Raw genomic sequence first — 144179 nt, 5'->3', positions numbered from 1 at the left:
TTTGAGTCCCACTTCTGACTGCATTAAACCTTGAAATAGAATGATACCTAGGACAGTTCCCTTTGGACTTCTGCCCAGTTTAGCTCTTGAAATTGATACTAAATCTACAAGACAAGAAAAGTCAGCCTTTCTCATAACTAATCTAAGTCTAATTAAATCCGAAATCTCCTAGCTGAGGAAAATGTCGTTGGAGAGAATCCAGTGCTTTCCAGAAATCGAGTTATACCCACATACTCGCCTCTGTTTTTCTTGTCCATTGTGGACAATTTCTTCCTCAAAACAGTCATGTCTTCAAAAGAGTGAGGGTTCTACAGATGTGTTTGGAGGCTCAGTCCTCACTTTGTGATAAGAAATTTGGCCACAGGAATGATTATGTAAAAGCAGAAAAGAAGAGCATCCCTTCTATTGTTGACAGCATTTGTTATTGTTGTTGTTCAGTCTCTAAGTCGTGTCCAACTCTTTGCAACCCCATGGACCGTAGCATGCCAGGCTTCCCTGACCTCCAGTATCTCCCTGAATTTGCTCAGATTCATGTCCATTGAGTTGTTGACGCTATCTAACCATGTCATGCTCTGCTGGCCCCTTCTCCTCCTGCCTTCAATCTTTCCCAGCATCAGACTCTTTTCCAATGAGTTGGCTCTTTGCATCAGGTGGTCAAAATATTGGAGCTTTAGCTTCAACATCAGTCCTTCCAGTGAATATTCAGGGTTGATTTCCTTTAGGATTGACTGGTCTGATCTCCTTGCTGTCCAAAGGACTCTCAAGAGTCTTCTCCAGCACCATAATTTGAAATCATCAATTCTTCAGCACTCAGCCCCTTTATGGTCCAACTCTCACATCCGTACGTGACTAATGAAAAAACCATAGCTTTGACTTTACAGACTTTTTTCAGCATTTACCTCAGAGCTGTTCTGGTTGAGGGGGTTTTTGTTTGGGTGTAGTGGTAGCTGTCTTTTGGTTTTGAGATAATGGTGAGAATGTCTAGAGAACTATTGATGCATACTGAGATCTCTTGCTTTAGGAACTGATGACCCTCAATGATGTGGCTGGGGACTTCAGGGACAAGTGGATTACCTGGACACTGTTTAGAGAGTCCTCTTCAGGGATACCACCCAGCACAGATACAAGAATGGGCTCTCAAAGGGTAAGGATGCAATTTTCCTTCATCTTAGTTTTATTAATATAATTTTTAAATTTTTTGGTTGTGCCGAGTGGCTGGTGGGATTTTAGTTCCCTGACCAGCGATTGAACCCATGCCCCTACGCAATGGATCTTGGAGTCCTAACCATAGGACCACCAGGGAAGTCCCTTTATCTTAGTCACTTTGAGAGGGCCCAGATCTAAGTGGTGGGGATGTTGGTCTCTTAGAGCTCCAGCTCTCTGTGAGAGTAATTGTCACCTCATTGGCAGAAAAAGAATGACTTCTATTTTTATGGCACTTAGTGGTTTTCAGATTTCTTTGATATTTTTCTGATTGATATCTTACCATAACCCTTTGATATATGTATTTTCATTCACCTTTTCCAGCTGAGGACCCTGAGACTAAAAGTTAAGTGGCAAAAGTGAGCCCAACCCAGGTCTTTGTGGAAAAGGGAAGGTGCTCTCCCCAGAGTTTTTTTCCCATCACTTAAACAAACAAACTGACCCCTCCAGTGCTCTTTCTAAAATACCATGGGAATTCTGCCTTTTTTGGGGGCTGTACCATGAGGCACTGCTGCTGCTGCTGCTGCTGCTAAGTCGCTTCAGTCGTGTCTGACTCTGTGCGACCCCATAGACGGCAGCCCACCAGGCTCCCCCATCCCTGGGATTCTCCAGGCAAGAACACTGGAGTGGGTACCCAGGATCTTAAATCCCTAACGTCCCTTGTGGTGGAAGCACGGATTCTTAAACACTGGATCACCTTCTTTCTGGGATGTCTCTCCTCCTTTCTGCTTTGAAAGTGAAAGTGAAAGTGAAATCGCTCAGTTGTGTCCCACTCTTTGCTACCCCATGGACTGTAAGCTACCAGGTTCCTCCATCCATAGGATTCTCCAGGCAAGATACTGGAGTGGGTTGCCATTTCCTTCTCCAGGGAATCTTCCCAACCTAGGGATCAAACCCAGGTTCTTTCTGCTTTACTTCATATCTATTACACAAATAATATATATTCACTAAAGGAAAAGATAAGCAAAATGAAAACAAAAGTCATCTATGAAGAGTTATGACCCTTCCAGCCATTTTCCTAAGCATATATACAATTAAAAAAAAAAAAGAAAATAAAAATGATTGGGATCATACTGAATATTCAGTGGTATGTCTTACTTTCTTACACAATGTACTGTGAATATATTTTGACAATAGTATCTGTACATTACTTAAAGTAACTACTTAGTATTTTATTGTATGGAATACAGTAATTACATTAAATTGAACCATACATGTGACTGTTTTTGGACTATTTTTAACCTATAAACTGGCAATTTTGGATGGCTCAATCAAGTGAAATTATTTCTTTGTTGGGAGCTATTTGGGTCATTTTAAATTTTCACCAGTATTGTGATGAGGCTGTCTTAACTTATTGTCTTTTTTAAAGTCTTGTTTATTGAAATAATTAGTTAACAGTTAGCTAATATGTATATTTTTTGCACAATGTCCTTTTTTGTTTGTTTACTTTTGTTCACTTCTTTAGACTCTCTAGAAATTTCTGGGTTTGAGAATAGATACATTTCTAAGATATTTGGTATTTTTGCCAAATGTCTTCCAAAAAGACTGAATCAATTTATTTATTCCTGTTAGCATTATATGAAGTGTCTATTTCTTCATATTCTATCTATCATGCGGGGTATCGTAATCTAAGAATGTAGGTAAAATAATAGTGATAGCTAACATTTATTGAGGACTTAATCATTTAATCCTCATGACAACTCTGTAAGGTAGGTCTTTTTAATTAAATTTATTTATTTTTGGCTGTGCTGGGTCTTTGTTGCTGCACAGACTATTTTCTAGTTGCAGTGCAAGGGCTTCTCATTGCAGTGGCTTCTCTTGTTACAGAGCTTGAGCTCTTGGGCGCTCGGGCTTCAGTAATCATGGCACGTGGACCCTAGAGTACTCCCGGGCCCTAGAGTACAGGCTCAGTAGTTGTGGGCTTAGTTGCCCCTCAGCATGTGAGACCTAACACCCAAACCAGGAATTGAACCTGTGTTCCCTGTATTAGTGACTTTTGGGACATAGTAGTTCCATGGCATGTGGGATCCTCCCAGACCAGGGGTTCAAACCCATGCCTCCTGCATTGGCATCGGATCCTTTACTACTGAGGCACCAGGGAAGCCCTAAGGTGGGTTTTGTCATTTTCCCTAATTTATAGATGAAGACACAGAGACACAAGGAGCTTAAGTAACTTTCCTGAGGTCACACATCTAGTCAGAGACATAGTTAGGATTCAAATTCAGACAATAAGACTCTTGAGTTTACACCTCTTTACCTTTATACTGTATTCCCTGTGTGTCATTGTTTTAATTTGAATTTCTTTGGCTAATGATGAGTTAAAAGTTTTTCACATATTTATAGGCTGCTTTATTTTCTTTTGTGAATTGCCCATTCATGTCCTTTGTCCCTTTTTTTTTTTTCTCTACAAGTGTTTGTCTTTTTCTCATGGTTATATTGACTGCTGCTCTTCTGGGAAAATTTAAAAACCAAACATTATAGTTAACTTCCTTGATTCTTTCTAAGGGTGAGGTCATGGCAGCTTTGTTTTGATAAAGTTATCTCTCCACATGAGTTTAGCCTTGTGCCTTGAGGGATGAGTTATTGTGCTTATTCTAGAGTTTCTATCACCCAAGTCTGATTTTTTTTTAATGGGAAGCAAAGAGCTTTTTCTCAGCCTCTTAGGGAGATCACCCTGTTTTATCACGACATCATGGCTGCCCTTTTCATTTTTATTTATTTATTTTTGGCTGCACTGGGTCTCTGTTGCTGCACACAGGCTCTTCTAGTTCAGTGCACAGTTTCCTCATTACAGTGGCTCCTCACTGCAGAGCACAGGCTCTGGAGCCAGGGCTCGGTAGTTCTGGTGCACTGGCTTAGTTGTCCCGCAGCATGTGGAATGTTCCCCAAACAGACCAGGGATCTAATCTGTGTCCCCCGTATTGGCAGGTAGATTTGTAACCACTGGACCACCGAACATACATGAGAATTTCCTGGGGTGGTCTCCTGTACCTGGGGAAGAAGAGGGGATTGCATTTTCTCAAGCCTTATATGATGGCTGAAATTAACATTCTGTGTTCACCTTCCTTATAGGATTTCAAAACCAAGTGTAACCTCCCAGCTGGAGCAGAAAGAAGAGGCATGGGTCCTACCACTGCAAAATTTTGAGGCAAGGAAGATCCTGAGGGAAAGTCACACAGGTGAGATGTGTTACCTGGTGCGTGGAAGTCTAACATTTCAGCCCTTGTTTAGTTAAGGAATTTGGAATGCTGCCCTAGACTTTTTTAAAAAAATTATTTATTTTTGGCTGTGCTGGGTCTTCATTGCTTCCTGTGGGCTTTCTCTAGTTGTGGCAAGCAGGGGTTACTCTCTACTTGCGGTGCATGGGCTTCTCATTGCAGTGGTTTTTCTTATTACAATGTGCAGGCTTTAGAGCTCGTGGGCTCAGTAGTTGTGGTTCACAGGCTTAGTTGTCCTGCAGACTGTGGGATCATCCCTGACCAGGGATTGAACCTGCATCCCCTGTATTGGCAGGCAAATTCTTCACCACTGAGCCAGCAGGGAAATCCTCCCCTAGACTTTGCTCTTGCTATTAGAAGTTGTACTTTGACTTCCTGGACCATCAGTCATTGACCAAATAAGGTCTTCATTTAAATTAAACATTTCACTTTTGTCTAGATTCTAACATCATTGAAAAAAGTTGCCCAGTTCTGACAATACGTGTTTTACTCTTGATATCAAGGTCACCTCAAGGTTCATTGGACCATCTTAAAATAAAAAGGGCTTGGGAATTGCTTATGTCATGAATGGGAAGCTCAGTGATCTTCAGTGAACTCTTCAGGAATCAAAATGAGAGTAGTCAGACTAAATGTCGTCTGTTGCAAAAACACTAATTTTAATCTTTTTGCTGCTTTCTGATGATCTTTCCTGATTGATGTTTAGTTGCTAAGTCATGTCTGACTCTTTTGCGACCCCATAGTCTGTAGCCTGCCAGGCTCCTCTGTACATGGGATTCTCTAGGCAAGAAAACTGGAGTGGGTTGCCATATCCTCCTCTAGGGGATCTTCCCGACCCAGGGATTGATCCCGAATCTCCTGAATTGACAGGTGGATTCTTTACCACTAAGCCGCCAGGGATATACTCTTCAGGAATCAGAATGAGAGTAGTCAGATTAAATGTGGTCTGTAGCAAAAATACTAATTTTACTCTTTCTTGCTGCTTTCTGATGACCTTTCCTGATAAGTAATAACTTCATCCTGTGTTACTCTGTTAACTTTTCAGAATTTAAGAATCAGGTGGTACAACTCGATCAGGACATTTCCGAAACGGCAGAACCATGTGGAACATCCTTAGAAGGGGCCAATAAAGATATTTCTCCTCCTCCTAGTTGGGGAGGAAACTGGGAGAGGGGTCTTGAATTAGAAGGGCAGCATGGAACCCTCCTGGGAGAGGGTCAGCAGGGGCCCTTTTCACAGGAGAAGGAATTAAACAAGCTCCTGGAAGGATATATAGAAAAGAAGCTGGTGTGTGTGGAATGTGGGAAAAGCTTTAACCAGAGCTCCTATCTCATAAGGCACCGAAGAACCCATACTGGTGAGAGGCCCTATAAGTGCATGGAGTGCGGGAAAGGCTTCAAACAGAGTTCAGACCTTGTCACCCACCGCAGAACACACACAGGAGAGAAACCCTACCAGTGCCACAGGTGTGAGAAGAAATTCAGCGACAGCTCGACCCTCATCAAACACCAGAGAACCCACACGGGTGAGAGACCCCACCAGTGCCCCGAGTGTGGGAAGACTTTTGCACGGAAACCGCACCTCACAGTGCACCAAAGAACCCACACGGGGGAGAAGCCCTACATGTGCCTCCAGTGTCACAAGAGCTTCAGTCGCAGCTCCAATTTCATCACCCACCAGAGGACCCACACGGGAGTGAAGCCCTATGGGTGTCTCGATTGCGGGGAGAGTTTCAGCCAGAGCTCAGATCTGATTAAGCACCAGCGAACCCACACGGGAGAGCGGCCCTTCAAGTGCCCCGAGTGTGGGAAGGGCTTCCGAGATAGCTCTCATTTTGTGGCCCACATGAGCACTCACTCGGGAGAAAGGCCCTTCAGCTGTCCTTACTGCCACAAGAGTTTCAGTCAGAGCTCGCACCTGGTCACGCACCAGAGGACACACACGGGCGAGAGGCCTTTTAAGTGCGACGGCTGTGGGAAGGGCTTTGCCGACAGCTCTGCCTTGGTCAAGCACCAGCGGATCCACACCGGAGAAAGACCCTATAAATGTGGTGAGTGCGGCAAGAGCTTCAACCAGAGCTCCCACTTCATCACCCACCAGCGGATCCACTTGGGAGACAGACCCTATCGCTGCCCTGAGTGTGGCAAAACCTTCAATCAGCGTTCCCATTTCCTCACACACCAGAGAACGCACACAGGAGAGAAACCCTTTCACTGCAGTGAATGCGACAAGAGCTTCCGGCAGAAAGCACACCTTTTGTGCCATCAGAACACTCACCTGATGTAGGAAATAGTCTGAAATGCTTCTTTTCCTCCCTTCCAAATTTCCATCGCTGTTATCTTTGTTTCTGTTTTTGTCTTGGCTGCGCTGCAAGGCACGTGGAACCTTAATGCCCTGTGTGCATGCTCAGTCGCTCAGTCATGTCCAACTCTTTGCAACTCCAGGGACTGCAGCCCGCCAGCTCCTCTGTCCATTGGATTTTCCAGGCAAGAATACTGGAGTGGACTGCCATTTCCTTCTCCAGAAGATCTTCCGGACCCGGAGTTTCAACCACTGGACCACGAGGGAAGTCCCACCGCTATTATTTCAAAGTGCTCCAAATAGAGAAAAGCTGAGCATTTGTAGCTCATGTCAGGCCTTAATCTTTTCTCTTTTTCTGTTTTTTCATGGCCAGGATAAACCTAGAGGGTCCAGTGTTCTAAACACAAAAGGCATTCCTTCAGTGTTTTTGACTGACTCATAGAGAAATGTGAGTTTCATGGTTGATGCCTGGTTACTAAAAGAGAAGTGAGATAAATGTAATCATTTTATCATTGCGTGTGCGCTAAGTCCCTTTGGTCCTGTCCAACTCTTTTTGACTCCATGGGACTGTAGGCCACCAGGCTCCTCTGTTCATGGGATTCTCCAGGCAAGAATACTGGAGTGGGTTGCCATTTCCTCCTCCAGGGGATCTTCTTGACCCAGGGATCCAAACCAGAATGCTTGTATTGCCGGCAGATTCTTTACCACTGAGCCACTAGGGAAGCCCTAAATGACTCATTATGGGTCATGTAATTAACTCACAGAAAAGCCAGAATCTGTCTGCAGGTCTCCTCTTCCACAACATGGAACAGACCAGCTCTGGGGTTTGTTAGAGCATCTCCGAGGCACCACAGGACTGAAGAAACCATATTATGTCCATCAAACCACTCTGAAATTGGAGATGATGCAGGGAGGTAGGCTAAGTTCCCAACAGCTTTACAGGGTCCCATGCTGGGTTCCTTGATCCTCAATGGCATATGTAAGTGGGTAAGGAGGGAGTTGGGTGTTGAACACTCTGGAGAGAAAGGTGGGAGACTGAAGGTTTTTCTTTCAAGCTTTTCTGTGTCAATACAGACTAATATATCAACCTTGGAACACTAGTCCTCTTCCATTGTATGGAGTGCCATCTGAGTGCTATAACAGGGGATAGAACTCAGCTGATGACCTATACACCTTCTTTAATAGATAATTGATCAGAGGGACTTCCCTGGTGGTCCAGTGGCTGAGACTCTGTGCTTCCAATGCAGGGGGCCCAGGTTCTGTCCTTGGTCAGGGAACTAGATCCCACCTGCAGAAACTAAGCATTCAAATGCCACAACTAAAGATTCTGCATGCCTCAATGAAGAGCTGGTACAGCCAAATAAATAAAAAGTATTAAAAATTTTCTGTCCTTTATTGTGCCCATCTTTGCATGAAATATTCCCTTGGTATCCCCAGTTTTCTTGAAGAGATCTCTAGTCTTTCCCATTCTTTTGTTTTCCTCTATTTCTTTGCATTGATCACGGAGGAAGGTTTCTTATCTCTCCTTGCTATTCTTTGGAACTCTGCAAAAAACCAGTCAATCCTCAGGGAAATCAGTCTTGAATATTCTTTGGAAGGACTGATGCTGAAGCTAAAACTCCAATTTGGCCACCTGATGTGAAGAACTGACTCATTGGAAAAGACCCTGATGCTGGGAAGGATTGAAGGCAGGAGGAGAAGGGGACAACAGAAGATAAGAAAGTTGGATGGCATCACCGACTCAATGGACATGAGTTTGAGCAAGCTCTGGGAGTTGGTGGTGGACAGGGAAGCCTGGTGTGCTGCAGTTCATGGGGTTGCAAAGAATCAGACATGACTGAGTGACTAAACTGAACTGGAAGTATTAAAAAATAGATAATTGAATGGGAAAAAAATCTGGTTAATTCAGTGCTGTAAGTTCCTAAAATGTGATCCCTGACCAGCAGCATTATCATCATCTGGGAACTTGTTAGAAATGCAAGTTCTAAGTCCCCATTCCAGACTTACTGAATTGGAAGCTAGGGGTGGGACTTAACAATATGTGTTTTATTTTTTAAAACTTTTTCAAATATTTTTTTTAATGTGGACCATTTTTTTAAAAGTCTTTATTGAATTTGTTACACTGTTGCTTCTGGTTTTGTTTTTTTTTTTTTTTTTTAATTTTGGTTTTCTTGTCCCAAGGCCAGTGGGATCTTTGCTCCCTGACCACGGATCCAGCCTGTGTTTCCTGCATTGGAAGGCAAAGTCTTAACCACTGGACTACAAAGAAAGTCCTATAATATGTGTTTTAATAAGCCCTCCAGGTGATTATTATGCAAGCCCAAGTGTGAGAACCACAGCTTTAAAAGATGGCTCTTCTACTAAAGGCAGCCACAGTACTATTATTGTTCCTACAAAAATTTAACAGGATTTTGTAATACTCCAAATACTAATACAAATACTGCAGTCAGTGTTCACATTTCCCTAATTATCTTACGTTTTTTTCTATTTTTAATTTACATGCCTTTTGGTCATGCTGCATGGGTTTCAGGATCTCAGTTCCCTGACCAGGGATTGAACCCGGGCAGAGTCCTAACCCCTGGACCGGCAGGGAAATCCCTGTTTTTATTTTTCAGTTTGTTTGAATCAAAATCCAGATAAGATCTTTGCCTTCAGTTGGTTGATATGTTCCTTACAGAAGCCCTCCCTCTTCTCTCTCTCCTTTCCTTATATTTCATTTGTTGGGGAAAAAAACAAAAACAAAAAAACTTGTCCTTTAAGTGTCTACAGTTGTATATTTTGCTAATTCCAACCTATGGGATCCTTTATTTTTATTTATTTATTTATTTATTTTTTTAGGATCCTTTAATATGCTCCTCCATCCTCTGCTCTCCTAATGTTGGTAACTGGATCTGTAAACATGATCAGATTCAGATTTAGGGAAGGGGAGGGCAAGAATGGGCTTTCCCAGTAGCTCAGTTGTAAACAATCTGCCTGCCAATGCAGGAGATTTGAGATCAATCCCTGGGTTATTAAGATCCCCTGGAGAAGGAAATGGCAACCCTCTCCAATATTGTTGCCTGGGAAATAAAAAGATTCTGATGCTGGGAAAGATTGAAGGCAAGAGGAGAAGGGGGAGGCAGAGGATGAGATGGTTGGATATCATCACCAAGTCAATGGATATGAATTTGAGCAAATATCGAGAGAGAACAGAGAACAGAGGAGTCTGGTGGGCTCTAGTCCATGGGGTCGCAAAGAGTACAACATGACTAAGCGAATAAACAACAATAATATGGGCAATAATACTCCAGAGTGATCTTATGCACTTCTGTCAGGAGGCACCTAGTACTTGGTTTAGTCTCTTTTTATGAAGCTGGCGACCATTGATAAGCCGTTATTTCACTTGGGTTTGCCAAATGCTTTTATATCTGTCATTCTTCTTCATCTATTAGCTGAACTACTTCAGTAAAGAGAACTCCCCCAATCAACTATTTGGTTTCCCTGAGGTACAGCTGGTATAGGAACAAGAGTTGCTTGATTAGAACCCCTTTGATTTCTTCTTAATATCATTATATAAATGTTGGCCTCCATGCCTTAGATTTTATTATTTTTTTTAATTTTTTAAAATTTTATTTTATTTTTAAACTTTACAATATTGTATTAGTTTTGCCAAATATCAAAATGAATCCACCACAGGTATACATGTGTTCCCCATCCTGAACCCTCCTCCCTCCTCCCTCCCCATACCATCCCTCTGGGTCGTCCCAGTGCACCAGCCCCAAGCATCCAGTATGGTGCATTGAACCTGCACTGGCAACTCATTTCATACATGATATTATACATGTTTCAATGCCATTCTCCCAAATCTTCCCACCCTCTCCCTCTCCAACAGAGTCCATAAGACTGTTCTATACCTCAGTGTCTCTTTGCGATCCAAAAGTCTACAAGCAATAAATGCTGGAGAGGGTGTGGAGAAAAGGGAACCCTCTTACACTGTTGGTGGGAATGCAAACTAGTACAGCCACTATGGAGAACAGTGTGGAGAGTCCTTAAAAAACTGGAAATAGAACTGCCTTATGATCCAGCAATCCCACTGCTGGGCATACACACTGAGGAAACCAGAAGGGAAAGAGACACGTGTACCCCAATGTTCATCGCAGCACTGTTTATAATAGCCAGGACATGGAAGCATCCTAGATGTCCATCAGCAGATGAATGGATAAGAAAGCTGTGGTACATATACACAATGGAGTATTACTCAGCCATTAAAAAGAATTCATTTGAATCAGTTCTAATGAGGTGGATGAAACTGGAGCCTATTATACAGAGTGAAGTAAGCCAGAAAGAAAAACACCAATACAGTATACTAACACATATATATGGAATTTAGAAAGATGGTAACAATAACCCTGTGTACGAGACATGCCTTAGATTTTAAATGCCTTTCAGTGAGAGACTCTGCTCTGACAGGACATTTATAAATGCATGAATCTCAGAATAAATTTTTTCTAATGGCCTCTGATGTTTTTCTCCTGCTTACACCCCTCCAGTTTGACTACGTTCTCCAGAAAGGTGTGTGCTAAAGAGCTCAGCAAACACCTGAGTGATTCCTTAGGGATGGACTTGCTAAGTTGCCAATTAATACCGGGTTGGCCAAAGAGTTCGTTCAGGTTTTTCTGTAAGATGTTACAGTAAAACCTGAAGGGAAATTTTGGACAACTCAGTATTTCTTGACCCAGGCCTGAAAACAGGAGAGGAAATTACATTCCCATTAGCTGGGAGTGGTTTTACAGTCCTTTCATGGTACTATAAGAGCACATCATCTTCGTTTATCTTATCTATCCAAGCATTGTTCTAAGTCAGACACAATCAGTATGTTAAATAACCAGGGAAGTCCCATATCCTATTTTATTTTCATCAAAGTCCTTATACCTGTCTGATTTTTTCCTGTGTACTTGTTTTGGTAAACATCATGGTAGGAGGGAGCCATTTCTCCTACATGCCATTCTTTCCCTGGCACCTAAAACAGTGCCTGGCAGGTACTAGGTGCTCAGTCAACATTCACTGGATGAATTCATGGAGGCATGCTCATAGGCAAGGAACTCGTGCTGGAAAAGTGGCGGTGTGGGATGAAGAGGGACAGGTGAGTGAGAGTTACACCGGGGAGGCTCTTAGTTGCCAAACTGGGTGTGGATATTATTCTCTGGGGGAAAGGAGTGTCTGTCCTCAATGATGGTTTTCCAGTCGAGGAGAGGCATGATCAGTGTTTGAGGCAGTTTGATTGGGCAGCTATGTGTAAATCACATTCCAGAGGGAAAAATGAATGACATGACATTGAATGACATGAATCCCAATGCATGACATCAAGGGCTTAGTGTCTGGCCCATAGAAGCTCTCCAATAAATGACTGTTAATCACCAAGCACCGTGGCAGGCATTGGGAGAAACAGAACAAAAAGGCAAGACCATTAAACCTTCTTTCTACCTCAAAAGAATTCTTCCTAAACCCTACTGTCACATTCCTTTCCTCCCCAACCTTTTAAAAAAGTTTGTATTCAATGTCTGTGGAGACTCACTATATTTAAAAAAAATATTTTATTTATTTGGCTGTGTCGAAACCAAATAAATAGTTGCAGCACAAGGAATCTTCATTGGCTCATGGGAATCTTTTGATCTGGCACACAGATTCTCTCTAGTTGTGGTGCAGGGGCTCAGTAGCTCATCAGCATGTGGGATCTTAGTTCCTCAACCAAGAATCAAACCTGTGTTACCTGCCTTGCAAGGTGGATTCTTAACCACTCTCCTTTTTGTCAAACTTCCATTAATATGTATCATATTCTCAGGGCTATCATGTCCAGGCTCTCTTAATTGAGCTTCTCATCTCCACAATACCTTTGGCTTAGATTTCTCTTTCCCCCTCTTTCCTATATTTTGCTGATGCTGAGTCACAGAACTTGTCTCCACACTGCCCCCCACCTTTTTAATTGTAAAAGCACCATGTGCTTTTTGTAAAATTCTCCAAACAGTACAGAAGCGCCCACAGTAAAAAAAAGAAAAAGAAAAGAAGAAAAGAAAACGCCTCGACTTTTCCTCATTCCTTCCCACAACCTCACTCCCCAGAATTCACCCCTGTAATCATCTGGCATCCCAAATCTTGTTCCTAGCTCCTGTTTTCCATCCATACTCCAGCCTCTAAACTAAAGACATGGTTTTTCATCTGTTCTCAATTATTTTTCCCTTCAGTTCAACTAAAAAAAACACACACAAACATTTATTGAGTGCTATACACCAAGTATCAATAACCTCAGATATGCAGATGATACCACCCTTACGGCAAAAAGTAAAGAACTAAAGAGCCTCTTGATGAAAGTGAAAGAGGAGAGTGAAAAAGTTGGCTTAAAGCTCAACATTCAGAAAACTAAGATCATGGCATCTGGTCCCATCACTTCATGGCAAATAGATAGGGAAACAATGGAAACAGGGGCAGACTTTATTTTTGGGGGTCCAAAATCACTGCAGATGGTGACTACAGCCATGAAATGAAAAGATACTCCTTGGAAGGAAAGTTATGACCAACCTAGACAGCATATTAAAAAGCAGAGATGTTAGTTTGCCAGCAAAGGTCTGTCTAGTCAAGGCTATGGTTTTTCCAGGGGTCATGTATGGATGTGAGAGTTGGCCTATAAAGAAAGCTGAGCACCAAAAAATTGATGCTTTTGAACTGTGGTGTTGGAAAAGACTCTTGAGAGTCTCTTGGACTGCAAGGAGATCCAACCAGTCCATCCTAAAGGAGATCAGTCCTGAGTATTCATTAGAAGTACTGATGTTGAAGCTGAAACTCCAGACTTTGGCCACCTGATGAGAAAAGCTGACTCATTTGAAAAGACCCTAGTGCTGGGAAAGATTGAAGGCGGGAGGAGAAGGGATGACAGAAGATGAGATGGTTGGATGGCATCACCGACTCAATGGACATGAGTTTGAGTAGACTCCGGGAGTTAGTGATGGACAGGGAGGCTTGGCGTGCTGCAGTCCATGACTGACTGAGCAACTGAACTGAACTGATACACCAAGTCCTATACCAGATACTAGAGGTATAAAGACAAAACAGTGGAAGAATTCCACATTAAAAAAGCTGTTACACTTGGGCAAGTTACTCTCTCTGATCCTTATTTCTTTACCTGTAAAATGGGGATAAGCCTTCTTTATGGGGTCGATGAGGATTAATGAGATGATACACAGAAAACTCTATGCACAGTACCTGGTATGTTGTGTGTGTTCTATAAATGCTGATAACAACAATGATAATGATCTCATCTTTGCCTTGGAGGAGTTTATAGTTTAATGAGGATATTCAAAGAATAAGAATTATGCAGGTGAAGAGGGGCTTCCCTGGTTGGTCCAGTGATAAAGAATTCACCTTCCAATGCAGGGGATGCAGGTTTGATCCTTGGTCAGGGAACTAAGATTCCACATGTCACAGGGCCTGCAACCAAGCCTACAACCGAAACTACAGAGTCTGCGTGTGAGGACCCAGCACAGCCAAAAAAAAAGAAGAAGAGAAATATTGTTGGAAAGTGGGAGACAAGCAGTTTAAATGGAATTAAAAGGTAGAGGTAGAGACTGGGAGACTAAAAAGTAATAGCTTGGCCTCAACCTCTGAGAGTATTTCTCAAAGCAGGAGTCAAAAACCACTTGCATTCCTCCTCCTGAGGTGCTTGTTTAAAATTCAGATTTAGTGGCCCCACCTCCAGCAAATATGGTAAATTCACACAGTGGAATTCTTGAATACATCAGGACAAATGAATAAACTACAGTTGTATGTATTAACACAGATAGGCCTCAATAACTCAATATTGAGAGTGAAAAATAAGATGCAGAAAATACATATAGTAAGTGTCAAAAGACAATACAGATTAAAACAGACAATACCAAATACTATATTGCTTAAGCAATAAGCACAAACTGTCATGAAAAGCAAAGGATTTATTAATACAAAATTCTAAGTAGAGGTTAATTGGAATGGGGAGGAGGGAAGCTCAGTTTCTTTTCTATTTTTTAAGCTGGATGCTAAGCACAAATATTCTTTTAATCATAGAATTGTAATTCTTTAACTTCCTAGTGGTCCAATGGTTAAAACTTCACTTTCCAAAGCAGGGGGTTGGGTTCTATCTCTGGTTGGGGCGCTAAGATCCCACATGCCTAGTGGCTGAAAAGCCAAAACATAAAACAAAAGCAATATTGTAACAATTTCAATAAAGACTTAAAATGGTCTACATTAAAAAAAAACTTTAAAAAATCAATTAATATGCATTTTTATATACTCTTGACTTTTAATTTATATTTCACAAGAGAATAAAAAACAAATAGGAAAACAGGACTCTTCCACAAATGAATCTTTTCCACTTAAATCTCATAGAGATGAGTTACACTAAGAAGAGAAAAAAAAAAAAGACAGTCCAGAATGCCTGAGTCCGAACAGACACCAACCAGGTCAATCTCCTCCATTTATTCTAAATCACACACTCACACTTTGTCACTTTTTCTTCAGCTAAAAAACAAACTCTCCCTTTATGTACATCAATTAGTGCAAACAAGCATTCAGAAGATTACAGGCTCACCCTCCTATAAACAGTCAAACTCAGACCCTCTGTTTGAATGGAGGATGACCTGCTGTATTAATAATGCTCTTGAGAACATCCTTATTTTTTCCTCTCAGAAAAAAAAATATTTCCACATTTTGGATTATTTCCACAGGGTGTGAACACTTTTACAGCTCTCGTTGCTAGTTGCCAAATCGTTTTCTGAGTGAATTGTACCAATTTACAATGCTACCAGTCATAAATGACTGCTAGTTTCACCACACCCTCATCCTCGAAAAACACTGTTGCTAGTATAATAGACATGATCCTTACATATTGTTTTAATTTGCATTTCTTTATCAGCGAAATTAAACATTTTTTCCAATGTCAGCTTCTTTATTTCTTCTGTTGTCATTTGTGTGTTTAGGATATAGGATCAGAATCCAAGAACTCCACTATTTGACTTTCAGGAAGTTACTTTTTTCCTGTTCCCTTCCCCTCCCTGCTTTATTATTTTTCAAATGTTCATTTTAGAAATATCATAAAATAGAATTCAGCAAACAAGAAAGGTAAAAATCACCTATTACTCCACCTACCAGGGATAACCACTACTGTTAATTGTACATCCTTTTAAACTTCTTCTCTAACAACCTAAACTTTCAGAGCATTTCCCCCCACTTATAAAATGGGAATACTTGTCTCTAAAGTTGATAATTAAATGAGCTGGTGTAGGTGAAAGTGATTTATAAGGTACAGGATGTTTTATAATTGCAAGTTGCTGTGCTTATGATATAAAACACCCTTTACTGTGCCAAACAGAACGGTGGCACTTTGTTCCCTGGATGTAGCCTGCCAGAACATTCTTCTCTCTAGAATGACTTTCTGCTCAGTTCTTCTGAATAAACAAGCATGCACTTAAAAAAAATTATAATTTTATGTATTTATTTTTGGCAGCTCTGGGTCTTTGTTGCTGTGCTCATGCTCTCTCTAGTTGCAGTGTGAAGTCTTCTCTTTGTGGTGGGTTTTCTTGTTGCGAAGCACAGGCTCTAGGGTGGGCAGGCGGGCTTCAGTAGCTGCACGTGTGCTCAGTAGTTGGGGCTCCTGGGCTCTAGAGCACAGGCTCAGTAGTTGTGGCCCACAGGCTTAGTTGCTCCACGGCATTTGGGATCCTCCCAGGCCAGGGATTGAACTTGTGTGTCCCATACTGGAAGGTTGATTCTTTACCACTGAGCCACCAGGGAAGCCCCACTTATTTTTTGTTTGTTTGTTTTTAATTCAGTATGTAAGATATACAAAAGGGGAAATTCCCTGGTGGTTCAGTGGTTAAGACTTAGCCCTTTCATTCCATGGACTGGGGTTCCATCCCTGGTCATGGAACTACACGGTTCCATGCCCGTGTGGTGGCATAGCCAAAAAAAAAGTATACAAAAGTTACAGAGAGAAAAGAACAACTGTGTACCTGCCATTCAGCTTAAGAAATTTAAAAAAAGAAAAAGGAAAGAAGATTATACCAATACACTTAAATGTTCCTGTGACTTCCTCCCCAGTTACAGCCTTTCTCCAACCCATATTCTATGCTCCTGAATTTGGTATTTCTCACTCCTGTGCCTTTGTATTTATTGATGCCCTCTGTCTCTCTAGATATATTGATAAGGAGATACTGATATACATCGCTAGGCAATGTATACTACTGGTTTGTATAAACTTGTTTATGCTGTATATAAATGAGTAGCAAGGTTAAGAATTCTGTACCCCACCCCTCCAATATTATGTTTGTGAGGTTTTCCATGTTGAACTTAATTAATTTCCTTACTTTAACATTTAATATATAATCATACCACAATTCACCTGTTTTCCTGATGATAGCTATTAGGTCTTTTATGGTTTTTGCTGTCACAGGTATTTCTGCCTATTTTGGGTACATATTCTTGTGTATTTTGCAATATGTAGGAGTTTCTGTGGGTATACACACCTGGAAGTGAAATCCTGAGGTCACAGGGTGAGCGCATCTTTACTGGATGTTGCCAAAATATTCTCCAAAGTGACTGTACTAATTTCTGCCATCACCACCAGGGTGTAAATATTACCTTTACTATTTTTTCTTGTTGGCCCTGAGTTTTAGAGACTTTTGAATTTTTCAAGTCTGATAGGTGTGAAATAACATCTCATTGTGGTTTTAATATGCACTTTCCTGATTAGTCTTGAAGTTGAACAACTTCTATGAGTTTATTGGCTGTTCTGTGAATTCTGTGTTCATAAAGTATCTATTCTTTAAATTCCCTTTAAAACACTCCCTCTCCAGGAAATATTTCCACATCTCCTCCATCAAGCAGGTGGAATCTCCGTAACCCTAATTTATGTCTTGGGTTTCACTCACTTTTTTATTTTACCTTGTACTCTGTTTTATGTACCTGTCTAAAGGGCAGAGCCTATGTTTAACTCAATTTTATGACCTCACTAGTACCTAGTACAACATTTCATAAATCTTTATTGAATCAAATCATTCCTTCCCTGCTTATAAAATCTTAGTTGCCTGTTGTCTACAGGAGAGAGTTGAATCTCCTTAGTGGAGCATGTAAAACCCTTACATGGGCTCTGAAAGCAACTTTCCTTCCTGACTCTCCTCTTCTGCCCCAGATTCTGGATTCTTCATCCACAATGAGGTCCCAGTACTCAAATGTCTGGCTTCTCTCCTTGCAGTCAGGATGCCACGTTGATCCCATCTGTTTTAGCTGCACATCAGATTACTTAACAGAAAAATTTAGGGATCCTGAAGTTAGCAGCTTGCTTTTATTGATGAGCAGGAGTTTTGCCCTGAATCTGGCATTTGTGTACTATATGTATATACATTTCTTTATCCAGGTGATTTAGGCTCAACTGAAGAAAACTCAAAGCACTTAACTTTATCATCTTAGCCTAGAGTCTAAGCCTGGACACAGCCTGCCCTACCTCTTCAGAGTCAGAGGCATATCACAAACAGAATATATGAATACATGCCCAATCCACATCGTATCTCCCCAACTGATTCACTTTAATTCAGCAAATACTTATTATACACCTGTGACATCCAGGCCCAGTCCAAGGTGCTAGGGATATAGATATAGACACAACAGTTCTCTCAAGGAGCACGTAGGTAGTTGAAGGAGACCAACATACAGACACACGTTTTCAATACAAAGAAGAATATGGGAGCCACAGAAGGGCTGTCTATTTTTTTTTAATTAAATTTATTTATTTGACTGCGCTGGGTCTTAGTTGTCCCACGCGGTATCTCTTTTTTTGACTGTGCTGGGTCTTCACTACGTCCCGTGGACTTTCTCTAGTTGTGGCGAATGCGGCGGGGCGGGCGGGGGCTACTCCTTAGGTGCAGTGTGTGGGCTTCTCATTGCGGTGGCTTCTCCTGTTGTGGACCACGGGCCCGAGAGTGCACGGTCTCAGTAGTTGTGGTGCACGGGCTTAGTTGCCCCGCAGCATGTGGACTTTTCCTGGAGCAGGGTTTGAACCTGTGTCCCCTGCATTGGTGGGCTGATTCTTTACCACTGAGCCACCAGGGAAGTCTGAAAGGGTTATGTTGAAAGTCAAGGAAGACTCCTTGGAGGAAGTGTCACTTAGAGCAATTGATATATGAATAAGTAGATGACTACAAGGCATGGTCTTGAAATTAAACTCTTTAAGCTTCCTGTATGAATTCTGCTGAGCCCCTAGTGACTCAGTGGTAAAGTCTTAACCACTGGACTGCTGGGGAAGTCCCTCCTCATCCTTAAATTGGAGAATTCTTCTATAGTTGACCCTTGAACAACTCATGGGGCTTACCTGGTGGCTCAGCTGGTAAAAAAACTCACCTGTCAATGCAGGAGACATAAGACACATGGGTTTGATCCCTGGGTCAGGAAGATCCCCTAGAGAAAAAATGGCAACTTGCTTCAGTATTCTTGCTTGGAGAATTTCATGGACAGAGGAGCCTGGTGGGCTACAGTTCATGGGGTAGAAAGGAGTCCGACACAACTGAGTGAGCATACACGCACACACACACACATACACACACACACATATTCACAGTTCCTCGGCAGCTGAAGATCCCATCAACCACCAACCATGTAGTCTTGTAGTATTTACTGTTGAAAAATACTTGCATCTTAGTGAATCTGTGCAGTTTAAACCCATGCTGTTCAAGGATCAATTGTACTTCTTGCCTCATAGGCCTGTTGCAAAGATCAAAAAGATAGTGCCCAAAACATTCAGAAGTGGACCCGGAGGACAGTCATCAATAGTTAGCTAACAAAAGTTAGCTATTGTTACTAGTAATGCACTGTTATCCTTGTAGATGTTTAAGAAGCTTGCCACGAGGGAAACCAGCTCATGCAGGCTTGTCTCAGTATCCAGTGCCATGAGTAATGCACTGTTATCCTTGTAGATGTTTAAGGAGCTTGCCATGAGGGAAACCAGCTCATGCAGGCTAGTCTCAGTATCCAGTGCCATGAGGGAGTCTGGTGTTCTTTGCCCCATTTACCTCCCTTCTCTCCATAGTTTGGTCTGGCTACCCCCTGAACAGATGGATCGTAATATGTCTCTTGATAGTCCTTGTATTGTCCTTTGTCTATAGCCTGGAGACTGCAGTAATGCCTTGTGGCTTATTTTAAGCCCAGCCAGGAAGTCAGTGTTCCAACTCCTTGCTGGGCTGACTTCCTGGCTTTCCTAATGCAATTTCTGAGCCTGTCGTGGTCAGCTGTCCCTAGACTAGGACATGGATGTTCAGAAATGTTTGCTGAAAGGTTTCCAGAGGCAATTAGGCATGCACAAGAATTGAATGAACACCTTCTCATTGACATGCTATCTATTATCTGTGAGCTGGTGTTGAATGGTGATTTGTCAGAGATTTTAGAATCACAAAGACTTAGGCTTGATTCCTCATCCTGATTCTTATGACCTTCAGCAAAATACCTAACCTCTTTGTGCCTGTTTCTCAGTTATAAAAATGAGAATAATTATATCTTTTTCAAAGGGTTATTGTGAGACTTAAATGAGACAGTAAAGCACCTAGCGTGTTTTGGAACATGGTAAATAGTTGGTGAGTGAAGTGAAAGTGTTAGTCTCTCAGTTGTGGCTGACTCTGTGACCCCACGGACTATAGCCCGCCAGTCTCCTCTGTCCTTGGAATTCTCCAGGCAAGAATACTGGAGTGGGTAGCTGTTCCCTTCTTCAGGGCATCTTCCCCACCCAGGGATCGAACCCAGACCTCCCACATCGCAGGCAGATTCTTTTAAACAGATAGTTTAAAAATTTTTGCTCTTTTCTGAAAAACTGTGAGGTTGAAGATGTGTCAAAAGTCAAAACACCTGGCAGGACATATGCCCAGACACAAGGTCTGGAATATCTAAATACTTGAAGTGCAAGGCAAACTAGGTTTTCTTCCAGTGAAGAAGTAAACTTCAGGTTTAATGAAGATGAAAACTGACTTTTAATAGAGACCAACTTCATGGTATTCTGTAATTTGCTCTGTTGACCCCTTTACTCTACTCTAGTCTTAGCTTATTTACCCAAGTTGTTCAGTCTATAGGAAGACAGAGAAATGAGATCAGAGATTGCATAGATCAAATGGAATACTTACTTTTATTATTGGTTACAGCTGCTCAAAAGACTCATTATGGAGATGGTCTTGTAAGAGAGGAACAGGGTGCCCAACTAGCTCATAGTTCTTTTAATGAAAAATTTTACCATCAGTATATTTGGCAATACAACTTGTGAACCATTTTATTCCCCTTGCCATACACTCAAGTGTCCTAGGGCATATGTATTAGTTTTCTATTGAATTCTGAGCAAGCTTGACTGGATTTTTTGCTCAAGACTTATAAGACCAAAGTAAGAATGTTCACTGGACTGGGCTCTTACTTTGAGCATCTGGGGAAGAATCTATTCCCAAGCTCATTTAAGTTGTTGACAGAATCAAAATTCTTGCGTTTATAGATCTGAAGTCCCTGTTTCCTTTGCTGACTGTTAGTCTGAGGTCACTCTCAGCACCTCAAGGCTTTTTTCAGGTCCTTTCCAAGTGGCCCCAACCATCTTTAAAACTGGCAATGGCCCATCAGATCCTTTCTGTGCTTTGAATCTCTTTGACTTCTGCTACCAGCTAAAGAAACTCTATTTTTAAAGGGCTCATGTGATTACCTGGATAATCTCCCTACCTTAAGATCAACTGATTAGTAACCCTTCATTACGTCAGCAAGAGCCCTTCAAAACAGTACCTAGATTAGTGTTTGAATGGGTAACCAAGGGCAGAATCTTGGGCTTTGATCTTAGAATTCTACGGCCCCCTGAAAAGCTATATGTCAAATTCCTGAACCTTTGACCTTTAAGAGTATTGAAAAGCTATAGCCTCAGATTTTCCAGCCTCTTGTAAAAGAAGCAATATGCATCAAAGTCCTATATGTATTCATACAGGAAAAGGAACCGAAGCAGTCAAAAGTGTTGCTATCTAACCTAAGGAATCCATCCTTCTGGAAATTTTCTATATGAACTATGTAAAAAGCAAATCTTAAAATTCCAACTGTAAGTATGCTGCATTTGCTGACAGTTCACACTGAGTTTATTTACCCAAATTTCTGTCTTTGAGAAGTTAATGATCCGCCTGGGAAGATCAACAGATAAATAACTAATTGTTATTTATGAGTTAAGTGCTATAATAGAGCCATGTAAAAGTACACACTTCTTGGAACTGAAGACATTTTTTTTACAACTTAAGAATTATTTTGATTAAACATTAAAAAGAAAATAAAGTCAGATTTCCTTCATCACAGCATATTATATAGGATATAGTGTCAAATTATAAAAGTATTATTTAAAATAATATACTCATTAATGTAAAATAAAAGAAATAAATTTAAATTAAATTTAAAGAAAAAAGAAAAAAACCTCTATTATGCCTATATATACATACATTATGCCTATACATATAGAACATTTGGGAAAAAGTTCACACATTCTATTTGAATTGGTTCTTTTGAATCATGAAGTTTGTCTGATAAGTGAATGATGACTGAAGAAGGGGCCTACTCAAATTCAATGCATTATTTCTATCACAGTTTGGAATATCTCAAAGACCATCCATTTCATTCAAGAGATTTTTGCAGGAATAAAATTTCCGGTAGCAAAGGCTATCCATAGAACTAATATTTAGTTCTCAACTTATATTTTTGAAGAAGAGGAATTAGTTTTTCAATATCTAGGGCCTTGTACTTCATTCACTGGAATTGAAGACAGTTTTGATTGTCTTCCAACAGCTTTTTGGGACATTGAGAATATCTTATCAAATGTACATGATTTAAAAAACTTGATTGACAATAGAGTATATTTATCACTGGGCTTTAGGCTTCCCTAGTGGCTCAGACAGTACAGCATCTGCCCGCAATGCAGGAGACCTGGGTTTGATCCCTGGGTCAGGAAGATCCCCTGGAGAAGGAAATGGCAACCCACTCCAGTACCCTTGCCTGGAAAATCCCACGGACGGAGAAGCCTGGTAGGCTACAGTCCATGGGGTCGCAAAGAGTCGGACACGATTGAATGACTTAACTTTTCACTTTATCACCAGGATTACTTAGTAACTCTTCTCTAAATCAAAGTTAGAGTCAAACTTTTTGTGAAAAGTCTAACTTTATTTGGATCCACTTAGCCATTCCTAAGTCAACAACTGTGGCTCAGATGGTAAAGAGTCTGCCTGCAATGCAGGAGACCTGGGTTCCATCCCTGTGTTGGGAAGATCCTCTGGAGAAGGGAATGGTTACCTACTTCAGTATTCTTGCCTGGTGAATTCCATGGACAGAGGAGTCTGACAGACACGACAGGTTACAAAGAGTCAGACATGACTGAGCGACTTTCACTTTCACTTTAGTCATTCAGCAAGCATGAATCTGTCATCAGTTCCAGCTCTGAAAGTTCTCTGTCCTTTTCTGAGAAATTAGCTAAGTTAACACATCTGCAATAACAATTATGGTACTTTCCCATTGACTTCTCTACCTGGCAGCTGGCTAGTTTCTTTTATACTGATTGTAAGGCTATCTGATTTCAGAAGTATTAAAATGTGAAAAAAATTGGGACTTTTTTTTTTTTTTTTAAGACATGCAGTTTCTAAGTGCTATGGGAAATAAACGAGGAAGTGATTAATTTTGCTTGGGGAAGAGGTGACATTTGAGTTGAGTCTGGGAAGTTGAGCAGGAGTTTCCCAGGCAGATAAGAGGCTAAAAGCTATCCGAGGCCAAGAGAAATCTCTATTGTGGTGTTTATCTGAATCTATTCTGTTAATATTGCTCCACTCCCATGAGTCTGTAAATTCCTTGAGGTCATGAACCAATTCTGTCTCCAAAACAGCCCATTAGCTCATTTTTTTGGTACGTTTAATTATTGTTTACTTATTCTTTTCATATTTACTAATTTTATTCATATATATACTTATTGAAAAAATAATATTATGAGTAGCTTGTTGTAGAACTCTTGGTAAGTACTGCTGCTGCTGCTACTAAGTCGCTTCAGTCGTGTCCGACTCTGTGCGACCCCATAGACAGCAGCCCACCAGGCTCCGCCGTCCCTGGGATTCTCCAGGCAAGAACACTGGAGTGGGTTGCCACTTCCTGCACAAATCTGCTGTAATTCCCCATTTGGAGAAACCACTGTTACTGTATTGCTTCAGGCCTTTTTAAAAAATTCATATGTACATCTATATCTACCTATACTTTTAAAGCAAAAGTGGTATGTTTATTAGTTTATAATGTTATTTTTACTGAACCATCATATTAAAAATATTGATCACTATTTGCCTACCCATTAAAGGAAATAATGTCAACTCATAGTTTTCTGCTCTTAATTGACTTGATCTCATGACCTCAGCTGATTGAACTAAAAGGCTTGGCATCTGATCCAAGGACAGCCCAGCTCTAGGTGATCAGAGACATGCTCATGGGGTGAAAAGATGAGCTGGGCCAATCAGATGTCCCTGGATCATAGAATTGGGCAACAGACATCCTCAGTGGAACTGATGGTGTAAGGATGCCATGGCCTTGCATCAAATAGAGGCTAGAGTTGTGAGGGAGCAGAAAAAATTAGAATGGAGGAAGCTGGTTGTCAGAGAGAGGAGGGTAGAACAGACCTGTGGCAAAAACCGAGACGCCCAGGGGGACAGAGCCATGCCATCAGGCTTCTGTTAGTCCTATTTTTTTTTGCTCTAGTGTTCTAGTCTATACGTGTTTATTATAAATACTTCCCTTTCAGTCTTCTTTCCTCTAAAGATAACAAAGAGGGTTTTTTGAGTTCACTGGTGGTCCAGTGGTTAGGACTCAGTGCTTCCATGGCAAGGGGCATGGATTCAATCCCTTGGCGGTGGGGGTGGGGGTGGGGGGTGGGGGTGGGGGGCGGGGGAGGGTACTAAAATCCCAGGTAACATGAGGCAAGGCCAAAAACAAGAAACAAAGGAAAAAAACAATGGGCATTTATTTCTTCAAGTCTGACCAGAACCATAAATCATTACTGATGGCTATATAGCATTCCATTGTGTGGAGCTGCCATTACTGAGCAAAACCAAGCAAACAAAAGCAACCTAGTGATGGGCATTTAAGACATTTCCAATAAGCATCTTCATCATCAAATTTTTTCATGTTAAAAAATAACTTCGCTACAATATATTCCAAGAAGTGAAATTCCTTGTTTGAAGGATGGCTGTGTAACCACAAAATTGGACTTTAGAAATATTGTATCAGTGTATAGCCCAATCAGCAGTGCATGAGGAAGGCTGCTTTTTCACCCTCTTGCCAATAGGATCAATTAGGTACTGATGAACCTATTTGCAGGGTGGGAACAGAGAAGCAGACGGACATGTGGACACAGCAGAGGAAGAAGATGGTGGGACCAATTGAGAGAGTGGCATTGAAACATATAACCACGTGTAAAATAGATAGCTAGCGGGAAGTTGTATAACACAGGGAGCTCAACCTGGTGCTATGTGACAACTTAGAGGGGTGTGACAGGGTAAGAGGTGGGACGGAGGTTCAAGGGGGAGGGGACATATGTATACTTACAGCTGGTTCACTTTGTTTTATGGCAGAAACCAACACAACACTATAAAGCAATTATCCTCCAATTAATATAAATTTTAAAAAAGGAAAACGTTGGTACTCTGATGTCAGTTATGACCATAATGTGCATTTCTCTGAATTTGTTTTCATTGAGCAGGCACGTGGATTCTGTCATTAAACAGACCTGAACTTTAGTTCCAGTTCTGCCTGTTGCTGTGTGGCTTCAGTTGAATTACTTAGTTCTCCATTTTCTCATTAAACTGTTGAGATAATATTTCTTTGTTAGGATTATTATAAGGTTCAGATAAGAAAATAAATATAAAATACAAAGTCCGGTAAAGCGTCACTATATTTCATTTATTATACTTAAGAAGAATGACAATTTGTGACAATTAGATAAAGCTATTTTAGATATTTGACACTCAGTGAGATATGAGCTTAAATATTTAATGCCTGTTGGAACTGTATGGTTCAAAACTTCCCTGGTGGTCCAGTGATTGAGACTTCTTCCAATGCAGAGGGTGTAGGATCCATCCCTGATGGGGGAGCTAAGATCCTGTATGCCTCCGGGCCAAAAAAAAAAAAGCAAAACATAAAACAGAAGCAATATTGTAACAAATTTAATAAAGACTTTAAAAATAGTCCACATCAAAAACATCTTTTAAAAAAGTAATTTTGTTTTGAAAAGCTTGAGAAAGAACTAATTTCTGAATTTGTAACAAATTAAACCTTTGGCCATTTTTTTTTAAATGGAGGTGTTCTATACTTATAGGTTATCAAGTATCTCACTTTAATGTTTTAAAGGAAGAATGGGTAAAATGAAAGTTGCTACAGCAAAAAGCCTGGAGTCAGGTTGTGAAGCAGCTTATTTGGCATGCTAAGGAACTTGGGCCATATCCTGAAGAAAGTATTAGGAAAAGACCATAATAAGGAAGAATACAACCGCATTTGTAGTTTAGAAAGAATAAGCAAGTCACTGCAGGGACTTGGCTGGCAGAGTGGAGAACAGAGATGATGTAATCACAGTGGAGACAGAGACAAAAGCAAGACACTTCAGAAATAATACCAACTGCACATAAGACATGAGACAAGGAGCCTGGTGTGTCCTAACTGTGAACTGAGCACTGCTAGTAGCGGTTATTCCCTGAAGTTTGGATCTGCTAGGGCTGGAAAAACTGGACTGTAGTAGATTTCCCAGTGATCACTGGGATCTTCTGTGAAACTTAGATGTAATACTGTGAACCCTTTTCAAATATGAGTTTTCAACATCCTGAGCAATTTCGTTCTGTGTTTTTGCAAATATAATTCCTATCTGTCTGGAAAGGTAGTTTAATACGGAGGAGTTATATACTGGATCGTTATAAGAGAAGAAAAAACTATTGTGATTTTATTTTGTGGATTGCGTCCTCAGATTTCAGAACTAAATTGTAATGTTTATTTAAACTAAAGCATACCTGTGTTCAGAGCATGAGTTCTCTTAATGGAAGGTCACAACAGCTACCAGAGCTTGTGATAGTGTCCAGAGCTGCTGGCTGGATTTCAAGCAGGAGCCCCACTGTGGACTAGCCTTTATACTAGATTTATCTTTTAAATCAGGCACCCAAATAGTTAATATTTTCAATAAGTCTTCAAAAAAGAGCGGTTGAGTCCTTGGGACTGGATTTTTAAATTATATTTAATAAATCCAGATAATCTTAATCTTAGAGTTATCCTATATCAGACTTTTAGTCAATTAACAGTGCCTAATCCTGCCAATGTAGGAGATGCCTCCTAGGATCCTGGGTGGGGAAGATCCCCTTGAGGAGGAAATGGAAACTCACTCCAGTATTTTTGCCTGGAGAATTCCATGGACAGAGGAACCTGGTAGGCTACAGTCCATAGGGTCACAAAGAGTCGGACAAGACTGAGCATACACAATAGGGATTATAATAGGAGCAGGGTCAGGGTTCAACCCGTTAAAGTGTCTGCGGGATTCATAGGTTAAAATGTCCATTACACAGCCAAAAATACTGAACTGGGGCTTCTAAGAAGTCTGGTCTGAGATACATATTTACGACTCTTCAGCAATTTAAGGTGAACATGCATGAAGTTATTCAGAAAAAAGTGGGCAAGGAAAAAAACGGAAGAGGGCTGAGGACAGAATTCGGTTGCACACCAATATTTTAAGGGCAGGCCACAAGTTGCAAGGAGAGGAGGCACTCCTAAAAAGGTAAAGAGTCCCCTAAAAGGAAGAACTTGCAAAAAACAGTGGCAATGAATCTAGCGGGAAGGAAATCTGGACAAACACAACTCTCCTGCTTTAGCATGCACTTCTCAGATACTGGAGGGGTTAAGCAGTTCAACTACGGCGACAGATGGCGAATCTGGGAGAAGACCTGACGAAATCTGGGAGACTTGTCTCGACTGCCAGTATGTGCGGCCCCTTAGGGCAGTTTGGGTCCTGCATGTGTCTACAGGAACACACTGGGCCACTTCAAAGAAGGCCTTCCTTGAGCCCTTTGGTGCAGAAGAGTTTGGTTAGGTGGGAAGGGGAACGGAAGATGCCCACGTGTTTTGTGTCAGGGTACAGACACTGGCGGCATTTTGATAAGTGGCGCGGATCGGGCGGCGGCCGGGGAGGGCAAAGATCCAGGGCCGGGGCGGGTCTTCTCCGTCCAGAAGAGCTGCCAGCGAGAAGGATTGGCGGGCAGGCTCCGCCTTCTTCCTTCCGCCTCCAGAGGGCTTTTTGGGTGCAGGGAGGGGGCCGGGGGCGGAGCCGGGAGGTACAGGCCCCGCCTCCTTCCGCCCTCTCCCGTCGGCGCGGCAGGGCGGGGACGCTGGGGCGGGGACGCTGGGGCGGGGCCCACGGGTGGGGCCGGCGGCGCGGGGCGGAGCCTCGGGGACCAGGGCAGCCCGCGCACTGTGCAGTAGCTGCCGCCGCCGCCGCCCGCGCCTGCAAGGTCTCGCCGCTTCCTGAGCAGAGACCCGGGCTCGGCCGCCATGTCCTCCACGGACGAGGTTGACGGACTGGGCGTGGCTCGGCCGCACTATGGCTGTGAGTGTGGGCTCCGCGGCGCGGGGGTCCTGGGACGGGCTCGCCGTCTCCCCGGCACCGTTTTCCCTGGGGGCTGGCCTGGCGGGTGGGGCAGGGCGGCTGTGGGCCGTGCGGACCCGGAAGAGCCGGTGCGACGGGGTGGCGGGTGGCGAGGCCCCCAGCCCGCGCCCCCTCGGTGTCCGAGGCGGCCGGGACCCCGGCCGCCCCCACGCCTGGTCCCGGACGCTGCGGCCGGAGGGCCCCACCCAGCGCCTCCCGCCGCCCAGCTCGACCGAGATTGGGGAGACGGCCTAGGGTGAGGTGGCAGGAGGACGGTGCAGGGCGTGTCCCGGGAACCGGAGCCCCGAGACGCGGGCTCTGCTCTGGCTTCGCGGGAAGGCGCTGCCCGAGCGCTGCCTGCGGGTACATCCAGGGTCCAGACCTGCCCGGCCCCAGGCTAGCTGAGAGGTGCGGCCCTGGGCAAGTCACTTCAGCTTTCTCGGCCTTAGTTCCCTCGACAGGATTTCAAAAGTGAAGACACAAAAAAGAAAAAAAGAAACATACCTCTGACTTCCTCATTTTCCGAATCTCATTTTCTGTCCCTGTCCTGGGACATCACTGAACTGCAGGTGGAATAGTTACCGCTGGCCAAAGGAGGGCCTTTTGGAGTCTTGAGGTTTCCGATTTTATTTGATATTCTGAGAATAGTGTTTTAGGCTAATTTCACTCTACAGTTCTGTGCGAGGTATTATGTCAAATTTGTGACATTAAAGCTGAGTAAGACCAGACCCTGCTTTCAAAGAACGTTTTAATTAGGGAGGCAGACAGGTGTAACTATCTAATGATAATAAGGAGGGATAGAGATAAAGGTGTCATGTGAACCAACCAGGCTTAAAAGGTAATGTGTATGAAGAGGAGGGGTTTGGGGAAAGCAGTAGGAACACAGATAGGACATTTGAACAGAGCCTTGCAGTATGCTGTGCAGTTTGACAGGGCAGGGTGGGGCAAGACATGAGGGTGAAGCGGAAGAGTGTGAACCAAGTTATGGAAGAGAAGAGCGCTCTGTGTGTTGGCTCCTGAGTTGTGTGGAGTACACGGTAGTGTGGGGGGAAGAGTTACCAAAAGTAGTTGTGGCTACATTGGGAAAGGCATTGAATGCCAGTCCCAGCACTTAGGCATTTTTTTCTGTTTCCTGGATGCCCATAAAGGAAGCAGGTTGCTTTGAAGTTAATCTTAGGGGCTTTTGAGACAGACCACCTGGGTTTGACTATAGGCTCCATCATTTATTAGCCTTGGGGCAAAGATCAGCCAACCTCAGTTCCTCATTTGTAAATCATTTGATAATCACAGGATTGTTGTGGGGCTTCCATGGGAGAATGCATGTAAAATGCACAGTACAATCACTGCCACTTAGGTCTCAGTGACTGCTGGCTTTAGTGATTAATAAAAAAGTGAAAAAGCACAAAGTGCTCTGGATTGAGAGTCTGGCAGATAGATCAGCACAAATTTGGACCAAAATCTCAAGTCATAGAGTACATATAGTACATGTTCATAATATTGGGGGCTTCCCAAGTTGCTCATCAGTAAAGAATCCACCTGCCAATGTAGGAGACATGGGTTCGATCCCTGGGTCAGGAAGATCCCCTGGAGAAGGAAATGGCAACCCATTTCAGTATTATTGCCTGGAGAATCCCATGGACAGAGGAGGCTGGCGGGCTACAGTCCCTGAGGTTGAAAGAGGGGCAAGAGGGACAACTTAGCAACTGAACAACTGTACAATATGTTATTGTATTTAAAAGTACAATAACAAAATATTGTACTTTTAAATAGATACTAAGATGAATATATAACAGTTGAAAAATGGTTCCTATCTAAGGAAAGTCATTATAGTACACCTGGCTATCCATACAATACCCTAACTCTCCAGGTGACCAGCAGGAATTTGATGCTGTGGCATTCTTTCATCGCTCAGGAAGGGTTACAGATTCTTACATTCTTCCTTTCATGTTTTAGCTGTCCTGGATAATGAGAGACTTACTGCAGAGGAGATGGATGAGAGGAGACGTCAGAATGTGGCCTACGAATACCTTTGTCATTTGGAAGAAGCAAAGAGGTAAAGACTGGTCGGAGAGAAGATTGGGAGAAAGGAGCTGATACTGTGTGAACAAAGATAAAGATCTCGTTGAGTATGTTGTAGGTGTGACTGGGAGGCAGGTCATTTGAAAGAATAAGTAAGTATAGCTAGGATTTTTTTTTCACAGGAGCAAGTAGCCTTGATGGTAGTTTTATCATGAAACAGTCTGATGGGCACTTTTGTTCGGTCTCTAAGTCATGCCAGTAGGCACTTATGTATTCTGAACATTTTCCAGGTTTGTGTTGTTCAGTTTTATGCTTATGGTGCATGTTTTGGGCACTACCAGCTATATGGGAGAAAAGCATTTTTAAGGTTTCAAGTTTTAGGCCTGAATGTTTCACTGGTTCTTTACTGATTTTGCTTTATATGTGAATTGGGTCCATTTTCCCCTCTGTAGTGCTCTGGGTGTAGCTCCATCCATTTGGCAATATTCAAAGACTGTTTACCAAAGGCAGTGTCATCTGCATTATTCGTGAAGTTAATGTGCAACTGCTGTTTTCCATTTTCAGATGCTCCAAGACCTTGTGGTCTTAGAGTGTCGATTTACTATCAGTGGTTCATTTCTTTTGTTCTGCTGCTTTTTTTTTTTTTTTTTTTCAAGATTGCGGGGTAAATAGATGTAATTACAGATCATGTATCCTATAAGTGAGCTTTGGTGGAAAATGCCAGCAAGGGAAAATGAGAGGTTTTGTGGTTAAAGTCCAATGAAAATCCAGGATGTTTCGAAGGGTGCTAATAAACAAGAGTTTTTTGTCTTGTTTTGTCTTTTTAATTTTGAAAATCTTAAAACACTACAGGAAAGTCCAGAGAACAATACACCAGACATCATGTATTCCAAAACTAGCAAATGTCAGTCCTTCACATTTTTCCCTTTGCTCTAAAAAGGCACAGTTGGAGTCCCCTTTGTGTTCCTCCCTGGTCCCATTCTCTTCCTTTCTATTCCTGGGGTTACCTCTAATATGCATTTGATGCATCCTCTTGAATCTGGGCTTCTTTTCTGAGCTTAAAGCCCTTGCATGAGACTGGGGAAGGGGAGAGGGGATTAGTGATGATTTAGGTGGAGAGAATGGTAATTAACACTTATTTTTCTAAATGGAAGGTTAAATGGAAGGAGGTGAATATGTTATTAGGAAGGGGTATGTTTCTCATGCAAAGTTTGTAAGGAACAAAAACATTAAGTCCTCTGTTACCCAAATTATAGACTAGATCTAATTTTGGAAGGTAAAGAATTTAAAAGCTGTAGCTGTTACGAAAGACCACCTTGTGCTCTGTGAAGACTTGGTTGGTGTCTTTGTTGAGGTGACCTGTGGGTGAGACAAGGGCCCCAACCTATCTTCCTTCCCCTGTCTAAGACATTTCTGCTTTTAATATTGGATTTGCACAGTAAAATTCCCTTTTTGAAAAAGGGTATTTTAGTTAACATTCCCTTGCAACCACTAATCCAGTTCTATTATTATTTTTTAATTTGGCCATGCTTGTGGTTTGTGTGATCTTGGTTCCCTGATGAGGGATCAAAATTGCACCCTTGGCAGTGAAAGCTTGGAGTCCTAACCACTGAACTGCTCAGGGAAGTCCTCAGTTCAGCTTATCTAGTTCAGCCATCTCATTTCAGTAAGGAAACTGAGGTCTGAATGTCCATGGTCATGTGTAGTTTTCTTTATTGAAGAATAGTTTCCATCATTTTAAACAGTGGTTTCTAACCAGCTGTGTATATTAGAATTGTCAGGGGAGCTTAAAAAATGTGGCTCTTTGAACTTTACCACAGAGATTCTGGTTGAGTAGATCTGGGCTAAAAGGTCCAGATACCTATATATTTTAAGAACTCCTGATGGTTCTGATTGGGCTTCCCTGGTGACTCAGTGGTAAAGAACCCAACTGCCAATGCAGGAGACGCAGGTTCGATCCCTGGCTCTGGAAGATCCCTCTGGAGAAGGAAATGGCAACGCACTCCAGTATTCTTGCCTGGAGAATCCCATGGACAGAGGAGACTGGCGGGCTACAGTCCATGTGATCACAAAGAGTTGGACATGACCTAGTGACTAAACAACAACAGCAAAATGGTTCTCAAGGTCCCCCCTAGTAGAGAAATGAGATTGAAAATCACGTTTTAGAATTCTCCCTTACACTAGATTACGATAGCCTGACTAGGATGGTGTTCTTTATCACATTTCCTTCTTCAAGTGCTGCATTAGGAAGGCATGTCATTTCCCTCTACTTCAGAGCATGTTCTTTTCTGGCAGGTGTTTGTTTTTTTTTCCTTTTCCTAGGATAAAAAAGGATCCCATTTCCTTTAAAATCCATCCAGGGGCCATGATCCCCTGGGATGTTTTTCAGTTGGGTGCTTCTGCATACTTAGGGAGTGACTAAGGCGGTGAGACATTTGAGACAGTCTTGATTTTTCATGCTTTTGGCTTTTTATCCTTGTACACTCTGCGCTTTGGCCCCACATTGAGGAAATGTGCCTGGTTTATTTTATGGAGGCAGTTACAGAAGATCTGGATGCAGTAGCTTTTGTTGTTTGTTTAAAGCTTTGATTAGATTATCAACTTCGGAAGCACCTCTTTAGACTACACCTAGAAAGGGCTAGGACAAGAAGCCTGGGGATGTCGTACTGAGAAAAGGAGACTGGGATACCTCCTGGCCACCTGTCGAGGCTGCTGCCACCCCTAGAGTGTCCGAGGTGTACCACAGACAGATCACATGCTCTTGCTTATTAGCTGCGGCTTCAGCCACCAGTCGTGTCTCCTACCCAGTGAGCTGGGGTGTGTGTACCTTGTGTGCTGCCAAGGCTCATCTGGCACAAGTCCTTTTTGCCTCTTTGGATTGGCCCCATCCTGTTTCCTTCATAACCTCTACCCCTCCCAGTTTGGAGGAGTCCCAAGGTCTGGAATTTACACCCACTCCAAGGCCAGGAAGAAAGATCAGAGAGATCCAGGGGAGAAAAGGTCCCCCTCTTTAGTTCTGTTTATAATACTGCTCTCCTCCCACTAATGGCCCCACCTTATAGCACAGTGGCCCCATTGTGTATCCCAGGGCGCTGTGCTTTCTCCTGTACCTGCCACAGCTCTGTTGTGGGAAGAGAGGAGAGTGTGTGGAGGGAGAGAGCATATAAACAGGGAGTGCAGGCAGGGAGTGTAATGAGAGTGTGTGTAGAGAAGAAGTGAGAGCGTGTTGTGAGTTTAACCTGAAAGGGTAAGTGGGAAAATTTAGGAGTGATTCTCTAAAAGTGTACATTCTGGGAGTGGTTGGGAAATAGAAACTACAGAGATTCTGCTTTACTCTAGTTTCAATACAGAAATTAAGTTCTTGTTCTAATGCAGTGTCATCAAGTTTTATGCTGAGGGCTACAGAGTAGACCAAGGGCTTTTTATTAAGTGAGACTTCATACATTCTGTATTTATGCTTAAATGTGGGCTCATTTTTATCCTATTGCCTATTCTGATTGGGCTTTACATTTGTTTTGGCTAAGCAGCAGCTGTACAGTAGAGATGAAGAGCATTTTTCACTCAGTTGAAGGAGGTGAGGTTTAAATATATGAGATATGGTAAGTGTTCAGTAGTAGAAAGATCAGAAGGTTCAAGTGAAAAGAACTGAGAAGGGAATGTAACAGTCTGCAGGGCAGGAGAAAGGAGTGAGTAGGACTCAAAATGGGAGGAGATCCAGTTAGGTTTAAGGTCACAGGAAGAAGGTTAATTCCAGCATTTCCACAAGTTTGACAGTTTAGGATTCCTTCTTTCAGAGGCTTGCCCATTCGCCCTTCTGAGCCTGTCATGGGTCTCCTTCCTCTTGCTCAAATCAGGGAGCAGAGCAACTCCTCCCTTCCCCCACCTCCCCGTTCCCCCAAATCGGGGAAAGTGAAGGCTGTGGCTGGTCGGAGACTGTGAAAAACCATGTGATGTTAACAGGAGTGTAACACTAAATAGAAGCACTTTACCTTCTGTAATTTAGGGGGGTTGAAAAAGTATCTTGCAAAGAAACTGGTCCTTGAGAACAAATTCTCTTTTGTACGTATGTATGCCTTTGTTTCTGGCATCGAATATTTTCCAGATCTCCTTTCCTGTAAGTGGGATCAGAATTCCAGTTACATCTGGATGTATCTAGGCTGGTACACTGCCATCATGAAATGAGAAATTAAAGACGTTTAACTAGAAGCTTGCCCACCAGCTTGGAGGATTCCCTTAGGGAGGCATATCACTTAGAGATTGGGGAGGGTCATTTTTAGATTGACCCAAGCTCTCCTTTCACAGATGAGAAAACAAATTTAATTGTTTGATGAGGCCCAGTGTGACTAAAGGGCCACAATAAATGTAGCTTTGTAGTGGTACTTTCGAAGTACAAGCTGGATGCATTCATGTGTTTATGATTATCAAGGAGAAGTATGGGGCGGGATTTATTCTTAAAATGGTGACATAGATGAAAGTCTCATTTTTTCTGAAATTTACCTAGTGCAACTGCCTTGGAAAGACTCCATGGTAAGAAGTGGGTTGCTATTTAAAAGTGATAAAACTGATTCAAACTATGAGTGCTTTTTCTTATTATTACAATGTTACAAATCGGCAGATACGTTCCCAGCGTGGCCACATAAACCTCGCCTACAGTGTAGCTGAGCCATTTAGTAAATTTACAATGTGAGAAATGTAGACAGTAATCTGGTATAAATTAGGCAGTCTACTAGTTATTAGCTGCTGTGATTACTAAGAAAAGTCATATGACCGTAGTCTCATAATACTTATAATTAAGTAGAACAAATTTTAAAAGCCTGAATAAAACATCTTTGAAAATCTTGACTGTTGAAATACTCGAAATGTAAAGAATGAGGACTTTCAGTTTTGGCAGGTGTGAGTCTGATTCTGGTCTTGCAAGCTTCTTAACTTTAGGGGCAAGAGCCCAGGTTTGTACTTTGCAGAATGATGTGCACTTTAGGAAGCTGAGGTGAGTGTTAAGTGCCTGGCACTGTGTCTGAAGTACAGTGGGCACTCAATAAACGTATTCTTTATCCTGGTCCTTGGGGAAAGCAGATTTAATATGAAGACGAAGAGGCATTCATAAACTTTTCTGGGGAATTTTCTGGGTACTTTCAAGATTCTCCAGGGTGGGAGCTCTAGTTTTTTCGCTTCATCTTAAGCTGTTGTCTGAAAGAACAAGAGGATACCTCTAGGTATTGGAGGGTGTGAGAAGACTTTTCCTTTTTACATAATGCTTTTCCATGTACTTAAAATGCTTTTTGAAGGCAATGGCAACCCACTCCAGTACTCTTGCCTGGAAAATCCCATGGACGGAGGAGCCTGGTGGGCTGCAGTCCATGGGGTCACTAAATGTCAGATACAACTGAGCGACTTCACTTTCGCTTTTCACTTTTCACTTTCATGCATTGGAGAGGGAAATGGCAACCCACTCCAGTGTTCTTGCCTGGAGAATCCTAGGGACGGGGGAGCCTGGTGGGCTGCCGTCTGTGGGGTCGCACAGAGTTGGACACTACTGAAGCGACTTAGCAGCAGCAGCAGCAGCAAAATGCTTTTTACGGTGATCATGAATTTTATAATGAAAAAGGAATGGATTAAGAAAAAGGAAAAACTGGGAATTCCCTGGTGGTCCAGTGGTTAGGACTCTGCAGTTTTACTGAGGAGGGCCCAGGTTCAATCTCTTGATTGAAAAAAGAAGAAAGAAAAAGGAAAAAGTGTCCAAGTATATAATTTTTAGATAGTGGTAATCACAAATTTTGGGCTTCCTTGGTGGCTCAGACAGTAAAGAAACTTAGAATTTGTAATTGTCATCTTAATTATGATTTTCATTGGGTACATGATATCTGTAGTTTATTTAGATTTATTCCAAAGTTATATTGCCTTGATTTCTGAAAAGATTAAATGTTTCCCCATGTTTGTTTACTGTTTATTTTATTATGCAAATTATCAATGGCGTTTGTCTATTTTCTTGAGTTATATTGTTGATTTTTGGAAGCTTTCTTATGGGTATCAGCCTGTTGTATTGCTATATTTTCTCTTGATTTTCCATTTTATTCTTTCACTGTATGGAATTTTTAAATTTTATGTAGTTTAAGTGTTAATCTTTTTGCAATTTCTTGTATCTAGTTTAATTTCTGTAAGACTTTGCTAAAATCTGAAGTTTTCTGTTAGCTTTTCTATGATTTAGTGATTTAATTTTTTAAGCATCTGAGTCTTTAAATTTCGTGTTTCTAAATCATTCTGATATTATTTAAAAATAATCTTTCTACTATGTATTAGGGATTGATATCTACTATGTCAGATATTGAATTACATATAGTTCTCTTTCTAGGCTTATTATTCTGTTATGGTGAACTGTATTTCATTTTTCTTAGAGAAATCTATAACTTCATTTTTTGTATTTGTTATTTAGAAACATTTGAAGCTAGCTTGATTTTTAGCTCTAAGACAAGTAACATTTTAAAAATACTTTTTCACAATTTGAAACTTGTAAAGTTCTTGTTTCTTACAAAGTGTCCTCATGTTACATATTACAGTTGATACCAGCTTAGTAATTTTGCCTGTAAATGTGGAAACTCTTCTCGATTTATATCTTCATATCTTTTTTGTTTATTTTTGCTCTTGGAAATTGTTATACCTTTAATAATTGGTTCTGATTTAGTAGTCTTTCTTGGGGGTGCCTGCTGGTAGGTTAGATATCTCAGTGTCTTGTGGCTGATCTTGTTTGTTTAAATTTTCTGTTTCACTAACTTGGTTTTCTGCCATCTTGATTTTTCCTCTTTGAGTCTGTTAACGGTGGTTGCTTTGTCCTGTTGCAGTGTTCATTTTGGCCTATTAACTCCTTTTCCCTCTCTACTCTTGTTAATAGGTCAAAAGGTCTCTGATTTGGCTACAAAATCCTTCTTTCCACCTGAAAAGGATCCTGTATATATCACTAAATAGTGTGATTTAGGATCCTTTTCAGGTGGAAAAAAGGAGTTTGTAGCCAAGAGAGTTGGTTACTTTACCAGTTCCCCTTATTTTCAGTAAGTGTTGGAGTGGATCTGACCACAGGAAATTGGTGTTAACCGGTTTGTCCACCAGTCAAGGTTAGGAAAGTCTGGTTGGGCTAAGTCTTGGGCCATTAGTTTGACCTCATCTGACATATTTCTTCTGGCCTTAGATGTCAAAGCAGCAATTGTTCATATATCTTGATGTTCCCAATTTAAGAAATAGTAAAAATATACTTGAAGGCCGAAGTTGGCATGTTCTAGGAATGTGATTTTCTGGCTTTGCATGATACTCTGTCTCTAATTTCTGTGTGATTCCTTCTGTTTCACAGTTTAGCAGTTTGGGGATACCTGATGGTAGAAGGACCTGTTTCAAACATTTTTAAACCATGCGGTATTTGATGGTTGCATGGCTGTTTCTATCTGGGGCTGCTAAGTAAACCCTTTCACAGGAAGTATTTGTGTAAGTAAGTGCTGGTAGGCAAAGTGAGACCATCCGGAAGTGATTCATGCGACTGGGGTTGTTTGTTTAAGTTGGGACTTGGTTGCCTAGAGACTGTATCTGAGCAAGCTCAGTGAAGTGCCACGTGAATGCAGAGGTCCTATTGCCTACCTGATCGAAAAAGGACCCTGCCATTTCATTTTTCTTCTGAAAGACCTTCTCATAATCTCATTGATCCCCGTACTTTGTGTGTGAATCAAAAAATCTTAAACATATAAATGAAAAAATCTGGTTAAAGGGTTTATTTGAAGGGAAATCTACTTGCTTAAATCTGAATGTTTAAAATTTTTTTCTTTTAATTGTGCAATAGGAAGAATTAATTTTTTTCAGTGTTTTATTACAGAAACTTTAATACTTCAGATACCCTTACACCAGCTAAGAGGTAGCAAAACAACCCCCACACCCCCTAGCCAAAAACCAACCCTGCAGTTTGCATGGACAGCATGATATGCAAGATTCCTGTTTGTCCCGAGGTCAGTGTCTCCCCACCTGCCTCCTCCTCCTCATCATCATCAGTACCATTTATTGAGCACTTAATCATGTACTGGGTACTATGCTAAGCACTTCATATGTGTTGTCTAATTAGCTGTGCTTGAAGTGAGGTGCTTATTCTTATCTACATTTAACAGAAAAGAAAGCAAAGCGCAAAGAGCTTGACTCACCATCTCTTTAAGTGATAGATCCAGATTCCAGGCTTGGCGAGGACTCCAAAGCCTTTGCTCTTCCCTGGTCTAGTCTCTCACTTCCATACCATTTGTGCTTCAAAATCTAATGCCAGCAACAGTAGTTACCAGTAATTAAGCAGAATGATGGTGTGTTGTGTGTTCAGATGCTAAGTCATCTCCAGTTCTCTGCGACCCCATGGACTACAGCATGCCAGGCTCCCCTGTCTTTCACTATCTCCCAGAGTTTGCTCAAATTCATGTCCATTGAGTCAGTGATGCCATCTAACCATCTCATCTTCTGCCACCCTCTTTTCCTTTTGCCTTCAATCTTCCCCAGCATCAGGGTCTTTTCCAGTGAGTTGACTCTTTGCCTCAGGTGGCCAAAGTATTGGAGCTTCAGCATCAGTCCTTTCAATGAATGTTCAGGGTTGATTTCCTTTAGGATTGATTGATCTCCTTGCGTACAACATTACAGTGAGATAGGCATGTTTTTATTTTAAAGAGGGAAAAAAATAAGTAGGTATCACATACTTCAAGGTCACGTAATGTCTGTGGAACTCAAGCCCACTTCTGTGTGGCACTGTCGCTGCCGCTGTCAGCCTCTACTGAGGGGGCAGTGTTTAAGTCCACAGTTCCGTCAGCTGGTTCCCAGGCACTAAACAGCTGGCTTGGCGTCAGGTGGGTGAGGGAATGTGAGCTGTTTCTTGCTTCTCACTGCAGAGTCTCTTTTACCTGCTTCATATAGGTGGTCTCTGTATTTGACTCATGTATTCATGCATCTAACAAATTGTCGGACTCTGCCTAATATACTTTTTCTTATTCACTGCAAAGCTAAAGATAGTGATAGGCATACATGAGTAACTGCTGGCCGTTGATTGAGGAGAAATGTGTGCCTGCATGCTTATAAGGAATGCAGTAAACATTAAGTTAAGTGATTTTTTACAGGGGTCTAGAAACATAACTTGGGACTTTCCTGGAGGCTCAGTGGTGAAGAATATCTGCCTGCCAATTCAGGAGACTCAGGTTTGATCCATGAGTGAGGAAAATGCCCTGGAGGAGGAAATGGCAACCCACTCTAGTATTCTTGCCTGGAGAATCCATGGACAGAGGAGCCTGGTGGGCTGCCGTCCATGGGGTTGCAAAGAGTCAGACACCACTGAATGACTAAACAACAACAATAACAACAACAAAGAGACATAACTGGTCTGTGATAAATTTGCATCTGTTTAACTTTTTTGACCTAACGCCTACTCACTAAGATGGCCTCCCGGGATTGGAAATGGATACAGTAGGGGTCCCATGGTTACATACAGCAACTCTGGAGAGACTAGAGAGGGGGCCTGGTTAGTTTTCTTCTTCCTAACCTGGCACGTCTTCTCAGTTCAGCTCAGAAAGGCTTTCCCTCCTTCCCAGTTGCTTATTTTTTCAGTAGTGACCTCATGCAGACAGGAGTGGCATTGGAAATTGCCTTGGACAGTTTGGCAAGAATTCTATTTTTTGGTGTTGTGGGTGGAGGAAAGGCCTGTCTCCAGGCCTCTATTTCTTCCTTACTCCGAATACCTTCCTGTTGACTCACTGGAAATCCTAACGAGAAGCAGAAGGAGCGTCAGAGAGGTGGCTGCCAGCCCAGGGCTTGGCTTCTGTCGGGCTAGAAGTCTAGGGACTCAGAGGACTCTGGCTTTAAGAAAAATTGTGAGGCTTTTGCAGTAGAAGGAAATACTATTGTTGTGATAGGTGTTTATCCGTAAGGTAGAAAGCATCAGCCTTTTGCTAGGGATCATTAATCAGCAACATAAAAAACTAAGATTATTTCCTTGAAATGGCATAATTAGTGTTTAAAATTGATGCAGAGGAACTGAAGTATAAAAAGAGGGAATGGGGCACATTTAGAAAACCTGAAAGGAAAAAAACCCTATGATCATTAAAAATAGGAAAATAGTATAAAAATAAAATTTAAGGGAATTCCCTGGTGGTCCAGTGGTTGGGACTTCATGCTTTCACTGCCAGGAGTGAGGGTCCAATCCCTGGTGGGACAGCTAAGATCTGGTAAGCGAGTGAAGCAGCCAAAAAAAAAAAAAAATTGAAAAAAATCTCATGGTGTAGCAGATCATTTTATTACAAATAACATACATCTCAGATAAAGTTTAAAACAGCTAAAAGGAGACAAAAGTTACTTATCACTTACATGGCTATCACAGCACAATGTTTTCCTGCCCCGAAGACTTATCACTATGTCGTTTCTTTGGACAGTGCTTCTTAGTCACTGCTAATTTGACGAGCTTGTGCTAGACAGTGGCTTGACTTTGGGGGTTTTCCTTTAAAAACTCAAGAATACCCAGAATGGTGTTGGCAAATTTGGTCTTTAACTTTTTAAAATTAAACTTTTATTATTAATCATTTAAAAAACAGGTAATATAGAGACATGATACTTAATTCAGAAGCTCTGCTAGGATATTCAGTAAAGAAGAAAAAAAGTCTGCCTGCCTAGTCTTGTTTCCCAGGCACCCGGATCTTCTCTGTATATGCAAATCTCTTTTGTTTCCTTGTGTAGAAGTGATAACACTATACTTTCTTCTTTGCATCTTAACATATTCTGCGTGAATACATTATAGTGCTTCATTTTCTTCCCCCTTCACAGTTGCATGGTTGTTCAGTGTATGGATTTAACCTGTCAGTGGGCATATCCCTCCCAGCTTTTACTCTTATCAGTAGTGGTGTAGTTAGCAACTTTGTATGGCTGCCATCTTGCACTTATGAGTGTTATAGGATGAGTTTCTAAAAGTGGAATTTCTTTATTTTTTGGTTTTGTTTTAGATTACTTTATTGCCAAACAAGTTGCTTCAGATTTATGAGAACAAATCATTTGATTTTCAAGGAACCTTGAATTTTAAATATTGGAGTAAGGAATTGTGGACTCATACCTCTCCATGGATATTAAAAAGAAAAAAATCCAAACCAAGAATTTACAAAGATGAATTTATAATCATCCCTCTTCCAGTTTATCTTCTTTCTCAACTTCACTTGCCAGCTCTACTAGACATTCAGTTAGGCAAACCTAGAAATTACATTTTTTTTTTCTTGTCACCTTTCAGGTCTAATTGATGCAGTTTTTTAGTGTTGTTTTAATACGTACATGTGCAGGCATGAGTGCACACACACCCACACACCATCTATTTCTGTCAGCTCACCCCATCCTCACTGCCACTTCCCATATTCAATCTACTCTCATTGCCTAACTGATTTACAAAGATAATCCTTCCTTTGGTCTCCTGTCTCCTGGGCTTTACTGATGGCTCAACAGTAAAGAATCTGCCTGCAGTGCAGGACATGCGGGTTTGATCCCTGGGTTGGGAAGATCCCCTGGAGAAGGAAGTGGCAGCCCACTCCAGTATTAATGCCTGGAGAATTCCATGGACAGAGGAACCTGGAGGGCTATAGTGCATGGTGTCGCAGAGTCGGACACGATGAGCATGCACATATCCACTTTTGATCTCTTGCAAGTGATTCTTTATCTTTAAAGACAATGATCTGCTGCTGCTGCTGCTAAGTCGCTTCAGTCGTGTCTGACTGTGCGACCCCATAGACGGCAGCCCACCAGGCTCCTCCGTCCCTGGGATTCTCCAGGCAAGAACACTGGAGTGGATTGCCATTTCCTTCTCCAATGCATGCAAGTGAAAAGTGAAAGTGAAGTCGCTCAGTTGTATCCAACTCTTAGCGACCCCATGGACTGCAGCCTACCAGGCTCCTCCGTCCATGGGATTTTCCAGGCAAGAGTATTGGAGTGGGGTGCCATTGCCTTCTCCGAGACAATGATCATTTACAGGCAAATAACCCTGCCTCCCCCAGCCCAATGCTATCCCATGCTATTTAATTTCCTCTCTCCTTCATTTACAGTTACTTAAGATAGGAAACAACACACCTGCAAGATGCTGATGGAGTTTGACTCTAGGCCCAAATCTATGATCTAAACCAAATTAGTTTGTTTTTTTTTTGTTTTTAGTCACCAAGCCGTGTCTCTTTTGTGACCCCTTGGACTGTAGCCCGCCAGGCTCTTCTGTCCATGGAATTTCCCAGGCAAGAATACTGGAGTGGGTTGCCATTTCCTTGTCCAGGGGATCTTCCTGACCTAGGGATTGAACTTGAGGCTCCTTCTTGGGAGGTAGATTCTTTACCACTTAGCCACCAGGGAAGCCCCAACACATTAGTTGAAGTACTGCATTAGTTATATTATACTAAAAGTAGAATTTCTAAGTCAGTGGGAATATCCACATTTTGTTGTTGTTCAGTTGCTTAGTCGTGTCCGACTCTGTGATCCCATGGACTGCAGCATGCCAGGCTTCCCTGTCTTTCACCATCTCCCAGAGTTTTCCCAAACTCATGTCCATTGAGTCGGTGATGCCATCCAACCATCTTATCCTCTGTCATCCTATTCTTCTCCTGCCTTCAGTCTTTTCCAACATCAGGGTATTTTTCAGTGAATCAGCTCTTGGAATTAGGTGGCCACAGTATTGGAGCTTCAGCTTCAGCATCAGTCCTTTCAATGAATATTCAGGGTTGATTTCCTTTAGGTTTGACTGGTTTGATCTCCTTGCAGTCCAAGGGACTCTCAAGAGTTTTCTCCAACACCACAGTTTGAAAGCATTAATTCTTTGGCGCTCAGCCTTCTTTATGGTCCAACTAACACACTGGGAGGGATTGGGGGCAAGAGGAGAAGGGGACGACAGAGGATGAGTTGGCTGGATGGCATCACTGACTCGATGGACGTGAGTCTGAGTGAACTCCAGGAGTTGGTGATGGACAGGGAGGCCTGGCATGCTGCGATTCATGGGGTCGCAAAGAGTCGGACACAACTGAGCGACTGATCTGATCTGATCTGAACACATCTGTAAATGACTAGTGGAAAAAACCATAGTTTTGACTATACAGACAAATACTGTCAGTCTGCTCTCTCTGGAGGTTGTACCAGACTATATGTACATCAGTGATATATCAGAAGACTGCTTTCCCTATGATTTCACTAACCTAGAGTACTTTTTTTTTTGTTTGTTTTCATAGTTATGAATTTCATAGTTGAACGTGGTGTTGTAATTGCAGTTTCTTTTTCAGACTGCCTTACTCTGAGTGAAGCTGAGCATCTTTACATGTGTTTAAAAGCCTTTCTGTTTCCTTTTCTGTGAACTGTTTTGGCAGAATTCTTTGCTCGTTTTTCTTTCTTCTTCTTTTTTAAACCCTTGATTTTATTTGTTTATTTTTGGCTGCACTGTGTCTTCCCTGCTGCACACAGGTATTCTCTGGTTGTGGAGAGCAGGGGCTACTCTCGAGTTGTGCGTGGGCTTCTCACTTCGGGGACTTCTCTTGCTGCGGAGCACAGGCTCTAGACGCCTGGGGCTTCCGTGGTTGTGGCTCGAGGGCCATAGAGGGAAGGTGCACCGACTTCGTTGCTCTGAGGCTTGTGGAATCTTCCTGGGCCAGGGATTGAACCTGTGCCCCCTGTATTGGCAGGCAGATTCTCACCCATTGGACCATCAGGGAAGTCCTGCTCATTTTTCTAGTGTGTTATTGCTCTTATTGATGTAAGAGCTCTTTTTATATTGAGGAGGTCAACCCTTTGGATGCTGTCTTTTAACTTTCAATTTTAAGGTGTTTAAAATAAAGAATTTTTAAAACATATTTGGTTTTACTAAGCTTTTATTTTTTAGCCTTATGGCTTTGTATCATTTTTAAAGGGATTCTTTAGTCCTTCTCTATACAAAAATATTCCCCCAGGCTTTCTTCAAGTATTTTTAGGATGTAAAGAATTTTAACATTTGACCTTTTGATCCATTTAGAATTTATTTTGGTGTAAAGAGTGAGGTAAAACTCTTTTTCTCTAGATGGTATTTGGATAGTGTCTTAAATCAGCCGTCCCCAGCCTTTTTGGCACCGGCCCGTGGATCGGTCCCACGGATGCGGGTTAGAGGGGGTGGTTTGGGCTGATTCAAGCACAGCAGCGTTGGCACTCTGACGAGAATCTACTGCTGATGCTAATCTGATAGGAGGTGGAACTTAGATGGTGATACAAGCAATGGGGAGTGGCTGTAAATACAGATGAAGCTTCATGCGCTTGCCAGCTGCTCATCTCCTAACAGGCTACAGACCAGTACCAGTCCATGGTCCCAGGACTGGGGACCCCAGTCTTAGATGTTGAGTACCAGGAATGGCTCTCTCATGAAATGTGCTCTGGAATTTGCCAAACTCTTTAGTCTATGAATTGAGATTTAACTTTTCTTTTTTTTTCAGAATAAAGCATTTCAACTTTTGAGAATTTTGCAACATATGGCTTAAGTATCCTCTTGGAAAAATTAGCTAGAAGTTTCCAGAGAGTATTCAAGCAAGTTGTATTATGTTAAAAAGGTTAATAGTGTAATGAAATTGGTCTTGAGCAAACAGGTTTTGGATGGACAACTTTGACATGTATACTGTGAAGGTATGAATCAACTTGTCAAACTCACAATTTATTCTTTGTGTTATAGGAGAGTACAGTTTTGAGGAACTTTTGAAAACTGTGTAGCTAACCTCTGTATCACTATTTTGACGTGTATTCTGTTAATGTGACATTAAGGAGGAAAGGGTTTAGTGGTCAGATATGTTTCAGAAATACTGTAATAAACCAAGTTAAACAGATTATGTAACTAGTGGACTGTTAGACTATCATGGGCTGTAAATTCTGAATCTTCAAGGGCGAGGATCATGTAGGCAATATTCCTCCAAGCTAGTTTACTATCAGATTCTTTCCTCACAGATTGTCTTTCTTAGGACTAGTTGTTTGGGAAACAGTGTTCTCTCTCAGAATAATGGATTCAAGGGACTATTTAAATTAAGAATTCAAGACCTGTTGATGGTCACTTCTTAACTGTTTTATGTTTTATCTGCAGTTTCTTTACTTCCTTCATTGAGTTCTCATGTTCTTAATTTATGGAGCTTAAACTAAAGCCATTAAAGTACGAATTGGGTAGGCACAGTTATTGAACTGTCACCTGGTGACATTGTGAAGAACAGAAGTGTGGCTTTTGAAAATGGGGGACTGCAAATGTACTAGTTATTAAAAAGGAGAAGATACCACAAATTCTAGTCTAGTGAACTAGTCTCTGGCTAAGGTCCATAGCGTATGTTCTGTCATGTGTCAGAGAGGGCTTCCCTGGTGGCTCAGACAGTAAAGAATCTGACTGCAGTGCAGGAGACTCGGGTTCGCTCCCTGGGTCAGGAAGATCCCCCGGAGAAGGGAATGACTATCCACTCTAGTATTCTTGCCTGGGAAATCCCATGAACAGATGTGCTTGGCAGGCTACAGTCTATGGGGTTGCAAAGAGTCAAACACGACTGAGAAACTAAGCATGTATATATGGCTTATGGTAAGAAATGAAGGGCTCCTTAGGAGTCAACCAGGACTTCCTGAGAAAGGCCCTGTCACCATGACATCTTTGCCTTTTGGACAGGGTCCCCAGATTAGTGAATCAGAGAAGCAGAGTAATGTCTAGATTTCAGTAAGGCATTTGAGAGTTTGTCTTGTGATGCTTCCGCAGATTGGGTACGTGTGGACTAGACTGTAATGTGATTAAGATTTGTAACCAGTTGAATAAATCATTCCAGAAGAGCTGCTCAATGGGGAGTGACTGCTTCATGGGTGTAGGGTTCCTTCTGGGTGGTGGAAATTTTCTGGAATTAGATAGTCATGGTGGTTGCACAACATTGTGAATATACTAAAACCACTGAACTCCATTCTGTAAAATGGTTAAAAAATGGTGAATCTATCTAATATACATTGTAGCTCAAAAAAAGGAGCTGCTAGATTTTTAATTCAAAGATAACTTGTTAGGGCATGTTGCATGTAAAACATTTGTGTTTGGACTTGTGAATGTATTAGTGGTATATTGATCAAACTTCAGTTGCTGGAGTGGTTAATATGCTGCACATGGTTAATACATGACAGATTTTGCTTTCAAGATACCTTGAACGTAACTGTGACGTCCTGCACTGGGGTTTAAAAAATGGAGTGTCTGCAACACAGGATAGAGAAGTAGCATTAGTAGGGAGAGGATTAGTGAGAAGAAAAACAAAATGAACCAAACCTGAGATTTCTTTTTTATTTTAGGAGCTAAGGCAATGGTGAAAATCCCATGGACGGAGGAGCCTGGTAGGCTGCAGTCCATGGGGTCGCTAAGAGTGGAATATGACTGAACGACTTCACTTTCACTTTTCACTTTCATGCATTGGAGGAGGAAATGGCAACCCACTCCAGTGTTCTTGCCTGGAGAATCCCAGGGACGGGGGAGCCTGGTGGGCTGCCGTCTATGGGGTCGCACAGAGTTGGACACGACTGAAGTGACTTAGCAGTAGCAGCAATGCAGCTGCTGACTTTCTTTCTTTCTTTTTTTAATTGGAGGATAATTGCTTTATAATATTGTATTGGTTTCTGCCATACATCAACATGAATCAGCCACAGGTATACATGAGATGTTTATTAACTCACTAGTAGAAATGTGACCTATGCAGCAAAGGAAGAGGTGGTCCTACCGTCCTCTGTAAGAATCAGAGGCTACCTGAAGCTGGTTTTATGTTCTGGAGGCCATACTTTTAAGAGGGACCTTGATAGGTATGTGGTGGGGTTCCTTCACACCCACAGCAGGCACTGCTGATACATCAGGATCCTTCCCTGGGGAACCACTCCCAGTCAGTGGGTGTCTGTCCTCTAGTTGAGACTTGGTTATCGCTCTGGGCCTAGAGCATGTTGAGTGAGCATGTCCAGCATTAAGAAAGGTCTAGGTTGGGAAGATCCCCTGGAGGAAGGAGGGCATGGCAATCCACTCCAGTATTCTTGCCTGGAGCCCATGGACAGAGGAGCCTGGTGGGGTACAGTCCATGGTGTCCCAAAGAGTCGGACATGACTGAGTGACTGAGCACAGCACAGCACGGAGATTATAACGCTTGGGGAGTAACTGAAGGACTGAGATCACTTAATATGGAAACAAAATTTAGAGGGAACACAGAATCATAGAATTGCGAAGATCAACCCCTCCTCCAGTGTAGGAATTTATTCACCCGTTAATGTTTTGCCTGCCATTACTTAAAAATCCCTGAAAAATGAAAGAGGGTTTCAATTTATCATGTACAGTACCAGAGGAACAGAACTTGTCAATAAAAATCTGCTTAATATGAGGAAGAACTTTGTAACAAGTTTCTCAAAACTTGCTTTGAGAAAACGCATGTTGCAGATTTTTACGTACAGATTGTATAACGGTTAGTGGAAGATTTACGTTCTAACCTAAGGGCTTTCTCAGGTTACTTAAAATTGTTTTTATTTCCATTTCATATTATTAAAAGGTACTTTTATTTTGAATGACTTGATGATATTCCATTGCTCATTGTATTTTTTTTTCTGACATGGCTAAAAATGTTGGGATGGTTATGTTGCGTGCTTAGTCGCTTCAGTTGTGTCTGACTCTTTGCGACCCCATGGACTGTAGTCCACCAGGCTCCTCTGTCCATGGGATTTTTCAGGCAAGCACACTGAAATGAGCTGCCATTTCCTTCTCCAGGGAATCTTCCAGACCTAGGAATTAAACCTGGGTCTCCTGTATTGCAGGCGGATTCTTGACTGACTGAGCTACAAGGGAAGAGTTATTCATAAATTACTCAACATCAAAGGATGAAAGATCTAACTGATGTCAAAAGGCAATATAGATTGCCCTGGAAATGATGCAAAAAGTTAATGTGTGAAAGTTTAGCTAAGGAGGAGGTTCTTTTATGGCTTGGGTTTTGCAATATAGTCTGAAATAGTATGGGAGGGAATGGACAGCATAACTGTGTGTGTGTGTTTGTCTCACTCTCTTGTGCTCCTTTAGGGGTGAGTCTTTTTCCACTTCTTGGTGTCGAACAGCATCTCCTGTCACAGTGCTTTTCACAGAGTAGATGCTCAGAATATCATTCCATTGAATTGGTGAAAAGTTGTGTGGAATAGGGGGGCTCTGGTGGTTAAGAGAATTCCATTATTGATGATGATGAGAGTTTAGCATTCTTTCTTCTTTCTTTCATTATTTGGCTGTATTAATCATTGAGTGGTCCTCAAGCAAGAGAGAAAACAGTTTGTGACATTCAGCAGTTATTTACTGAGCACCATGCTTCAAATAGAAATCAGAAAAGGATTCCACCCTTACCTTCTTAAATAATGTTAAGAGATAAAGAGATACTGAGAAAGTCTAGAGGAAGTTTGGAGGAAGAAGGGATTATTTCCAGTGGTAGACGGTGGGAGAGTTCATGGACGGAGGTGCCTTTTGAAAGTACTACTTGAATTGTCAGAGATTGGCGGTGCCGATCAGAAGTTTTATCAACCTTTATTCTTAGTACACATCTCCATCCCTGGCTTCCCATGTCACAACTTGATGAACTCTACTTTCTCTAAGAGCTCCCTCATTTTTTCTGGCCCTAACAAATTTACCGCATCTCCTTTATCATGCCATCTTGACTTCCTTCCCTGTAGCAATGGGAGAACTGTTTTTCTTCTTAAGATTCAATCTTCTCTCTGTGGTTTGGATCCTGTCCCTTCTTGTCTTCTAGGGTTCTTATCCAGTGTTTTTTCCTTAACTTGAGCTCATAACTTGATTTTTTTTTTTTTCGGATTCTTTTTCTTTAGCACATAAATATCCTCACCCATTTTAGATAGACTCCCTCAATCCGAGACCCTGTCTAGGATTATTGTCTCTTATTTTCTCCTTCAAGGAAAGCTTGTCTTTATTCCCTATGTCCACTTTTTTGGTGTGTCTTAACTTAGGTGGATATGATCGTGTGCCCTCCTTTACCCCCACTGTGATTTCTCTTTCTCGAGTCACCAATGACCTGATTGCTGTGCCCACTGGAAAATTTTCATGACTTATTTTATTTAATCTCTGCAGCATTTGACACTCTTGTCTTTTCACTTCATGAGATTTTCTTCCTTTTAACTGGGTATCTTTTTATGCTTTAAAATTTTGATCTGTGTAAAAATATATTGCCTATCTAAGAAAATAAATTTAGGCAGTGCCTCCTCCAAGAAGCTTACTTGGACACTCATCCTTCCTCCAGGTCTGAGTTAGATGTCCCTCTCTTGTGTCTCTATGGACGTCCCAAGTGACTCAGTGGTAAAGAATCCACCTGCCAATGCAGAAGATGCGGGTTCGATCCCTGGGTCGGAAAGATCCCCTGGGGGTAGGGCATGACAACCTGTTCCAGTATTCTTGCCTGAAAAATCCCATCAACAGAGGAGCCTGGCAGGCTGCAGTCCATGGGGTCACAAAAAGTTGGATGTGACTGAGCACACACACACTCTTGTGTCTTTTTAGCTCCTGCCCCCCAAGTGTCTTTATTGTAGTTTTCACAGTATGCTGCTTTATATTTATGTCTTATCTAATTTACTGTGAGCCTTAGGGGCTTCCCTAGTGGCTCAGATGGTGAAGAATCTGCCTGCAGTGCAGGAACCCTGGATTTGATCCTTGTGTCAGGAAGATCCTATGGAGAAGGAAATGGTTACCCACTCTAGTATTCTTGCCTGGAGAATCCCATGGACAGAGCAGCCTGGTGGACTACAGTCCATGGGGGTCACAAAAAGTCAGACATGACTGAGTGACTTTTTTTTTTTTCACTTTAGAGACCAGGGTTTATGTCTTTCATGATTATCACAGTTAACCCCACCTCTTGATACATTCTCACTAACGATTAGATTTGATCATTAACTTTTTTGGTGTATTCTTGGTCTGCAGGCTCTCCTTGTTCCCCTGGGCTCTAGCAGCTGCTGCAGTTGGCAGTGACTCAGAGAACTGGTTTTTTTGCAAAGAAATATGTGCCTGTCTTCCACCTAGTAGAGGACTCTCACCTGTTTTTTTTTTTTTTCTCAAGAGCTGATTGCAATCAGCAGTGACTAGGCTGAGGCTTTAGCTTACTTTGAAGTTTTTTTTTTTTTTTTCATTTAGGGTTAGAAGGTCTTTCATGCTTTATGATATATGGTAAAGTCAAGGTGGATGGGTGGATAGGTTGAACATGGTAATGTTTCACCAGGCTGAGCTTCTGAAGATTTGGTCCTGCTGCTAAGTTGCTTCAGTTGTGTCCGACTCTCTGTGACCCCATAGACGGCAGCCCACCAGGCTCCTCTGTCCCTGGGATTCTCCAGGCAAGAATACTGGAGTGGGTTGCCATTTCCTCCTCCAATGCATGAAAGTGAAAAGTGAAAGTGAAGTCGTTCAGTCATATTCCACTCTTAGCGACCCCATGGACTGCAGCCTACCAGGCTTCTCCGTCCATGGGATTTTCCAGGCAAGAGTACTGGAGTGGGGTGGGTTAATCCTGTTTGTCCAGAACTTTTCACTGAAGTATAGTTTAAATACCATAAAATTCTCTCATTTTCAGTGTATAACTCAGTGATTTTTAGTAAATTTACCAAATGGTGCAACCGTCACCATAGTCTACCACCCTGGTTAAGATGAGGGACCGTTTTGAAATTCAGACATTTAATTTTGGCACATGAACCTGGCATACCTCATGTCCAGTTCAGCAGAATGAAATGATTAGTTCAGGGATGGGTCTGTATTAGGTATCGAGGAACACAGAGGTTAAACTAAGTTACTTAAGATGAAGAAAAAAAAAGTCCCTTCTACTTCTCACTTATTCCTATAGCTGTTCAGATTGGTTTAAATCATATTCAGAAGTTTCTTTTAAAACAGATACTATCAAGATTTCTCATTTTGCGTGTATGGCTTGGAAAGCTAGCCTTTGTCATGTCTTGCCTAGGTGACTGCCTGCCTTTCTTCAGTAGTTCTGCAGCCATTAATAGCCCCTCTTCCTAATCCATTGTGTTTGGAGTGATCTTGTAAATCAGACCTAATCACTTCCTTCCCTGTTTCAAATCCTTCAAAGTTTCTGTACAGTTTCTTCCTTTGGCTTGACATATTCCCCCCATCAAGACACACAGACACACACTCACACACATTAACACATAAATGCCATTTTCTCTGGGAACCCAGCCCTAATTCCCCTCCCTTTTCATATGGTGAGGAATGCCTTTTTGAATAATCTACACTCCTTTTTCTCAGGACTGGGTTTTTGCCACACAGTGTTGAAATTATGAGGCTGTTTCCAAAGCTGAGACGGTGCTCATATGTGTTAGTGGCTCAGTACTTATCCTATTTATGAGGAAAGATGGCCTACTCGGAGGTTTTTCCTCAGTGAGTCATGCAGACATTTGGGGGGCATTTGCTCTGCAAGCTGGGTGTGTACCCGCCGAGCCGCTCCTGGAGGAACCGAATCTCAGTGGTTTGGAGTAGTCAGTTCCGGCATTGGTGTGTTCCGCTTCTGTATTGCACAGAGCTGGGAAACCGCTCAAGTCATGTGCTGGGTGGAACTTGTTCAACTGGTTTCCTCTTCACAGACCCCTAATTCAGATTCCCACCTTGATTCTTCTCTCCGTATGCTCTCGGTCTGGGCTTGTTTCAAGGCTTACCACATGAGAGTCCTCCAAATAGTCATTTCTTTGTCTTGCTGAGTGGTGGGATGGGTAGGGCCACGTAGATGCTCCCTTTGACAGATGTTATCAGGGAACCCACGCGTTACTGGGTGTCAGGCTCTAGAAGCAGGTTTATTTCTGGGATTTGGCTGTCCCCTACACATGCACAAACATATAGCTACCAAAAGTTAGAGCCTTAGCGCTTATATGTGTTACCTCAGTTAATCCTCACAGCAGTTTTATGAGAATAGGTGCCATTCCTAATCCTGCTTTACAGACAGGAAGCTGAAGCTCAGAGAGGTATAGTTAGATAGATTGTTCTTGCTCATTATTTCCTTCCCTCTTTTCTCAAGGAAGAAGTGGGTATGTTCCTTTCCATAGATAACTGCCCCCCACCCCCCTCCGTGTTCTTCAGAATCTTCTTTACTTTTTGTTTCTTGTGTCTTTAGTCCCTCTTTCCTTGCAAGGTGCAAATAAATGCCTCTTCTTCAATTATTTAAAAAAAGAGAGAGGGAAATACATGCCCTCCCTGGCTGTGCCACCACTGCAGACTCAGTCGGTCAGTTCAGTCACTCAGTCATGTCTGACTCTTTGCAACCCCAACTTTTTGTTTTTCTCTCTTCTTTCTTTATTTCTGGCTGTGCTGGGTCTTCGTTGCTGCTCTTGGGGGCTGCTCTTCGTTGCAGCGTGCAGACTTCTCATCTCAGTGGCTTCTCTTGTGGTGGAGCACGGGCTCTGGGGCCCTAGCAGGTTTCAGTAGTTGGGGCACAAGGGCTTAGTTGCTCCACAGTATGTGAGATCTTCCTGGACCAGGGATCGGACCCGTGTCCCCTGCATTGGAAGGTAGATTCTTAAACACTGGACCACCAGGGAAGTCCTAACCCTTTCTTTATTCCCCTGGTTTTTCTTCTTCCCTTTTTAGATTTCTTGAGAAAGAACTCTACACTTGCTGTCTCTGGTTCTCCACCTCTAGTGCCGTTTCTGGAGATAGTATCTGATCCTGTCTCACCACTCCACTGAGACGCCCCCTGTTGGGGTCCCAGATGACCTTCTTTCTTATTTGCCAGGTCCTTTTCTTCTTGCCACCCATCTCTGTGCAGCATTTGAAGTTGGTGACCTCCCCAGTTTCCTAAAATGTTTTCTTCCTTGACTGCCATCATGTGATTCTCTCATAGTTCTCATTTTACCATGGTAACTGTTCTTTCTCTGTAATATTCGCCTCTTAAGTGTCAGCGTTTTCCAAGGCACAGTCCTGGAACTTGAAAACAGTCTTTCTCTAGGGAGCTCATCCACTCCCGAGGTGCCACTTTTCAAATCTGGGTCTCCAACCTGGTCTTTCTCTTGAGTTTTTCAGACTTGTACTTCCATCACGTCTCTGCCTGGGTGTCTCATGGACCGCTCCAGTTGAACATGTTTCAGACATGAGCTTTTCATTCTGGCCTGCTTCCCCAGGGGTCCCCAGCCTTGTTTAATGGCATGGTCTTTTATTTAGCCATCCATTCCACGAGTCACCAAATCATCTCTTAAAAATAAAACAACCTTGTTCCTTTTACAGAAGTTTTTGCAAGTTTGCTATAGATGGTACACGTTGCCAGTGGGACAGTGTGAGAATGTGAAGTTTCCCTACATACTAGGCAATAATAAGTTACTATTCTTTTTTATCTTTGCCATTCTGATAGCTGAAAATGGTTTTATTGTTACTTTAATTTGAATTCCTTTGATCAGTAGTGAGATTAAGATTTTTTCCCCCATAATTGCTGGTTATTTGTATTCTTTTCTGAATTGCCTGTTTGTGTTTCTAGAGCATTTTCCTAGGGAAATATTTGTCATTTTATTTATTTAAAGCATATATATGTGTGTGTGTGTGTGTGTGTGCATGTGTGTGCATCTAAAAATTATGTGAGAGGGGACTTCCTAGGCGGTCCAGTGGTTAGGGCTCCATGCTTCCACGGTGGAGGGTGGGACTCAGGTTCAGTCCCTCATCAGGGAACGAAGATCCCGCATGCCATGTGGCCAAAAAATAAAAATAAAGATTATGGGAGATTATTAGCTCCTTGTTATGGGTTGCAGATTTCTCCTCCGGCTTCTTTCAAATTTTAATTTTTTTAAATTGCTTTGTAGAAGTTTAACTGATTAGCCAGTTTATTTCTCGCTTTTAAAAAATGATTTCTGTATCCACAGTCTTGTTTGGAAAGGCCTTTCTCATTTCAAGGTTATATGACCATTCATTTATTTATTTTTAAATGTTTTTAATTTGTAATGTTAATTTTAAAAATTAAAAAAATTTTAACATTAATTTTTAAATGTTTTTAAATCTCTAATCCACTTGATTTTTAATGTAAGGTCAGGAGCTTTTTTTTTTCCCCCCCATTTGTCTTGTAAACCTTCATCTTTCTCAGTGTCCTTCTAACCCCTACTCCCAGCCATATAACAGATCTTCAGATGGGGTCAGTTCTTTCTCTGAAATTACTCATCATTTTTCTGTTTCCGCCATTGCCCTAACTGAAGACCTTACTACCTCTCCCCTGGATTCTTGCGCAGGGGCCATGCTAATCTTCTCTGTATCGTTCCAATTTTAGTATATGTGCTGCCGAAGCGAGCCCTCCCCTGGATTCTTGAAGTAGTTGCCTAATATTTCTCTGTTGACTCTGTCTTCTGTGCTGTTGTCCTGGTTACCATGCTGAATGTCAGATCTGACCAAGCTGCTCTTCTGCTCACAAAGTTTTGTGGTTTCCATTGCCTGCAGATTAAAATCCTGATGTTACAGCTACATCTCCACGTACTCCTCTACCACAAGGATTTGTCATTCCTTAAATATGCCATTTGTTTTCAGTCCTTTTTGCTCTTTTTTTGTGCTGTCTCCTTTATCTTCAGTGTCTGTTTTTCCCGTTTTCACCTCTCTACATACAATTTATCTTAAAAAGCCTAGTGCAAATATCATCTCCTATTGTAGCCAGCAGTGTAAGCATCTTTCTTCTCAGAGGGTGGTCTCCAGGTATCCAGCACTTTTTTATGCCACTGCAAGGTTGCACAAAGTGATCCATTAGAAATTTTTCCTAAATGGGTACGTGACTGTCAGAGGACATTTTAAAAATACATATAAATCAAAGTTTTATCAAAATAGGGTAAATATGAAATTATATCAAGACTATTTATAAGAATTATTATGCCATTATAGTAAAGATGGGCTTTTATATAAGCATGTATTTTTCACAGTAGGGGTGTCAACTTCAGTGTTTAATAGGTGTCCTTTTTGGTACTTGATGGAATAAGGGTTGTTAATGAGGGCCATGCCCTGTGGTTTAGGATGCTTTAAGAAGCATCAGAACTTGAGCATTAAGAACTTGAGTATTAAGTAGATGATAACTATTATTATTTTCAAAGGAGGCAATATATTGCAGCAATTGAGTTTGAGCTTTAGAATCATACCAGCTTGGGTTTAATTGTGAGCTCAGCCACTTACTAGACAAGTAATCTTGGATAAGTTACTTTACTTTGAGGAGCCCATGTTTTTTTTGTTTTTTGTTTTTTAAATCAGTAAAGTAAGAATAATAATACCATTTACCGTAAGAGGTTTTGCAAGGATCAACTGAGATAATACATGTGAAGTAGTTAGCTTAATGTCTGCCAAAATTGAAAAATAGTGTTAGAGATTTTTTTTTTTAGCATTATTTGTAGAAAACGAACCATTTAAACGTTACTTTTCCTGTTTAATGGTTGTGTTTCAGGTAATGTCACTTAATTTTTTCTTTTTTTTTTTTTTAGTAATTTTCATTTGAGTTAGATTTGTTAAAGCTGTTGTAGGGTTAAACTTGAGGAGAAAATGTTCAAAGTTTATATCCCTTTTTGTGGGAGGAAGGACTAACACCTCTGTTCTCCATTTCCTTACTGTGGAGAGTTTTGTCGCTGAGGCCTGTCTGTGGCCCTAGGGAGACACCTCATCACAGACAAGAGTGTGCCGGTGTCACTTGTTGGTATAATATTCTCAGAACTTTTTTTTTTTAAAGTGACTTATTTTTTAAAACATTGGTACTTGAAGAAAAATTTTAAAAGCCTATATTGTTGCCAAAGAGATTTTCTAAAACACAGATCTGATCAGGTCACTTCTGAGTTAAAATCCTCCAGTGTCCCTTGTGCCGGATGGAGAGGTTTCTTAGCTGATAAACAGGCCTTGCACCATCCAAGCTGCTCTTTTTTCTCATCGTTACCTCCTACTTTCCCTTCCAGCAACGTCAGTGCTGAACTGTTCTGTAACCCACTGTGTTTTCTCAGCCCTCCCTTCCTTTGTACATGGTATGTATTCTACCTGGAGGCCTTCTCTGCTTTGGCCATTTGGTTGACTCCTCACCATTCTTCAAAATCCACTAGTATTTATAGATAATGTGAAGCTGGGAGAGAAGTTAGTATTTCGGGCCACAGAATTAGGATCTGCAAATATGTTGACATTCAGGACAATGGGCTGAATCAAGCTGAAAGAAATGTACTAGAGATGAGTGCAAATAAGAATCTAATATACGGAACTGCAGAGATCAGGTTTAGCAGCAGTGTATTTGGGGGAAACCATACTAAGAAACTCTGTTGATTAGAAAAGTGTTATACAATAATTTAATCAAGGCTTTATCTGTGGTTTTGGTCTGTTCAGAATGAAGAAGTGATGTTCCAGTTCCATTTCAGGCCAGTCAGACCACACCTGGAACATAAGTGTTCAGAGATGAATGAGGAAGACTCGAGGGGCAGGGAGTCACATCTCAGACTCCTGGTAGCACCAGCTGATGCTCTGAGTGCTGACTTTATGCAGGCACTGTTCTTAATGCTTTGTGTGGTAATCTCTTTTAACCCTCACGGTTGTCCTGTGAGGTAGGTGCTGTTCTCTTTTCTTGAGGCATACGTGAAGGAACTGGAATCGTCTTACTGACAGAAGTGTCAGCATGTGACTCATCATATGAGAGGAAAGGAGGAAAAGCACATATGTTTTAAAAATATTGGCCAAGCCCTGTGCTTAAGCCCTGCATTTCATATGTAATCTCATTTAAGCCTCAACAATAGACCTATCCGCAAAGTATTGTTATTCCCTTTTAACAAATGAAGAAATTGGGTAAGTGACTCACACTCTTGATAAGTAACAGAGACAGGATATCTGGAGAAGGAAATGGCAATCCACTCCAGTACTATTGCCTGGAAAATCCCATGGACAGAGGAGCCTGGTAGGCTACAGTCCATGGGGTCGCAAAGAGTCGGACACGACTGAGCAATCTTCACCGTATCCTGCCTGAGGACAGTGTTATCTTAAAATGTAAATTATGGGAGTAGGTCTTATGAGGTCTTTACAACCTCCAGACATTCTTTGGATTATATAATTTCATTGTTAACACTAGCAAGCGGGTACTCTTTCTGCCCCCTTCTGATGCCTATGTCAGAAGCTTTCTCTATCTCCTTTATACTTTAATAAAACTTTATTACACACACACACACACACACAAAAACAGAGACAAGATATAAATCCAGATCTTTAAAAGTCCCCAGCCATTTCTGGACACATTATATTTTAATTCCATATGTTGTCTTGCTCCATGAGGGAGTTTAGGGTACTCATGGGGAGCTGATGCTGGCTTAATAAAAAGCTTTTTGGCTACTAGAATCCTGAGATGAAACGGGTTAATAATTTAAATGTGTGATTTCACGTCAGCATCAGTGATCAGGGGTCAGCCTGGATGCTCATATACTTCAGCTTACTCAGTCCCGTCCAACTCTTTGCGACCCCATGGACTGTATCCCGTAAAGCTTCTTTATCCATGGGATTCCCCAGGGAAGAATACTGGAGTAGGATTTTCTAATCCAGGAGATCTTCTCAACCTGGGGATTGAACCCCCCTCTCTTGTGCCCCTTAACTTGCAGGTGGATTCTTTACCACTGAGCCACCACAGAGTCAGTTTACAGCATGATTTGACCAAGATGTTTTGGGAGTATTCAGGCGTTAAAGTGAGGGAGGGAGTGGGAGGTGAGAGGGGAGTGGAGGAGTTAGGTAGACTGGAAGGGTTTTAATGAGCCTTCCAACCGTGAAATTCTATGAATAGTAAGATAATTTTCAACATGAGAGTTGGTAACATGAGAATTGTGTTGGCCAATGACTTTTCTTTTGTGCATATATTTTGTTTATTCATTCAGTTAGTTTTTGTTTTTCTGGCCTCACTGCACGGTGTGTGGGATCATAGTTTCCCAGCAGGAATCCACCCTGTGCCCCTTGCATTGAAAGCGTGTAGTCTTAACTGCTGGACTGCCAAGGAAGTCCCAAACTTATTTTATTTTATTTAGATTTCAGCTTTATTTAGGTACAAGTAGCATATAAAATTGTAGGACTTTGAAAGCAAGCACATTGTGATGATGTGATGTATGTATATATTGTGAAAGGATTTCCTCTGTCTAGTTAACATATCCATCACCTCACATGTTTATCTTTTTTCTTTCTTTTTTGGTGAGAACATTTACAGTTCTGCTGTCTTTCAGTTATACTATACAGTGTTATCAAGTATAGTCACTGTGTTTTATGTTAGCTCCCCCCTATTCATCTTACAGGTGTGCCTTTGCATCCTTTTACCAATCTCTCCCTATTTTCTCCAGGCCCTACCTCCTGGCAAGCACTAAAAGTTTGACTTTATTTATTTATTTTATCAGATTCCACATATGATTGATACCATACAGTATTTTCCCCCCCTTTGGTTTATTCTACTTAGCATACTGCCCTCAAGATCCGTCCATGTTGTCACAAGTGGCAGGATTTCCTTCATTTTCATGGCTGAATAATATTTCTTTGTATGTATATGCATACTTGATGCTGGGAAAGATTGAAGGCAGGAGGAGAAGGGGACGACTGAGGACGAGATGGTTGGATAGCGTCACCAACTCAATGGACATGAGTTTGAGCAAACTTTGGGAGATGGTGAAGGACAGGGAAGCCTGGTGTGCTGCAGTCCATGGGGGTCACAAAGAGTCAGATACAGGCGACTGAACGCAACAACAACAGTGCATATATCATAACCTCTTTACCCATTCGTTCATGCGTGGGTCCTTGGGTTGTTTCCATATCTTGGCTGTTGTGAATAGTGTTGTGATGATTGTGAGAGTGCAAATATATTTTTGATGTCCTGTCTTCATTTCCTTTGGACATATAGTCATCCCTCTGTATCCGCAGGTTCAGCATCTATGGATTCAGTCAACTGTGGATTGAAAATATCCAGGGAAAAAGTAATTCTGAAAAGTTTCAAAAAGCAAAACTTGAATTTGCTGCTTGGCAGCAATTATTTACATAGCATTTACATTGTATTTACAATAACTTACATAGCATTTACAATGTATCAGGTATTAGAAGTAATCTACAGATGATTTAAAGTATATGGGGAGGGTGTGCTTAGGTTGTATGCAAATACTACACCATTTTATATACAGGAGTTGAGCATCCTTGGATTTGGGGTCTTATCCGAGTCCAAGATTTGGGTCCTGAAACCACCCTGTTAATACCCAGGGACGTCCGTATACCCAGCAGTGGGACTGCTGTATGAAAGGCAGTTCTGTTCTTAATTTTTTGAGGAATGTCCATATTGCCTCCATAGTGGCCGCACCAATTTATATTCCCACTGTTGACTGGAAAAAAAAAGTGCAGTCTGAAAGTTGAGAATATGTTTTATTCGGCTGACTTAAACTCGAGAGACAGCCTCTCAGATAGCTCGGAAGGACTGTTTCAAAGAGGTAAGGGAGGAGCCAGGAAAAAATGAGAGTTTTTTGGGAAAAAAAGCCCAAAATGCTCAGGTAGTCGGAACATCGTAAGATTACTGCTATCAACAACACCACCACCACCCAGACATCTCAAGTTAACAAATTTAGTGCTTTTCTACATATGGGAAGATGCAGGAGTCTGAGCTTATTGAAATTATTCCTTTTTTTTTTTTTTTGGAGGTACACTGTGCACCTTGTGGGATCTTAGTTCCCCAACCAGAAATCGAACCTGTGGTCCCCTGCATTGGAATCACAGCCTTGTCTAACTCAATGAAACTAAGCCATGCCGTATGGGGCCACCCAAGATGGATGGGTCATGGTGGAGAGATCTGACAGAATGTGGTCCACTGGAGAAGGGAATGGCAAACCACTTTAGTATTCTTGCCTTGAGAACCCCATGAACAGTATGAAAAGGCAAAAAGATAGGACACTGAAAGAGGAACTCTGCAGGTCAGCAGGTGCCCAATATGCTACTGGAAATTAATGGAGAAATAACTCCAGAAACAATGAAGCTGCTGCTGCTGCTGCTGCTAAGTCACTTCAGTCGTGTCCGACTCTGTGTGACCCCATAGACGGAAGCCCACCAGGCTCTCCCGTCCCTGGGATTCTCCAGGCAAGAACACTGGAGTGGGTTGCCATTTCCTTCTCCAATGAATGAAAGTGAAAAGTGAAAGTGAAGTCACTCAGTCGTGTCTGACTCTTCATGACCCCATGAACTGCAGCCTACCAGGCTCCTCCATCCATGTCATTTTCCAGACAAGAGTACTGGAGTGGGGTGCCATCGCCTTCTCCGGAAGCAATGAAGAGACGGAGCCAAAATAAAAACAACACCCAGTTGTGAATGGGACTGGTGATAGAAGCAAGATTCAATGGTGTAAAGAGCAATATTGCATAGGAACCTGGAATGGTAGGTCCATGAATCAAGGCAAATTGGAAGGGGTCAAATAGGAGATGACAAGAGAGAACATCGACATTCTAGAAATCAGTGAACTAAAATGGACTGGAATGGGAGAATTTAACTCAGATGACCATTATATCTACTACTGTGGGCAGGAATCCTTTAGAAGAAATGGAGTAGCCATCATAGTCAACAAAAGAATCCGAAATGCAGTACTTGGATGCAATCTCAAAAACGACAGAATGATCTCTGTTCGTTTCCAAGGCAAACCATTCAATATCACGGTACTCTAAGCCTATGCCCCAACCAGTAATGCTGAAGAAGCTGAAGTTGAACAGTTCTATGAAGACCTACAAGACCTTCTAGAACTAACACTCCCAAAAGATGTCCTTTTCATTATAGGGGACTGGAATGCAAAAGTAGGAAGTCAAGAAACACCTGGAGTAACAGGCAAATTTGGCCTTGGAGTACAGAATGAAGCAAGGCAAAGGCTAATAGAGTTTTGCCAACAGAACACACTGGTCATAGCAAACCCCCACTTCCAACAGCACAAGAGAAGACTCTACACATGGACATCACCAGATGGTCGACGTCGAAATCAGATTGATTATATTCTTTGCAGCCAAAGATGGAGAAGCTCTATACGGTCAGCAAAAACAAGACCGGGAGCTGACTGTGGCTCAGATTCATGAACTCCTTATTGCCAAATTCAGACTGAAATTGAAGAAAGTAGGGAAAACCACTAGACCTTTCAGGTATGACCTAAATCAAATCCCTTATGACTATACAGTGGAAGTGAGAAATAGATTTAAGGGACTAGATCTGATAGACAGAGTACCTGATGAACTATGGATGGAGGTTCGTGACATTGTACAGGAGACAGGAATCAATACCATCCCCAAGAAAAATGCAAAAAAGCAAAACGGCTGTCTGAAGAGGCCTTACAAATAGCTGTGAAAAGACGGGAAGTGAAAAGCAAAGGAGAAAAGGAAAGATATACCCATTTGAATGCAGAGTTCCAAAGAATAGCAAGGAGAGATAAGAAAGCCTTCCTCAGCAATCGATGCAAAGAAGTAGAGGAAAACAACAGAATGGGAAAGACTAGAGATCTCTTCAAGAAAATTAGAGATACCAAGGGAACATTTATGCAAAGATGGGCTCAATAAAGGACAGAAATGGTATGGACCTAACAGAAGCAGAAGATATTAAGAAGAGGTGGCAAGAATACACAGAAGAACTGTGTAAAAAAGATCTTCACGACCCAGATAATCACAATGGTGTGATCACTGACCTAGAGCCAGACATCCTGGAATGTGAAGTCAAGTGGGCCTTAGAAAGCATCACTACGAACAAAGCTAGTGGAGGTGATGGAATTCCAGTTGAGCTATTTTAAATCCTGAAAGATGATGCTGTGAAAGTGCTGCACTCAGTATGCCAGCAAATTTGGAAAACTCAGCAGTGGCCACAGGACTGGAAAAGGTCAGTTTTCATTCCAATCCCAAAGAAAGGCAATGCCAAAGAATGCTCAAACTACCACACAATTGCACTCATCTCACACGCATTGTAATGTTTAAAATTCTCCAAACCAGGCTTCAGCAGTACGTGAACCGTGAACTTCCAGATGTTCAAGCTGGTTTTAGAAAAGGCAGAGGAACCAGACATTAAATTGCCAACATTTGATGGATCATCAAAAAAGCAAGAGAGTTCCATAAAACATCTATTTCTGCTTTATTGACTATGCCAAAGCCTTTGACTTTGTGGATCACAATAAACTGTGGAAAATTCTGAGAGATGGGCATACCAGACCACCTGACCTGCCTCTTGAGAAACCTGTATGCAGGTCAGGAAGCAACAGTTAGAACTGGACATGGAACAACAGACTAGTTCCAAATAGGAAAAGGAGTACTTCAAGGCTGTATATTGTCACCCTGCTTATTTAACTTATATGCCGAATACATCATGAGAAATGCTGGGCTGGAGGAAGCACAAGCTGGAATCAAGATTGCCGGGAAAAATATCAAGAACCTCAGATATGCAGATGACACCACTCTTATGGCAGAAAGTGAAGATGAACTGAAGAGCCTCTTGATGAAAGTGAAGGACGAGAGTGAAAAAGTTCTCTTAAAGCTCAGCATTCAGAAAACTAAGATCACGGCATCTGGTCCCATCACTTCATGGCAGATAGATGGGAAAACGGTGGAAACAGTGGCTTACTTTATTTTTCTGGGCTCCAAAATCACTGCAGATGGTGATTGCAGCCATGAAATTAAAAGACGCTTACTCCTTGGAAGGAAAGTTATGACCAACCTAGACAGCATTTTGAAAAGCAGAGACATTACTTTGCCAACAAAGGTCCATCTAGTCAAGGCTATGGTTTTTCCAGTGGTCATGTACAGATGTGAGAGTTGGACTGTGAAGAAAGCTGAGCGCTGAAGAATTGATGCTTTTGAACTGTGATGTTGGAGAAGACTCTTGAGAGTCCCTTGGACTGCAAGGAGATCCAACCAGTGCATCTTAAAGGAGATCAGTCCTGGGTGTTCATTGAAAGGACTGATGTTGAAGCTAAAACTCCAATACTTTGGCCTCCTGATGTGAAGAGCTGACTCACTGGAAAAGACCCTGATGCTGGGAAAGATTGATGGCGGGAGAAGAAGGGGACGACAGAGGATGAGATGGTTGGATGGCATCATGGACTTGATGGACATGGGTTTCGGTGGACTCCGGGAGTTGATGATGGACAGGGTGGCCTGGCATGCTGCGATTCATGCGACTGCAAAGAGTCGGACATGACTGAACTGAACTGATGATTTAATGATGCTGAGCATCCTTTCCCTTACGTGTTGCTGTTTGTATGCCTTTGGAAAACTATTCAGTACCTCTGTCCATTTAAAAATTGGATTGTTGGGTTTTTTTTTTTTTTTTTGCTGTTGTTGAGTTCTTTACATATTTTGGATATTAACCCCTTAACAGATATATGATTTGCAAATACTTTCTTTCATTCTGTAGGTTGCCTTTTCATTTTGTTGATGGTTTCCTTTGCTGTGCAGAAGCTTTTTAGTTTTATATAATCCTCCTTGTTTATTTTTGCTTTTGATGTCAAACCCTCCAAAAAAATTGTCTCCAGGACTGATGCCAAGGAGCTTACCCTCTATGTTTTCTTAAAGGGGTTTTATAGTTTCAGATTTACAGTGTTCAAGTCTTTAACCCATTTTGAGTTGATTTTTTTTGTGTCTGGTGTAAGATAGGTATCAATGCATAGATTTATTCTAAAGTGAACTTATACAGTTAAATGCTTAACTTTTATAAGGAAGCTTTGTGTCTGAGCTGAGAAATACTGGTGGACTTACAGTTAAGCTGAAATATTTAAAACCCTCTTAAGTGGACAAAACGTGCAGAGATACCAGTCTTTTCCCTGCATGGGAGAGTTGCAACTCTGTCCTGTTTAGACAGCTCTGTGGAGCTCAGCCCTCTTAGGCTTCTGGGGTGATGTGATAAGAGCAATAGTGGTTTAGTGAGAAGGATTCTACTAGGAATCAGGGTCCTCTTATCCTACCTTTGTCACTAACTAGCAGGTAACCTTCAGTAGACCTGAATTCTTATTTGTAAAACAAGAGGGTTGTGCAAATTGGTACAACCTTTGGGTGAGCTTTTGGTCAATAACATCTTTTGTTTTGGAGTTACACTTCTAAGATCTTTCCGCAGCAATTAATTATAAATACAGAAGAATATTGTGTACAAAGATGTTCCTTGGAGAATTATTTAACAGTTGAAAACATTTAGAGATGTTATAAATATCCAACATAGGTGACTGATTAAGCACTTAGTAGAATTTTAATGTGACTCAGGGTGTTCAGAGACTGTATAATAACATGGAAAATATTCATAAAGTAATGAGAAAGTTCTTGTGGTTTTCTATAATGGATGTGTGTTATATTGGGGGGAAGACCCCAAAGGGATTTGTCCTAACAGCTCCTTGCTCTCGCATTTTGTGGTTCTTTGAATTAGTGGCAGAGGGGGAATCTCAGATGGACTGGAGAGGACAGGTGGGTTTGTTGTCTCTTCAGAATTATAGTAGAACTCAAACTGTTGCTATGATTAAAAATTATAGTAATATAGTGCGTCACTTAATATTCTTAATTTTCCAAAGTAATTTGGTCCTCATTTAACTAACTTTATGCTTATAAACAAACCAGATGATACTTTTGCTGTGGAGCAGAGTTTAGAATGAAGGATGAGCCATGCAGGGAACTGGAGTGCAGATAGAGGCTTGTTTAGAGACACTCATATGCTTTGCTTGTTTCTTGTAGCTCCTGCTCTCTGGTTTGTCTTTTTTAACCAGGTCACAGGTGACTTCTTTTGGCCTGACAGTTGTATGATATGCAGGGCATTCAGCTCCACCCGAAAGCTTGCGAGTCTTGTCATCAATGGGGACTGTTTTAGAGTAGTCAGACAAGAGGAGGCAGAGAAGGATTGTGGAGGGTGTGGCTGTGGTCCCTCCTTTTAATAATGTGATTGTAATCTAGTGGTCTCGGAGAAGGCAATGGCACCCCACTCCAATACTCTTGCCTGGAAAATCCCATGGACGGAGGAGTCTGGTGGGCTGTAGTCCATGGGGTCGCTAAGAGTTGGACACAACTGAGCGACTTCACTTTCACTTTTCACTTTCATGCACTGGAGAAGGAAATGGCAACCCACTCCAGTGTTCTTGCCTGGAGAATCCCGGGGATAGGGGAGCCGGGTGGGCTGCCCTCTATGGGGTTGCACAGAGTCGGACACGACTGAAGTGACTTATCAGCAATCTAGTGGTCTCAGAGGAGAGAGGAGCCTGCAGAGCCCTGGTGGCTGGCTCTGATGCGAGGCAAAAGAACTAGTGAGCTGTTTATCCACAGTCTTCTCCATTTTGAGAGGAAAACGTTACTTTTTCTTTACACCCTTATGTGGTAAAGGACTGTGTTTCGCTTCGAGTTATTCCAGATTTGTCCCTGTTAATGAGAACACAAGTTAGACTCCCCCCGAGAGCAGGGGTTGCCAGGAGCTGTTTGCTGTATCCTTTTCAGCAGTAAAACATTGGAGGGACAATTATTTCCAATGACTACAGCTCTTTTTCATACCATGGACCTACGTTCTTCCCCACATTGCCCTCCTGGTCTTTAGGCTGTTGGAGAAGCATAGTTTGGACTTTATAGTTGTTACAATTTGGTATCTAGTTACTGTGGCGACTCTTGGAAAATTCATTTGTGTCGTCACCCCCCCCCCTCCCCCCGCCCCCGTGACATTTCTCTTCTACTATGTAAAAGAAAAGCCAGAGGAGAAAACACAGTATCATTGGATATAGGAAATAACCAGAAAATTCTCTTGCCCATTCATCTATCCAACTAATATTTATTTGAGTACCGACTTAGTGTCAGACGTTGTGCTCTCTGAGTTAGAATAGTCTTGAAAGTGAGGTTGAATAACTGTTTTGTAGAACTTGAGAAAAGCAGGGCCACTGTTGCTTTCCTTTATTTTTTTAAAGATTCTGAGTGGTAATCTAAGTTTGGAAAGATGGAATACAAGAAATTTTATTATCTTTTAATTTAAACTTTATGTATCAATTGACGTTATAAACGCTTAATTTTTCTGTTGTCTCATTTGTCAGCAAATCTAATTTTTACTTCAGTCTGCTATATCTTTGTTCTTTTGTGTTTTTCATTTGGCTTTTCAAATATTTAGCACTAGTGAAATAGACCGGGCATCATATAGGGGTCTTCTTCCCACCCCACCCGCTGCCCTGGTGTGGTGAAGAACATGGGGATAACAGTAGCCTTGTAAAGTTTGAGTAGCATAATTTTAAATTAAGGGTTTTCAATATGGAGTCAATGAAATCTCTGAAATTATAAACTTAGGTATGTGTACCTTTTTGAGGGGAGGTCTATAGCTTTCCTTACATATTCCAAGGATTCTATGACTCAAAAAAAAAGTTTAAAACTATTGCCCTGAATGGTATTTTAGTTACCTACATTTCTATTGGTAGAAAATGTATGCAAGTAAATTTTGCTTTGTTTTATCTTGAAAGTGAAAATGTTAGTTGCTCTGTCAAGTGACTCTGCGAGCCCGTGGACTGTAGCCCACCAGGCTCCTCTGTCCATGGAATTTGCCAGACAAGAATACTAGAGTGGGTTGCCATTCCCTTCTCCAGCAGATCTTTCTGACGTAGGGATTGAACCCAGGTCTCCTGCATTGCAGGCAGATTCTTTACCATCTGAGCCACTAGGGTTTTATCTTGGGCTTCCCTGAAATCTTATAAGAGGAATCTGAGGTGGACAGTATAGTTTTCTTTTCCTTTCCAGCTTCCTCTCCCCTCTTAAAAAAACATTTAATTCATTTGTACTGGTTCCACTGGAGTTTCCTAAAGTATTTTAGGTGAGATGATTGACTGTTTTGGTAACCCCCAAACAACTTTAAAATCTGAACCTAGAAATTCACTGTCAATGCTGAATTCTCAAACCAGAAGAGAACTTCATCTACAAATTTAAGTTTCTGAGCAGCTGAGAGATGGTGGCCTCAGTTACAAAAGATTCTTCTTAGGAATTCTTCAGGAGCAACTGAAGGAGTGAGGGAGAGGGTCTGGGCTGAGTTTCGTGGGCAGTGAGGATCTGGAGGCCAGCTGGCGTCTTGTTGCAGGAGAGAACAGAAGGGCGGAGAAGAGGGCGGCGTTTATACTCAGGAATTTTCCTCAGTTCCCGGCTTCTGAGGTGTGACTGGGCCAGGATAAGGATGTGTGTGAAACTTAATCTTTTTTTCAAAAAATAATTTTATTTATTTATTTTTGTCTGTGTTGGGTCTTTGCTGCTGCACGGGCTTTTCTTAGTTGCAGCAAGTGGCAGGGGGTGGAGGGGCTACTCTCTAATTGCTGTACGGGTTTCTCTCATTGAAGTGACTTTTCTTGTTGCAGAACATGGGCTCTAAGGTGCTCAGTCTTCAGTAATTGCGGCTCCCAGGCTATAGAGCACAGGCTCAGTAGTTGTGGGGCACAGGCTCAGTTGCTCAGAGTCATGTGAAATCTTCCCAGATCAGGAATCAAACCCGTGTCTCCTGCATTGGCAGGTAGATTCTTTAACCACTTAGCCACCAGGGAAGCCCCTGAAATTGAATCTTTAAAGAGTGTTGCCTATGTTCGATATAAACTTGTCCAAGGAGAATGGAAATTAAGCTTGAGATCTCTGAGGAAAGTGTTCAGACCTTCCCTCTCTTTTCTCAAGTCCTCTCTCCTTCTGTGCAGGTGGATGGAAGCATGCCTTGGGGAAGATCTGCCTCCCACCACAGAACTGGAAGAGGGGCTTAGGAATGGGGTCTACCTCGCCAAACTGGGAAACTTCTTCTCCCCTAAAGTGGTGTCCCTGAAGAAGATCTATGACCGAGAGCAGACCAGATACAAGGTGAGTCCTTCCCTGTGTGGTGCTTCAGTTTCCATAAAGCAGAGAGAGAAGTTTAGCATCCTTTATCCCATGAAAGAGTTACTGAGAAATACGTGGAAATGTCTTTGTTCCAAAAAAATAAAATGTCTGGCAGAGTGGAGAAAGTTCAGTGCAAAGTCAAGATATAGTAGTAAAAGAACTTGAGCTGACCGTATTCCTGGTGCAATTCTAATGAGTAATTTGTATAGAGAAATTTTCATGGTCCTTAATGAATTTTTTATTTCTTAGAAGGCAGAGGAAATAACTAGGGAAATTACTACCTTAATTTTAATCAAACTCTGAGGTTTGTTGACAAATTAAAAGCATTAAAAGCATTAGCAACTTTGGAGGGGAGAAAATCACCCCGTGATATTAAAGTTTAAGATAAGTAGGAAAGTGATCTGATTTCAGGAAATTGAGATGGGTGTTTGATTCTTGTACCCTGGGACCCTCAAAAAGAGGACTACCATAAGTAATTTGGAATATTGACAAGGACCAAATTCCATTGCCTATAGAGTTTCTGTGGGGAGCTTTCCTAAGAGCTCTTGTCTAGAAAAGGGTGAGTGTAGAAGATAGAGGAAGATTGCAAAACCAAGAGCAAATGTGTGAAGGGTCAACTGTCAGAACTGGGTCAGAGCTGAGAATTAAGAATGAAGACAGAGTCAAGAGAGATTTTTGCTTTATGTTGAAATTTGAGGGAAAACGAGGAAAGTATAGATCTTAAGCCAAAATTAACATCCCAAATAGAAACTTTCCCTCATCAAAAAGCAAAGACTTGGGACTTCTCTGCTGATCCAGGAGTTAAGACTCCATGCTTCCACTGCAGGGGGTGTGGGTTCAATCCCTGGTCGGGGAACTAAGATCGCACATGCCACACAGTGCAATCAAAAAATAAAGAAAGAATATGCTAACCTCATTTAAAAATTTTTTAAAAAGCAAAGATTTATATGTGGAGTGTTAACTAAATAGTTATTCTGAAGATACCTCCAGAGTTGTTCTGTCGAGAACCTACAAAATGTGTGCAGAACAGATAGACACGAGAGGCCTGGAGACTGCGGCAGCAGTAAAAGCAATTAGCCTGCTCCTCTACCTGCCTTGAGAGTAAGCCTTCCTAAAAAACAACAGGCGCAGAGGTTTAGAGGGGGACGTTTGTATGTGTAGTATGAGAAAACCTCATTTGGGAGTATCTTCTGCCTTCCAGACACCACATTGAGTGTTTTATGTACATTTTCTCAGTTAATCTTTCTGACAGACATAAAGTAGATGTTAAAGATGGGTAACAGTGTCAGTCACTAAGTCATGCCCAACTCTTTATGACTCTATGGACTGTAATCCGCCAGGCTCCTCTATCCATGGGATTACCCAGGCAAGAATACTGGAGTGGGTTGCCATTTCCTTCTCCATGAAAGATGGGGAAACTCAGACTCAGCAGGGTGAAGTGACTTGCCCAATGTCACCAATAGATGGCCACGTAAGGAACAGAAGCCAGAATAATTGAATTCCAAAGACCATGTTCTATTGAGCACACCGTATTCAGAAGATTCTCCAGATGGTTCTTCACTGAGAAGAGCTGAGGTGTGGGTTTGGCTTCTAGGGATTAAATGTGAACGTATGCTAGAGATAGACCTCAAGTTTAAGGGGACCATGCGAAGTCTCACAGAGAAGCTTTTACAAGGAGAGTTTTTATTCAGTGTTTGCTTCAGTATTGCCAAACAGGGCCTAATGGTCTTTTATTTGTTCTAGGCAACGGGCCTTCACTTCAGACATACTGATAACGTGATTCAGTGGTTGAATGCCATGGGCGAGATTGGATTGCCTAAGGTAATTTATGTGGTAGTCATAGTTCTGGCTTAGCTCTGGCTGTTTTGGCGTAACAGTTCTCATTCAACATATAAAATTATCCTCAATTGGTGTTTTTTATATATATATATATATATATATATATATATATATATATATTTGTGTGTGTGTAATTTTTTTTTTTTCTTTTTTAAATGCTAAAGGATCTCTCCAGTTTGTTTTAGGAATTAGCTTTGTTCTTTTTATTTTATATTTCTCATCCTGCTTCACCTTACCCTAGAGAAATTCCCTGTGATGTCCTTTACTTTTACTATACCAAATTATAAATGTTAAAATTCACATACCATGAGGGAAATCCTTGGTGGTCCAGTGGTTAGGACTCAGGACATTCAGGTTCAATCCCTTTTTGGGGAACTAAGATCCTACAAACCTTGAGGTGTAGCCAGGAAAAAAAAAATCACGTGCCATGAAATTCACCATTTTAAAGAACACAATTCAGTGGATTTTATTTGTTCACAGAATTGCTACATTCAGGTCTGACTTTAGGAAACATAAGGAAATATTTTAGAAACATCATTTTCCAGCTTTTGAATAACTAAATCTGTGGGGAGTATGAAGGGTTTATTTTATATTTCAGACTGTGTAGGCCATGTAATGATGTTTACTTCTTATACCTGGTCTTGGTGACGCTGTAGTTTGTTTTTATGACAGCTTTACTGAGGTATACTTGATGGCAGAAGAGTGACACGGATTTAACTTTTACATCTTGAGTTTGGAATGATGGCTGTAGCTTTTTTTTTTTTGGCTGCACTGAGTCTTTGTTGCTGCTCTTGAGCTTTCTCTAGTTGCAGAGAGCAGGGGCTACTCTCTAGTTGCAGTGTGAGGTTTCTTACTGTGGTGGCTTCTTTTGTTGCAGAGCGCAGGCTCTAGGCATGAGGGCTGCAATAGTGCGGCATGTGGGCTCAGTTAGGTGGAGCTCCTGGGCTCTAGGCCACAGGGCTCAGTAGTTGTGGCACACGGGCTTAGTTGCTCCATGACAGGTGGAATCTTCCTGGACCAGAGATCAAACCAGAGTCCGATACATTGGCAAGCAGATCATCTGCTGCGCCACCAGGGAAGTCCATGGCTGTGCTTTTGATATGGGAGTAGGCATCTTTGAGCATTTTTGCTCCTGAGTTTGTTTAGTGCTGCTCTTAGTGAAATTGCTATCACAAATGTTGGGCTGCACCTCACAGGCTGGCAAGCCTTGTAGTTGCCCAGCTTTGAGACTAAAGGAAGAGCCCAGAGACAGCAACAGAGACATCCCTGGTTTATTGGATAGGGGATCTTTCGTGTCTGGAGCAAGCTCTGGAGTAACACCCTGCCGTGGGTCGCAGACAGCAGGCAGAACATGGCAGCAGTCTTTGCTGTTGGTGGTGCAGATAGGGGGTTGTTTACCACTTACTTTGGCCCAGGGAAAGCAGCAGGGGAGCACGTCCCTCTTGGCCCCTCGAGCAGAAGTCTTCCCAGAAGTCTTCCCTTTGATAAACTAGCATCGTGGAGCCATTCTGATCTAAAGATTAGAACAGCCACTAGCATTTGCTGATCAGGCTGTACAGTTAAGAGGGAATGTCAGTCATATGAATAGGGTATAGGTGAAGCAGGGACTGGTTGAGCAGGCGATGTACAGAAAGCAAGAGCATCACTGACCTGGGTGGTGATCATACAACCAGCTACACAGTCCTGCCTTGAATAGCCAGAGCGGCCATGATGTAGTATCACCGTTAGAGGCAAGGACAGCTTTTATTCCCCCCACCCCCACCGTCCTGTGACTTAAGAATTCTTCTAGGAATTTATCCCCACCCACACCCCACAAGCTCAACATAAAAAAAAGAAAAAAAATTAGACAAGCACAAAAAAATATTGTGTAAGGCTTTCCAGCATTGCTTATGATGTAAAAAATTGATAGCAAACCACATGTTCCTTCACTCTGGGTATTGACCATGTTACAGCCCGTCAAATACTACTGCTGCCGTTGAAAAAGGATAATGTCATTCTGTATACCTAACTGTGGTGTGTTAAGTGAAAAATAAAATCAGGCTAAGATTATAAAAGTTTGTGTTCTGGCTTAGATGAGGTCACGATTTTTGTCTAAAAATAGAGTGTTCTTGGGAAAAATCCGCAGACAGAAATAGTTTTCATTTCTGTGTGATGGAGTTAAGGGGTGGTTTTCATTCTATTTATACTTTCCTGTGGAGTCTCAATTTTTGTAACCAAAGAAAGATTCAGAAGAAATGTAGAGTATCAGAAGGTGGCTGAAGCCACTGGGAAATGAGCGTTTGGCATTTTGCGGAGTGCTCAGCTCACTGTCGCACACACGCCTGTTGGATTGAGTGTAACGCAGAGCTGCGTCTTGGCTGAAGACTACTAGCTTGTGTCCTCTTTTGTTCAGAGCAGATGCTGAAGCTCTCTTCCCTGCACTGGTACCTTTGAGAATTAAGCCCCACACATGTCAGGAAATGCAGTACGTCACGTTCTTACAGCCACTAGGCCTTTCTGCCCACTTGTAACTTCCTGTTCCTGTTTTTTATATACTATGCCCAATGGGCAATGACAGTTTAACCTTTTTGAATGATACTAAGAGCTTTGTTAATAATTGCTCTTGCTAACAGTATTTTTACTACAAAAATGCCTTTTTAATGATTTAATTTTATTACCTTTTTTGTTTATTAACAGTAGTGCATTGTACTGAACTACAATCTCGACAAACAGAATTCCCCAAAGGCTGTCAGAACAATTGGAGAAGGGAATGGCAACCCACTCCAGTATTCTTGCCTGGAGAATTCCCATGGCAGAGGAGGCTGGCGGGCTACAGTCCATGGGGTCTCAAAGAGTCGGGACACAGCTGAAGTGACTGAGCACATGGCTATTAGCCTTGCTCTGTAGGATTTAAGTCCAGAAGATTTCAGAGTAATGTAGACTAAAGATGCTTAGCCTAAAAAATGTGTTTTTGCCCATAATATAATGTGTGATCAATAATTGACAATACCTATATAGTATTTTTAAAAATTTGTTTATTTTTAGTTGGATGATGATTGATTTACAATATTGTGTTGGTTTCTGCCATATATCAACACATACATAGTTTTATTGGGATGTCTTTCCTAATCTCTTTATGTGGTACATACAAACTAATTACAAGAGACTTAATATGATAATTTTTCAGTTTTTATCCACTTGACTCTTTATTATAATTGGTGCTGTTTGCCAGCTCCTCCATGAAACATGTTATTGTTTTTGCTTTTTAAAATTGTTTTTAATCTACCTGATAGTCCTCTGTTTTCTGCAGCGTTTCTACCTTCTGTGTCCTAGTGGGCATTCCTTAAGATGCAGTTCTGTTTTTAGCTACATTCTCTTATTCTCATGGTTTCAGTTGTTTTGAAGACTCTTTGCTTTACGATAAACACAGCGTCTTCAATTGGCTACTCGACATTTCTCTGTGGATAGCTTTCTGTCTCTTGGACTTTCTCGTATCTAAAACTAAACCTACCTTTTCTCCCAAGTGAACTTCTCTCTGTGTAAGTGGTACCATGCCATCATTTTCCCAGCCATCCAGGCTCAAAGCCTTGGTTCCCTTGGACTCCTAAACGGTCTTTCCCCAAGCCTTCCTCAGTTGCTTGCAGTGTCTGTTTTATCTGTTGAAACAGCCTCCCAGCCTGGTTTCTCCAGCTTCAGTCTCTTCACTATTCACTGTGTTCTGTGTCTTGTCTACAGTCAGATCTTCCCGAGGCTCCATTTTTAGCTTTGGCTTCAAAGCTAGGACTTCTCTGAGGCCTGCATATCAAGTTCAAACTGGTCTGACTGTCAAAGTCCTCATAATCTGTCTCTGTCCTATCTAACCAACCTTGTTTTTCTATGACTTTCTAAAATGGATTCTATAATATTTTGGGGGAAGAATGACTGACTTTGACCATGATTTTCACTGTTCAGGGGAAGACATTTTAGTCTTAGGAAATGAGCATATAAAGTTTTAAAAATTATCAAAAGAGGTGATTCTGGTACATCCCGTCTCTCTTTTGGAGCACAGTTCTTTCTTATTGGGAGCCATAGGTATTGTGGGAGTGGTGGTGGTGCTCAGTCGTGTCCAACTCTGCGACCCCATGGACTGCAGCAAGCCAGGCTTCCCTGTCTTTCACTGTCTCCTGGAGTTGGCTCAAATTCATGTCCATTGAGTCAGAGATGCTATCTAACCATCTCGTCCTCTGCTGCCGCCCCCTTCTCCTTTGCCTTCAATCTTTCTCAGCATGAGGGTCTTTTCCAGTGAGTCAGCTCTTAGCGTCAGGTAGCCAAAGTATTAGAGGTTCAGCTTCCAGTGAATTCCTTCCAATGAATATTCAGGGTTGATTCCTACATTAGTAGGGTTGATTCCTTACATTGCTTATGATGAATTGTCTGTTCACCCTAATGAAGTTATTTGTGGAACACTGACGATCTTTTCTAATTGTCCAAAGTTTTACTTGTATTACTGATGGCTGGTGAATGATTAATGAAACCAAATGGATGCATACCTGAATCTACTTCTTTTATTTATCCTTAGATTTTTTATCCAGAAACTACAGACATCTATGATCGAAAGAACATGCCAAGATGTATCTACTGTATTCATGCACTGAGGTAATCGGGTTTTCTTGGTAGAATAAGCAGTATACAGATATAGAACACAGATTGGTAGTTGCCAGAGGTGGGGATTTGGGAGTGAGTGAAATGAGTGAAGGTGGTCAAAAGGTACAGACTTCCTGTTATAAAACAAACAGGTTCTGGGAATGTAAGGTACACCATGGTGACTATAGTTAACAATACTGTATTATGTATTTGAAAGTGGCTGAAAGAGTAGATCTTAAAAGTTCTCATTACAAGAAAAGAAACTGTAATTATGTGTAGTGATGGAAGTTAACTAGACTTACTATGGTGATCATATTATGCTATACACCTGAAATTAATGTAACATTATTATGTCAGCCATATCTCTCTGAACTATGCATTTCATTTGAGATATAGCCCCTTTCTTTTAAATTAAAATCTCTTAAAGTTATAAAAAACTATATATATTTGAAAACTTATTGTTTACCATTTTGTTTCAACCTGGTAAACTGAATTACAAAATACACTGTGTCTTTTTCTAAACTCTTTATTCAATAGTGGAGTATAGCCAATTAACAGTGTTGTCATAGTTTTAGGTGAACATGAAGGGTCTCACCCATGCATGTACATGTATTCATTCTCCCTCAAACCTTCGTCCCATGCAAGCCACCACATAACATTGAGCAGAGTTCCATGTGCTATATATACAGTAGGTCCTTGTTGGTTACCCATTTTAAATATAGCAGTGTGTACATGTCCATCCCAAGCTCCTGAACTATACCGTCCCCCCGTCTTTCCACCTCAGCAACCATAAGTTCATTCTCTAAGTTTGTGAGTCTTTCTGAACATAATACTCTATGTCTTGATACTGATTGGTAACGTAGTACCAGCAATTATCAAATGGTTGATTGATAATTTGTTTAGTTATCTAGGACCTTGACAAGTCATTTGTTCCTTAAATAATTTTTATGACAATGCAAATATAATAAATAGGAATTGAAACAAGGTATAACTTTTTTTTCTCAGTTTCATAGTAAATTTGGAAGATGACTTGATTTCAGGTCCTCAGCCCTTAGAAGGAACACAGTACTAAATTGGAGGGAGGAGGTGATCTGTCTGAGGGGAGGGATGGGAGGGGAGTAGGTGCTGGTAGTCTAGTATTTCAGAGTGGCTCAGATTTACTGGATGGCCATAGGACTAAACCAGAAGGTGATACAAGTGGGTGAGTATAAGAAGGAACATTGAGTATGAGATTTTCTTTTCTTTTCGCTTGGGCTGTTCTTTTTATATAGCATCCTGTATATGCACCTAATAAATGTTAATTGTATATATGAATGTAATGTTGTTGTTGTACAAGAAGCCTGCTGTCTCCAGTTTCTTGATCAAATGTGTGCCACACCCTGGATATCACTGAGATCAGCGTGAAACCCATAAAAGAGAGAATGTAACTGAGGGCTGGTAGACCTCTTGTGTGGACTGATGGATGCATTAACCCCTTCAGGGGTTCCCTCCCTAGGCTCTCTACCTTCTGGTCCATCTGTTATGCTGGATTCAGAGCTGTCTTTCCAAAACAGCCTTCATCTTACCAGACACTTCATAAAATGCTTTGATGATTCCTTTGTAGTGTCACCTCTAGTCGTTCCCTCCCGTGTATCTGAGCTCTAGTATCTCATGCCTTTGGTTCTGCTGTTTCCTCTGCCTGAAATGCCCTTTTCTCCCTGGTTTAACCTATGCTCTTCCCCGGGTGCCACCTCAGAATCCTGCTGTAAGTATCTTCTCTTACTTTTTCCTTCTGAAGCAGAATTAGCTACTTACCATCTTTGTGCTCCTTTAGCATTTTGTAACATACCTCTCATTCCACTTATCTTACTTGTTACATTGTCCTCTGGTTATTCTTTGTGCTTGGCTATCTTGTGGACTCCTTAGGGGCAAGAAGTATTTCCTTTGTTTTTTATCTTTGTGTTGTTAGTACTTAGATGCCTAGTATATAACCACAATAAATGTGTGTGTCCAAATTAAACATTATAACAAATCTCCCTCCCTTTCTCCAGCCCAAGGGGGTAATTTGTGCCCTGTCAGTGAAAAAGGAAATGGTACTTTGTCTTTATCAAAGGGCTCTTCATGTTTGTCTCTGCTTATCCAGTCAAGTTTCAGTTCAGTTCTCACTTTCTTGGTGAAGTTTCTCCAATAATGACAGCTTTTATCTTTTTCTAAGCCTCTGGGTTTTGTTTGTTTGTTTTTTGTGTGTGTTTAGTTATATATTCCTTCTTTCATATCTTTTCTTCCTATTATATTTATTAGCATCTTAGTGACAGAAGTCATGCCTTACTTTTTTTTTCTCTCAAAGGTACATAGCATAATGTTGGACAAACAATGGTAAAATGAGGATTTAAAAACATTGTTTAGGAATAGGTGATAAATCAGAGAATTTTCAGAATGTAGCCATTTTAGATGTATATGTCTGAGCTAAAATCAGATTAATTCTAAGTGTTGTGGTTGGCTCAGTGTTCCGTGAGGTCTGTCGATGTTGATAATCTTGTGAAGGTAGTACCCACCATGGATATCTGAAGTTGGCAGGCAGAGAAGCTAAGCTGGCAGAGTTCTTCTCTGCTAGGTCTGTAGCTACGACTCTCTGCCTTGTAACATGGGTCCCAGGCCCTCATATCCCCTGAAGAGAGACTGAAGAACTAACTGTGCCTTTCTCATGATGGAATCAGAATGAGAAAGGGAGGAAGCCTGCTATTGTTCTCCATTTCTCTTCAATAGGCAGTTCGTGTTTAGAAAGTATATACACAGCAGTGTGTCCTGGTTGGTGATTTACGATTTCTTTCCTCCCTTACAGTGTTTTTCCTGAGGGGTGGCTTGGCCACTCTTGATAATACGTAGAAGTATTTCTGAGTGCTTGAGGCTCTTGTTTACCCTCACAGGGCAGTGTTCAAGGCAGCTCCCTCACTTTACCTACCTGTTTTGGGTGAGGCACTCTTTCCCTTTTGGATCAACAGTGATAAAGAAGCATTATCTCCTTGTTTTCCCCCTTCCTGCCATCTGTTCCCCGCCTCCCTCCGCCCCCAGGTCTTGGCTGGTGTTATTCCTGAGGTAGTCACTGTACTTCAGTCAGACTAAATTACTCTTGTAGGTTACACTCCACTCTCAGATAAGACCCTACTTCTCCATTTTCCCAGATGTATTTGTATACTTCCTTTCCATTCCCTACCCACATCTTTATCTTTTTAAGAATTCACTTTGGTGTTAAATTGGCCCATAATCCTTTATCTTAAATTAAAAAAAAACATGCTAAAAACTCTGTGAGTTTTGATTCAGTTCAAACTCATTTGTTGGCAAGATCTGATCAGTATTAATTGAGATTACTTAGAATGTATATCTACTTAATGTGATTATTCATATGTTTCTCTGCAGAAAAGGTAAATGTATTTGATTAGGGGTGCTTCCCCAAGACTTGTTGGGGGTGTTTTATAATGCTGCATACACTGTACAACTTTTCTGAGAAATCCTAAATTAATATTTGGCCCAGAGAATTTAGGTAAGGGATGTGGGCCTGTACCAGAGTCTGTTTCTTCATCAGCTGCTGTGTTGAAGAGCATTTGTTAGTGATCTTTGAGGTTAGCACAGTGATTTCTTTCATAGGTTACTCTATAGTCATTGATTTGTATTCCCTGATGGCTCAGACGGTAAAGCGTCTGCCTGCAACGCGGGAGATCCGGGTTTGATCCCTGGGTTGGGAAGATCTCCTGGAGATGGAAATGGCAACCCACTTCAGTACTCTTGCCTAGAAAATTCCATGGATGGAGGAGCCTGGTGGGCTATAGTCCATAGGGGTCGCAAAGAGTAGACACGATTGAGAGACTTCACTTTCACTTTCTTTCACTTTCACAGTCATTGATGATAATCAGAATCCAGATAGGCTGACACAAGCTTCTTCTCCTCATTGCTATAGAGTATAACTTAAATAGGAAAAAAAAAAAAAGAAAAGAAATCTGAACTCAATTACAGGCTGATTGTGATAGGTAGCTGATAGCTTATTTGTGAAAGCAAGCACAGGAGGCCAGGAATAAAAACTGAAAGTGATGTTTATTGTTAGGATTTTTTAGTTTTAGCTGTGAGGTTAAGTGCTTTTGAGGCTGAATAAGAGGACCCAAGTGGCCATTATGATTCCATTTATATATCCAGCATGTCCTTAAAATATTCCTAATAATTAAAATGAGATAAAAGCGAGATGATGCCCATCTGCTTTCGGCTTCCCTTCTCTGCTTTTTACAGCAACTGGTGATAGCATTGTGACGCCTTTGATCATCACTGAAGACGTTAGGAACTCACTCTTGTTGGGGCTGTGAAAGTAACATGCTCAAGCTTTTGTTGAAGTGTGGCAACCACTGTCATGTTCTACAGTAGAAATAAAAGAGGAAGAAGTTTCTGGAGAAAAATATTTTTACTAATTTAGAATGCAGATGGAACATACTCTACAGGGAAAGTACATGAAGAAGCATATTACATGTCCAGAAAGTTATTAGCTCTTTGACTTTGGAAACTGTATTGAATAATGTAAAATCTTTGGGGAGAGAAACTTTATTTCCATCTCGAGCATTTTATTGTAAAGAAAAGCCCGTAATTGTATATGTATCATTTGTATTTGTACTTACCTGAGAAAATGATTGGTTATTGTGGATGTATGTATTCTAATATGTTATCAGAATACTTGATTTTTTTAAGATTATGCATTTGGGTTTGTCTTATACAGTTTGGATGCTGATCAGTTTTGTGAATGCAGTGTACGTGATACATGTTTGTATTTAGATAACATTGAGATGTAGAGATGATCTGCAAATGCTGTAGGCTACTCTGTTGAGTTTGTGGTTTGTTTCTTAGGTATTTTTTATTTCTTCTCATTACTGGACTGTCAGTGTCTTGCTCATGTTAATCCCTGTGGAGTGGTTTTCTGATCTAATTTATTCTGAGCTGGTAGAGCCTTAGTCTCTGGTTAATCTGATTCATATTTATAGACATCCATCCATCTGTGAAATATTGATTATTATTTATTAATATATGTCAGGCTCTGGGTAGGCCACTGGTAAACAAGACTTTTATTGACCCTGACTTCATGGAGCTTAGAGTCTAGGAGATTTTTATTTAAAGAGTAAAGATTTATGATATATACTTTATGTAAAACTCTTAAATTACCTGAATTAAACTCTTCCACCAGTAATATGAATTCAGCTTAAGTAAGATTTGCTATCTGAGTCATTTTCATGAGACTTTTCTAAAATGTCTTTTTACTTAAAACTTAATGATCATAGGAAGTTAAACAGAAGTGAAGAGATTTCACTTATATTTGTTATATTAACATTTATATTAATGTCTGATTGCTTATTGGATTTTTCCTGGAGCTAGGACTTAAACTTCCGTCTCCTGATTCCCAGCCCAGTGCTTTTTGCATTATATTATGTGACTTTTAAGGACCTCCTTGTTATATAAAACTAAAAAAGGCTCTGAGATCAAGTATCATAGCTGCTGAGTATAATATGGCAGAGTCCTGGGAGTCTACGTGTTCAGAATGCTTCTGTTCTTTATGCTGGTTTTCCCCTTTGACTTTAGAGCAGCAGAACATCCAGCTGGGAGTCCTGACCCTTTTGCGTATTATGTCTTCTAGTTTGTACCTGTTCAAACTAGGCCTGGCTCCTCAGATTCAAGACCTGTATGGAAAGGTTGACTTCACAGGTAAGAAGTTCCAGACCTGGCAGGAAGTGCTTGATTTATGTGGAAATAGCCTGGAGAGTCAACTGTACCAATCTTAAAGATGTGGGGCTTTAGAAACACTGTGCCAGCAGAGGTTAAAAAAAAAGCACGAGGAACCTGCTTCTCCTGGTGTGGTGGAAGGAACACAGGACTTGGGGTTTCAGGCTCTGTTCTCTTGGTTATGACATGGTGTGCTTGAGAAGTCTCTGTTTTCTTATATCTAAATTAGAGAGAATATTAACATCTAATATTAAATGTTCACGTACAGTGAAAAAAACTTTATGACAGTCTTTCCCTTCCCCTTCCAGTGAGCACCATTTGTAGGCAAACGAAGTGGTGGTGGTGGGGGCGGGGCGGGAGGTGAGATGATACAACGATGACAATTTACTAATTTTAAAACTTTAGTTTATTTGGGTGGGTGTTTCTGTGTATATTTTCTATAGTCAAATCCTTGAAGAGATGGGGGCTTGGGGAGAAAAAGAACAGGGGGAATATTGGTGAAGGGTAAAATAGACTCAAATCTTTTTGAACAGGTGATTATTTTATAGGCCTTGGAGGTTTAAAAATTGGTAATACAGCTTTTATCTATGATATTTTTTCTTCCAGAGAAGTTGTTCCCCAGACTTGGGGCAAGGGCCAAACCTTAACATGTTGTTTTCTTTATCATTTGGCTTCTGGCCTTAGACACAAAATTGTTTAGTAGTAGCTAGTGAGGGATGGGGGAGCCTGGTGGGCTGCTGTCTATGGGGTCGCACAGAGTCGGACACGACTGAAGCGACTTAGCAGCAGCAGCAGCAGCAGCAGTAACTTGGATTATAAAGACTAAGATAAGTGGCTTGTGATTCACTTCTTGTTCATGGTCCCTTTAAAGCTGCTCCATTCATAAGTTCATTAGAGGAAATGCCATTAGTAGCAGTTTGGGAAAACTATTCTCTATAGAGCCATTCTCATGTTATGGTTATTTCTGATGCTCTTGATAGTACTAGTAATAGTTCCTGTGTCTATTGAATGTATATTATATACCAGATATCAGGTCAGTGCTTTCCATATATTAATATTATCTTATTTAAGTCCTTATAACAACCCTAAGAGTTAGGTATCATTTTATCCAGTACATTTTGTGGTTAAGGAATCTGTTTCCTTCTAAGTTCTGAAAAGGTGCTTACCTTTGGGTCTTAATTCTTTCCTGTAGAAGAAGAAATCAACAACATGAAGATTGAACTGGAGAAGTACGGGATTCAGATGCCTGCCTTTAGCAAGATTGGGGGTATTCTGGCTAATGAGCTGTCAGTGGATGAAGCTGCATGTAAGAAGAGCGTGATCTCATGGGTTCAAGTGGAGTTGTTGCTACTGCTTTCAATGATTAATACTGTAATGGTGGTCTTGGACATGAGGAATTTTGCCAGCAAGTGTCTAGTGGCTCAGACAGTAAAGAGAGAGAGTCTCCTTGCAATGCAGGAGGGAATGGCAACCCTCTCCAGTATTCTTGCCTGGAGAATCCCCAGGGACAGAAGAGCCTGGTGGGCTACTGTCCATGGAGTTGCAAAGAGTCAGACATGACTGAGTGACTAACACTTGGTTCTTTCTTTAGGTCAGTAGATATAGTGTCAAACACTGCTATACAGTCGTCTGTGCTGTTATTTGGAAATAAGTGATAAAAAATCAAATAATTTTGATTAAAATAAAAGCACTAGAAAGCAAACTCTACATTTCAATGCCTTTTTTAGTTTCTTAGCTTCTAATGGTGTTTATATGATAATTAAGGGTGAACATTTCCATAACAAATGCTCGATGCTCCCTGCAAAGTCCCTTACTGAATGTTTTCCCCATAAGATTCCAGATATGGATTATAGGCAGAGCTGTGACTTTGTTTTCCCTATGATTCCAGATATGGATTATAGGCAGAGCTGTGACTGTGTGTGTTAGGGAAAAGACAGGGCTCACAAGATCTGGGGATTCCTCTAACCCCTTTGTCTATGAAAAGCAGCCTCTGTCTGTGCTGCGGGATTGCCGTGTTTGAATGTGTAATGTACATCCTTTACTTTATATAACCTCAGTGTTGTGTGTTTTGAATTCTTTCTTTCAGTACATGCGGCTGTTATTGCCATTAATGAAGCTATTGACCACAGAATTCCAGCTGACACCTTCACAGCTTTGAAAAATCCCAATGCCATGCTTGTGAATCTTGAAGAATGCTTGGCCTCTACCTACCAGGACATACTTTACCAGGCCAAACAGGACAAAATGGCAAATGCTAAAAACAGGGTAAAAATGGAACATTTGCTCTTTTTAATTGATCTATCGGGGCTTCCGTGGAGGCTCAGCTGGTAAAGAAATATGCCTGCAATGCAGGAAACCCCAGTTTGATTCCTGCATCGGGAAGATCTGCTGGAGAAGGGATAGGCTACCCACTCCAGTATTCTCAGGCTTCCCTGGTGGCCCAGCTGGTAAAGAATCCGCCTGCAATGTGGGAGACCTGGGTTCGATCGCTGGGTTGGGAAGATCCCCTGGAGAAGGGAAGGGCTACCCACTCCAGTATTCTGGCCTGGAGAATTCCATGGACTGTATAGTCCATGGGGGTCACAAAGAGTCAGACACAACTGAGTGACTTTCACTTTTCACAATTGATTTACAGTTTTTCATTATTTAATATGACTCCATTTTAAAGATCAGTTTTATTGAGATATTAATTGACATATAATAAAACCCAACCATGTAAAGTGTACAGTTTGATGAGTTTTGACCAGTGTATACAGATATGTGATCACTATCCACAAAGTTCCCATATCTCCCTTTCAGAGTCAACCTCTACTGCCTCCCTCTGTCCACCCCTGACCCCAGCAACTCCAGGTCTATTTTCTATCACTTTAGCTTACCTTTTTTGGAATTTTATATAAATGAAATGGAGTTACCAATATGTAGTCTTTCAGTGTTAGATTCTATTTTGACATCTACTTTCTTCTTGAATTGTGTGCAAACCTGTGAGAGGCTCTGAGATCTAGTCTGAGACAAGGATTCAGGCTCCCAGACGAGCAGGGCAGGGTTCACCAGTGTCTCCTTCTGCCGGATTTTGGAAGAACCCTTTGAGCTTGTTACTTACGAGTGGATCTCCTTTTTATGTTTTTGGTCACAATCAGGTAGCATTCTGCTTTGTTCTTTATTAAGGATTTTAAGCTACACTCTTCCTTGCTCTTGACTCTGTCATGGTGGGGGAGGAACACATGTGTATTTCTGTAGTCTTCCTAGAGACCTCAGCTAATTTAGCTACACCTTTCATTCCTCTTCAGACAGAAAGCTCTGAGAGAGAAAGGGACGTTTATGAGGAACTGCTCACTCAAGCTGAAATTCAAGGCAACATAAATAAAGTCAACTGTAAGTATGTGCCCCCGTCAGGCTCCTAAAGGAATGTCACTGAATAATGTGCCTGTGGATCTGTTCAAGGTTTAAGTTTATATCAGACATTTGTGGGTTTGCCTGGGAACTGTTGCATATTTACTGTCTTTAGTGTTCATTAGTCTTCTCTTTGGGCTCCCATTGTCCTCAGGCAGCACACCCCCCGCCCCCCTGCTCTTCTGCTGTAACTCACAGACTGGAGTTTTTGGCTGCAGTTTCACTCTTTTCATCCTGTGTTAGACACTTAAATCTGAAGAGGGATTTTATTTTTCTATTTTTAAAGTAATACTAGTTTTGTTTTTCTTTTAAAGAGTAATACAAGTTATCCAGAAATGAGCCACAAATAAAAAATTAGACTCCTAAGAATAACCATGCTTGGTATTTTTAACATACCCTTCAAAACATATATTTAAACAGAAATGAGGTTGTCCTGTTCATCTTGATTTTTGTGTATGTGTTACACAAAAATTAATTTGAAAAATTAATTTCTTGAATTAATTTAGTCTCTTCTGCAAAAGAACCTGCATCAGTTTCTTATTACTTGCAGACGAAATGCTGTTCCCTGGCCTCACGGAGCTCTTTCTGCACCGTTTCATGCATACAACTCTTTGTAGACACTCCTGTGCCTAATTATCTCCCACGTTCATTGTGTTCATCTTATGACTCATGAAGAGTGGCTCTGGAGTTGTTCAGACCTGGGATTTGATCTCTTGCCCTTGTATTAATCACTGTGGGAACTGGGCACCTGTGGCATAGAATCATTATACGCGTGATGAGCTAATATATGTTAATTGGCTCGTGTTTAGTAAGCACTCAATAATATTATCATTACTGTTGTTAATCATGTAACTGCCCCACTGTAATGCCCTCACGCCTCATCTCTTACCTCATCCAAATTATACCCATCGTTCAAGATTCAGCTCAGTTCTCACCTCAGCGTGTATCCTAGCTCACAATATGCTTGCCTTTCACATCTCCTACAGCATCTGTATGCTTAACCACACGATTTTGTATTTAATTCTCTATTGTCTTAAAGTGCTTGTTTTTTGTTTTTTACATCTATATAGACTTAAACTTGAGTTTACTTATGAATTCTGCTTCTTTTTAAATCCTCATAATTCCTAGCATAGGGTTAGAGTCACCGAAACAACTAAAAAAACCTTGTTTAATTCAACCAGACTTGACCTTATCTTATTTTGATCAAGATAATAATAATAGTAGTGATAGTCATCAGGGTCCTCTCTATTCTTTGGAGATCCCAATTTCTCACTTGTACTAATGCTCTGAATAACTGGTGAGAATTTATAGATTTTACCAACTCCTTATGGTAGACTGACCAGGAGTCTGTGTGTTCTGTTCCGTTCTGGTTCATTTAGGATAATAGCTTTCTGAATAGAGCTGTAGTTCCCTTTACTTATGGGTGATTGGTTGTGCTCTATCTGTATGAATACTGCTTTAGCCAGCAAGTATAAACCAGAATGTTCTTGCACTTAGTTCTCTCTGTAGAAGAAAGTCCAGCACATTTCCTGCTGCATACACTGTATAAAATACTCTTTTATTTACTAAGGGACTTTTCTCTACTATGTTGTTTGGGGCCTTTATTGCTACACCTGGCTGATTGTTAGAGTTTGTTATAAACTCATAAGGAAAGAAACGTATGCGTGTATTTTGAAAGTGTTCCGTGCATATTGTTCTTACGTGGTCAAAGGAGCAAAATAGTAAAAATTCCCTCAGATATGTTTCAGTGAGGAAGGTAGGCAAATGCATAATTTCAGGGCAACTTGGCTAGAACAATTCAATGAGTAATTTCAAGGCAACCAGAGACGTGTGAAATATAGAGTAAAGACAAGAATGATGACTTTTCCTCAAGGTTTGTACATGACCCTTCACTGGGGTTCTTAGTGTAGATAAGGAGGTGAGGATAAGGCAGAATTCTCAATAGAGGGACAATCTTTTCCTAACAGTAGGGAAAGTCAGAGACAAGGGAAAGTTGGAAGACAGAGGGACTTTAGGTCCCAAGAATTATCTTAATGTAATTATAGATAAGATTCTTTCCCTAGGGTTTGAGAACGAGCAGTGAAGCCATTATGCTGCCCCAGAAGAAAGCTGCAGGCCAAATAGTTAAAAATGAGAAAGAGTTCTTATTTTTTTGTTAAGTAAGATAAAGAAAATTAGATAATTAAAGCATAGTGGGAGAAAGTATGTGAATAATGTTCCGGACCAGTGGTCCCCAACCTTTCTGGCACCAAGGACCAGTTTTATGGAAGGTAATTTTTGCACGAACCAGGGTGATGGGGGTGGGGGTGGGGAGTGGCTTCAGGAGGAGTCGAGCGCTTTATGTTTCTTGTGCGCTCTATTTCTGTTGTTGTTACATCAGCTCCACCTCAGATCACAGGCATTAGATCCTGGAGGTTGGGAACCCCTGTTCTAAACTTTATAGTATAAGTATTAGTAAATATCCACTTAAATATTTACGTGTTTATGTACATAGTAAGTTCACATTTCCAGTAAAAGCATAAATGACTAGATGCCTTTGCAGATGGATCATCTGAGACTCTGTGTTACAGAGAGGAAGCCTGGTTGTTACCAGCCTGTGTTGCTTTTATTTTCAGTCCCCTGCTACTACAGAAGCTCCCTAAAGATGGAGACAACCTGTTTGTTTTGTGCCTGAGTGTGTTTACAGCATGGTCCTTGTAGGAAAATGCTTGGTTAGTTGGCTAGCGGCCACGTAGACCTGCAGCCGTGATTCAGAGAGCTGCTCACCTCCTCTGTCTGGTGACCAGTGAGCCAAATTGTAGGGGAGAAGGTTGGGAAGAAGGGAACAGCCTTAGGAATCTAGCCTTTCGTCCTTTTACCTCTTGGTGTTATTTATCAGTTCTGGTTTGAGACTTTGTTTTTTCTTGGACTGTTTTCTTTATGACACCTTACATTAATTTTCTTTTTTGTTGTTGTTGTTTTTTTACAAATGAAACAGTTTATACTGATAACTACTGCTATGCCCCCAATATTTTGATTTTTAGTATTTTATTATTGATTTGTTTTGCTACTTTGGTGATAAGATTAGATGTTCTTTCCTGGGTGGGGCACGGGAAGGAGAACCCTATTTTTCCTTCTAAAAATAGGGAAGCTGAAAATAATAATTATAGTTTTCCAGGGGCTGTCATTTCTGAAATCAGAAAATGTATTATTTTGACTTTCAACTTAATACCTTATTTATTTTATAATATGCAAAGTACTTTCACGTGTATGATTCCATTTAATCTCATGAGGAATCTTAGGAGGAACATACCTTTATTATCGCTTTCAGATGAAGGGAAATCTGCATTTTTATTGTCGATAATGTGATAATGACCTTGTGTGATGTCAGGTTCTGTGACTAGAAGTAGAGAATGTTGAGGCAGCGTGGAGAGCCCCTTCTGCTCCACATGGTCAGACAAGCCTCGATGTCTCGGCACTGTTTAGGGGCAGAGTACCTTCTGGAGATGCCAGGATGATGGATTCAGAATGATGCTGAATAAGAGATATTTGAAGGAACTAAGGCTCTTTAGTCGGGAGTAGACAGTCACAGGGAAGAGGGGTTGAAGGTACTCAAGTATCAACTCTAGTGTGTAAGCTTTAACAATTTTTTTTTTTTAAACAGAATCATCTAGAGATGTAGTAAATTGCAGTGGGAGATACTTTCTCCTGTGTGGTAGTTTAGTCTGGATAAAGACTTGGCATTTTAGCGGAATGCAGGCATGTATTATTGGTGCCTCTTAAATTGCTGCCCTTATTGGTGCTGAGCTTCTACATCTAGAAGTTTGTAAGTAGGCCTGGGGTGTGGTCTAGGAATCCGTTAATTCTAAACACCCTGGGAACCTCTGAACTTGGAGACTTTAAGGTTCTCTTCTACCCTCAAAGCCTAATGCTTCTGTGATGCTCCACAGGAAAGGCCAACTGATTATATTTCCCCATTCTGAACTGAGACTGGTTTTTGGGAAGGAAAAAAATTCCCGGCTGTGATGTTAACATAGTTTTGTCTTAAGCGTTTGCCTTTTTTTCCCTCCTCAGTGCTTGCTGCATTAACAAATATAGACCTGGCTTTGGAGCAGGGATCTGCACCAGCCTTGTTCAAGATCCTGCAGTCACCTGCACTGGGCCTGCGAGGGCTGCAGCAGCAGAATAGTGACTGGTACCTCAAGCAGCTCCTGAGTGACAGACAGCAGAAGAGACAGGTAACAGCATCTTGAGTGGCACCTGTAAGGCTTGACTTCCATCTATTTCAATCTCATGCTGATGTGTAAAGATATCTGTGGGGCCTTCCTCCCCACCCCCCACCCTGCTAATATAACTGTTCCTCCTGCATGTGAATTAAGCTGTTTAATATCCTCAGGTAAAGTACACATTGTCTTCAGCTCTCTTTTCCTTGTAGAGTTGTAAATCCCCTCTTAAATAGCTTCGCCCACCCTCTGAATCTCACCACCCCTTCACTTGAAGTCCGTTAAATCCACAACTTGAAACTGCTGGGCAGAGGGCTTCCCAGGTGGCTCAGTGGTAAACTATCCACCTGCCAATTCAGGAGATGCAGGTTCAGTCCCTGGGTTGGAAAGATCCCCTGGAGAAGGAAATGGCAACCCACTCCAATATTCTTGCCTGGGAAATCCCATGGACAGAGGAGCTTGGTGGGCTATAGTCCATGGTGTTGCAAAAGAGTCGGATACAACTCAGTGACTGAACAACAACAGAAGCCATTGGGGAGAACCTGAAATTTTATATTCTTCAGGAATTCCCACTTTAAAAAAAAAACCATATCTCATGAGTTTCCTCCGGCTAATACCGGGAAAGCATTTAATATTGCAGTAAGAGTAGACTGTGTGGGATTGTACTTTATGGGTTTTTATTTTTTAGAACAAATATAAGGGGCTTTTTTTTTTTTTTGCTAAATAAGGACTAGTATACATTTTATAAATTCTCATTATTGGCCAGAGAAAGCAGCATTAATGTGCTGATGCTTCTATAAAGATTTTATCTTTGAACATTTCGATGCTCTTTACAAAATATTCTTTTAGGTGTGCTGGTATCTGGAAAGTCATTCTTCCCCAGATTTGACAAGGGTTTTTGACTCCAGTTTGGGCTGCTGCTTCAGCTGCTTGTAGCCTGAAGCTGTCTCTTAGGTCTGTGGCTCAGTGTCCCTAATAACTTGTTGGGATGTGAAAACTGTGAGGTCTGGACATGCAGGCAAGCGTCATCTTTACCTGAATGTTCTCTGCTTTTCTCAGGGTGGTCAGGCTGAGCCCCTGCAGAAGGAGGAGCTACAGTCTGGAGTGGATGCTGCAAACACTGCCGCCCAGGAATATCAGAGAAGTAAGAGTCCCCTCAGCTGTGTGTCCCCTGAGGTACTGAGTAGGGGAGGAGAGTGCCTTTGTGTCATGGAGGGGCCTAGGAGTAGATTCTGTCACTCCTCAACCCACCCCAAGCCTATTAGCCACAGTCAACTACCAGGTACCTTTGGTGGCAGTAGGAGTCCTCCAGTTTTAAAAGTAGAACCAGAGTCCATGTAGGCTCGCTTTGGCTCTAAGCACGTGCTTACGTGGTTGGTTAGGACTTCCCTGGTGGCTCGGTGGTAAAGAATCTGCCTGTCAATGTAGGAGATGTGGATTTGATCCCTGGGTCAGGAAGATCTCCTGGAGAAAGAAATAGCAACACACTCCAGCATTCTTGGCTAGAGAATCCCGTGGACAGAGGAGCCTGGTGGGCTTCAGTCCATAGGGCTGCAAAGAGTCAGAAACAACTTAGTGTCTGAACGACGACGACAACAACAACTTTGCCAGGCTCTCCTTGTTGTAGGGGAGGGATGTTTTAGGTAGAGTGTAGTGGTGGCAGGCAGGAGGAGTTGGAGCGGAAAGAAAACGGGTGAGGAGAAGAGAAGAGGAAAGAAAACAGATTTACTGAGATGCGGCTCATGTACCATTGAGTTCATCCTCAGACTGAGAAGACCACTGTCTGAAGGTGGAAGTTCCACTTCAAATGTCACAACTAATAGTTTAGCTGCAGAATATGATTTTCTCCTGTGAAAACTGGCGTCTGCGCCCCCTTGGGGCTCTGGGAGCCAGTGGCTTTTCTCACCTCGAGTTCTCTACCCAGGGTTGGCGGCAGTGGCAGCAATCAATGCCGCAATCCAGAAGGGCGTGGCTGAGAAGACTGTCCTGGAACTGATGAACCCCGAAGCCCAGCTGCCGCAGGTGTACCCGTTTGCCGCCGATCTTTATCAGAAGGAGCTGGCCACCCTGCAGCAGCAGAGTCCCGAGGTGAGCTCACCAAACCCGTGCTGTTTGTGAGCAAAACGAGAGTGGACATGAATTTAATACCCACTTCTGGGTGTAGTTAGGCAGAACCTTTTTTTTAAACCAGAATCTTAGACTCCTTGTAGTTTTATTAAATGTCTGACCTCCCTGGGTCTTCCAAGATGTCCTTCCTTACTCTTTCCCCACCTCTCCCTTTCTCTACAGCATAGCCTCACCCACCCTGAGCTCTCTGTTGCGGTGGAGATGCTGTCATCGGTGGCCCTAATCAACAGGGCACTAGAATCTGGAGACATGAACACAGTGTGGAAACAGCTGAGCAGTTCAGTGACAGGCCTTACAAACATCGAGGAGGAAAACTGCCAGAGGTGGGTGCCCCTGACCCTAACCTCTCTCTTCTCTGAGCCAACATCTTATTTTCTCTGCAGGAATCCTGACTTCCTTGTAATCATCTTTTGGTTCCCCCGCCCCACCCCTGCCCCCCGTATTTCAATTCATTTTATTATGCTGAAGGATTTGTAGTAAATTACAGATACTATAGCATTCCACTCCTAAATTTATTATAAATATGCTTATTTAAAGCAATGAGGATATTTGTCATGTAGTCAAAATAACATCCTTATACCTTGTCAAGTCAATAATACTTCTTGAATATTTTCTAAACCCAGTCTGTTTTCATACTTCTTCTCTTGTTCCCAAACTGTTTGTTCTTTTCAGCTGGTTGTTCAAACCAGGATGCAATCCATATTGTGTCCCTTTGGTATCTTTTATTTATTTTATTTTAAAAATTTATTTATCTTTAATTAAAGGATAATTGCTTTATTATGTTGGTTTTTGGCATATGTTAACATGAATCAGCCATAAGTATACACATGTCTCCTTCCTCTTGAACCTTCTTCCGCCTCACACCCCCCGACTTTGATATTTTTTAATCTAGCATCGTCCCTTTCTTTATAGTGCTGACTTGTTAAAGAGTTGGAGCCAGCTGTCCTCTAAAATGTCCCATTTTCAGTTTTGGTTGCTTCCTAATATTTGTTTTATTCCTGTAAATTGGAAATCAGGTCTAAAGGCTTGTCAGGATTCAGTGAAGTATTTTTGGTGATGTGTATTTCATATTTTCTCATATTAAGAGGCACGTAATACCGGCTTGTCCCCACCATCAGAGATACTGAGGTTGATCCTTGGATTAGGCAGTCTGCCAGTCCCTTCATTGTGTATTTATTTTTCTCCCTTATCTCCAGAACATAATCTTTTTTTTTGTACCTTTTACACCATCACAATGTCCAGTTTCCCATTAACCATTCGTCTAATGTTTTTAACCCCAACTGATAATTCTTGTGTAAACCCAGATTTCCGGTGAGAGTTGCTGAATGGTGATTTGTTGACCTGTCATTCCTTCTACGTTTATTAGCTGGTGCTTGACTTTGTTTTCTGATCCTCAGAGGGGTTGTCTGAGCTGCTGCCTCTGATTTCAGAGTTAGTCTTACCTGAAATTTAGAACAAGTAATATAAATATTTTTCATATAGATAATGAGAATTAGTGGTATCTTTGTATTTTTACCCTTTGTTCAGGGTAATGCCTGGGTCCCAAAGCTGACCTTTAGAATACATCAAACTGTTGGGGTTCCTCAGCCATCTCTTGGATCCTGTGCCCCCACATCTTCTTATTCCCGTCCACAGAAGTAACCCTGCCTTTTCTAAGGTTGCACTTCTCTCTTTTGTCGGGGGAATGGGGCAGGTATCTGGATGAGCTGATGAAGCTGAAAGCTCAGGCCCGTGCAGAGAACAATGAATTCATTACGTGGAATGACATCCAGGCTTCTGTGGACCATGTGAACCGGGTGGTGCAGGAGGAGCATGAGCGTGAGTGAGCTGCTTCTACTCCCCGATCATGCCACAGCCGTGCATGTGTGATCCCACCCTCCTGGGGACACTACCCCAGGGGATTTCTGGGAACTGAAAAAAAAACAAAAAAGCCTGTCCATTTAACTATCTCAAAAAGCTATGGTTGTCTATTGTTTTAAAAACACCAGGCTACTGCTATAATTGGAGGTGTGTAAAGAGAACTAAGCTTTTTCAGGAGGTGAATTGAATGTGATGTTACTTTTATTTATTTATTTATTTATTTTTTGATCTGTTACTTTTAAATGCTGTTATAACAGGTTCTGACAGTGCCTGGAGCTAGATCATATTGCACAAATTGTCCTCCCTAAGAGGTCTCTCACTTCAGACACCAGCTTTGAACCTGGTGTTCCCAGGTCACCGCACTTTGGAAAATATATTCAGGGGTCCCCTCCACCCGCTCAGTTTCAGTAATTGACTAGACTGACTGACTAAACTCAGGAAGGCACTGTACTTGTGATTATAGTTATATCATTGCTGTTGTCCAGTCACTGAGTCGTGTCCGACTCTGCAGCCTCATGGACTGCAGCAGCCGGGCTTCCCTGTCCTTCACCATCTCCTGGAGCTTGCTCAAACTCATGTCCATTGAGTCAGTGATGCCGTCCAGCCATCTTGTCCTCTGTCGTCCCCTTTTCCTCTTGACTTCAATCTTTGCCAGCATCATGGTTTTTTCTAATGAGTCAGCTTGTTGCTTCAGGTGGCCAAAGTATTGTAAAGAGTACAAATTGACTTTTATTGTACAAGAGTACAAAAAGAGTTTTATGTAGAGTACAAATCAGGACCAGCCAAAAGAAACCAATGGGGTGATGTCTGGAAGGGCCCCAAATTCAAAGCTTCTGTGTCCTCAGGATTTGTTGCCCTTTCCAGCCCATCGATGTGTGTCCTAGCCCGGGAAGGTCACCTGAGCTCTGGCTATCCAGAGGCTTTACTGGGGCTTCATTACTTCTGATTGATTGAATTACTTGGCAAAGTAGTGGCCAAGTAATTGAATTCAATTTCCAATTTGCTTTTTGTGTCTGGAATAGCCAAGCTGATGTTCCGAGATCGTCAGACTCAAAACCCCAACCTTCTGATCATATGGTTGGTTTTTCCAGCATGACCAGCCCCTACCCCAGAAGTTTCTAGGGGCCCAACAGGAGTCACCTGTTTGGCATCAACTCAGGTGTGATCCTAGGAGCCTACCACGAACAACAAAGATACTCCTATCACTTGGGAAATATGGTAAAGAATCTGCCTGCAGTGCAGGAGACCCGGGTTTGGTCCGGGTCAGAAAGATCCCCCAGAGAAGGGAATGGCTTCCCACTCCAGTATTCTTGCTAGGAAAATCCCATGGACAGAGGAGCCTGCTGGGCCACAGCCCAGGGGGTCGCATGGAGTCAAGACACTACTGAGCAACTTTCACTTTCCAGAAACCAGAGACAAAGACCAGCCAAATTTTTTATTATACAGTGGAGTCATTACAGAAGCAGTGCAGGGACTTCTCTGGTGGTCCAGTGGTTAAGACTATGCACTTCCACTGTTGGGGGTGTGGATTCAATTCCTGGTTGGGGAACGAAGGTCCCGCATGCCATGTGGTGTGCCAAAAAATAAAAATTAAAAAAGAGTAGTCCAGCTGGCTGAAATACTTAAGGAGTGAACACTCCTAGTTTTATGTAGTGTTTCCTGTGAGAAATAATCAGTGATGTAGTGGGAAGAGCCTTGCCTTGGAGAAGGAGGCCCTGAGCTTTGATTTTCCATCTGCCACTTGTTTGCTATGTGATCTTAAAGAGATACCTAAACCTCATCCTTTTATTTTTTTCTATAAAAATGTTGAACTAGGTGATTTTTAAGATTCCCTTGAATGCTTCAGTTTGGGATTGACATGTGCAGACTGCTGTATTTAAAAAGGATAACCAACAAGGACCTATGTATAGCACAGGGAACTCTGCTCAGTGTTATGGGGCAGCCTGGATTAGAGGGGAGTTTGGGGAAGAATGGACACGTGTATATGTATGACAGAGTCTCTTCGCTGTTCAACTGAAACTGTCATAGCATTGTTAATCAGCTATACCCTAATCCAAAGTAAAAAGTTAAAAAAAAAAGAGATTCCCTTGAACCCTAGACTTTTTGTGAGTCAAGGATAGCTTTGATCACACATTGGAGTATACTTGAAAGCTATCTTGTAAAGCTAGTTTTATCATGTCCTCATCACTCTTCAGTTAGACCAATTAAAAATAAAACAAAAAGACTTAAGATTTCAATAGGAAAATATATATAAGGGAGTTTACTTAGATGAAAGAAGCCCAGTACATTTAAAAGAAAAAATTTAAATGCTGCTTAACATTTTGGATGGCAAATTGTAGTTTAACTCATGGTAGCACTTGGGTAGAGGATTGATGGTCACTTAGCTTGTTTAAAGACTGATTTATTTATACAGTTTCCTAATTTAAAAAAATAACCTTCTGTCCATCTCTGTGTAGGGATTTTAGCCATTGGTTTGATTAACGAAGCCCTGGATGAAGGTGATGCCCAGAAGACCCTGCAGGCCTTGCAGATTCCTGCAGCTAAACTCGAGGGGGTCCTCTCAGAAGTGGCCCAGCATTATCAGGACACATTGATCAGAGCAAAGAGAGAGAAGGCCCAGGTGAGTGGCCCTGAGTTGTTCCTTTCTGTTCAGAGAAGGCCATCCATCCTAGAACTGAGACAGAGGGAGGGGCATTCACGCAATGACTTGTCCTTGGGCACCCTTAGATTCAGAGCAGTGGAGCACACAGTGTAAGGGTCATAGACTCTGCCTTCCAGAGCTTGTGCTATTTTACACATTTGGTTTGTTTGTTGGTGTTTGTTGTTATGGTTGTAGACACATCTCTATGTCTCTTTACATAAATTCTCTGTTGAAACATAAGATCCAGGAAAATGTGTCAGTTATTTAAGTATACAGTTGTATAAATGTTCAAGTGAGCATACCTATGTAACTGGTGCTCAGATTATAAAAGCATTAAGAGAAACCCCCTTATACTCCTTACATCCTCATTCATTCCCTGCAATGTGCTGGTAACCAGCGTCCTGATTTCTAACACCACAGTTGATTTTTGTCTGGTTTTGAACTGCATTTAAACGAGATCATACATTATTTACTATTGTGTCTGGCCTCTTTTGCCCCACATAATGTTAGTGAAATTCATCCATGTGGTTGCATGGGGCAGTGGTTGGCTCACTCTTACTGTTGTGTGCTGTTCGGTTTTGTGGTTACACATTCTGTTATTGGTGAATTTTTGGTTGTTTCTCACTTGCTATTGCAATCAGTACTCCTGTGAATATTCTAGTGCATGTCTTTTGGTGAATGTGTATATGCATTTCCGTCAGGTATACATTTAGCAGTGGAATTTGTGGGTCATAGGGAATACATATGTTAGGCTTCAGTAAATAATGCCATAAAGTTTTTTTTTTTTTAATAATGGCTTTATTGAGATACAGTTCACATGCCGTATAGCTCACTGCTTTAAAATGTACAGTCCAGTGGTTTTTCGTTGTTCATAGACAATCAGTTTTACAGCATAACCAAAATCAATTTTGCAGCATTTTCATCACCCCAGAAAGAAACCTAGGGGACTTCCCTGGTGGTCCAGTGACTGAAACTCTAAACTCCCAGTGCAGGGGGCCCGGGTTCAATCCCTCTTCAGGGAACTAGGTCCCACATGCTGTGACTAAAAGATCCTGTATGCCGCAAATAAGACCCAGCAAAGCCAAATAAATAAACAAGTATTGTTTTAAAAAAGAAAGAAACTTGGTACCCGTCAGTACCAAGTGGTTTCCCTGCCATCTCTTCAGCTCTAGGTACCCATCCGTCTACTTTCTGTCTGTGGATTTGTCAGTTCTGGACATTCCGTATAAATGGAATCATCAGTACAAGGTGTGGTCCTTTGTGACTGGCTTCCTTCACTTACCTTGGTTTATCCAAACTGTAGCATGCATTAGTGTTTTCTTTTTATTGTTGAACAATATTCCGTTGTATGGCTGCACCACATTTTATTTATCTATTCATGAGCTGATGAGCATGTTTCCACTTTGTGGCTATTAGGGATAATGCTGATATGAATATGTTTTCCAAAGTAACTGTCACACAAACAGTTTTAGAAAGTTTGTTTTGCCTCTTAGCCAGTTTGTTGAGGAGATGGATGAGATTTACACCTGTTATAGTCCTCTTGATGAGTAGGAAGTCGCCATGTGTTTAGTAGGCCCTCAGTTGTTTGTTCTGTGATTAAAGTGTAATGACCACCTGTTTGTCTGAATTGTGGTTCATCTCCTTTTAAATTCTTCCAACAACAGTTGAATAAGGACCTCCTCAACAGTTGTGCCGAGACCTGCAACTCTGAAGATCCCTGCCATGAGGTTCTTCCAGCAGGCAGAAGAGCTAAAAGAATTTCTTTATTCAGGAGATCAGATTCTTTCTGGAAAGTGAGAAGTAGTGAAACAGACCAGGGCTTTTGTATAATTGGAGCTTTTGTACACTGACACCCTTGTGGGTTCTGTAAGTTTGGGCTGTGGGGTAGGAGTTGTAGATAATACAATTTTTTTTTTAAGAGGCAGAAATCAACTGTGGTATTAGTCCAGTGCCTAGATTTTATTTTAAAAATTTATGTGTTTATTTAGGCTGCATTGGTCTTTGTTGTTGTGCATAGGCTTTCTCTAGTTGTAGAGAGTGGGGGCTACTCTAGTTGCAGTGTGAGGCCTTTTTATTGCAGTAGTTTCTCTTCTTGTGGAGCGTGGGCTTTAGGGTGTGTGGGCTTCAGTAGTTGTGGCACATAGGCTTTTGGTGCCCCTTGGCATGTAGGATCTTCCCAGACCAGGAATTGAACTGGTGTCCCTGCATTGGCAGGCAGATTCACAACCACTTACCCACCAGGGAAGCCCCATAATATAATGTGGATATATCTTTGATTCTCTTGTCATGAGAGTACTTGATATTAAAGTGTCCTAAATGTATACATGTAGCAAGTACCAGGTTCCTTTTAAGAGGGTCATTATTATGCATGTCAGTTGATCCTGTGCTGTGGGTTGAATCACAACTCCCAGGAAATTTTGTAGCCAGGAAATTGAGACAGAGACATTAGCTGGTTTTAGTTACTCTGGTGAGAAACAGTTGGCCATAGGAAGCCATAAATGGAGGTCTGTCTGTGACACCAGTTTGGTTGGATCAGAGCTTCCCAAGCTCGACTGATCACTAGAAACCTTGAAAGGTCATTTTTAAAATACAGATTCCTGAGCTTTAACTCTGTTTCTGTAATTCAGAATCTCTAGTGTGGGGCCTGGCTGCTATGATTCTGCACAGGCAAGTGGTGGTCATGTTGTCTTTTGCTGCCTTATTAGTCCAGAAGGAGTGGACTTTGAAAGAATGAACTAAGTCGGGTCCATGTCTAAAAAAGGAAAGAAGACTGAGGATATAAGTTGTACCTGCTCTCATCATGTGATGGGCCTCACTGCTCCTTTTGTTTGGGTCGTGGGAGTTAAACTTTTAGAGGATGTGACTAGAGTTTGAAGCATTTCCTTTTGCTGTGGAATAACTTTCCAGAGTCCATCAAAGGCAGAGGAATAGGGAGAATTAGAGGAAAATTTACTTACACTGCCAGGCTCAGTTGGGTACACTGTAGTTTAGATATAATTGTCTTTTTTTTAAGCTTCAGCTCAGCTTTTAAGTTCCTCTTGGGAGTAGTTTTAAAAATAGCCATCTGAGTTCCCAATTTAGCAAGTGAAAGAGCTTGATTTAAATTTGGTCTGTTTTTCTTGTATTATCTCTGTGTGTGGTTTTGGTATCAGAGTAATAAAGGCCTCATAGAATGAATTGAGTAGTGTTCCATCCTCTTTTATGTTTTAGAAAAGTTTGTAAAGGATCAGTGTTAGTTCTTTAAACATTTGGTAGAATTCACCAGTGAAGTCATATGGTCCTGAATTTTTGGTTTGGTTTTATTTTTGTAGGATATGTTTTGATTTTTTTTTTTAAACTGATTTTTATCTCTATATTTGGTATAGATCTGTTCAGATTTTCTTCAAGTAAAATGCCTCTTTTTCCTTCACTTTGCCTTTAGGGAATTCCATTATGCATATATCTTCCCTTCACTCAAATCTGCTGAATCCCTCTAGTAAATATTTCAGTCATTGTATTTTTCAACTCCATAATTTAATCTGTTTCTTTAATATATTTATGTGTGTGTGCGTGTGTTTGTGATATTCTCTATTTGGTGAGGCATCGTTCTCATTTCCTTTCGTTATTGGAACATACTTTAGATTGCTGACTTAGGTTTTTGTCTACTATGCTGTCTGCTTTATTTTTTTTTCTCTCTGGACTGTGCTGTCTTGTTTTTTTACATATCTTGTAATTTTTGGCTGAAAGTTAGACATTTTAATAATATAATAGAGAAGGTTTGGAAATCAGATCCTACCCCTCCTTGGGCTTTATTGCCAGTTCATTTCTGTTGCTGTTTGCCTAGTGCTTTTCAGTCCTTTCAAGTCTGTATTCTTTGTCATGCGTGTCCACCGAAGTCTCTGCTTGGCTAGCTAGTGGTCAGCTAACGATTAGACAGAAATTCCCTTGAATGCCTAGAACCAGCAACGCTTCCAGCCTTTGCTGAGGGGCTTTGTGTGTTGGGGCCTGCCTTCAGCATTCAGCTAGGCAGTTCACAATTTTCCTTTAACCTTCACTTCATGCTTGCCCAGAGCCTCAGGGTCAGCCAGTGTCAGAGCTTACAGTCTTATCAGGTCTTTTTTGAGCATGTGCAAAGCCTACACATGCACTGTCATCGTCTAGATCCCCATCCCAGGAATTTGTCAGAGCTTTTCAAAGCTGTCCCTGGACATCTCATTCTCTAGCTTTTCCTTTGGAGTTTTTTTTTTTTTTTTTTCTGTGCACTGAAGCTTGTGGGATCTTAGTTCCCCGATCAGGGATTGAACTCCAGGAATTGAACTCTCCCTTGGCAGTGAGAGCATGGAGTCTTAACCACTGGACCGTTGGGGAAGTCCGTGCTTTTAAGCTCTTCTGTTAGCCTATTTTTGCCTAAGTGTTTATCCACTGCCTCAAACATCTCTGATGTGAAGCAGTTACTACCTCTTACTGTTTTAGATGGATACTCCAGAAAGGCTGTTTGCACTGGGCACGCTCTGAGTCAGGTCAAATAAAGAGAACCTAGCTGTGGTCTTCCAGGGAACTCCCTAATGTGTCAACTAATGCCAGTTCTCTGGGAATAGATAGATCTGAAGGAGGAAGGTGTGTACGGGGTGGGAGCCAAGTGGGTGGGCAGAGCACAAAAAGGGAATAAAGCCATTTAAAGCGCCACAAACCTCACTCTCTTACAGAGAGTCACCTGTTCTTGATAAACTCTCTCTGACTGCTGGAAACCTTTGGTTAATTTCTGGAGTTTTAAAAAAGTTAATTCTGATGATTTTTGCCAGTGTTTTTGTTGCTTTTATGTAGAAGGGATATTCGGAGGTCCTGCCTCCACTGTTTTCACCAAGTCACTTCTCTCTTCATTTAAATTTAGTGCCTTGGGAATACTTGCTAAAAGTAGATTACTGGTCATTGGGTTAGTATTGTTCGAATGCCAAGGCATGGTATTAGTGACGCCTAAAGCTCAGCTTCTGTGTACAGCAGTGCCAAATCAAATCTCAGAGATAGAGTTTTGAGTGAAGTAGAAAAGAATAGCTTTATTACTTGGCTGGGCAAAGTGGGACACAGCAAACTCCTGCCTTGAAAAGCTACATGTCCCCACTTGGGGAAGACAGTAAGAAGTTTTATAGACTGATGGATGGGTAGCGAGGTAAGGAAGAGTCAGCGTCATCAACCTTTAGATCCAATTAGTCTGGGGTCTACATGCTTGTGGGCAGAATACCAAACTCAGGGAAGGTCACAGAGGCTGAATGAAAGCTGTTTCCTGTAATCAAAGAAATGGGAGACAGAAAGACCTTGTGCCCAGGAACCCCACAGGGCCCTGCCTCAGTGTCATTAGGGGTTCTCAAGGAACTCATAATTGTAAATATGAATATGTTTAAGTCTTCTACTACCCACCGCACAGTCTGTGTGTACACAGGCATGCATACATGCGTGTAGCTGAAAACCAGCAGGTGTGCACTGACACGGCTGGACCAGTTGTTGGAATATTGGATACTTTTGTTTGGTACACTGCTCCTGTCCCAAACCTCCCAAGTGTGTGGCACCCCCAGTTCTAGCTCTTTCCCTGAGCATTTACTGTGAGCAACTAGAAGATCGATACCTAAACCATCAAGGCTCCATTTTGATTGGTCAGCAATTGTGTTAATGAATGTTTTATAGATTCATGTATGTGTGTTTCATGTGTATATGGTATGTATGATGCTTTAATGTATATCTATATGTATATATAGCATGGTTAATGTACGTGATGAGTGCTAAGATATTACATTTATATTACACATGTATGTGTCTACACATTTATGAATATTTTAGAAATCATGACACATGCATCCATGCCACATAAAACAAGAGAGACTTTTAAGGAGGTTTTAAGGGGTGAGAAGTGCCCTTTGTGGGCTTCCCTGGTAGCTCATCTGGTGAAGAATCCGGATCAGGAAGATCTGCTGGAGAAGGGATAGGCTACCCACTCCAGTAATCTTGGGCTTCCCTGGAGGCTCAGACAGTAAAGAATTCACCTGCAATGTGGGAGACCTGGGTTCAATCCCTGAGTTGGAAAGATCCCCTGGAGAAGGGACTCTACCCTCTCCAGTATTTTTGCCTGGAGAATTCCGTGGAAAGAGACTTTCACAGTACCCTTTGCAAATGTCTGTGCTTTCCATATATATACATACGTATGGTAACTGTTCTTTCTTTTGTCTGTCTTCCCTTTCCTTTCCCTGTATCTTGTGGCTTCTCCACCTCTTTTACCTCCAATCACCACCCACTCCTTGGATTCTTATTTCTGATCCCTGGCTCTTTACCTCTTCTAAAATGCAGTGTGCTTCACAGTGTAGTCAGAGATGTCAGGGGATGTTATTTCGGTATATTTTATATGGCATTTTCACATTAAATCTGTTTCATCTTAATATCCTCCACAATATCTCATCAGGTTTTTAACTCTCTAGAGTGGTTTGAGTTAATCCTTAGGGCAAACTCTCACAGAAGGATGTTGAGTTTTGTCATCTGATTTGATCTAATTGGAGCAGTGAGGTCCTCTTCTTGCCTTACACTGGGATGATGATGTATGTCATCTGTCTTGCCTCCTTCAGTCAGAGGAAGGATGTTTCAATCTCATTTCCCCCGACCCACCTGAGACACGGATCCAGTCTTTTTTTTTTCCTTTCACACCACAGCTCTGTCACTTGTTTCTTAGGAATGTATGAAATGTGTGTATGTATGAAAATGCTTGTTTTATTCCTCCTGCTTTAGTCTGCATGGGACAAAGATGACAGAACTCTGGATGGTCAGAATTTCTTTTTCTTAATACTTATTTATTTATTCAGCTGCACCAGGTCTTTGCTGCGGCACAGGGGACCTTCGATCTTCGTCTTTGATCTTAGTTGCAGCATGTGAGGTGTAGTTCCCTGACCAGGAGCTGATTGAACCTAGGCCCCCTGCATTGGGAGCATGCAATCTTAGCCCCTAGACCAGCAGGGAAATCCCCTGGATGGTCAGAATTCTTGATAAGCTGCACCTTTCTCCAGATGCAAGGAAGGCTGAGCCAAACCTCCCAGCTTTGCTTACAGGAGATTCTGTGCAGAGATAGCTCATGTATGATTAGCCTATAAGTGAACCTCTAAATGACCTGATTCTGTGGAAGCACCCATTTTTAGGGTGCAAGGATGTTTACGCCACTTCTCTCAGAGACTGTACCTTCAGCAGTCTAGCTCATGACTTGTCAGTATAAGTTGTCACTGACTCAGTATATTATCTCATATTGAAACTATTACTTAGCATTGCCAGTATTTATTCACAGGACTCTTGAGAGTTGTGTATGGCCATTTTCTATTTTGAGTAACAGAAACTGACCAGTGGTAGAGAACGGCTGAGTTCTGCAGCTGTTAGGCAACTTGCTCTTGTGTTCTGTTTATTGGAGTCCTTTTTTCCTTTACTGAGACTGTGAGCTTCTTACATTGGGACAGTGCCTATGATTGTAAGCCCAGCACTTAACATAATTTAAAGTGGTCTTTCTTTCTAAAACTTTGCATTTGAGCGAAATCTTTACTTTGGATTTCAGGTGGCTTCCTTTGGCCTCACCCTGTCACCAAGGCACTTTGTGGGGATTTGTGACTTCTTGGCTTGGCTGAGTGAAATATTGTGTCTCTCCCCAATAACACAGGAGGAAAGCCAAGCCTCCTCTAAGATTTTGTAGTTTCTTCAACTACTGGGTGTGCTGAAGACAGTGAAACTTCCCATTTTTTCCCAAAGCCAAGACCTTGCTTCATCTGACAACACAGTTAAAGTAACTGACCCCAACCGTCTCCTTGGTGCTTTGGCAAACTATATTTATATCAAGCAGTCTAAAAGGATTTTTTGAGCTACTATTTATCCCAGCTGCTATTAGCTCAAGCCTCAGGAGTAGTTACTCTTGGTAGGTCTGCCAAGGTTGTCTCAAACACAACTCTCCCAGCCTGGTCACTTTGAAACCCGAGGTGCCTTGCCTAAAAGGAGAAAAAGACTCCATTTCTGTCTCACCCTTGTCCCTAGTATTCAACTCAAACTACACTGTGGGCTGGAGAAACTCTTGTTGGCCACGATGAGTAAACTAATCACCATTTATTATGTTTCTGTGTGAAGATGTGTCTCTAAGTTTGCAACAACTGATTTAACTTCCAAGTTTTAGAATCTAAGCTGATGATAAGCTTAAATTCCCCATAGTGACTCCTATCTTTGCAATAGTCTTGATAGTCTTAAAAATAGTGGTCGTAGAGAATGTATTGTTGTTGTTTAGTTGGTAAGTCATGTCTGACTCTTTGCAACCACATGGACTGTAGCCCACCAGGCTCCTCTGTCCATGGGATTTCCTAGGCAAGAATACTGGAGTGGGGTGCCATTTCCTTCTCCAGGGGATATTCTTGGATCAGGGATCGAACCTGTGTTTCCTGAATCGGCAGGAGGATTCTTTACCACTGAGCCACCAGGGAAGCCCGAAAAATACGTAGAGAATATTTACTCCCTCTGAATATTGCTGGCAAAGAAGGGTTTTTTAAAAAATGTACTGCGTATTCATATGCATGCCGTGGTCCTTGTCAGTGTTTAAGTCCCTGGGTCTCTTCCCAGTTTGGACCTTTTGCCCCTTCTAGCTGCTCTCATCCTCCTGAATGACTGGAATTTCTCTTCCTATGTCCATCGCTTACATTTGAGGTATTTCTCGTGTAACCCTTTTACCAGTTTTTGATGCTGGCTTCTTCCAGTTGATTATTCCACATGTCTTGTATATTTGAAACCTCTTCCTCCGTTTCTCATTAAGTGTCAGAAGCCACCATCATGGCATGTACCCTGATTTCATGCCTCTAATACTGTTTTGCTCTTAATGGTTTATAGGAAACCCAGGATGAGTCAGCTGTGTTATGGTTGGATGAAATTCAAGGTGGAATCTGGCAGTCCAACAAAGACACCCAAGAAGCACAGAGGTGTATGTATCGGTTTGTTTTATTTCTGTTCTGATTAAGTGGGGAGTGGCAAGGTGTTCCATAGCTCAGTACTCAGCTTGACCAAGATAAAGGGCTGGGGATTCTCTGATTGCCTAGTGGTTAGGATTTGGCGCTTTCACCGCGGAGGCCCAGGCTCTATCCCTGAACGGGGAACTATCCCACTGGCCCGGTGGTATGGCCAAAATTAAAAAAAAAAAAGATAGTTGTAGGGGGAACAGTATGCTAGTACGCAAATCTAGATGCTTTCTAAACTATTTCAGTAACAGTTCTCTCCTGGGGTAGTTGCCTTAGGAATCTTTGCCATCAATGAAGCAGTGGAGAAAGGCGATGTTGGCAAAACACTCAGCGCCCTTCGTTCCCCGGACGTCGGCTTGTATGGCGTCATCCCCGAATGTGGTGAAACTTACCAGAGTGACCTTGCTGAAGCCAAGAAGAAAAAACTGGCAGCAGGTGAGTTATGGGTAAATCAGTCTGTGTCAGTAAGTAAGAGCTTAGAAATGTCATGGAACAGAGGAAGAGGAAAGGGCCAAGCTATAGGGAAAGGCACTGTATACAGTATGGGGCTTACTGCACAAGGAGATAATATTCTCGTGTTTAAAAGTAACTCTTTTTTCCCCTTGAGTATGGCTAATGTTAACAAGGTCAATTTTCTGAAAATGTTTCTTTCATAGGATATAGTTCTGATTACCTAAGCTTATAAGATACTTAAAAGTAGTTCATCTGCAGAAAGGGGGGAATAAAGATAATATATTTTATCCCATTTTATGCCTCCCTCCCTTTTTTTTTTTGAAAATCAACTAGAGAGACTGAATGGTTGCAAGTCTTTTATGAGAATAATTTTCTGACACACATGGTCTTACTCCAGTGTAGGCTTTGAAAGGAACAGAGGTAGACGAGGTCAGTTTGCCCACATGGACTTCATAGGGGTTTTCTTTTTATAGTGTGGACATGAATGAGCTAAATGAGACGTTACAGAGCCATAATTTAAGAGGCACTTAGGACCCCTGTTTACCCTCACAGATCCGAGGGGCAGGTTTTGGGAACGGTCTCCATTTAGGTTGTTCAGCCTGATCAGAGTGATCCTATAGGATTAGACATGTGGCTGTGGGGAGTGTGGCTCTGAGTTGCTCTGATCTTTCCTTTATTTCATGTCAGGAGATAACAACAGCAAGTGGGTGAAGCACTGGGTGAAAGGTGGATATCATTATTACCACAATCTGGAGACCCAGGAGGGAGGATGGGACGAGCCCTCAGACTTTGTGCAGAATTCCATGCAACTTTCTCGGGAGGAGATCCAGGTAGGTCACATTCCTTCACAAAAGAAGAAGCTGAGAGACAGTACCTGTAGTTTAGAGGTTAGAGGTTATACTACTTAGGAAGAACAAGGGTGTGTGGTCAGAAGCCCTAGACTAAAAGTAAGGGTACAGGAAAGATCCTGCTGTACAGCACAGGGAACTCTGCTCAATGTGATGTGGCAGCCTGGATGGGAGGGGAGTTTGGGGAGAATGGATGCATGTGTATGTATGGCTGAGTCACTTTGCCGTTCACCTGAAACTGTCACAACATTGTTAATTGGCTATAGTCCAATATAAAATAAAAAGGGTTTAAAAATAAATAATAAATTTTAAAAAATAAAATTAAGGCTATATAACTAATTTGGAATAATTTTTTTCTAGTACAAGTCCTTCAGATCTAAATTAGTAGAATATCTGGATTATACAGATAAATTGTGTGCTTTTTTTTTGTTTTTTAAGAAAACTTGGATAGTCCAGCAAAAAAGAAAAATGAAAAGTTGTTCTGACACCTCATTAAATACAACTACTCTTAATCTTTCCCAATTTACATATTTAATCTCTTTTCTGACTGTCCTACAAACTCCAAACTTTACTTATTAGAATATAGCCTGCACTTTCACATAAAGTTAGCATTTTTTTATCGCAGCTTTCAAAGCACATCTTTACCATTCCCTATGTCTTTGCTGATGCTGTTCATTCTTTTTAGAATTTCTTCATTCATTTGACACTTTCTGAACACCTCCTATCTTCCTACATGTACCAGATATTCTTCTGCGCATTAGAGGTATAATCATAAACAAAACAAAGTCCCTGCTGTGAGATGTCCCTCCCCTGCCATCTACATCTGTCAAAATTCTGGCTGTCCAGGCACACCCATCTCAAGAGTCACCTCTTGTGTGTAACATAGATCAGTGCTCTCCAGAACTTCACATGTGTGTGTGAATCACCTGGGGATCCTAGTGACGTGAAGACTGACTCTGTGGGTCTGACATGAGGCCTGAAATTCTACATTTCTGACCAGCTCCCAGGTGATACTGGTGCTGCTGGTTCAAGGATATAGTTTTAAATACCACCTACAGACATAATCATGTCTCCCTTGTCTTTGAAAAAAAAAAAAAAGACAAAAATTTTAATCCTCTAGAGCTCTCCTGATTCAGTCTTGCCTGTAGGTTCATACTCTGTTCTTACTAAATGCCTTTAAGTTTGTCCGTCCTTCATGAATTCATTTTCCATTACCATTCACGTCTTAGCTCATGGCTATCCAGCTCTTACTTTAGTAAACCTCCTGCTTTAGAATGCATCAGTGGCCTTTTAATTGCCAAGTTCAGCGAGGAGCTGTGCTCTCATCATAGGTGGCCTCTCAGTGTGTTCACTTCTTTAAACCCTCGACTCTTTCGGCTTCTCCAGTGCTCTTCTCTTCTGGTTCTACTTCCGAGTGTCCCTTCTTAACCTCCCTCTCCTTTCGTTTCCTCTGACTCCACTTGTGTTATATTTGGGTTCCATCAGCCCCCTTCTTTTCCTCTATAGTCTTCCTCAGTCATCTCATTCAAGCCGGTAGCCCCAACTTTTGCCTGTGTGCTTGCAAAGCTCAGTCTTGGTCCTTCAGACTCGCTGCCTGCCACCTCCTCACCACCAGGTGTGCCTTTGCGTCTGCAGTCTAGAAGTCCAGCAGACACCTCAGCACAGTTTGACAGGAACATCAGGGCTGGAATAGTACATAAGGGTGTATTTTTTTTTCCCTCACATAAAGTAATTCTGGAGTTGAGCATCCAGGGAAGGTGTGGTGGCTCCACAGTCAGGTCTGTCCCAAGGTCCTCTGTCTTCCTGCTCTGCCATTCTCAAGGTCACCTTGTCCTCCAGAAGGAAGGCAGGCAGGCAGTAGGAAGACGGGGAGGAGAGCAGACAGGCCTGTTGCCAGCTGTCTGTCTCTCTTAAAGAGCTTTCCTTCCCAAAGATCTTACCAAGCTGCTCTGCTTGCATCCCATGGACTGTCCCTAGGTCATACAGTCTTTTTGTTTCTGTTTATTTGGGTTTTTTTTTTTTTTGGCTGCACTGCATGTCATGTGGGATCTTAATTCCCTGACCAGGGACCAAACCCATCCCCCTGCAGTGGAAGCACAGAATCCTAACCATGGGACTACCAGGGAGGTCCTCATGTAGTCTTTTAACTGTACACATTGTGGCCCGGAGGCGGGGGAAATAGCTCTGACATCAAAGATAAGAAGGGACTATGGCTATCAGGTGGGTTTGCAGGTGTTCTCAGTAACCATTCTCAGCACTCCTGCCCTCACCCAGCGTGATCCAGGGCTGCTGTCACTTGGATCATATGCCACCAGGATTCTAATTCACCCGCTCACGCTAATCTATCAGCTACTCAACTAACCATGCTGCTTTTCTAAAAACACATCTGATGGTTTTATTCCTCTTTGAAGGTTTGCTGGTTCTCCGGAGCTGGTAGTAACAGTCCAAACATACTAGGCTGCTTCTCCAGACCGTCTGTAGTCTGTCCACTCCCCCACAGGGCCCTCCTCTGTGGCGTTCCAGGTGCTCCAGGCCTTGGTGGCACCTGTCTCTCTGTCTTCTTGTCAGTATGACCCCAGATCAGCAAGCACATTTCCTGGGATGGTCAGCATTAGGTAGGTGAGTGAGTAAAGGAAATGATATGAGGTCAAAGAAGGTCACATTTTTTACTCTTTACCAGGGGATGTGAGGGCAACTTGGCCTTGAAAAATAGACCTGAAGTCTTCATTCCTGTTTCTTGGCTAAAGGTCTAGCATAGGGACTTCCCTGGTGGCTCAGTGGTAAAGAACCCACTTGCCAATGCAGGAGGCATGGTTTTGATCCCTGGTCCAGGAAGATCCCACATGCCATGAGGTCACTAAGCCTGTGCACTGCAACTATAGCCTTGGCAAGCTGTGAGCGTTAGTGTGTGCACTGCAGATGACACCATGTTAAAACTCTGTATGTGTATGTCTTCTCACATGACTGATGTGTTTTCAGAGTTCCATCTCTGGGGTAACGGCTGCGTATAACCGGGAACAGCTTTGGCTGGCCAACGAAGGCTTGATCACCAAGCTTCAGGCTTGCTGCCGGGGGTACTTAGTCCGACAGGAGTTCCGATCCAGGATGAATTTCCTGAAGAAACAGATCCCGGCCATCACCTGCATTCAGGTATTTCAGAGCCTTCTATGTGCAGACAGCAAGGGGGCTTCCAGAGGAAGACTGATGAACAGTCAGCACCTACAGTCGAGTGTCTGAGTGTATGATGAACAGTCAGCACCTGCAGTTGAGTGTCTGAGTGGGAACAGTACCTACAGTCTAGTGTCTGAGTGTGATGAACAGTCATCACCTGTAGTCGAGTGTCTGGGTGTAATGAACAGCCAGCACCTACAGTCGAGTGTCTGAGTGTGATGAATAGTCAGCACCTACAGTCAAGTGTCTGGGTGTGATGAATAGTCAGAGCCTATAGTCAAGTGTCTGGGTGTGATGGACAGTCAGAATCTACAGTCAAGTGTCTGGGTGTGATGCACAGTCAGAGCCTACAGTCGAGTGTCTGGGTGTGATGAACAGTCAGTGTCTATGATCGACTGTCTGAGTGGGATTTTGGCTTCTGACCATCCCTTTCTCTACTGCCACATAATCAGCGTGTGCTTAATGGTATTCAGTGGCATTTGTCCAGCTCAGTGGCAGTTCTTCTCGGCACCTCACCGTCTCCTAAGACTATTCCTTTACGTGAGATTTGAATATGGAGAGAAGCAACTCTGATTTTGCTTCAGTGATAGGGAAGCTCGGAAAGAATTCTGGGTTAGGAGTTACGACTCCAGCACTGTCAGGTGGTGGCGAGCCTCTTCTCTGAGTTTGTGTCCTCCTCTGTAAATGCAGATGCTAATGTTTATCTTACCTTCCTCACCAATTGGTTGTGAGGAGCCAGTGTCAGCATCTGTGTGGATGCCCTTTGAAAAGTGCCCAGCGCTGTGCTCACCTCCAACAGGTGGAAGTTGGCCAGGTGCTCTCCTGATGGAGGTGCAGCCCAGTCTCTCCTTCCCCTATCACAGGTGGGCGTGGTCCTTTTTAAAGCTGTATCACGAATTGGTCTTGGGGGAGATTTTTTTAACTTCCTATGACCCTTGGGAAATGATGCATATTCTGTAACATTTGGATTTCAGTCTCAGTGGAGAGGATACAAGCAGAAGAAGGCATACCAAGACCGCTTGGCTTACCTGCGCTCCCACAAAGATGAAGTTATAAAGGTACGTATCCCGGGCGGGGTTTCTCGTCAGCATGGCACGCGAGCGTGACATGTGTGGAGATGAAGGGCTCTTCTCATTTCTGGGACCCCCTCTCCTTCTCCACAGATCCAGTCTCTGGCAAGGATGCACCAAGCTAGAAAGCGCTATAGAGAACGCCTGCAGTATTTCCGAGATCATGTGAGTACCCCTGGGAGAGAAGCACCCATAGAATCGATTTTGCTGTGTTTGCAGTGGACAGATGAATTGAGAAATATCTTCTTTTGTGTCCCTTAGATAAATGACATTATCAAAATCCAGGCTTTTATCCGGGCAAACAAAGCTCGTGATGACTACAAGACTCTCAGTGAGTAACTGTGGCTCAGCAGAGAAGAGTTGAGGCAGTGGCTGAGAGCCATCGGGTTCTGGGTATTCTCCACGGATCTCTTTTCTTGTCCTGCAGGCAAGGCTTGGGGGGCAGGGTGCTGCTTGTGACTGAAGCTCCTTTGCTAACCCAGGGCTTGGTGTCTTGCTGCTTGCTGTATCTGCCTTCCACATAACAACACAGCAATAGCATGACCAGGAAGATTGCACTTGGTGGTTGTCTCTGCACATCTCAAAAATAAACGAATGTCTTACGTGTGAATAGAGCTGCTTTTGTTTTCTTTTTAAAATATAAGACAATGCTGATGCTTTCCAAGACACAGAACTTCTTCTGAATGCCATTCCTCATCTGACACATGCTTTCTCTCTGTCAGTCAACGCCGAGGATCCGCCTATGATTGTGGTCCGGAAATTCGTCCACCTGCTCGACCAAAGCGACCAGGATTTTCAGGAGGAGCTCGATCTTATGAAGATGCGGGAAGAGGTTATTACCCTTATCCGTTCTAACCAGCAGCTGGAGAATGACCTCAATCTCATGGATATCAAAATCGGACTGCTGGTGAAAAATAAAATTACACTGCAGGTATGGTCCAGTGCCAGCCAGGGCCTTGGAGCACTGTCCTGCTTGACACGTCTGCCTCCCCCCCTTTATGCCTTACAGGGCTGGCTTTCTTCTCAGTGAATGCTGTACGTTTTCTTTTATGTTATATAAGAAATGAAATTATTTGATCATATAGCTTTACACAGAGAAGTCTTATCCATCCAGTGGCTAAGACTGTGCTTGCAGTGCAGTGGGCCGGGATTCCATCCCGGGTCAGGGAAGTAGATCCCACATGGCACAACTACAAGTCTGCTTGCCACAGCTAAGACCTGGGCAGCCAAATAAGTATTTTTTAAAAATAGAAAAGCATAGATAAAAATCATCCCATAATTCTACTGCTCTAACAATCATTTTGTATCCTACATTTTTATTTAATATAGAGGATAAGATACATTTTATATGATATCATCACAAATATTTTTAATGGCAGTGTAATAGTTGATCAGGAAGTAGTCTGAGTCACATCTTTTTCCAGACTGTTTGGCATTTTCAACTTTTTTATTACAGAATAATACTGCAGTTAATGTTTCAGTGTTTGTAGCTTTTATTGTATATAAGACTTTGTAAGGTAGACTCCTAGAAGCTGGTTTCCTGAATCAATGGACATTTTTAGGATTAGGTTCTTTATAAGTAGATTTGAGTAGGAATAGATTTGATTGATACTGAAAATAGGATTCAATGTAGTGATTCCAAGGGCTTACCAGGTGTCTTAGTGGTAAAGAATCAGCCTGCCAAGCAGGAGATGGGAGTTCGATTCCTGGGTTGGGAAGATCCCCTGGAGGAGGGCGTGTCAACCCAGTCCAGTATTCTTGCCTGGAGAATCCCATGGACAGAGGAGCCTGGTGGGCTGCAGTCCATGGGGTCACAAAGAGTCAAACACGACTGAGTGACTAAAACAGCAACAGCAGATGGAAGTGATTCTAAGATATGTAATGGGATCTGCCAGTGCAGTAGACCTTCATGAAAGTTTTTAGGTGCTAAAAACCTGTCCGTAATGCCCAGAGTTGCATCTTTGAAAGCGTTTTGATTTATGTATATATTTGTTTGTTTACAGGATGTGGTTTCCCACAGTAAAAAACTTACCAAAAAAAATAAGGAACAGTTGTCTGATATGATGATGCTAAATAAACAGAAGGGAGGTCTGAAGGCTTTGAGCAAGGAGAAGAGAGAGAAATTGGAAGCGTATCAACACTTATTTTATTTACTGCAGGTGAGTGGCTCCTGGAATCAGTACTGTAAAATTTAGTTAACTTTTTTCTCAAGAAAACCTTATGCATGGATCTCTGTGGAAGTCTTTCTGATTTCCACTGAGGGGTGAGCAAAGGGCTTGTCTTATTTTTCTTTTATTATTCAGGGACATCCTGATCCTTCAAGCTGAAAAGTCTTGAATATTTGTGCCAGCCTTCACGTTACATGGAAATCACTTATCCCTTGGTTTATGTTTCAGACCAACCCCACCTACCTGGCGAAGCTAATCTTTCAGATGCCCCAGAACAAGTCCACCAAGTTCATGGACTCTGTGATCTTCACTCTCTACAACTATGCCTCCAATCAGCGTGAGGAGTACCTGCTCCTGCGGCTCTTCAAGACAGCCCTGCAGGAGGAGATCAAGTAGGGACAGATTTCTGCAGGGCTGGGAACCCCTCCACTCCATCACAGATGCTACCAGTTAGAGATTCAGGCCAGATGCTACCAGTTAGAGATTGAGGCCTGTCTGTGCCTTTTCTCCACACTGTGATATGTGTGAAATACTTTAAAGAAGCATCTGTTTTTTATATAACATAATAATATATAGTATAGAACTTCCCTGGTGGCTCAGCTATAAAGAACCACCTCCCAACGCAGGAGATGTGGGTTCTATCCTTGGGTCTTTCTGATCCAAGGATAGAACTGCAGAAGGAAATGGCAGTCCGCTCCAGTATTCTTGCCTGGGAAATCCCATGGACGGAGGAGCCTGATGGGCTGCAATCGATAGGGTTGCAAAGATTCGGACACGACTTAGGGATTAAACCACAACAGCAATATATGTTATACACTAATGCAAGCTAATTATACTAAAAGTACTGATTAATTACATGTATACCACATATATGTGTATATATGTGGTATACATGTAATTAATTGGTCTTCCCTGGGGGCTCAGATGGTAAAGATTCTGCCTGCAATGTGGGAGACCTGGGTTTGATCCCTGGGTCGTGAAGATCCTCTGGAGAAAGGAATGGCAACCCACTCCAGTATTCTTACCTGGAAAATCCCATGGACAGAGAAGCCTGTTGGGCTACAGACCGTGGGATCACAAGAGTTAGACATGACTGAGCCATTAACAGTTTCACTTTCACTTTTTCATGCTATGTGTACTACACCCAATATAAACTAATCATGTATACACAAGATAAAACTAATATGCTAATGAACTGATATAAACACTAATATAAAGTGTTGCTGTTTCTGGGGAGATGATAGAATAAGACATTTTATTTGCCAGTAATTTTAGAAACATTCTGTATTAAGATAGAATTGTTAAAAAACTGATCCAAACAGAAAACTTTCCCATCTTTAGCTAATAAGAGACCCGATCATGTTCCCATGATAAGAGTTTGCAGCAGCAGGCAGGTTCTGTATTCAGATGAGAATCGGGAAAGTTTCTAGAGAAAGCATGTACCCACCTCTTTCCAGCTACTTCTGTTTTTAAGGAGATGGAGTCTTTAAGTAGGAAGGATCTGAAAGTTGGTAGATTCGTGATTAGTTTGAATTGAACTTGTTTCTTGTGTTTTACAGGTCGAAAGTAGATCAGATTCAAGAGATTGTGACAGGAAATCCAACAGTTATTAAGATGGTTGTGAGTTTCAACCGTGGCGCCCGGGGCCAGAACGCGCTCAGACAGATCTTGGCTCCAGTGGTGAAGGAGATCATGGATGACAAGACCCTCAACATCAAAACTGACCCCGTGGATATTTACAAGTCTTGGGTTAACCAGATGGAGTCCCAGACAGGAGAGGCGAGGTATGATCATCACAGCCCCTGTTTCTTTCATGCTCTTAGTATTTTCTCTCTCTTTTTAAGCAGTTAATATTTTTTTGATTTGAAAGTTAGTAATTGTTCAAATAGTTTTTCCATAGAAACCTCTTCTTTAAGTAGTTGAGTTGGTAAGTTGGTAATTTCTTCACTTATTTAGCAAATATTTATAGAGTACTTCCTAAGTGCCAGACAGTGGGTTAAATGCACATATAGCAATACGATATTGGGGACTTCCGTGGCGGTTCAGTGGTTAAGACTTCACTTTCTAAGTGGGGTGGAGTGTGGGTAATCTCTTGTTGGGGAGCTGAGATCCCACATGCCTCTCAGCCAGAACAAAACATAAAACAGAAGCAATATTGAAACAAATTCAATGAAGACTTAAAAAAATGGTCTACATTAAACAAACAAACAAAAAAATACAATAACAGATGAGACATACAATAATGACTGAAACCAACACACTCCCTGCCCTCTGTTCATAGTTTGGAGAGATGAGACAGGTACATAGAAATGAAGTTGCAAGCTGAGAGGAGTTTTGTGAAGTTTTGTAGTTTTGTAGGGAGCTGTGATGAAGCATACACGTGGGAGCTAACTTAGAGTGGTTGATGAGAGCCTCTCTGAGTGGGTGAGCGTCACGTGGCAGAGGCTGGAGGATGTGATGGGCCCTGCCGAGTGCAGAGTCTTCCTGTGCAAATGTTGGCAGATGAAAGGAGCTCAGAGAGCCTAGGACTGGAAGGACACAGGCATCGCAGAAATGGGGTTAGGTGGGAAGAGACACCTGGATCTGAGTGAGATATCTATGTTCTGTGAGAGGGAACAGGAGATGCTGTGGGCAAATGATGAGCTGCCCTGGAACACTGCAAGTTAGGCCAACTAAATTACCATAATCCAGGAGACTTCTGTGCCTGGGCCATAGTTTAACACCTACGTTAATACATCCAGAGCAGGAATTTGTCACCAGAATATGGGAAATGCTGGGGAATACAGCTCAGAGAGCCAAAATGTTTCTGATTTTATCTAGCTTGGGTGAGGGCTAGAGATGTGAGCAGCGTGATCTGCAGTGGGTCTCTCATTTGGTGTAGAGTAGGGTTAGATCATCGGAGAAGGCAATGGCACCCCACTCCAGTACTCTTGCCTGGAGAATCCCATGGATGGAGGAGCCTGGTGGGCTACAGTCCATGGGGTTGCTAAGAATCGGACACAACTGAGCGACTTCACTTTCATTTTTCACTCTCATGCATTGGAGAAGGAAATGGCAACCTACTCCAGTGTTCTTGCCTGGAGAATCCCAGGGACAGGGGAGCCTGGTGGGCTGCTGTCTATGGGGTCGCACAGAGTCGGACACGACTGAAGCGACTTAGCAGCAGCAGTAGCAGCAGCAGGGTTAGATCATACATGAGGTTCTCGGGGGGTAATCTTCAAAATTCAGATCTCCTGTCCCTTAAATGGCTCTCCCTGGCTTCTGGGAAAGTCCAGACTTAGCAATACACACAGGGCCTTCCATGACCTGGCCTCTATTTATTTTAATGTTCTCATCTCTCCTCCTCATACCTCCTTTTGATCTTCTTTCCTAGAAGACTTTTTTTTTCTCCCATTTTTCTGAGTTCATATGTTCCTTCCTTATGGACGTCTTCTCGATTCCTCCAATCTGAGTAGAAGCCTCTTCTCTGTAGCATTGTAAGACTTCCGGTCAGCTTCTTATTGTTGCACGATGTGTTTACAGATACTTACGTGTGTGTCTCTCCCACACGTACAAATCGTGAGGAACTCGGGAAGCTATCATGTCTCTAGCACTTTGATCCCAAATGCCTATCGCAGTGCCTGGCACATAGATCTAGGCTCCAAAGTCACAGCTGAAAACCTGAGCCCCAGTTCCGGCCCCACCGTTGACCAGCTCTGTGAGCATAACAAAGTTACCTGGTCTCTCTGGGTCATTCTGCTTATGAAAGACACAGCCTCGCCTCAGGCTGTTGGTCTAGCATGCTGCTGTTGTTCATTTGCTAAGTCATGTCTGACTCTGCAACCCCGTGGACTGCAGCACACCTGTCCTCTGCTATCTCCCGGAGCTTGCTCAGACTCGTGTCCATTGAGTCGGTGATGCCATCCAACTCTCATCCTCTGTTGCCCCCTTCTTCTCTTCCCCTCAATCTTTCCCAGCATCAGGGTCTTTTCATGAGTTGGCTCTTTGCATCAGATGGCTGAAGTATTGGAGCCGCAGCATTAGTCCTTCTAATGTATATTCAGGGTTGATTTCCTTTAGGATGGACTGGTTGGATCTCCTTGCTGTCCAAGGGACTCTCAAGAGTCTTCAACACCACAGTTAGAAAGCATCAGTTTTTTGGCACTCAGCCTTCTTTATGGTCCAACTCTCACATCTGTACATGACTACTGGAAGAACCATAGTGTTGACTAGATGGACCTTTGTCCAAGAAAGGAAAATCTGTCACTGCTTCTACTTTTTCCCCTTCTATTTGCCATGAAGTTATGGTCTAACATACTTGGGGGTAATTTTTGCTTTCCCAGCAAACTGCCCTATGACGTGACCCCAGAACAGGCCCTCTCTCATGAGGAAGTCAGGACTCGGCTAGACAATTCCATCCGGAACATGCGGGCTGTGACTGACAAGTTCCTGGCAGCCATCATCAGCTCTGTGGACAAAATCCCGTGAGTGTCGCCCGCTGTGGCCCCCTTAGAGCCCAGCACTAGTGGCCTCCAGCTCCCAGTCCTTCTCACCAAGTTTTGTCTACCCTACAGCTACGGGATGCGCTTCATTGCCAAAGTGCTGAAGGACTCCTTACACGAGAAGTTCCCTGATGCTGGTGAGGATGAGCTGTTGAAGGTAAGACCAAAAGCTGGCACGTTCTTTCCCTTCCGATAATAGCCCTTGGAGGGAAAAGTGCCCAGACCAAGCCTGGCCTTCGACCTTCACTTTGTTTGTTTTAGTCGCTTAGTTGTGACTGCCCCTGTGAGAACCCATGGACTGGCCTGCTGGTCTCTGTCCATGGGATTCTCCAGGCGAGAATACTGGAGCGGGTTGCCATTTCCTTCTCCAGGACTAAGCCTGACCTTGAAAATGAAAAGTAAAGGTGAAAGTCTCTCAGTCGTGTCCAGCTCTTTGCAACCCCATGAACTATACAGTCCATGGAATTCTCTAGGCCAGAATACTGGAGTGGGTAGCTGTTCCCCTCCTTAGACCTTTAGTAATAAGGACCTTAGCATAGATTTTGTTAGTAGCTTGCCATTGAGCCTGAGGTTTTGAAAGTGATTGTAAACAGTAAGTGATACCTCTTTTAGTTCCTGTATAGTTCCTATGTTGTTTGAATGGCACATGGCTATCAACCAAGTGGAGAAGATGGATTTTTCTGTCTTGAGATAGCATTTCTTTGAGTCCTGTCTTTTTGCTGAAGACTTGCTCCCTCTGCTGGTGGCCAGATGAATGGTAGCAAGCACAGTTTGCGCTAAGGCTGTTGCTGATGACTCTTTCTTACTCAGCTGTGCTCCCTCTTTTTTTTTTTTCCTTAATCTGAACGCTTTTTTCTTCTCTCCTAGCTCTCTGCTTTCCTACAGTGAGGCCTCGATTCTAGACTTTCTGTTCAGGTGAATTCATTTTCTTTTTTTCTGAATGCAACTCCAGGGGAAATGCTTTGACTGTCTTTGAATTCTTCTGTAGAAGAGATATGTGTTGAGTGGCTTTGATTTCAGAGACATTAACTTGTCTGCCTTTGATGTCTGCAGCATGAGGATGGTGGGGGTTGGACAGATGACGCTAGGTCATGTTCAAGGATTTGTTTTAGCTTCTTAGAATGAGTGCCCACCTCCATGGTAATGAAAAGTACATGTGGCTGACACGGCTTTATCTGCTGCCGTGATATGTGGACAAAGAATGCCCTAAAATGCTCGATAACAGACTTCATGTCTACCATTTTTACCTTCAGAATCTGTTCTTTCATTGTAGTGATTTTCAATTCTGTTCTCATTTTCTTTTTTTTTTCTGCATCCAGTTGAGGGATTTGGTCATTTTAGTTTCAGGCCTTGAGAAAAGGGGTGTGTGTGTGTGTGTGTGTAGAGTGTGTCCCCCCCCCTCCCCCCACAAGGCCACATATTCTGGTTTTGTTAGCAAAGTCATTTGTGGCTTACTTGTTGAAGTGGCTTTTAACACCCATTTCTTTTTCCTTTGTTCCCAGATTATTGGCAACTTGCTTTACTACCGATACATGAATCCAGCCATTGTTGCTCCTGATGCCTTTGACATCATTGACCTGTCGGCAGGAGGCCAGCTCACCACAGACCAACGTCGCAATCTCGGGTCCATTGCCAAGATGCTCCAGCACGCAGCTTCCAATAAGATGTTCCTGGGAGATAACGCTCATTTGAGCATTATTAATGAATACCTCTCCCAGTCCTACCAGAAATTCAGGTAAGGAGAAAGGGATGAGGTACATAAAAGACTCTGTGGGCGTGTTTCTAACTCTTAAGGGTAAAAACGAGATGAAATACCACACCCAGAATTCCCTGGACCACAGTACCGTAGGATACGTGCCTGATGCGCTCAGAGCTCCAGATGATGATGAGGAACATATGCGAGCTATTAAAATGTGTTCTGGACTTCCCTGGTGGTCCAGTGATTGAGAATCCGCCCGCCAGTGCAGGGGACATGGGTTGGATCCCTGGTCTGGAAAGATTTCACATGCCGTGGAGCAACTAAGCACATGTCCCGCACTGAGAGAAAGCCTGTGAGCAGCAGCAAAGACCCAACAGAGCCAAAATAGAAATGAAAAATAATATTTAAAAAATATTTTTAAAAAGTAAAATGTGTTCCTATGAAATAGACAATACTTAACATAAACATAATGTCTACATAGGCATGTGTTACTTTGCAGTCAGAGAAGAATTGGAGAGCACTTTTAGTATTTGTAAGTTAATCACTGAGTCGTGAGTTCAGGGCGTTGTCTTCGAGAGTTGGGTCCACTAACAACAACTGGTGTTTGAGAACCGTCTTAAATTACGGTTGAGCGGTTCTTGTGGGCAGAACTAGAATAAAGTGGAAAGAGCACCAACGTCCCAGGGCTGTCAGGCACAATGGACATGCTGTGGTTTCTCTCGAGTCAACCGTCTTGCCTGGCTTCTGTTTGAACTCACCGTTCTAAGGGTTTGTGGGGTGTCCTTCCTTCATCAGCTTCTTAAACGCGTGGTACTTGTCGGGGCCCGGCTCCTATGTTTATTTTCAGACGGTTTTTCCAAACTGCTTGTGATGTCCCAGAGCTTCAGGATAAGTTTAATGTGGATGAATACTCCGATTTAGTGACCCTCACCAAGCCAGTGATCTACATCTCCATCGGCGAGATCATCAACACCCACACGGTAAGTATTCTTCAGTGACGTAATTCCATTGCTCTGTCTTAATTGCCTTCTCTGGCTGCTGCCCACTGTCTCTGGACGCCAGATACCTCCCCATCCTTAGATCTTACTGACATTACATCTGCCTTGTTTCTTATCTTCCTTTGCTTATTTTTCTTAACTTTCTCCAAGTGATCCCCAGGCCACCTGTGTCAATATCATCTGGGCTGGCTTTTAAAAACGAAATTTCCGGAACCCCACCTCAGGCCAGCTGAATCAGAAGCCCCGTGGGTGGGCTTCAGAATTTCTGTTGTGACCCCTGATATAGTGACTGGATAAAATACTGTTTTTACAATTCATTCCTTTTCCCCTTTGGGGGCATATAGAACATGAAATGAGGAAGTAAAATGAAATTTCAGTGATTGTCATTTTTGACGACATCACCATGTAGGATTTGGCGAATGTCCCTGAATTAATAATAATGTTGATCTGATGCACTTTTCTCTGAATTAAAAGATATTATATACCAGAAGCTTTACGCGAAAGCATGAGTATGAGTCATTTGAACTGGTTGTAGATCACATTGATAACTTGAGTATTGAAGTCTGTGAGCTTCCTTGTTCTTTCTTCTGTAGTAAAGTCGCTCAGTCATGTCTGACTCTTTGCGACCCCATGGACTTTAGCCTACCAGGCTCCTTTGTCCATGGGATTTTCCAGGCAACAGTACTGGAGTGGATTGCCATTTCCTTCTCCAGAGGATCTTCCCAACCCAGGGATCGAACCCGGGTCTCCTGCATTGCAGGCAAATGCTTTACCGTCTGAGCCACCAGTGAAGCTAGTTTTCTTCTGTATGGTGCATTTAAATCCTTTATAGCTGGTACTGAGATGGGAAACAGTGGAAACAGTGTTAGACTTTATTTTTGGGGGCTCCAAAATCACTGCAGATGGTGACTGCAGCCATGAAATTAAAAGACACTTACTCCTTGGAAGGAAAGTTATGACCAACCTAGATGGCATATTCAAAAGCAGAGACATTACTTTGCCAACAAAGGTCCGTCTAGTCAAGGCTATGGTTTTTCCTGTGGTCATGTATGGATGTGAGAGTTGGTCTATGAAGAAGGCTGAGTGCCGAAGAATTGATGCTTTTGAAGTGTGGTGTTGGAGAAGACTCTTGAGAGTCCCTTGGACTGCAAGGAGATCCAACCAGTCCATTCTGAAGGAGATCAGTCCTGGGATTTCTTTGGAAGGAATGATGCTAAAGCTGAAACTCCAGTACTTTGGCCACCTCATGCAAAGAGTTGACTCATTGGAAAAGACTCTGATGCTGGGAGGGATTGGGGGCAGGAGGAGAAGGGGACGACAGAGGATGAGATGGCTGGATGGCATCACTGACTCGATGGACGTGAGTCTGAGTGAACTCCGGGAGTTGGTGATGGACAGGGAGGCCTGGCGTGCTGCGATTCATAGGGTCGCAAAGAGTCGAACACGACTGAGTGACTGAACTGACTGACTGACTGAGAGAGTACCAGTATTTCTTCTTCATACATCACAGGCCAGCATGTTGCTCTATGTGTCATGTTGTTTATTTGGGTCAGTCTGTTGAGGATTAACTTGTCAGTTCTTGAAAACACAGGAGTTTTGTTATCTAACCTCTTTTGTGCTGTTAGGTGGTGTGGGTGGGGCTGGGGGATGGTGGGTTGAGTGTGTGAATGGAATTGACCCTTGGATGTGTGGCTGCAGCTCCTGTTAGACCACCAGGATGCCATTGCCCCGGAGCACAATGATCCGATCCACGAGCTGCTGGACGACCTCGGCGAGGTGCCCACCATCGAGTCCCTGATAGGTAAGGTTCCAACGTAACTGCCTGGAAGCTGGAGATGGGGAGCGTGGCAGGAGTGCTGTGATTGTCTCCTCATCTGTCTCCACGCTGTTCGTGCTCCAATTACACATCAGGGAAGAAATGAGGTGCCATCCCCATCTGTTAGGAACTGAAGTCCAGTGGATAATGGACTCAAATATAATGCATATTATAAATGCTCAGATATAATACATATCTGAGGATGAGATGGTTGGGTGGCATCACCAATTCATTGGACATGAACTTGGACAAACTCTGGGAGATGGTGAGGGACAGGGAGGCCTGGCCTGCTGCAGTCTGTGGAGTCACAACAAGTCAGACACAACTTAGCAACTGAACAGCAGGAACAATACGTATAATCATGTAACTAGAAATGATAAGTCCTATAAAGGAAATGAACAGGATATTTTGAGAGAGAAATATTACAATGTTGATTTGTCAAACATTTATTATTTTATTAGGGATCCTTTGTCTTAATCATTTGGCATAATATTTTTTTTCTCACTAAAGGGTATCCTTGCCACAAGGTACATATTGGCTGGTTCAACTGTCTTCTTAAACTTGCATTTTCTTTTATTTGAATTATCATCTATTCTCCAATGTCTTTTCTCTTTATTATATTGATTTATTTTTCCTACCCTTCCAAAACTTTAGGAGAAGGTGCTGGCAATTTAAATGACCCAAATAAGGAGGCACTGGCTAAGACGGAAGTGTCTCTCACACTGACCAATAAGTTCGATGTGCCTGGAGATGAGAATGCAGAAATGGATGCTCGGACCATCTTACTGAAGTGAGGATTGAAAGGAGGAGGAGTGGAGTGACTGTAACCCAGTAATCACGCCTGTCCCTTGGTCTTGCTGAATGAGTCCACTTGTTCATACCTAAAATGACCTTGGCCATTTAAGCCCAATACAATTCTGGTCATCTCCTGTAGTATAGTTGGCACAGAACTTACCTGCCTTATTTGCTAATGAGATGCTGAAATGAATTTGCATCTCTGAGATCCTGACCTTAGTGCCCACTCTGTCATAGCTGCAGGAGTGATCCTGGGGCTTCGAGTACCTGTGTTAGGGCTGCCCAGTGGGACTCTGGGAGGTGGTGTTTGTTCTGCTCCTGCTGAGGTCCCTTCAAGAGGAAGCAGGACAGGTGCTAATGTTCAGATGTCTCCTGAATCTCCTTTCAGCACAAAACGCTTAATTGTGGATGTCATCCGGTTCCAGCCGGGAGAGACCTTGACTGAAATCCTAGAAACACCAGCCACCAGTGAACAGGTAAAGTTTGGGGGTTATCGTGTACCGTAATTAGATGGACAGGTGCTCCTGTGGGGGGCATGTGACAGGGGTGACACAGATGGCGAGAGGCGGTCACTGGGAGGTGGGCCTGCATGTGTCTGCAGATGGCAGCATTCGGGGCTTCCTGAGAAAGCTGTTGGTCCCTAAATCCAGAGGTAGATGTTTCTAGGGCACAGAGCTCACTGGCACTTGCACACAGTCTGTTTGTGTGCTTTAATTTAACCTGAAACAGAATCAGTGAGTCTGCCCAGAAATTTATTGAATATTGTATTTCTAAAATTTTAAAAAATTTTATTGTTTTATTTTTTGGCTGTGCTGGGTCTTTGTTGCTATATGAGGGCTTTCTCTGTTTGCCGTGAGCATGGGCTTCTGACTGCAGTGGCTTCTCTTGTTGCAGAGCACAGGCGGTGGGGCATGAGGGCTTCCGTAGTTCTGGAGCATGGGCTTAGTCGCCCCGAAGCATGTGGGATCTTCCCAGACCAGGGATGGAACTCATGTCTTCTGCATTGGCAGGTGGATTCTTAACCACTGGACCGCCAGGGAAGTCCTATAGTTAGAATTCTGCTAAATGCCTTGGTAGTTAGGAGAGAAGAGTAGAATATGGCTCCTGAGTTCTGTGAACTCATGATACATTTTGATATATGTGACATATAAACTGAAACAATTAGAAAACCACTGAAAATTCACCATGGTCTTGACCCTAAAAATAATAAAAATTAAGAAAGGGGCCAGTGAGGAGCAAAGCATCAGGAAGGTGTGGGGCTTGAACCAAGGTTCCTCATTCACAGATGACAAAACTGAGACCCCCTTGAGGTTAAATAACTTGCCCACGATCATTTGCTTACAGTAGCAGAACCAAACTTGGATGTGGTTCTGTCTTGACTCCAGTTCATGCTCTTTATATCACATGATAAGCAGTAGTTTTGATATTAGAAGAAAAGGGAATATTGGGAAAGGAATTGCTCCAGGTTGGGAAAAATCACAACCTTTCTGAGTATAAACATCCATAGTATAAACAATTCAAAATAGGGTCCCAGAACCTTAGCCACATGCTAGGATCTATCAGCATAGAGGTGATCATTGAGGTTTTGAGAGAGAACAGTCATAAAGAAAGGACCCTGGGTCCTTTGGAGGCACCAGCCCTTGCTAGGACAAGGAAGGTGTGCAGAGAAGATGAGCAAGGCAACAGCTAAGAGAAGGCACTGGATTTGGGGTGAGAGGAATGGTAACGAGAACTGGTGATGATAGCCAGACTTTGAGGACAGTGCTGAAAGAAGGGGAAGGCGGGTGTGGATCGTTTGTTGGGTGGGAACACAACAGACAGACGTTGGTTGGTGACCAGGAGAAATACCAGATACAAGAAGGGTCTCTTCGCTGGCATTTGCAGCACGTTTGAAAGCAGAGGGCAGGCTTGAAGGTGATCCAGCTGTGACGAGGTGGGGGAATAAAACATTAACCCCCACTGGCATTGCATTGGTGTGACTGTCACATTCATCACGCCAGGTTTCAAGTAAAAGTAAATGGTTTCCATATCCCACATGCGATAGGTAAAGAGTAAGGGATTTTGCATGCAGTAGAGTTCAATCTCCTGATTAAACTTCGGAGTCCAGGAAAGAAGCCAGCATCTTGGGACTTCCCTGACAGCCCAGTCGTTAAGACTTCGCCTTCCAATACAGAGGGTATAGGTTCAGTCCCTGGTCAGGGAGCTAAGATCCTGCACGCCTCACAGCCAAAAAACTGAAACCATATTGTGACAGGTTCAATAAGGATTTTTTTAATGGTCAACATAAAAAAAAAAGACGCCAACATCTAGCTTCATAGGTGTTTCTCTTCTAGATGAAAGGAGAACGGCCTCTGCTTCATGCAGTTTGTCTCGTGTTGGGCTGGGGGACGGGGGCTATAAATTTGTTACCCTCTGTTTCTAGAATAGAGTGTGTGAGCTGTATAGGCTCCGGTGTGGGTTAGGGTGGAGGCCCTCCACGACATCCTCTTTCTTGCTGTAGGAAGCAGAGCATCAGCGGGCCATGCAGAGACGCGCCATCCGTGACGCCAAAACTCCGGACAAGATGAAGAAGTCCAAAACCATAAAGGAAGACAGCAGCCTCAGTCTTCAAGAGAAGAAGGAGAAGATCCAGTCAGGCTTGAAGAAGCTCACAGAGCTCGGCACCGTAGACCCAAAGAACAGATACCAGGAGCTGATCAATGACATCGCCAGGGTATGGCATTTAGGGGACAGCAGTGGCCTGGCCGTGTTGAAAGCTGTCTCAGAGGCTTGTGGGGACACGGTAGCTGTTCCAGGGGCAACATACCTTTAGTTCACGGGCCGATTCAGGTCCTCTCCTCCCGGGAATCGCTTCTGGCCCTTCCAGCATAAGGTCCCAGCCTGCCCTCCCATGGCTTATTCCATGGCCTAAATCAGTAGGAGGAACAGCCTGATTAGAGTTTCCTGTGTCTCAGTTTGTCTTTTGACCTTAAAGAATCCCTCTGGCTCTTTTTAATGATACCTGTGCAATAGAAATTCGCTTCAGATCGATTATCACATCCTAGATTTGTGTGAGTCTTCTCAAGTAAGGGGCTCTGGTGCAGGCCAAGGAATTTATGCCTCCTCTGCTGTTGCACTAAAGGCACACCACACACACCTCGCAGCTTGGTACTTGTTATATTAAAATTATTTTTTTCTCCCTCTCCTGACAACATATTTAAGATGTATAAACAAGCTTTGCAAGTTGATTCTGAGACTGTCTGTGAAAGTAACCCATTTTCCCTGCCTCTAGAAAATAGAGATGGGGGGAAAATGGATAAGGTCTGAATTTCTTTGTTAATTTTTGAGCATAAAACTGCTGCCTATGATGAACATGTGGTCAAGCAAGGCCGAGTTAAACACTGCCAGATTCTAGTGTTAATGGTTCGAGAAGCACATGACATCATTATTTTTGTGATTTTAATAATTATGTCTCAGGATATTCGGAATCAGCGGAGATACCGACAGAGGAGGAAGGCTGAGCTGGTGAAACTGCAGCAGACATACGCTGCCCTGAACTCTAAGGCCACCTTTTATGGAGAGCAGGTGGACTACTATAAAAGCTATATCAAGACCTGCCTGGATAACTTAGCCAGCAAGGGCAAGTGAGTATTTTTATAATGAATCAATGTCAGGGGAAGATGCAGAGGCAACTAAAGTGAGTGACATTGGCGCTTTTTACTGACAACACACTGGATCTGTTTATTGCATTAGTCCTTTGTTTGGCTTCTAACCGTTTGTAATTTCCTAGTTCCATTTATTATGTGTGCGTGCGTGCTAAGTCACTTCAGTCGTGTCCAATTTTTGTGACCCCATGGACTGTAGCCTGCCAGGTTCCTCTTTCCATGGGATTTCCCAGGCAAAGATACCGTAATGGGTTGCCATTTCCTTCACCAGGGGATTTTCCCGACCCAAGGATCGAACCCAAGTCTCTTACATCTCCTGCATTGGCAGGCAGGTTCTTTACCACTGAGCCACCCAGGAAGCCCTCCATTTGTTATGGTATGGTGTAAATAAATAATGTGTGGAGGGTTTCAAGGATGCTTCTTTCTAAACATCCTGTGCTCCAAAGTATTTTCTCAGCCCTAGAAATTAAAGAACCTTGTAAAGGGGTCATTTAGTGGCCCCTAAACCAGGATGTGCCTCAAAACTCACTTAAGAAACAATATTAATATAAATAGTTAAATTCCTTGGCCTCAGTACTTCCTGAGCACAGGCTCCCAGACCATGATTTTTTCTCAGCTTCCAAGGAAGAACTGATGCAGCCTCCTTGGTGCTGGCCACAAACCATCAGTCTGCCCATTTTTCAGGGAGGGAAATTGAAAATCCATAGAGGTGAAGTGATTAAGCATAGGTTCTGCTTGCTAGAAGGCTATTTATTATTTACTCCCAACTTTTCATTTTGAGACTTTTCAAACCCCAGAAAAATCTATGAACAGAACCATAAGCACCCATGTACCTTTCAGCTGTCAATCGATGCACTGTGTTTAGCCCATCAGCTTCCCCTCTCCCTAGCCTGCTTACTCTTCCCATCTGTGTCTTTTCTCTCCCTCCCTGAAGACTTCCCAAAGTAAGGCAGGGCTGACGTGAAGGGGTAAAAATCAGATTCACGTAGCTGAGCCCACGGAGTTGGTGCCTCTATCCTTCTGAAATGTCCCTGTCATTCTCTGAGCAGCTCTTGACTTTGTGACATAAGATGTTTCTGGTTCAGTTTGTATTTTCCCCTCTCCAGGCTTGGAATCAGCTATTTTTCCAAACATCCTTTGTTCCTTTTAATGAAGAATGGTATTTAGAAACCGAAATCTAGGGACTAGATGTGCTCATTGCCAGAGCCATTATTGTTTCAGGCCTTCTAAGCAGACAGAGCTAGGCTCTCATTTCCTTTTTAACGGCTGCATGGTATTCCACTGTGGAATAAAGTAACCGCTGAGTCAGTTCTCCATCACAGACATTGACGTTGTTTCCAGTTACTTATTATAAAAAATTCTGTTAACAAATAGCCTCTTGTGCATATATCATTTTGCAAATGTAGGCATATTTTTTTAAGATAAATTTCTAGAAATGTAATTGCCAGCTTCAAAATGTTATGTAGTTGTGATTTTGATAGATACTCAGTTGCCAGCTGTAGGGATTATTACTTTTTATACAACTACCAGCTTTTCTGTCCCATTTCTTGAGAGCCCTCCCTCGAGAGTCCCAGATCCTGTTCTCGTTCGTCTCAGTTCCTCCCTAGCTTACTTTTCTTACCGCTTCTTGCCTTGATTATCCCAGTGGCCTGCTAACATCTGTTTCTTTTTCCTTGTTCCCATTCCTCTGTGTTGCTATGCTGACTTAAACTTTTTTAAAAATTACACATTCTAAGGTATTTTTTTTTTCTTCTTCATAGCCAAGGGGGCTAAGAGTGACTCCTGTGGGATTCCCTTCAGTATAGTTCCCTGAAGTAGAAATCCTCGCATTCATTTGCCATTTTAGAATTGCTTTGTTACTTACGCTTGGGTTTGGGAAGTTTGTTTTCCAACCTCATATCCTTGAGTGACCAACAGAGATTCACAGTAGATAGTAACTTATAGAAAGTGACATAATGTGGTCTTTACAGGGTCTCCAAAAAGCCTAGGGAAATGAAAGGGAAGAAAAGCAAAAAGATCTCTCTAAAATACACGGCAGCAAGACTGCATGAAAAAGGAGTTCTTTTGGAAATTGAGGACCTGCAAGTGAATCAGTGAGTATTTACTTTTTAACTTTATTTTATATATTGATTATTTTTGTTTCTGTGTTTGTCATAGCTTTATCTTATTGACTTTCTCTTATCTGGATAATCATTATTATATTTTATGTGTGTTTGTAATTGATTAATTAATCAGTTATATGCAGAATTTGGCCTAATACCCAGAGTTAGTTGGTCTTTCATAGAAGGGAATGTATTTGTATCTGTTCCCTAATAGGCCTCTATTCACATAAAGGTTATTTACTCACTTTCCTACTTTTTTTTTTCTAACATAAATTGGAATGATACTGTTTATAGTCATGTATCCAGCTTTTTCCTCATTACATGTTGTGAGCATTTTTCACATAGTTTGAATGACCACATAATTTTTAATACTATAGTTTTAATTTAACCATTTACCTATTATAGAATATTTTAAGTTGATTTTACTTTTTACAATATTACACATGTAATGACACCTTTATAATGTAATCTTTGATTCTACCTCTGAGTATTTATTTTATGATAGATGCCTAATGCAATTTCTGGTCAGTGTATAATTTTTTTTATTGTGAAAAACACAAAACATAGAATTTACCATCTTAACTATTTTTTTTAAGTAGTTTTTGGCCACACTGTGAGGCATGTGTGATCTTAGTTCCTCAACCAGGGATCGAATTCATGCTGCGTGCATTGGAAGCTGGAGTCTTACTTAACCGTGGACCGCCAGGGAGGTCCCTTTGAACGGCTTTTAAGTGTGTGGTTCAGTAGCGTTAAGTGCATTCACATTGTTGTGCAGCCCGTCTCCAGAACCTTTTCATCTTAGAAAACTGAAACTGTACCCATTAAATTACAACTCCCGTTTCCCGTTTCCCCCAGCCCTGGGAAACCAGCATTCTCCTCTCTGATTCTATGAGTCTGACTCCTAGTTGCCTCATACAAGGGGAATAATATACTTGTTTTTTGTGTCTGACTTTCTTCAGTTAGCATGATGTCCTCAGGGCTCATGCAGGTTGTAACCTGTGACAGGTTTTCTTCCTTTTTAAGCCTGAGTCGCTTTTCACTGTATGTGTGAACCACATTTTGCTTATCCATTTGTCCCTTGATGGACATATGGGTTGCTTCCATCTTTTTGCTGTTGTGAATAATGTAACACTGAACATGGAAGTACAAATCTCTCTTGAGACCCTGCTGTCAGTTCTTTTTGATGTATACCTAGAAGTGAAATTACTGGATCATATGATAAAGTCTATTTTTAATATTTTTAGGAACTGCCATACTATTTTCCATAGCAGTTGAAAAAAATTTTTTAACTCACATGTATTAATATTACAAAATATTTTCAAACAGTGTCCGAAATGTGTACGAAAGTACTTCAGTTCAGTTCAGTCGCTCAGTCATGTCCAATTCTTTACGACCCCATGAATCACAGCACGCCAGGTCTCTCTGTCCATCACCAGCTCCCAGAGTTCACTCAGACTCACGTCCATCGAGTCGGTGATGCCATCCAGCCATCTCATCCTCTGTCGTCCCCTTCTCCTCCTGCCCCCAATCCCTCCCAGCATCAGAGTCTTTTCCAATGAGTCAACTCTTTACATGAGGTGGCCAAAGTACTGGAGTTTCAGCTTTAGCATCATTCCTTCCAAAGAAATCCCAGGACTGATCTCCTTCAGAATGGACTGGTTGGATCTCCTTGCAGCCCAAGGGACTCTCAAGAGTCTTCTCCAACACCACACTTCAAAAGCATCAATTCTTCCGCGCTCAGCCTTCTCCACAGTCCAACTCTCGCATCCATACATGACCACAGGAAAAACCATAGCCTTGACTAGATGGACCTTTGTTGGCAAAGTAACGTGTCTGCTTTTGAATATGCCATCTAGGTTGGTCATAACTTTCCTTCCAAGGAGTAAGCATCTTTTAATTTCATGGCTGCAATCACCATCTGTAGTGATTTTGGAGCCCAGAAAAATAAAGTCTGACACTGTTTCCACTATTTGCCCATCTATTTGCCATGACGTGATGGGACCAGATGCCACGATCTTCGTTTTCTGAATGTTGAGCTTTAAGCCAACTTTTTCACTCTCCTCTTTCACTTTCATCAAGAGGCTTTTTAGTTCCTCTTCACTTTCTGCCGTAAGGGTGGTGTCATCTGCATATCTGAGGTTCTTGATATTTCTCCCAGCAATCTTGATTCCAGCTTGTGCTTCTTCCAGCCCAGCGTTTCTCATGATGTATTCTGCATATAAGTTAAATAAGCAGGGTGACAATATACAGTCTTGACATACTCCTTTTCCTATTTGGAACCAGTCTGTTGTTCCATGTCCAGTTCTAACTGTTGCTTCCTGACCTGCATATGGGTTTCTCAAGAAGCAGGTCAGGTGATCTCGTATTCCCATCTCTTTAAGAATTTTCCACAGTTTATTGTGATCCACACAGTCAAAGGCTTTGGTATAGTCAATAAAGCAGAAATAGATGTTTTTCTGGAACTCTCTTACCTCAATAATTCTTTACCATAATTGAATAACAAAGCAATTTTTGATATTTTTGACTTAATAAATAAAAAAGATAGCACTTTTAAATTTTGCATTTTTTAGAATTCTAGTTGAGGTTTTTGGGGGGGGGGTGTGTATTTAAACATGGCTTATTATCTGTTTTCTCTGATTATTTTTTCAATTGAGCACCTTGGTGTTTTGGGTTTGTTTGTTTGTTTGTTTTTTAGATTAGCACTGTATGTGTTTTTCAGACCTGTTTCATAACTTATTATTTATTCCCTTCTTTTTTGTCATTATTTCCTTTTACTGTTCAGGTGCCTATCATTATTTAATAATTTGCTACCACAGACTTAGAAACCAGATGACAAACCAAACCAGTTAAAATAAAATTACTTATTACGTAAAATAACATCTTTATAAAACCGATGAGAGTCTCCTGTTGAGTAAAACGCGTGTGTTTTAGCCTGTGGACTCTGTAACCTCTCGTCTAGCTTCTCAGTGACCTCTTTTGCATCCTCCATGGTTCTCGGGTCTGTTTATGATAGATCAGTTTGCTCCATAGTTGAGTTCTGGAAATCTGGGGTGACACGCTTTGATCACCTAGAGAACAGCTTGCTCCCACCTTCTGGTGCCATAAAACTCCTGGGCATGTAACATGTTGCGAGTGAGTAGTGCCTTAAATATTTTCAGTAATAGCAGTTTATCTTTAGTAGTACTCAGTCCGTTTACATCTATAGCACCTACTCCTTCCAGAACACCTGCTGTCTTGGTTCTTTTGGTTCTGACCCCTGCTTTGTTTGTGTACCATTTCCAGTCCTCAGACATGCTTGTTTTCAGACATCTGTCTTTTCCTCCTGCTCCTAGCCCCATCTCCTCTTGATTCTCCCTTTACTGTCACGTTTCGGGAGTGGCCACATGGAAGGCCAGGATGACTCCTGACGTCGTCCCTTCAGAGGTCACTGTGTCCTTCCTCACGGTGCCTCTCTCCGTGGGAAGCACGTTCTCCCAGGAGAGGTTGCCACCCTTCTCTCCAGATCCCAAAGCAGATGGTAATTACAGCATCAATATCACACACATCCCCACCTGTGAAAGCACTTTGCACCTTTATTTTGTCCCCCTTTTCATTGCTGAACACTGAGCTCATCTCCTTTCCACACTTCACAGAATATTTTTATGTGAGAACACAAAAATCAAACCCTCATGTTGTGTTTCAAACAGGTTTAAAAACGTCATCTTTGAAATCAGTCCAACAGAAGAAGTTGGAGACTTCGAAGTGAAGGCCAAGTTCATGGGAGTTCAAATGGAGACGTTTATGTTACATTATCAGGTGGGTCTGCACGGGGTAAAACTGACAGCTCTGCGTGTGAGATAGTTGTGCCCTTGTCAGGGTAGGAAAGGGGAGAAAAGCAGACCCGTGTGAGGAAAGCTGCCACACTTGGCAGTGAGCTGAGGACTTCTGAGTGTCTGATTTGGTCTGTTTGGGCTAGTGAGCTTTTGCAGACGTATGAATCTCCAGAGAGCATACCTGAAGCTTCCACTTAGGGTTGCCACTAAATTAACGGGCACCTTGGACTTGAATAAAATGCTTAGGTACAGATCTCGACAGTACAAAATCATGAACTTTTTCAGTAGCTTGAAATCTCTTTTTCCCCCGTCTCATTTTGATTTGATATAGGGGGTTTAAAGGTATACTTCTGATAAGATGTGTGTAAATTGCATTTTTGTAAACTGAATCTCACTTTATATTTTGGGAACTTTTTTTTTTTTTGAGAGAAAGCAACTTTTTACTGAGTGTAAGTTAATAAATAGGGATCACAGAACAAATAGCAGACAAACAGCGTGAGTTACATCAGAATGAAAAAAATAAATGATGGGCCTGGGTTTCCAGTCTGAAGCTGTTATGCAATATGACTCTTTTGGCCACACCATGCAGCTTTGGGATCTTAGTTCCCCCACCAGGAATTGAACCTAGGCCCCGGGCAATAAAAGTACCAAGTCCTAACTGCTGGACCACCAGGGAATTCCCCTCTGAATCCCTTTTTAAATTCAAGAATTCTGCAGTGAATCATTTTGTAACATAACTATCCCTAATTTTTATTTTGAAACATCTCTCTCTCTCTCTCTCTTTTTTTTTTTTTTTGCATTAAAAAACGTAAGGGCATTGAGAGGACTCCTGGGTAACGTCCAGCTTCCGTTAGTTCTGTGCACACAGTGCTCCATGGTTGGTACCCAGCTTATAATATTCCTCAGTTGGCTGCACCCCGTCAGGCTGGGCAGGGGCCTTTCCCTGAAAGGAAATTCGGGCTCTTGCACATGTCACTCTCCCTTCGTTGGGAGTTTTCCCCCGCTTTCTTCCTCTGTCATTCATTGAGGAGTTTCAGGTTGTTACCACATCTAAAACTTGCCCCATCAGCCACACCACAGTCAGTTTCTCCTTCACCTCCATAGCCTGTAGAGCCAGCCCCTATTAACTACAGGCGTCAACTTACTTTCCTCTCGACTTCCAAACTGCAGACTCCTTAAGGACAGGTAGTATTTCTCTGTCTCCTTCTCAATGACCAGTAGACCCTCAAAACACATTAACTGTACAGATGTGAAATGATTTTATGATGCACCTAGCTAACTCAAGTCCTTACACAAAAAAGAGCCTCTTATTCCCTCAGTTTCACCAAATTTGTGTAGGTTGCCCATCCTGCCTCAGCGTATCACTCCATGCACAGAATCGTTAGCTATGGAATGACCGCCAGGTGCAAGATGTTACAGTTCAGGTGATGCACCAGGGTCCTTGTCCAACTGGAGCCACTAAGATTTTTCCAAAAGATGAATTGGTTGAACTTTTGGGGTCCCTTCAAGCCCCTCTCTTTTTTAAAGATTTTTTTTGCAGTCTTTATTGAATTTGTTACAGTATTGTTTCTGTTTTCTGTGTGTTTTTTTTGGCCCTGTGGCATGTGGGATCTTGGTCGCCCCCACCCAGGGATCGAACCCACACCCCCTGCTTTGGAAGGTGAAGTTTTAACCACTGGATCACTGAGAAGTCCTACCTTCAGGCCCTTTGATTCTTGCTGTTTCATTACCGGTCTTCCAAAGTTTGGGTGTGAGACCACTCTGATTTCCTCGGTTTGTTCTAAACAGTGGAGGGTAGTAGAGAAACAGGGCTTAGCTGTCAGATCCAGATTTACCACGTCTAGCTCTGTTCTGTTGGGCAGGTCATTTACCATCCCCCAGCCTCAGCAGCCTCATCTCTAAATCTGAGATAATCACTCCTGGTAGGATTTCTGACAGGACTTAAACAGACATCGTATAACATGCTCCTACATTGAGGAACATATAGTAAATGTAAAAAACATTTAGTCCTGTCTTCCCGTCTCGTTTAGGATAGGAAAGCTCTGTCATTTGAAAAGGAAATGAAGACTCTAATAGATAGTGTTGAGATGACATTACTGGCCTTATCTTGTGTTCAGGGGTTATTATGTCTCATCATGGATTGAAACGCTGTCACCTTCTCCAGGCGACATATCACTTAGACTAACGGGGCCGCAGCAGGCAGTTCCGTAGCTGGGGACTTGTGTCTCACCCCAGCTCACATCTGGTGCACAAGGCAGGCCTCGTCCCTTCCGGATCCCTCCCTACTCATGTCCCTCCTTTTCTTGTCCCACGGACTTGATTAACCATCAGAATATTTTTTTTGAACAGGACCTGCTGCAGCTACAGTATGAAGGAGTCGCTGTCATGAAATTATTTGACAGAGCTAAAGTCAACGTCAACCTCCTCATCTTCCTTCTCAACAAGAAGTTCTACGAGAAGTAACAGAGCATTTGCTTCCAGCCCAGAAGGATGAAGAAAGGAGTGCCCAGCGGCAGCCTTTCTAGAGGTTCTTTACTTCTCGAAAACAAAGACCCAGCCCACACCATTGCCTCAGTCTAATATTGCCCCCAACTTCACAAGTTTAACTCCTCCCACTCAACTGGGACATTGGTCGTCCTTTCTTCATAGATTGTATTTCAGGCCCAGTCTGACCCATCTTGTTCCTTCATTCTCTTCTGTTAGGGAAGAGTGGGAACTGTCCTGAAATCTCTCATGTTGTTACAGTCTTAGAGGTTGCATTACTATAGTGTAAGCTTTGGTGTTTGTTTCTATTAGCAATAGGGACGGTGGGATTTGAATACTTGCTGTTTAGAAGTGGAAGCCATTAGCCCAATAACGTGCATACTTAGAAGACACATAGTTAAAATGTTAGATTATCCATAGTTATTAGGTTGTCACTTAAAAGTGAAGTTCCTTTATGTTTACTGTTCCATCAGGAAAATTGAAGGATATGGGGAGGCTTTGGTTGTCTTCCATTCTGTCTTCCTTTATGGCGGGAGCTAATAGAAGTCTCTGTTCTGTGTCCAAAGGAAGCATTTTCTAGAAAGAGAGGAATATTGTTTTAAAATTTCACCATTAAATTTGGGCAGTTCTCATCAGTGGATGAGAGAGTCCCGTTGTTAAAATTAAGCTATTTAGGTAAATTCAGAATGGTCTGAACACCTGCTTGTTTCTGTTGGTGCAAAAGATTGACTAGTTTCAGGCAAACAATCCACTCCATCCCTATGGCAAAGGAATGGGTTATCCCTAGTGTAGAATGTAACTGTTTTCAAAACTGTTTTATGTCTTAAGAGCGCCTTATGAAAGTGTAGATTTATTTCTTAAAGTGGGGGTGATAGGAATTTTAAAGATTTATATAATGCTTAAAAGTCTTTAGAATACTGTAAGAAAATGGTTTGGGTTTTTTTTTAATTGGCTTATCTGTATATCTGAACTCTTAAAACTTTCTTATAGCTAAAACACTAGAGTTTATCTTCAGGGTTGCAGAGAGATTATCCTGCCTTAAACAGACTGAAACAAAACCAAACAAAAGCAGCCAAGCGATGTTACACGTGATATTAAAATCTGCTCCCCCTCTCTTTTTTTAAGTCTTTTCTCTTGCTGCCCACACTATGCCTTTATTTTATGAACTCTGTTTTTTAAATTTAGTCACAATTCAGTGCTAAACATTGAGCTCATGGAGCTTTCATTCTTAGATTAAAAGTCATATACTTTTTTAAAACAGTCTTTTTAATCCAGGAAAATATATTGAAATCATGCTACTGAGCCTCATTTCCTCTGATGTTTTGGTTCAGTGTTCTTTTATCGTAAAACATAAACTAACATTTAAAAATTTACTGATGTATATTTAAAGCCAATAAACTGTTTTCATTGATAACAAATCATGTGACGAGTCCCAGTTACAGGTGTTAAGTGTTGGAAGTGTGTTTTTCATGATAGACTGTTACTGAGTCAGGTCCCCGGGTGCAGCTGTACAAGTCTACACACCCCAGGCAGCCCACAGACAGGTGAAGAGGTGAGGTGTGGAGTGTCACGGAAAGAGTCTCCACTACCTTGACCTCATTTCTTGTGTTTTGCAAGACAATTTTTTTAGTAAATATTTTCCTCAGATTAAAAGAAGACACCACTCTAAGTGGCATCGCCTCAAAAACTGGGACCAACCAAAATGTCAACTGTTTTACCTTAAAAGATGATGTTCAACCCAGATTCATGTCAGGCCCCAAAGGCCACGTCCATGACAGACAATGAGCAAAGTTCACAACTCTTCAATGAAGTATGATCTTTCAGTGATCTGTAAGGAGCATAGTTCCCTTGACACAAATGGCACAAACTACACCTCGAGAGTTTGGATGGTAACTGTGCATAATTACGGGGTTCACAGCATTGAGGATGCCCAGACAAAGTCAAGTCGTGGCATTAAAACCTGGTAGCTCTTTGTAATTTTAATTTATTAGCCATAGCAGTCTCTGTCTCAACTCTCTCCTCCTTTGACCTTCTCTTCAACCAGCCATCATGACATTTACCATGAATTTCCTCCCTCAAGAATTTGGACTGCCCGTCAGATTGTTGCCCCACACAATTGCCTCTGTATCTCTGTATGAAATAAAAGGTCATTCATTTGTTTTTGTGTTGATTTTCCTCAGTCTCATTGTTAGCAGTTCCTGCAGAACAGTGTTAACTAGAGTGAAGTTTAATAATTGAAAACCACAACAGAAAACAACCCCTTCATAGTCTTTTTGAAAGAACAAACACAAATCAGCTATCTCAAAGCAATTTTTTTAACTTGTGAGCCTTTTTAAATATAAAATGCTTTAAGTAGCCTCAGCATAAAAAGAATTGGGGGTGTGGCAAGGTGGAGAACTAGCATAATGTCACTTAGTTCTTTTTTAAAATGAAAAAACCATCCAGGGAGTTCCCTGGTGGTCCAGTGGTTAAGACTGCTCTCCCAACGCAGGGGGCACCGGTTCAGACCCCTGGTCAGATCCCACGCGCCACATCTAAGGTCCATGAGTGCAACTAAGACCCAACACAGCCTAAATAAATATTTTTTAAAAAAATCATCCAATTTTTCTTGAATCATTATTGGTGGACATTTCAATGTCAGTTCTGATCAGCCAATGGCTGGAAATTTCAAATTACAGTAGCATTAAATGTTTTATGGCAGTAGCACTCTAGGTCACAGCATGTCGCTCCGGGGACTTCTCCATTACCTACAAATCAGAAAAGACTATGGGACATTGGATATGGAAAAAGAAAACAGCAGCAAAAGGGAGGGAAAATAGCTGCCTTTTAAATAAGACCCCAAGGAGCAGCCGTACTTAGAAATAAAGGGTCTTCCCTGGTGGCTCAGTAGTAAAGAATCCGTGTGCCAATGCGGGAGACTAAGGTTCGATCCCTGGTCTGGGAAGATCCCACTCGCCGTGGGGCATCTAAGCCCGTGCGCCACGACTACTGAGTATGCTCCGGAGCTTGTGCTCCGCCCGAGAAGGCACCGCAGTGAGAAGCCCATGCCTAGAGAGTAGCCCCCGCTTGCTGCAACTAGAGAGACACCTACCTGGCAATGAAGACCCAGCACGGCCTAAAGTAAATACAATTTTTTTTTTTAATTGTAAAGTGTATACTTGCCAACATATTGTGAATTTCCAAGTAAAAATAACCTCACTCTTGAACCCAATAGAAACCCCTAATTTTATTTTACTTTTTAATACTTGTACTTTATTAATTGCAGGAAACACCCTGCTGTTTATGAGAGGAAAGCTTGGTAGGGCACTGCAATAGGACTGCTTGTTTTAAAAGGTGCATGAAGTGGGGTAGGATGGATTGGGAGATTGGGATTGTCATATATACACTACTATCAGATAACTAATGAGAACTTACTGTATAGCACTGGGAACTCGACTCGGTGCTCTGTGCTGACCTAAATGGGAAGGAAGTCCAGAAAAGACTGCACGTATGGCTGATTCACTGCTGTACAGCAGAAACTGACAGAGCATTGTAAAGCAACTACACTCCAATAAAAATTAAAGCACGTGGACAAAGCCCTTTGTTGATTGGAAAGTTGACATCTTTTTTTCCTCTTTAAACTCGTGTTTCTATTCCACTTCCCTTAGAATTTTATTCTAATGTTACTTGTAAAGCATAAGTCTTACTTTTGACCATCCTGTCATCGTTATTTGTGGGGAAAAAAAAAAAAAAAATTTATTGCCTGTGCCCATAAGGCTCTTAATGATCCAGAAAAATACTTTGCATCATAATTAGTGCATCTTTAATCAAAATCACCTAATGTCTTGACAAAAAATTCTAAAAGATATTTGACATGCATCTCTTAATGAAATAAATGAAAATTCTTAAAGTGGAGGTTTAAAAGCTTATGGCTAGGGACCTCCCTGGCAGTCAGTGGTGAAGACTTTGCCTGCTAGTACAGGGGGCGCAAGTTCAATCCCTGGTGGGGAGCTCACATCCCACATACCTAGCAATCAAAAGAAACAAAACACAAAACAAGTAATATTGTAACAAATTCAATAAAGACTTTAAAATGAGCCACATAAAAAAAATGAGTAAAAAATAAAAAACTTCAGTGCGTGCATGTTAAGTCACTTCAGTTGTGTCCAACACTTTGTGGCCCCATGGACTGTAGCCCTCCAGGCTCCTCTGCCCTTGGGATTCTCTAGGCAAGAATCCTCGAGTGGGTCACCATGCCCTCCTCCAGGGGATCTTTTCCCACCCAGGGATCAAACCCTGGTCTCTTTCGTGTCCTGCACTGACAGGCAGGTTCTTCACCACTAGCACCACCTGGGAATACCACCCCAAATGTGTGATAAATATTACTGCTGGCCGTAATGAAAGAGAGCTGTTGACCAATTCTCTTCCTATTTTCACTTTTATAAATGAGAGCTCTGAGAACCTTTGCTGCCATAAATAAATAAGTCACTCAGTTGTGTCTGACTCTTTGGGACCCCACGGACTGTAGCCTACCAGGTTCCTCTTTCCATGGGATTTTCCAGGCAAGAATACTGGAGTGGGTTGCTATTTCCTTCTCCAGGAGACCTTCCCGACCCAGGGATTGAACCCGGGTTTCATGCACTGTAGACAGATGCTTTACCATCTGAGCCACCAGAAAGTCCATAGTAAGTACTAATATATGGAATGGAAAGTGTTTTGTGATAATGATGTCACCCATTTTTTAGGACTCCAATTATATCTCCCAAATCTCAATGAAATTATAATTAAAAAATTAAATAGGATTAGGTCCTCTAATTTTGCTGAAAGCAAACAAAAAAAAAAGTTACTGAGTTTGGAAAAGAGCTTATTATCCAGTCTTTAGATCATACACTGTCAAGACTTGGGAAGTAGGCGAGGGACTTTACTAAGGCTTATTAAATGACTGTGAATTACACTCATAACCTTTGACTTGTCGTTCAGTTGCTAAGTCGTGTCTGACTCATTGCGACTCCATGGACTGCAGCATGCCAGGCTCCTCTCCTCTCACTGTCTCCTGGAGTTTGCTCAGATTCATGTCCATTGAGTCATTGATGTTATCTAACCATCTCATCCTCTTCTGCCCCCTTCTCCTTTTAACTTAGAGATAACTTACTTAACCTGCTAGTGATGCTTTGGAAAAGTAGAAATATTTTAATACTCCTTTGGTACGACAATTTTTAAACAAAATTTTATTATGGAAAAAAATATCTAACATCTAAACAGAAGGAATGGTATAATGAACTCCCATGTATCCATTGTCTAGCCTAAGCAATTACCAACACTTTCATCTCTACCTTCACCCATATCCCCTTGGGTTATTTTTACAAATCCTAGCTACAGTATCATTTCAACCACCAATACCTGGGTATGTGTCTTCACCACAGTGGTTCTCAACAGGAAGCAATTGTCCCTCCATGAGATACTTGACAATATTTGGAGATGGGTCTTGCTGTCTTTATTAAGAGAGCTCTGCTGGCATCTAGTGGGTGGAGGCGAGGGTTGCTGCTCACCCACGTCTTAACAATGCAGAGAACAGACCCCTCGACAGAAAATGAGCTAGTCCAAAATGTCAGTAGAACCCAGGGTGAGAAATCCCACTCTTAACACTGGAGAAAAAAAAAGAAACAAAACTCCAAGCCATTATCACACCTAAAAAATAAATTTGAAATAATGAATAGGCAGTCAGTGTTTACATTTCCCCAGACCTCTGATAATTGGCTTAAACATTTCATATATTTGAATCAGCTGCCAAACAAGATTCCCACATTACATTTAGTAGATGGGTTTCTTAAATCCCTTAATCTATGAATTCTCTTTTTTAAAAATTTTAATATTTTGAGTACGCTGATTCTTTGTTGCTCTGTGGGGACTTTATCCAGATGCGGAGAGCAGGAGCTAATCTCTGGTTGCGGCGTGCAGCCTTCTCACTGTGGTGGCTCCTCACCGCACAGCGCAGGACCCAGGGCACGCAGGCTCAGTACTTGTGCATGGGCTTAGTTGCCCTGTGGCATCTTCCTGGACCAAGGATTGAACCAGTGTCCCTTGCATTGCAAGGCAGATTCTTAACCACTGGCCACCAGGGAAACCTCTCTCTGTTTTTTCAAATCTTGCAACATATTGGGTTGGCCAAAAATTTCTATCAGGTTTTTCCACAAGATGTTACAGAAAAATGCAAATGAACTTTTTGGTCAACACAATATTTGGTGTTGATCCTATAGAATTTCTATACTCTGGGGTTTCTTATTACATCCTGATCTACAGATATACATCCTGATATACATCTCAGAGATGTATCTTTTTGTGATGTAAAGCCTGATCACAAAGTTCAAATATTTCCAGCTTGATTCATTTGTTATAAATTTTCCTATCCACTCTTCATCACATACCACGTGGATTCAACAGCCACTGACGTGCCTGACTAGATTTCTTACTTCATTGAGGGTTGCAAAATGGTGATAATCAGCCATTACGTCTTCATTTATCAGAATTTTTCTAAAAAAATGTTCTATCACCAACTATTTGGTTACCTTGAAGACTACTGATACAGGAAAAGATGGAATGCTGTCTCTCTCCCTTTATTTGCCAGCTTTCAGAAAAAGCTTGTTCCCTAACATCTTCATCTTCCCACGTGGCTCAATGACAGTGATCCCACCTGCCATGCAGGAGATGCAGGTTCGATCCCTGGGTTGGGAAAGATCCCCTGGAGAAGGAAGTGGCAACCCACTCCAGTATTCTTGCCTGGGAAATCCCATGGACAGAGGAGCCTGGTGGGCTCCTAACATCTTCTAAAGGTGACCAGTGAGGTTTTGTTTTTTTCAATCCTGTGACTCCTAGTTTTTTTAATGTATCAATATTCGATGTCTTTCAATCCACTGTAGATATACATATATTTTAAAAATGTTTAAAAGTTTTTAAATTTTTATGTTAAATTTTAAATTTAAATGTTAAAAAAAATTTTTTTTTAATGTTTTTACACGCTCAAATTGTCCTCTCTTGGGCTAGTAGAAGTCCTTCAATGGTTACTGTCCTTTTGTCCTGACCCCAGTAGACTTTGATAACTTCCTTGCTTTCTGGCTTAAGATGTTCCAGCCACATCTTGCTACTTTACTCACCCCAGACTTCAAATCAGCTATTTCTCCAAGGAGCCCTGGTTACTTTTAGTGGGAAAGGGTACTTGGAGAATATAGTCTGGGTGCTAGGAGCCCTCATGACGGTTAGGTTGGTCATTGTCTCTGTTTTCATTAGAAAGAGTTTTTTAAAGAACATTTCCTGAGTTCATTCTTTTCTTCTAATAAAGTGCTTTTATCTTAACATATGCAGTTCTATGAAAGAAAAAAATAATGGTTGGTAGCATTTGCCAATTCCGTAGCGTGAACACCTCCCCACAGCTGATTTCAGGCTTGATGCCATTGGTCGTTGAACATAGAGTTGGCGGGTAGGAGTGTTTTTGTTTTGTCTTGTTTGGCCACACCACATGGCAGGCGGAATCTTAAGTTCCCCAACCGGGCATTGAACCCTCGCCCTGTGCAGCAGAAGCATGGAGTCTTAACCACTGGACCTCCAGGGAAGTCCCTAGAGTTGGGAAAAGATGCTAACAGTTGGCTTTCGTGAGTTGGTGCTAAACTACTGATTTTATTCCAACAGTAATAGGGAGCAATGGATGGATTCTAAGAAGAGCAAGAAATGATGAGATCTAGGTCTTAGAAATGTGGAGGAAGGATGGGATACGGAGGCAAGACTCCAGGTTACGCTACTTCCTGTCTGCCTCTCAGATCCACTCCCCACCTTCTACTCTCCTCTGTGCCCTAGGAAGCTGGCGGTGTAGACTACATCACTGTCTCCCTCCAGCTTTTGCTTGGGTTTGGCCAATGACAGGCACCCCAGGAGAGCAGAGGTGTAAAATAAGGTGAAAAGAAAGTGAAGTGAAGGTGTTAGTCGCTCAGTCGTGACTGATGCTTTGTGACCCCATGGACTACAGCCCTCCAGGCTCCTCTGTCTGCGGAATTCTCCAGGCAAGAATACTGGAGTGGGATGCCATTCCCTTCTCCAGGGGATCTTCCCGACCCAGGGATCGAACCCAGGTCTCCTGCAATGCAGGCAGACTCTTTACTATCTAAGCCACCAGGGGAGCCCAGAATAAGAAGAAGTTAAGACTTATTTTTCCAGGTCACTGTGAATTAACTTCTCTCCCTACCAAAGGCCAGAGTTCCTCTTGGGTTCCTCTCTACAGATAACCACCTTCTCCCTATTGCAGTAAGCAATCCTTCCCCAGGTCCCCTCTGGCCCAGAGTGCTAACGATTCCTGCTGTAACTAGCCCCAGGGGGTCCTGCATTATCCGTAAACCTTGCCCTGTTTCTTTATTAACTTTTCTTCCACTCTCCAGTTTCAGCAGCCATCTGTTTCCTGCCCGGACTCTGACTGATACACCGGTGGACCAATTAAGGTCTCAGTTAGGCAGAGACTTTGCTGCTTGATCTGGAGGGTGGTTGTTATGATGAAAAGGCGTGGGTAAATTCTAGAGATGTTTAGGAAGCAGAGTTGGTTTACTGGGTGTTGGAAGAGTGGAACCTGGGTCAGCAGGTGCTCTACAGGAAGTATTCTAAGATTGAGAGAGATGATTTTAGAAAACTGATTAATTTTTGCCTAACTAAAACATTTATGACATTTTAATTCTACTTGTTTGACTTAGTATGAATAGAATGCTAGCTTTCTAATAAAAAAATATGCAACAAGCAACAAAGGTTTACTATATAGCACAGGGAACTATAGTCAATAGCTTGTAGTATGTAGTAACCTACAATGGAAAATAATTTCAAGAAGAATATATGTGTTTGTGTATAACTGAATCCACTTGCTGTGCACTTGAAACATTGTGAGTCAACTATATTTCAGTAAAGTATATATATTAAGAAAAAGAAATTTGGAAAGTGTGTTTCATCATTCTCTTTGGAAGTCACAACACACATAAACATTAAAAACCTCTGAGGGACTTCCCTGGTGGTGCAGTGGTTAAGAATCCACCTTCCAAATATGTGTGGATTATTGTCAAATATCTTTTGATATTGATGTCTGACATAATTCCACAGGGATAAAAGAACAGACTCCATATGATCTCAGTACCTTTAGACCATGACATTTTTGCACCTTGTTTTGCTTTCCTGAAAATGCTCCAGTGTCTCCTTGTTTATAGTCTATGGGAACTTGAATAGAATTTGTATCCTACTGTTGTGTGAAAATTGTATAAATCTTAATTATGTTGAATTGGTTCATAGTGCTTTTCAAGTCTACTGTATCCTTCTACTTTTTTGTCTATCCATTCTATTAATTTTTGAGGGGTGATATTGAAAGTCCAACTAAAAATCTTAATTTATCTATTTAAAAAAATAATTGTAAGCTATAATGGAACTATGTATGTAATTTTGTTCTGTATTTTCCAAGTCCCTTGTAAATGTGTTATACTTTCATAATTAAAAAAAAGAACCCACCTTCCAATGCAGAGGATGCAGTTTCGATCCCTGGTCAAGGAATGAAGATCCCACATGCCCAGGCACATCTAAGCCCATGCACTGCAACCATGAGCCTGTGTGCCACAAAGAAAAATCACACGTGCTGCAAATAAGACCTGATGCAGCCAAAAATAAATAAGTAAGCAAATCTTTTAAAAAATAATAAAAAGCTTTGAGAAATCCTACAGTCAGGAGACCAGCCCACCCCTCCTGCTTTTCAGGGAGCCCTTCTTAGCCATCATTGAGACTCATGTTCCATGAAACACACCCTGTGAGATGCTAGAGAAAGAGGAGGCTACAATAGTACCCGGCTTTAAGCTCTCAATAACTGTTAAATATTACTTAGGAAACAAAAAAATAAAAAGTGGGTATTTGTAGGTCACTTTTGCTAAAGAATTTTGGATTCCATTAAAAAACTTGAGTTGGGTGAAGTTATTTGTGAAATACTTTGGGCCTTAAATTGCAATTCTGACATTTACCCCTAAGTTTGATATGATTCGGTAAAAATGTATACTTGATAAGCTCACTATACATTCTCAGAGTCACTGACCTCTGGAGAAACACATTTCCAGCTCCTATGAGTACAGAGGCACCAAGTCTGCAAAGTGGAGAAAAATCTGGAGGTAGGGCTTCCCTGGTGGCTCAGTGGTAAAGAACCTGTCTGCCAATGTAGGAGACACGAGTTCAATCCCTGGGTCAGGAAGATCCCCTGGAGAAGGAAATGGCAACCCACTCCAGTATTCTTGCCCAGAGAATTCTGTGGACAGAGGAGCCTGGCGGGCTACAGTCCATGGGGTCACAAAGAGTGGGAGATGACTTAGCCACTAAACAACAACAGGGGTTGAAAAGGCACACATGTGAAAGGGTGACGTGATAGAAGTTAAAGGATAATTCCTCTCAAAAAAAGCCGACTCAGAAAGACTAGCTTCCAAAAATAAAAGAACCAGTGCCCAAACACCCTTTTCCATGAAAAGAAACCAGGACTGCTTGGAGAAGTGACCGGTTCTGGGACTGGAAAGGAAAAGTACAAGATGGTCAGGATATCTTGTTGTGTCCAGAAAGAAAAAAAAATACTAAAAAATGGATAGGGACATATTAGAAGGACACAGAAGCCAGATTAAAGGTTAAAGCTGGGATAACTTCAATGTAATGATAGTAATGGGTTATAACCTATTGAATGAACTAAGAATTCATGAGCCCATTCTAATATAAAAGAATAAATAGGGAAAAGGCAAGAATCGTTAATGAGTACTAAAACTAGTTTTTTGCAAGTTTCAGTTCAGTTCAGTTCAGTCGCTCAGTTGTGTCCGACTCTTTGCGACCCCATGAATGGCAGCATGCCAGGCCTCCCTGTACATCACCAACTCCCGGAGTTCACTCAGACTCACGTCCATCAAGTTGGTGATGCCATCCAGCCATCGCATCCTCTGTCGTCCCCTTCTCCTCCTGCCCCCAATCCCTCCCAGCATCAGAGTCTTTTCCAGTGAGTCAACTCTTTGCATGAGGTGGCCTAAATATTGGAGT

The 144179-nt window shown here is 42.0% G+C and overlaps 2 protein-coding genes and 1 pseudogene across 4 annotated transcripts in view; 2 read left to right on the top strand and 1 right to left on the bottom strand.

Moving 5' to 3' along the window:
- The window catches only part of ZNF774 (zinc finger protein 774), a 10722-nt gene extending 1922 nt beyond the window's left edge, over positions 1-8800 (top strand). For 2 of the 3 annotated variants that reach the window (XM_010816941.4, XM_005221802.5), the window contains exons 3-5: positions 1022-1144; positions 4276-4382; positions 5464-8800. In XM_010816941.4, coding sequence (XP_010815243.1) covers positions 1038-1144; positions 4276-4382; positions 5464-6704 — 1455 coding nt within the window. In that variant the 5' untranslated portion in view covers positions 1022-1037 and the 3' untranslated portion in view covers positions 6705-8800. 3 annotated transcript variants of the gene reach the window in all.
- Positions 8801-28212: 19412 nt separating this feature from the next.
- On the top strand, positions 28213-135290 carry IQGAP1 (IQ motif containing GTPase activating protein 1). The gene is made up of 38 exons (XM_024982325.2): positions 28213-28368; positions 30361-30460; positions 68037-68193; positions 69955-70032; positions 74588-74664; positions 80297-80364; positions 81575-81688; positions 82469-82647; positions 83670-83754; positions 87826-87989; positions 89034-89118; positions 89899-90062; positions 90264-90424; positions 91795-91919; positions 94418-94581; positions 103465-103555; positions 103857-104024; positions 104730-104872; positions 107870-108040; positions 109036-109119; positions 109225-109296; positions 109393-109462; positions 109854-110062; positions 111135-111290; positions 111528-111691; positions 112859-113083; positions 115622-115762; positions 115853-115937; positions 117283-117515; positions 118327-118459; positions 120176-120278; positions 120948-121083; positions 121477-121564; positions 123589-123801; positions 124545-124711; positions 126703-126825; positions 130521-130629; positions 132996-135290. The coding sequence occupies exons 1-38, from the start codon at positions 28314-28316 to the stop codon at positions 133107-133109; spliced, it is 4974 nt and encodes a 1657-aa protein (XP_024838093.1). The 5' UTR covers positions 28213-28313; the 3' UTR covers positions 133110-135290.
- Positions 54613-54710, bottom strand: LOC112443375 (uncharacterized; annotated as a pseudogene).
- Positions 135291-144179: the final 8889 nt, after the last annotated feature.

Source organism: Bos taurus, chromosome 21 (assembly GCF_002263795.3).
Source record: "Bos taurus isolate L1 Dominette 01449 registration number 42190680 breed Hereford chromosome 21, ARS-UCD2.0, whole genome shotgun sequence".
Classification (NCBI taxonomy): domain Eukaryota; kingdom Metazoa; phylum Chordata; class Mammalia; order Artiodactyla; family Bovidae; genus Bos; species Bos taurus.
The sequence above is the reverse complement of the archived record's forward strand: the minus strand, read 5'-3'. Positions and strand labels throughout refer to the sequence as shown.

Bases quoted from the DNA above. Each gene is read 5' to 3' on its own strand.
- IQGAP1 (XM_024982325.2), top strand. From the start codon at position 28,314: ATGTCCTCCACGGACGAGGTTGACGGACTGGGCGTGGCTCGGCCGCAC. The intron at 70,033-74,587 runs GTAATTTATGTG...ATTTATCCTTAG, and splicing joins GCGAGATTGGATTGCCTAAG to ATTTTTTATCCAGAAACTAC. The intron at 104,025-104,729 runs GTGAGTTATGGG...ATTTCATGTCAG, and splicing joins GAAGAAAAAACTGGCAGCAG to GAGATAACAACAGCAAGTGG.